The sequence below is a fragment of the Python bivittatus genome, unplaced genomic scaffold, assembly GCF_059951505.1.
Source record: "Python bivittatus isolate LINGU-HERP-01145 unplaced genomic scaffold, Pbiv_v1 ctg000530_np1212, whole genome shotgun sequence".
Lineage (NCBI taxonomy): Eukaryota > Metazoa > Chordata > Lepidosauria > Squamata > Pythonidae > Python > Python bivittatus.
In genome coordinates, this window is record NW_028277085.1 from 5,919,326 (window position 1) to 6,037,621 (window position 118,296).

The 118,296-nt window shown below is 45.3% G+C and overlaps 4 protein-coding genes, 1 non-coding gene and 1 pseudogene across 14 annotated transcripts; 1 reads left to right on the forward strand and 5 right to left on the reverse strand.

Annotated features, from left to right (window-relative positions):
• Positions 1-10,025: 10,025 nt before the first annotated feature.
• Positions 10,026-30,109, reverse strand: PARP6 (poly(ADP-ribose) polymerase family member 6). Of its 4 annotated transcripts, none has more exons than XM_088148468.1 (22): positions 29,700-30,105; positions 27,569-27,646; positions 26,994-27,088; positions 26,222-26,282; positions 25,711-25,801; positions 24,628-24,694; positions 23,924-24,073; positions 23,565-23,715; positions 22,155-22,208; positions 21,273-21,368; positions 20,654-20,746; positions 19,882-20,007; positions 19,256-19,321; positions 18,927-18,994; positions 18,151-18,199; positions 17,301-17,413; positions 16,642-16,714; positions 15,226-15,295; positions 11,460-11,539; positions 11,127-11,190; positions 10,731-10,815; positions 10,026-10,589 (listed from the first exon to the last, which is right to left on the reverse strand). In XM_088148468.1, exons 1-22 carry the CDS (start codon positions 29,700-29,702, stop codon positions 10,487-10,489), a joined length of 1,836 nt encoding a protein of 611 aa, XP_088004594.1. In that variant the 5' UTR covers positions 29,703-30,105; the 3' UTR covers positions 10,026-10,486. The 4 variants fall into 4 exon arrangements, 3 of the variants coding, with proteins under 3 accessions (XP_088004594.1, XP_088004593.1, XP_088004595.1); XM_088148467.1 differs by having other exon boundaries at positions 23,538-23,715; XM_088148469.1 differs by having other exon boundaries at positions 17,301-17,410; positions 29,700-30,104.
• On the reverse strand, positions 25,541-25,654 carry LOC112540245 (U2 spliceosomal RNA; annotated as a pseudogene).
• A 9,391-nt stretch (positions 30,110-39,500) lies between the features above and the next one.
• On the reverse strand, positions 39,501-48,202 carry SHF (Src homology 2 domain containing F). 3 transcript variants are annotated; one of them, XR_015797484.1, is made up of 8 exons: positions 47,768-48,202; positions 46,573-46,702; positions 45,295-45,516; positions 44,120-44,326; positions 42,758-42,887; positions 41,737-41,856; positions 40,336-41,005; positions 39,501-40,143 (listed from the first exon to the last, which is right to left on the reverse strand). XR_015797484.1 is itself a non-coding variant. In XM_088148472.1 (8 exons), exons 1-7 carry the CDS (start codon positions 48,062-48,064, stop codon positions 40,798-40,800), a joined length of 1,314 nt encoding a protein of 437 aa, XP_088004598.1. In that variant the 5' UTR covers positions 48,065-48,202; the 3' UTR covers positions 39,501-40,143; positions 40,763-40,797. The 3 variants fall into 3 exon arrangements, 2 of the variants coding, with proteins under 2 accessions (XP_088004598.1, XP_088004596.1); XM_088148472.1 differs by having other exon boundaries at positions 40,763-41,005; XM_088148470.1 differs by having other exon boundaries at positions 39,501-41,005.
• Positions 48,203-49,731: 1,529 nt separating this feature from the next.
• Positions 49,732-49,803, reverse strand: TRNAH-GUG (transfer RNA histidin (anticodon GUG)). The gene has a single exon. It is a non-coding gene; the product is annotated as a tRNA-His (tRNA).
• Positions 49,804-53,462: 3,659 nt separating this feature from the next.
• SLC28A2 (solute carrier family 28 member 2) lies at positions 53,463-72,938 on the forward strand. 4 transcript variants are annotated; one of them, XM_088148475.1, is made up of 18 exons: positions 53,463-53,484; positions 56,125-56,235; positions 56,315-56,394; positions 57,131-57,228; positions 58,248-58,437; positions 59,819-59,960; positions 60,365-60,478; positions 60,874-60,951; positions 61,864-61,944; positions 62,672-62,752; positions 63,330-63,455; positions 64,394-64,524; positions 64,955-65,123; positions 65,802-65,999; positions 66,491-66,572; positions 66,813-66,911; positions 68,145-68,256; positions 70,364-72,938. In XM_088148475.1, the coding sequence occupies exons 2-18, from the start codon at positions 56,167-56,169 to the stop codon at positions 70,491-70,493; spliced, it is 1,980 nt and encodes a 659-aa protein (XP_088004601.1). In that variant the 5' UTR covers positions 53,463-53,484; positions 56,125-56,166; the 3' UTR covers positions 70,494-72,938. The 4 variants fall into 4 exon arrangements, with proteins under 4 accessions (XP_088004601.1, XP_015742965.1, XP_015742964.1 ...); XM_015887479.3 differs by lacking the exon at positions 53,463-53,484 and adding an exon at positions 55,477-55,553; XM_015887478.3 differs by lacking the exon at positions 53,463-53,484 and adding an exon at positions 55,556-55,608.
• Positions 72,939-73,608: 670 nt separating this feature from the next.
• ALPK3 (alpha kinase 3) lies at positions 73,609-108,992 on the reverse strand. Of its 2 annotated transcripts, XM_088148473.1 has the most exons (14): positions 108,675-108,991; positions 103,675-103,713; positions 99,403-99,524; positions 90,574-90,691; positions 87,532-88,933; positions 81,312-83,205; positions 79,402-79,549; positions 79,068-79,195; positions 78,345-78,380; positions 77,547-77,821; positions 76,007-76,095; positions 74,999-75,219; positions 74,635-74,683; positions 73,609-73,966 (listed from the first exon to the last, which is right to left on the reverse strand). In XM_088148473.1, exons 1-14 carry the CDS (start codon positions 108,833-108,835, stop codon positions 73,624-73,626), a joined length of 5,025 nt encoding a protein of 1,674 aa, XP_088004599.1. In that variant the 5' UTR covers positions 108,836-108,991; the 3' UTR covers positions 73,609-73,623. The 2 variants fall into 2 exon arrangements, with proteins under 2 accessions (XP_088004599.1, XP_088004600.1); XM_088148474.1 differs by lacking the exons at positions 73,609-73,966; positions 74,635-74,683; positions 74,999-75,219; positions 76,007-76,095 and having other exon boundaries at positions 77,566-77,821; positions 78,319-78,380; positions 108,675-108,992.
• Positions 108,993-118,296: the final 9,304 nt, after the last annotated feature.

A 118,296-nucleotide genomic window follows, 5' to 3' on the forward strand; every position in this document is an offset into this window, starting at 1 on the left:
GAACCCACCCTGTTCCTTTACTGAGAATTCCTTCCTGCTCAGCTAAATACAACTTGCTCTCAAGTAAGCATGTGCAAAATTGCATCCTTAGTCTGCGTTTGTGGCCTTCTGGTTGCCCCATATTCCAACAAGAAAACCAGGGGTTAAGATTGATCATCAACCCCCGAGACTGACTTATTTTAAATGTATAATGTGTCTACCTTTTCAATTCACTTTAGTATCCCCAAAGTATTTTTAAAAGGGTTTAGGCTCCAGGAACTGCCTTAATACATTAATACCCATCCCTCTGAAAGGTCTGTGTGAAAAAAAAAAATCCAGACCCAAATTCATGGTGAATCAATGAAAGTCCACAGGTGTATAACTTCTGGTCACAGATAGCCATATTTCACTAAGCTATGCTCTGAATGCTCAAGTTAGCCAAAACAGAAAGTTCCCGCTTTAACAAGGGTACCTTTAGAAAACCTATGCGTTCATTGCATGATTTGTCAGAAAAAGAAAAAAAAAAAAAAGGAAAAGTTTACTGTAGAGGCCAACTCTCTCCTGGTCAGCTGAAGTCAAGATGTTGGAGACTACATTTTAAATTTATCTTTAAGCCCAAGCCAACTTCTGAGTAACTCTTTTCTGACTGAAGGGACAGCTGAAGGGTGGGAGGTACATCTGTCATTACTTGTTCCCGGGAATCAGGCTTTTTACCAAATCCAACCAAAAAACCATAGAACAATGGCTGAACTTTTGAGTTCTCCAGAGCCAAGAAAGGTGAGGAAGAGGGTTTTCCAAACCATCTCTCAAGTGGCTCAACTTGGTCTTAAAGTTTAAAAAGTCTAAAAGAGAAAAGGAAGCTGTATTCTTCCATAACAAAACAAAATCAAGAACTATATTATAATAACACCTTTATGATGTATATATAGGCATACATTTCCTCCTTATCCTAGCACATGAAGGACAGTTCTGGAGACTTGAAGGCAGTTTTGGTCCCGGTAGCTCTGCAGCAGATAGTCTGTAAGTGACAATCCAGTCGAGGCTTCCATGAAAGACAAGACCGTAGACTGGAGTGAACTCAGCTCCTCTTGTCAGATTCCAGCACCACCTCTCTTGGACTACTTAACATCTCCAGAGGACCATCTCCTCCACATGGCCATGCTCAGATGATCCAGAAACAGAAACCTGGATGTAAAAAGGCAACCTCTTTAATTCCTGAACAAGCACCTTTCAAGGAAGCAGGATTTCATCCATACCCAAGGCTCCTCACCCTAGGGCTATAACTCCTAAATCCCTGATGAATTATGAGAAGAGCCCATAGCTCTAGGTGGAGCGCTGATAGCTAATACCATTCTGGATTTTGTTCCAGGAAAAGCTCTCCATGGTCGTAACCTTCTCCTGTCGCCAGCTTCATGACATGAGCTCTAGCCTTGAACAGGAGATTCTTCTACCTACATATTGAAAAGATGGAAGTCTTGTTTGCAATTATTCCCTTTTGCATTTGATCATCTCTCAGTATAGGCTTATTGTAGATGAGGGAGAAAGAAGCAAGTAGATTCCTTGCATTTGTAGAAACCTTATCTCTGTGTCTCTTGTTGCACTGGTATAATCTCAGCCAAATTTAATATTGCTTTCCAGAATCTGATGGAGAGGATGAGGTCAGGGGAAGGGTGGGAAGGAGGGAGGGAGAGGGAATTCAATTAAGGAAGTGCCAAATAAGAATGAAAGACAGTTAAGGTTCATGAAGGATCTGGAGGCTATCTGGTTGTCCTTCATGATTCACATTCCCCAATGCGGTCACTCGGCCACTGGATTTCTTCGAATTCTTCTCTTTTTTTTCCTCTTTTTCCTTTCTTCTTTTTTAACTTTTCGTGCTTCATTGTTACATTTCCTAGTGGTTTAGAACAGAATGCTTTTTGTAGAATGATTAGCATTTAACATAGAAGAGCCCTCCATTTGAAACAAATGAAAAAAAAATCAAAATGGAAAAAAGACAATCGATTTTAGTGACCTTGTGAAAGTGACTTTTTTCTAAAAGTAAAAGAAAAAGAAATGGCACACACACACATGCACACACCCCACAGACACACCCATATGTGCACCCACAAAAATACACACACACACCGACAGTGTTTTAGGTGGGGAGTGGGACTGATACTCTATTTATTCATAGCAGGGTAGACTCTTGACATGCAGCTCATTTTTCCACTGGCAGTGAAGAATGGGGGGTCAATGAGGGGTGCAAGAAGCCTTATGTATGGAACATGCTCTTTCTTCTCAAAGCTACTTTGGAAAACCAGGCCGTGTGGCAGTGTAAAAATAGGAAGGGGGATCTGCTTGCAGCAGGATCTCCATCTCTGCTCAGTTCTTGGGATCCTCTGCATCAGAACAGAGCAATCTTTGAATGGCCAAGGACTATAAGTAGCCTTCTTCTGGAGGGGTGGGAACTACACTAGGTGAGATACTAATGGAAACTGGGTGGAGTTGCCTCATATAGGGAGGGGGGGAGAAGCAAGATTTGGGAGGGTTGCTAAGGTTCATGGGAAATGTGTAGGTTAAAAAAACTGGATGGGAGGGGATGCTAGGTGATCCACAGAAAGGTTCACTTTTTTCACCCTTGAGAATTGCTTGGCTGGTGCAGTTGCCCTCATTTAACAGCTAGCTGGACCAAGAACAAGATGAATGTGGATCTGTTCTTTATGTCTTCCATACTTCTTTCACCTGCTGATCTCTCTTCATCATTTCTTGAGGTACTTTCCCCAAAGCTGGTGAAAGCTGCCAGAATCCGTAGCCAACCATCAAGCTGGAGAAAACTGGATTAAGTTTGTTTCCTTGCCCCCCCCCCTCCCCACACACACCTGATTCTGTCATCTGCCTTGCAGAAGAACTATGGAGACCAATCTGCAGAACACTTCCACTGACACAGCGCTCCTTGCTGTTTTTGTTGGCAAACCCCAGACACTTCACTTGAGAAAAGGATGCTTGGAGTAATGACAGAAATGTAGGTGAGATGGCAGTAGATTTTGCCTATGGTATTCATTTTAGTCCTTTCCTAGTAGTTTTAATCCATCCCCACTTCAGAATGGTAGGGAATAGTCCACGTAACCAGAAGAGTTCTGGAGGAAAGGGATGAATACATCATCTGATCTCTCAGCTTCCTCCCCCAACCTTCATCTTCTGTTGGCCGCTGTAACAGCAGGACACCACTTGTCACCGCATTGTGTTTGCAGGCTCATGAAAGGAGATGTTCCATTTCTAAAACACTCTTTGGCCATCCAAATAGTGGGTAATTTGTTCAGAAGCAAGGAAGCAGACATCTGGGCCTGAGGGTCTCTTTCACTTTCTCATTCATTTTACAAAGGTCAAAAATCTTTCATTCGCATAGAAGGCCAGGCAGTGGAGGAAAGACAATGGACAACCCCCAAGAGAAAGTTCTTTGCCTACCTTGATTGCGAGGGCAGGACATGGGAGAAGACGCTCATTGAGATAGTTCCTTCTCCCCCAAGCCCTCCTTCTGTGAGGGAGAAATGGGACCAATCCTGCCCTGGAGGGAATGTTGGATGGAAATTAACTTGTGGCTCAGGCCAAAGGTCTGCGATTACATTCCACGCTGGGAGAGTCAGGGGAGCTCTTAAGTGTTGTGGTGCCTTTAACTTCCTGCAGTGTCTAGGCAAACATGCAGCCAAACCATGGCTTCGGTGATGAGTCACAGCCATCACTCCTGAAGGGACCCTGCAATCTTACAAGCCATCTCTGAGATATAGGGAAGTTGGACAAGAGGGGCGGGTGTAGTGACAGGGAAGGGGGACAGCCAAGGTCCTTGCTTGTTTTTGGGCAAACGAGTGGACAGAGGGAGGCTGCCAAAAACGTCCTTTGATCAGCCATCTCTTTCCAACAAAGGGCACTCTTTCTTTCATCCACATCTTGTAGGAGCATCTCTGTTTATTCTTTTGAACCAACCACCTGGCCTTTTGAAGGACATTTCCTCGCTCCTTCTGCTCTAACCCTGTTCATCTAAGGGTGATAGGTCCTTCTATCCATCCTGATGGCTTCAGAGAGTGCTTACTAATTGCTCCCTCTCCATAACTGTTTCTACAGAGTTATAATGCTCAGAAGCACCTTGTAATGCTTTCCCAACTTTAGAGAGAGGTCAGAGAGTATCACGATATGAGAAAGGGGAAGTTGTTCCACGCAAACTATCCTCAGCATTTCTGTCTTGCCATATAACCATCCACCACCGAAATTGCAACTCCACCTGCCATCACACTGGTAAGGGATCTGGTAAGAAATCTAGTCATAGAGCAAGAAATCTAAAGAGGTTTCTTTCAAGGCAAGCTGTCAAAGACCATTGAGTTTCCTCTCTACAGTTTTCCAGATACATTCACAACAAAGAAGATACTGTATCTATAAATCTATAAATTACTCTGCTGTTGCCAGTACTAGTTACTCCTGTGGCACAGGCCTGTGTAAGGGGCAACTGGTGTCTGGGTCAGTGTGTACAAGAAAATCTGCCCTCTGTCCCACCTTGAAGTTTGGCCATGGTCAAGGCGGGTTGGAAGGGACGAAGGGCTCCTTAAGAAAAATCTGTCAAGGAAATCTGTCATTATTTCAGCATATTAAAAGCACAGAAAAATGCATGGCACTCTCAGTAATATCCCTTCTTTTCTGACCATTTCTTTTTCTTCCCAGATATTTGATCAGGAAAAGATGAACAATGGATGGAATTTATTGGATGCACATATTTGTGCCATTGTGAATTTTGCAGGTTTCTTTTATGTGTCTATTCTCTGCAACTGCTTGATAACTTTAACAATGACCAAGGATAAGGAGAATGAATGATATGTACCTCTAATTTCATCAAATCTCTAGGCTTGTCAGAATGAAGGAATCTGAGTTTTGCCTTACAGCAAAGCAGTTTTAATGTAAATATTCCTTTTAGTTTTAGAAAAAGAAGTCCAGGGATGATGGAAATGAACATCCTTGCAGGGTATGGGGCAAAGGCAGACAACTTAAGGTGCCAAAGCCTGAATGTGTCCAGTTCTGTATATAAAATGGAGGAAAGATAACATATTGTGGTATCTCCTTGTTATTTCTAGTTTAAGGCCCAGAGAAGGGATTATCCAGCCTTCCCAAGCATAGATGCCCTCTAGGTGTGTTGGCTTCAATGTCAAGAATTTTCAACAGTGGTCATGCCACTCGGGATTCTGGGAGTTAAGACCACACAACTGAAGAGCGCCCAAGTTAGAGAATGCTAGCTATTCTGTGGGCTGCTGTTCTCATAAGCTATACTCCCAGTGTCCATAGCTCCTGAGTGAGTGATCAAAGATTTGTGGTTCAGAGGTGGCCTCAACCCCTTCTTTTTAGTTTTTTTAATGCAAAACAACAATAATCCCCACCACAAACTAGCAATATAAAATTTCAAGTAAGCTTGACACACCCTAAAGCATTGTAAACCACACAACATCAGAACTGGGCCAAGGGAGGGTTACCATGCCATGCAAACACCACAACCTGGTCAAAAGTGGGTCTGGGGCAGGGAGGTGGGGTTAGCTGTGTCATGTGAAAGAGAAGAAAGGATTAATGGGGGGTTAACACTCTCTGTAAGGAGGTGAACTCATAGAGTAACCCTTCCCAACAGGGGCTTCTCTATGGATCCTGTCTCTCTGTTTTACATTTCATCAACCCACCGCCATATTTGAGGAAGGGTTGAAAGGAAGTGGGGCACTCATCATGGTGGTGCTGGCCCTGATTGGACCACTGCAGATATATTAGTGTTTAGACTTTGTTTAAAAAGGAAAGAGCTGGCCCACCATTTTGCAGCAGCTGGAAGTCAGGTCATCACATGGCACCAGTAAATGGGGGTTCCCCCCTCTCTGCCCAGAGTAGCAGCTGACTGGATCAGCTGTGTCATTATCCAGACATAACCCAAAGGATATCTAAATGCACATACACATCTCACTGAAAATGGTCACCTGCTACTGCCATAAAGCACAAACCACTTACATCTTTAAGGGCTATGTTTTTGCTATTATGGTCTATACATTAGATGGGATGCAGAGAGTTGGGCAGTGGGTCTTACTGCAAAGCTACCTCTGATATAGAACCTATCCCGTCCTTCTTTTCTCTGTAACCGAGTCCTTACTAGAGATTTGTTACTCATCGTTTCCTAGAAAGCGTGGAGGTTTTGAAGAGGGAGACTTTCCTGTTTTATTGTGGCTCAGGAAAGGGGGCTTTCCACAGCTTAAACTTTCACTAATAATTCAGTGCATCGTTCCTCTCACTTGTGTACAAATCTAGAGTGTCCTTGGTATTAACTTTCTAATCCTTGGTTGTGGTTTTTTTAAAAAAAGATTCTTTAAAAAAAAGTTTTTAAAGGGTTTTCTTTTTAAATTTTTATAAGGGAATATCCATTAGAACAAATATTTTGGAAGTTGAGAGGGTAGGATATGCCTAGTATTCAAATGGAATCAATAGGATTTCCTTATATCGGATCCCCATGAATTCCAGCAGAACTGGCCCCTGCAACTTAAATAAAGCAAGTTTATTAAAACTTACTTTGCTCAACACCTATTATCAAAAACAGTGCCATAAAATTAAGTCTTCCCTTCCTGGCTTATTCAGCACAGACATCTTCCATATATCTGGAATTAAAGATCTTTTGGATCAAAGATTACAGCTCTCCATAGAACCATTTTCCCTACATTAGGTACTAAACCAGATCTGGCCATAGAAATAGAAAACACTTGTTTGTTAAATCATTCTAGGAGTGCAGACATTAATGCTTCTACTGTAAGTACTTCTACCCTGATGCAATGGTAGTTTAGCTATCCTGGCTTCTTTTACAGCTGTTGGAATATGTAGGACTCCCAAGCATCTCTGCAACATGTCGGAGAGAAGGCCACCTGGAATGAGAAGTTTGCAGTTGGCAAATGCTTTTCTACATTATTCTCAGAAAGCAAGTAGAATGGATTTCTACTTTGACACTATTAGGGTGTTCCATTTGCCATTCTAACTTTCTCCTTTTCCTCCAGCTTCTGCTTAGGCAATGGGTCAGGGCATATAATGCCACCCACACCCTTGAAACATCATCCTTGTTTTGGAACCCTCCTGGCCACACTTGAAGTCATGAGGACCCAGGGATGAAGTCTATGCCAAGTATAATCATAATCTTTCTGGACAACCAAATTTATGATGGATGTGCAAATGACCCACTCATGTATCTATGCACCTGCAAAGAGAGAGAAGGGTGCTTCTTTTCATACATGGCATGATAAATTGGTGTGTCTAGAATTTAGGCTACCAACAGAAGGCATAGAAAAGGGGCTAGTGTCTCTAATATGTTCACTAATGACTTTTGGAAGCCATCAGCACCACCATCAAAGTGGCAAGCTTATGTCAAGGACTATGAGAAAATTACCCATTTCAAACACACTTTTTCCTGGAATAGCATTTAGAAATATCATGGTATGAATTGTAGATTTGGCTTTCTACATCCAAGATATGTCTGCTTTCCCCAAGCCCTTGGATAATCATCTGTTTCACATCCAGATTACAAGCACAGGGAAGTGGGAAAATTTGGTTGTAAATGTGGTTACATTACTGAGTCAAAATCTTAAGAAAATCTGTCCCTTCTTCATATTTTCCATCAGTGTCATTTGAAAGCTACCATCTTGGGAGGACACATGGGACTTAAATAAAAATTACCTTCCACCACTCACTTCCTGAATCTCACAATCCTCTGCACCAATTATTTATAATCACATTGTTTTCTTTCAGCCCCACTACAGTTTAAAAATGTTAACAGGAGGAAGAGGTCAACAACTGTTTCCCTATCCCCCAAATGTAACATGTGCATAGTGAAAGCAAGAGGTCTCTAGGAAATGGAAAGGCTTTGGGGTGGTATCAATCTAAGGAAGATGGAAACTTTAGCCATCATTCTCCAATGCGGTGCCTGGTTAGGAGATGATAAGAATTGTATCTCAGCATATCCCCATGTGGGGAAATCTGAAGTAAATGAGGGTTGAGGAGCCAAGTTGAGTTAGGGTCTTCATCATCCAAAGCCTGCTGTTGGACCAACTGAGAGATTTTCTTTCTTTCAGTTGGTTACTCATTCAAGTAAGATCCTTGTCCACAGAATGCTCATCTTGGATAACCAGGTTTACGTCTCAACTAGGTTCCATGTACAATTATTGTTTGTGCCCAGTTTGTCTCTCTGATTGACAGTGCTCCCCATCTTAGTCTCTTTTTCTACCCTGTCCCCCTCCTGAATAGTTATTTGGAAAGAGGAGCTTTCTTTAGGCCATCTCCACCCCTTCACACGCATACAAACATGCACTCATGGGCTTTCGGTTTCCATCATTCAAAAAGGAACACTGCCTCCCAACAGTGGGGAGCGTTTTTGGCATTCCAGTGGATTATACGATTCTTTTGATTGATCTTTCTTATGATTTTCTTGTAGTATAATAAAGACAGACAAATGGGCGTTGTGATCTCTGTAGCTCTGTAGTTAATGATATTCTGCTTAGACTGAAATAAAGCACAGTCCAGTGGGAATTTGACCAGATTGTTTGCGTGAGTCTCTTCTCAAGGGCTTCTCCAAATCTTCTCCACTGTTTGGATGCAGGCTGCCACCTTATTTAAACAGCCTACTTCAAACCTCACAATATCCTTTTATTTTTGCTGGGCAAAACAGCACCAATATCCTCAATTGGCCCATGTTTCTGCCTCATGGCCAACTTCTGGAAAAATCCTCAGCAAAGACTGAACCTGAATCTTGAGACACAGATATTTCCAGGAATGGCTGGCTCCACAGAACCATAAATCTGCTTTGGGGCTCTGAACACTTAGAAGATATAGTTCCAGGACTGATCATTTGTCTACGAGAGCTTTGTTTGAGTCCAAGACTGAAGCATGCCTAGCCCCAAAGAAAACAAATAGATAAGGCCTTACTCCATGACCAAGTGTTACAAGTTAGAAATAATCCTCGTAAGTAGAAGCTTACTCGGAAAAGGGTAAGGAAGAGGGACCCATTCCTAGATATTGCTATACTAGGCAGAAGAATGGAACTCCCAGAAGGTCTCCCAGTTGACGTATTGTCTAGACCAGTGTTTCTCAACCTTGGCAACTTTAAGATATCTGGACTTCAATTCCCAGAACTCCCCAGCCAGGGAATACTAGGAATTGAAGTCCAGACATCTTAAAGTTGCCAAGGTTGAGAAACACTGGTCTAGAACCTATTATGCTTGACATCAGCTTCGGCCCTTATTTTTTGTGCCATGATCGATCAACGGCACTGCTAGGACTGGATTACCAGGTTCCTGCCCTCACATTCCTAACCCCACAGCTTTTCTAAAAAATCTGGTCCTATCTTATCTCCTCTTCATCCTTGACCTCCTTTCCTAGAGGCCCCTCCGAAGACAGTACAGAACACAGCAGATGAGGAACTGGGCGGGGGAAGATCCAGGAGGCCAAGGAGGCAGTGATATTAACCGCATCTTGTCCTAGCGCAGAAGAGGACAACCTGCAGCCACACAGAACTCCTCTGATCATGATAGCTAAAACCCAGTGTTTTTCTGCCATTTTGAAGCAAGGAGTCAATGAAAACTTAGCGTAAGCTGTCACAGTTCAAAAACAAAACAAAAAAGAGGAGCAACTTTTTCCACCTTCAAAGCTTATGTCCCTTGACACATGTGATATGGCCACTCCTATTTGGGCTCCCTCCAACCCACCACAAAAATTGTTAAATGTGGCCTTGGGTTCCCCAAATATGACTCTCCAGACCACCTGGACAAGGGGAAGTATATTTCCACAGGTGGATATATGTGGACAGAATCCTTTCTTCACACAGTCTGGGGAAGGAGGAGATAACACAACTAAATCTTTGCACATCCTAAATCCTGTTCCAAATAGAAACGCTGTTGCTCCACGAATGACCCAAAGATCTGAAAGAGTAATTGCAGCAAGAAACACCTGATCACAGAAAAAGGGAGAAAGTGTGTGCAGAGGGAAGCGCACCGCTCTCCTGCATAAACCAAAGAGGAAGGTGCCACAACTGCTGGCTGGTTTTGCAAAAAGACCGCACAGGGGCATGAGAGCGTCTTTTTTTTCAAAGAGAATTTTAATAAGCTAAAACCGCTTGCTTGCACGCACACATTCTCTCTCTGGGGCTCTCTGTTTTGTTGTGGGTTTTTTGCTCATTTTCACGGTTAAAAGTGCCATCACTGTAAACGTGGGCATGCAAACTCAACCATTCCAACCGCTCACAGGAACTGGTCCAAGTCTGCCCACTCAACTCTATGGATGGGCTGGCTGGAGCTGCTGCTCCCCCTCCAGAGCTGCTCCCCCTGGCATCTGCTGTCCAGAAGCGACAGGGGTTGCTCCCGCCTGCCGGCCTCAGTCTTCATCCAGGCAGAGTCCATTTACGGTCTCCAACAACGATCCCTTTCCTGCCCAGGTGGGAGCAGGGGCAGCGCCAGCACAGTCTGAAGGGAGGGGCTCCTCCACCCCCTCAGTTTGTATAGACCTGAGTGCCAATTACACGCATGATCTCCTTTTGAATTTTAGGGTCCTGAGTATTGATGTTGGCGTCTCCGACTTGGCCATCTTCATACCTGTGAGGAAGAGCAAGAACTTTGAAATGGTCTCTTTCATGCCTCTCATTCACATCCAGCTCACTGCCACAGATCCAGGTCTTGCGCCATCCCGCAGGAAGAGCAGCATGTCCTCCCACCCCTAGAGATGAGCTTACTCACACAAAGAAAAAGCGGGTGCAGACGTGGTCAGACACAGGACAAACCCAAATGTTGCCATGCTTTTGGAGATCCTTGGATGTGATCACTGCGAAGGAGAAAAGGGTCAGCAATGTAGCAGTGGGGAAACAACATGTCTGCACCAGTCTCCTCCATTATGTTGGCCAGCAAGATTGTGTGGCTCCAGGGTCACTCTGAAAAGGACTGCAGGAGTAACTGGGCCCTCAGATTAATCAGGCAAGGCTAGTGTGATGTTTCCACGTCTTTCCTTCCATGGATCAACTAGCATTTGCACAAGCAAGGAAGTCAGTCGACATCAGCCTCTGACCGTGCAGACGTGACAAGTAAAATCTCGCAGGAGTGACCAGGACAGGTCAACCGAATCCCCATTTCACTCACCTTCACAAAGTGCAATGCAGTTCAAATTGCGACTCTGTAAGAACCTGGACTGGATGGATCGAGTCTGAGAGAAAACCAGAGAACCAGAATCACACCCTCTTTCTTGGCACTGGCCACACATTTCCCAGCCCTGCCCCACACTGGCTTCTATTCCTAAGCTCACACAGGTGCTCTCCCTAGAAATGGGCATCACCCTGCAACACAATGAACGTGCAACCAAACAATGACACTCCTTGGGAAAGCTGCTTGTGAAACCCAGTGTGGCAGGGCCAGGCAAATCAAGAGAGTCGCACAACCGCACAACCACCAATGCATGTACACCTACAGAGTTACCTGGGGAATCGTGTTCATCCGGTTGTACCTCTGCACCAGCTCATCCTTGGAGGGCATCCTGTGCTGCCCCTTTCCCATCCCTGCGTGGACAATAAAGAGGGTAAGAAACAGCAGCAATGGGTGGCACCGGGACTGGTTGGTCTCCTAGCCTGCAAGCAAGGGGTGCTATCGGTCATTGATGCAAAGGCTGGTGGAGAGTGGAATAATGCAAACAGAAAACGTGGCCGAGAGAGATCCTACATCTCCGAGTAGCACCCTTGACCTAACGTGTGGCTTCACAACAGATTCCTCGGTGCCTGCCCAGCTACCTATCCTAATTTTGTTCTCTTTCAATCCTTTTAATTTTAAAAAAATGAGCTGGAAGCTTGCACACGGCAAAGCCAAACACCAGCCTCAAACATCTATTCTGCACCCCACAAAGACCTCAAAGCCATTCCCAGAAAATAAAAGATGGGCTGGTTGCAGACCAGTGTTTGTTGGCTTCCCAGTATGTGGGTGTTTTGTGATCAGCTGTACCCGCCCTCTTGTAAGAATGCCTCAAACAGGCAATATTCCAAGTGTACTGACCAAAATGTTTGGAAACCCCTAAACCAGACAAAAAACAACATCAGGAAGACAAAATGGCCTCCCACCTATTTCCACCCCTTCAGACCCACAGCGGAATTTCCAAGCTGCAGTACCATTCAACCTGAGCATAGATCTCACAGTCTCTCCTACTGCAACTATTAAGTGGAACTTCATAAATGGCCACGGAGAAGAAACAGGTTCATCTGACATTCTCCACTAACTTGGGCAAGGTCTAAAAATTAATTTGGTACATAGTGGGCACCCAAGGAGATCTACTGCACATATGTTACCATCATGCCTTCTTCCATGAATCCCTACTCAAGAATAAAGCTTAAAGGCGGTGTTCATGAAATATATTTAACCTGGTTACCAAATAAACCCATGTTCAGGCTTGGCATAATACACTGACCCCTAAACTCACCAACAAGCTGAGCTCACATACAGTGGGGCAAAAAAGTATTTAGTCAGCCACCAATTGTGCAAGTTCTCCCACTTAAAAAGATGAGAGAGGCCTGTAATTTTCATCATAGGTATACCTCAACTATGAGAGACAATATGGGGGAAAAAATCCAGAAAATCACATTGTCTGATTTTTAAAGAATTTATTTGCAAATCATGGCGGAAAATAAGTATTTGGTCAATATCAAAAGTTCATCTCAATACTTTGTTATATATCCTTTGTTGGCAATGACAGAGGTCAAACGTTTTCTGTAAGTCTTCACAAGGTTTTCACACACTGTTGCTGGTATTTTGGCCCATTCCTCCATGCAGATCTCCTCTAGAGCAGTGATGTTTTGGGGCTGTCGCTGGGCACACGGACTTTCAACTCCCTCCAAAGGTTTTCCATGGGGTTGAGATCTGGAGACTGGCTAGGCCACTCCAGGACCTTGAAATGCTTCTTACGAAGCCACTCCTTCGTTGCCCGGGCGGTGTGTTTGGGATCATTGTCATGCTGAAAGACCCAGCCACGTTTCATCTTCAATGCCCTTGCTGATGGAAGGAGGTGTTCACTCAAAATCTCACGATACATGGCCCCATTCATTCTTTCCTTTACACGGATCAGCCATCCTGGTCCCTTTGCAGAAAAACAGCCCCAAAGCATGATGTTTCCACCCCCATGCTTCACAGTAGGTATGGTGTTCTTTGGATGCAACTCAGCACTCTCTCTCCTCCAAACACGACGAGTTGAGTTTAGACCAAAACATTCTACTTTGGTTTCATCTGACCATATGACATTCTCCCAATCCTCTTCTAGATCATCCAAATCCTCTCTAGCAAACTTCAGACAGGCCCGGACATGTACTGGCTTAAGCAGGGGGACACGTCTGGCACTGCAGGATTTGAGTCACTGGCAGCATAGTGTGTTACTGATGGTAGCCTTTGTTACTTTGGTCCCAGCTCTCTGCAGGTCATTCACTAGGTCCCCCCATGTGGTTCTGGGATTTTTGCTCACCGTTCTTGTGATCATTTTGACCCCACAGGGTGAGATCTTGAGTGGAGCCCCAGATCGAGGGAGATTATCAGTGGTCTTGTATGTCTTCCATTTTCTAATTATTGCTCCCACAGTTTATTTCTTCACACCAAGCTGCTTGCCTATTGCAGATTCAGTCTTCCCAGCCTGGTGCAGGTCTACAATTTTGTTTCTGGTGTCCCTCAACAGCTCTTTACTCTTGGCCATAGTGGAGTTTGGAGTGTGACTGTTTGAGGTTGTGGACAGGTGTCTTTTATACTGCTAACAAGGTCAAACAGGTGCCATTACTACAGGTAACAAGTGGAGGACAGAGGAGCCTCTTAAAGAAGTAGTTACAGGTCTGTGAGAGCCAGACATCTTGCTTGTTTGTAGGTGACCAAATACTTATTTTCCACCATGATTTGCAAATAAATTCTTTAAAAATCAGACAATGTGATTTTCTGGATTTTTTTCCCCATTTTGTCTCTCATAGTTGAGGTATACCTATGATGAAAATTACAGGTCTCTCTCATCTTTTTAAGTGGGAGAACTTGCACAATTGGTACCTGACTAAATACTTTTTTGCCCCACTGTAACACATTCAGCTACCACAAAAGATTAAAACTAACCTAGCATAGCATGTTGCCACCTGCAACCACTTGCTCTGTGACAGGCCCTGTGGCCCTCACCTCCTCATTGCTAGAGCCACATCATGTGGTTGTTGTGAACTGGAAAGTGGGAAAGGGAACCATATCTGCAGACCTCCATTCTTTGGAGAATGAAGGGCATTTAGGGGGGGGAAAAAGCACTGTTCAGTGTTTCTGAATTTTGATCCATCTGCTTAAAGAGCCAGCCAATGAATTGGGTGGAAGGAGGGGGGTTATCGTATCTATTCTTTTTTTCTTTAATTAGATGATAAACAAAGAAGCATGGGGTCAACCCACAGTTTTCCCTCCTGTTTTGTTTGGTTAGCTCCATTCCAAATGTGTTTCTCTTGGTTGGAGGGATGAGAGTTGGCGTCCAATGTATCTGCAGGGCATCGATCTGGGGAAGGTGGAGTAATGCAGCAGATTGGAAACAGTAAAAAGCAAAGAGTCTAGGAGCTGCTTAGAAAAGTCAACCGTGGCACTTGAAAAATAGATCTCTGTGGAGACTTGGAGGTACATATGCACACACGGCAGGGTACAAGTGCATGATGCAGCCGTCATACTGAACAGGCATCACATTAGTCTAGACTGTGTGCAAGGTTTAGTTGGGAAATTCCCTGACAGTCTTAAAACAAGCCCTCCCCGAGGCATACCATATCCCAAACTTCATGACACCCACAGCGACGGACAGCAGAAACCACACCCATCTTGATGGCCTCAAACTGACAAACTCCTCCACGCGTACACAACCTTCTCAGGACACAATGGAGGGAAATAATTCTCCAGGGCAGAAGAACATTTCAGAGGGAGAAGGAACCCCAGTCAGCAGGCAGTGCCCACCGCAAGAGGGAAAGAAGGTAGATCCCCACCAGCTCCAGGCCGTGGCTAGGTCCGGCTGCAACCATAGTTCAAGACTCTAAGACGTCCGCAAAAGAATCAACCCAGATGTGTGGAGGCAATGGTCCCTTCCCCACCCTGAACGTGTGGATGAGAAACACATGGGGGGAGGGGAAGGCGAGAGCGGCTCTTGGACGCAAGGCAAGCACATGTTCAGGACACGAGGCGCACTGACAGATGGAGGGACAAAGAGAGAGCCGCTTACCTGAATATCCAAAGGAAATACTGGAGATGGGGCTCAGATAGATGCCTTTGCCATAGGCTGCTCCATGCAGCTTGCAGAAAAACACCAATGTGAGCCAGAAAAAAAAAAAAAAAACCAGGCTAGGGGATAGGACACAGGACGGTCTGGGCACTGAAAAACTGGTGTATCTGTCTGGCCTGAGCAATTATCTGAAAACTTTGGCTTTTCCCCAGCCTGTTCCTCTGGCTCCAGGGTCTCCTGCTGTGAGCTGCGAGGCTCTGTTCTAGACACGAGCCAGTCACTGATGAGATCTTCATGTGCAGGGGGTCAGTTTTCCCCTGAAGTGAAAAGCAGAGGTGCCCCATGCTACCCTACCTAGAGAAGCTGGCTACGTTAGCAACGGAATCAGTCTTCCACGCAGGCGATGGGATGGAGCAAAACTTTTAGGGGAGGGTGGCTCCATATGCAGAAGGAGTATGCAGCTAATTAAAGATATGATGCTGAACTGACGTATTTCCCCAGCGTTTCCTTCTTCATTCTATCACCTTTTAAAATAGCCAAGCCAAGAGCCGTTCTTGGATACCCCTGGCAATACCCAGATTTCACAGATCTCTTTTTATGAACACAATATCATTTGTCCCCCAAATGTCTGCTGCGGCTATCCAGCGTCAGGCTTATATCAACAGAAGAAATTCTCACTCGACCACAGAGCTCTCTCCGTGGCTTAAGATGGTGGCGAGTTGCTGGGAGGATAAAATAGGGCAGGAAGAACTACACATCACCTTGAACTCCTCAGAAGAAAGGCGTGGATAGGCATAAATGAATAAAATCCTACTGCTAAGGCCATAACGCCCTTGCATGGAAGAATAGTGTGTTTGAGTGTCTGTTCGTCTGTGTGTCTTTATTTCAACTATTGCAACCGAGAGGTGTGAAATGCAAAGCATTTCCTCAAGAGACACCACTAGGGGTGCAAGGCAGTTAATCTATGTCCAGTTGCAGCAACCTAAGTCACGCCGGCCTCCAGGACTGGCACAAGGTCCTGTTGCATTTAGCAACACAACGCCATTACAGTGGCACTGAGGGAACAGAAGCTGGCTGCAGTCCAGCACGTTGAGCCCTTGTGCTCTACCAAGGGACTCAGACTGCCAAAGGCTTGGCTGAACAGCGGCTGGAAGGGAGGGCTCTGTGTCCAAGAAGTTGCTCACAGAGCCCTGGGATCTGCCCCTGGGATCCTCAGGGCAGCGGATGGGGGGGGCGACATCCAGAGCTGCCTGTAGCCAATGGACAGGAAGGGATCCCAAATGAAGCAGGGCAAGTTGACTGGCTAGCCATGATATTATCTGAAGAATGGGGGGTTCATTAGCCCAGGAAGCCCACAGCCTCCTGTGATTCAATCTGTCCCACTGGAAATGGCAGGAGCCTGCCACGGTCCCTTACCTGCAATTTGGTGTAGGACGCATTGACCAGCCCATTGCGCAGAATGGAATGCCAATTCTCAATGTGAGAGCCACTGCAGGGGGAAAGAAACACATCATTTGCCAGCCTTTTCTGCTGCCACAGAGAGACATGTGCGCAGGCATCAATATAAGACCCTGCGGCAGGGAACACTTCCCCCCCCCCCACCGGCTACGTGCATCTGCAGAAACTGCCTGCAAAACCACTGCTTCCTGGACCTCTTTGTATCCAAAACAAACCCAAAAAAAGAGAGAAATGCCTGAATTCTCTCTTGACACAGCACCCCAAATCAACCAGAGTTTTATTTTAATTTAATTTTTTGTATTTCAAATTTAGATACTGCCCATCTCACAAAAAGTGACTTCTTTTGTATGGAGGAACTCATACAAAAAGTATGAGTTCTCCCATCCTCTCCCCTAATCCCAGCCAAAATGGCGCCACGTTGCAAAACCAGAAGGAAGTAGCCTGTAAAATCTATTCTGAAAGCAAAGAGTTGAGGAACAGGGAAATGAAGGTCTTCCAGTTTCCAGTTTGGCTAAGGAAGAACTCAAGAGGTTTTCTGCCTCCATCAGAGGTAAAGAAGAGGGTCTACTTCAGAACAGGGGAGGGGAGGAACCGGGAAATGGAGCCCCCGGACTTACTGAAAGGCGAAGGTGCTGCCATATAGTTTCTTGGCCGTCCGGAAGCGAGCCTCCTTGGCAGGAGGGCTGCTCAGCAGGAGGAACTGGTGTGAGGTGTGCATAAATTTCAGCTGCTACCAAGGGAAACGGACCCACGTGAAAAGGAGAAGGGGGAAAAGAGGGGCACAAAAGCAGAGAGAGAGAAAGAGAAAAAAAGAAGGGCCATCATGCAAGGAAGTTTTTCCAGACAAGCTCCAGTTGCGATTTAACAGTCTGTCTTTTCCTAACCCTGGTTTTTAAAACAGGTCTTAATGAACATTTTAAAAGTCTTTTAAAAACGGTAAATTACTCTGGCTCATAACACAGGGCCTCAAGGCACCAAACCGAAGGTGCCCAATACTTTTGATGACTCTTCTTTAAAAACAGTAGTGCAATTCTGTTGTCTTTTTTATCAAACAACCGTTGGGAAAAACCTAGCAATAGCTTCTAAGTCATTCAGAAACATCCCAGACTCTTCCCAACAAATAACACTAACAAAGGCCACTGATTCTGGCAAACTTACAGCCCAGCTTGTAAGAATGCTAACTCAAAAGGGGCTTACTCCTAGGTAAGCGGTTACAGGATGGCGGCTTATGGGTGCCTAACTTCCCGGCATTTAAAAGGTGTGGATATTCAGGGAACCAGGTAAGATTGTTCCCAGATCATGGGTCTGCTGCATCCTTTGATGGGGAGAGATGGGGACTGAACTCGGGACCAAACCAGCTGTGTGCAAAACCTGCAATTCGCCACTGAGCTGTGGGATGCTTCACTCTCACGCTCCACCTTATGAGTGGGCTGACTGCAAGCAAAAGAATGGAGAATGGTCACCTACCCTGCTGAGAGGTAGCTTGACAATGTGAGATCTGTTGCTGGAAATTATCCTAGGAAGGGCAGAGAGGAGGTCAGAATATGGAAAAGGCTAATTCAGGTTCAGCCCAAGAAACTCAGCAGGGCGATTCAGGAACAGTTCAGTTACTTTATTAGCTTACACCTACTAGACAGAATCTCGCCAGACTAACTCTAACCCCCGATGACAGCAACTAAACACTCTGAATTCCTTAGGGTGGTGCTAGGCTCATCCTCTTAGTTTTCACACACTCAGGCTGCGGGCTGAGGAGATGCTGGAGATTCTTCTCCCCCTCCCCATGACCTTGGACCTCCTCACACAAGTCTTCCATCACAGCTAGGCTCACTTAGTCAACAGAGAGCACAACCCAGAGAATGTCAATCTTGGCTCCTGGAACAGCATTCTTCCACCTAGGCCAATTGAGCAGGAGATGCCAGGTGGGATAACAAGGTTGTGGAAGCCACCTGGCAAGCAGCACTGGGGTTAACTCGCTTTTTGGAGCTGTAGAACAGGCAGTAGCATGGTGCCCAAATTTCAGAGTGGAGATTAGGGCAACTGGCCCCATGATCATCTGTTGCACCCGTCTGAACCTCAACACCCTGAAATCAAACCAAGGTCTTGTGGGATATGCTTCAGTAGGGATTTGCTTAGGACTGCAACCACCATAGAGGCATTTCCACTTGCTATCCCAATCCCAATCTCAAGCCTTGCTCTTACTTGGCTTCCCAGCACTCTTTGCACAATATTATCTGCTTGCTTACCACTGTAGGAGGGGATGGGCCAAAGGATCTAACTTGTCCATTTGCTTCTTGATCTCTAGGTAAGAACCCTGTGAGAAGAAGGCAACCGATTCAGAGTGATGGCAATGCTTCCTGCCATCACTCTGAATGGGCAAACATATTTATTTCGCAACTCTACACATGAATGCATATATACATACATACATAGACACATACAGAGGTTCATGTGCTCTAGTTCACACAACGTCTACGCATTCCATCAACATCAGTATAGTTTATCATGGAGCAGGAGATGCATCCTAATGGGAGATGGGCTTAATCTACCCCAGACATAAAGTACAGATGCCTACTTGAGTCATTTCACGGATTGACATGACGCTGTCCAGGGCCTTCTGCAGCCTCTCATAATTCTTTTTCTATATGTCAATGAAAGAGGAGATATGGATCAAAAATACAAATAAACCACTCTGATGTTATTGCCCATTATCATGAAGCCATAGCAAGGAAGCTCCAAGATCACAGAAACCAAGTGCTACGCTGATGTGAATTACTGTAGAAATTGGCATGCTGCAAAGATAACTCTGGCAGCATTGAGTTCTGATATGCTCTCATTGCCACTTGTTCATTTGGGCTGGAATATTGGTTGAATTGCTGATAGGCTGCAAAGTTCTTGTTCCTGATCATGGCTCTCAGCAGGTATATGAGCCTCTAGCTCATTGTTTCTCAACCTTGACAACTTTAAGATGTGTGGACTTCAACTCCCAGAATTCCCCAGCCAGCTGGCTGGGGAATTCTGGGAGTTGGTAGTCCACACTTCTTAAAGCTGCCACAGTTGAGAAACACTGCTCTAGCTGAATAACGAAACAATATGTAGTGGCTTCTAAAATGGAGAAACTGGACTCATAACTTGAATGTTACTGGCAATTGCAAATCCTATCACAAGCATCAATGTTTTGTGCTGAAGAATCACACTAACCTTGGGGTTGAAGGCAAGGGTCTTAGGGTCACTGGGATCTACAACAGATGGGTAAGGCTCAAAGATGATGCTCTTGCGTGGGGACTCCAGTGCTGCTCGGCACATGGCCACTAGCAAATCTACTACCTGAAAGAGAGAAGACATGGAAGAAAGACCATGATAGGCTCACTTCCATTATAACATCTCACTTACTCTGACACTTCCAACTGATAGCCCAGATTAAGGTAATCAGATATTTCATTTCCATTCCAATAAGCAAGAGGATCCAGTCATGCAGAAACATTCAGGGACATCAGTGTGGAAATGAAAACATATCAGAATCACATCCCCAGGCAACAGTTGGAATGAAGTTTCCTTCTCTAGTATACCAACAGTGAACCTATTCACTGTAATTTTCGTTCGTCTTTCTACACTACGCAATACATGCTTATTTGGGGAGACCACATTCAACATCGAACTGCCAGAGGTGCTGTCACATCTTTGGGTGGGTGGATATAGCAAATGTCTCCAATCTGAAGCTTTCTAGATGTATTGAATGAGGGTTTGTAGAGATGAAGTCTAATGGAACTGGAAGGTACCAAGTTGGAGATTGCACAAAAAAAGAGTTCCACTAAAAGTTCTCCACTCATACTTGATGGAGAAAAGAATTAGCCCAGCATTTAAGACAAGCCTACATTATCATTTGCTTCCCTAGGTCCACTGTTCTTCTGCCCAAGTTCTAACCCTTTACTGTATATGCTTCCCTTCCAGTTTGGCATCTCAATTCTTGTACCTCTGCTCCTGTGGCCACCTCTTCTGCAGCACCAGACATCACACCCAGGGTGTAGAAAGAGAAGACGCAGAGCTCTCGTGTGCACACAGCTGGCTAAAAACAAAAGCCACAACACCAGTGAGAAAGGGACCCAAGCCATTTACCTTCCCTATGGATCCTCCATTAATACCAAGTTTTCCTCCATTTATGAAGGGGGAGAGGTTCTTTCTGACATATAAAATAGTTGTGGGAAATTCAAAATGCTCAGAGTGTAACACTACAACAATGCAGATTTTACCTCCTTTGTACATACAATGTGAGGTCACACACATGTACAAAAGCTTGAGACAAACTGCTGCTTTCGTCATTTCGAGGACAGCATTGGATCCTCTAGGTGTTCTGCCTAACATGGCTTAACACTTCATGTCCCATTAACCATGATTTCCAGTTCTTTAGTTCTCTATTTAAACAAGACCATCAAGACCTCCTTACCACCACCAGGTCATCCATCAAAGATCTAGCAAAAGAGCCCTAGTGACTCTTGAACTCTAGTTTTCCATAAGAGTGGAGAAAATCTTTCTGGTGGTCCCTTCCTAGTCACTTATGTCCAGAGAAATCAATGCTTAACAAGATGCAGTACCTTCAGCATGGACCCATTCTGGAAGACGTGCTGTTCGTCACATACCACACAGTACTCATTCAAAGTAGGAATCCTCTGCTCTGCATATTTCATAATCTGAGAGAGAGACCACACTGGGGTCAGAAAAACCAACTCCCCTAGGCCTGGGGAAGAGAGCAGAAGAGTGCAGCCTCAGCTTGGAGAAGGTCCAGAGTCAATCCTCAGCCTTTCCCATTACTGGATCTCAAAGCAGGCCTGGAAAAGCTGGCTACCTGCAAGCATTGCCAGGCCAGTCAAACCAACCTCATCTCAGAAGCAAGTGATCAGTTCAGAGCTCTGGCAAGGACAACGCAGCTGCAGAGGAAGAGGGGAGGAGAGAAGGAAAGGAGGCTGGCTCTGGCACTGCCCAGTTTGGGCCCACCATAAGCAGGTGCTCCCAGCTGATCACCCTATGAGAGTGTGGTCCTCAAGAGAAAAGAGAAAGTACTGCCCACCCCTGCATTTAAATCCCACTGAGCTACATACACCAATCTGCTGACCCTTAATAACTCAACTTTCCAGAACTCCAGTCTCACTAGAGATGCTGGGACTACAAACCCCAGGATTCTCAGCTGACGAAGTTTGGGTGGACATTATGCAAGTTGTGGACCAAGGCCACGGAAGGCAACTAGCTGTCAATCTGCACCTTTGTGCTGGCCCAGAGAGTTTTTTTTCCTGAAATTAGGAACATTCTGCCCAGAAAAACAAGGTTGGGTTGGGTTCAGTGGTGTCTGACCAAAGCCAAACTGCTTTAAATCAGGTGCAGCTCAGTCAACTTAATTTAGTTTTATCATGTGACAGGAGCGGGATGTAATGCTGAATGAAGTAGGATACGAAGGGGAAGGAAGGGGCACTGGTATTTACCTGGACAAGAAACCCATACTCCAAGGTGGGGATGTTTTTGCAGTGGCCACCAACCTGCAGAGAAAACACAAGGAAAGAGCCCACCACATGACTTGGCACCTGCTCACTCATCATCTGGAGGGCCCATTCATCCACAGCTCAGACCTGCTCTCATTCCAGGAAATCTCCCCATGAAAGAATTCCAGGAATTTCAGCTGAGAACTTAGAAGCCTGTATGAGCTCACCATCTTTCTAGGTGAAGTACCATTTCCATAATTGGCAAGCACTGACCATTCTGGCTGAAACTGGCACATCTGGAAGGCCGCTGGCTCCCTATCACTACTTTTCTAGGGCTGCAAATGTGCCAAAGAAAATTGCTTGTTTCTCCCCACAGAGTGAAGAAGGAAAAGTGTTTATTGCAGCAAGAAAGATCCAAGTGACACCAAACTTAATACCCAGTCCTCAACTTGTGGAAAAGAGCACTTTAATAGGATGGATCTGAGATGTGTTTGCAAACAGTGGATGTCATCTATCAAACTAGCCCCCTAAAAGCCATAGGTGTACCTTTAGTTCTGATGGGAGGTACTTTGTTGATATATGTAACTGGACAGCTTAGTGCCAGGGAACCAGCTTTGCACCAAGAGGTCCAGTTAGAACTTTCTCCCAGTTAAACAGTTAGTGGAGCAGGTGCTGGGAAGGTGCCTCAGCCATAGATTAGATGGGAAAGAGCCCTGGCAACTCCCAGTCATCTGTGGCGTCTGCCCTGCTTTCCTGAGGAAGTCAGCTGAATCTAGTGTCCTGCATATGGGGGATACGAAAACGGAAAGAAGGGTGTTGCCCAATTCCTTAGGAAGCATGAAAAACAGAGAGGCAATTTCTGGCCCAGATTCCAGCATTTTTCCCTTGGCTGTACTTGGTGGCTAAGAGAGACCAAAAGTCTCTGTTGAACTCCAGAACAGCAATCCGAATAAAACTGTAAGTAGAACTATTGACAATACACAGTGTAGCAATTACTCTTTTTTAGACTGCAAGTGATGGATTTTTTCAGAGAGCAAGTGAAGGGTTTTTTTTTATTATTATTTTGCTCTTAACCAAAATCTAAAAAATTACTCTTTCTCTCGGCCCCCAATAAATTAACAAGGCAGGGTAACCTCAACATTCTACTCCAGGTGCTATTTTTCAAACTGCAGGATGTTTCTGGGTTAGGTAATTTAGTAGACAGAAACTTTCAAACGTGCCCTTTTCCCACTTGCAGCCTAAAGCACTGAACACAAGGACTCTGCCCCATGAGTCTCCCGATCATCTCCTCTGGCTCGGACTACAGTTTCTCCAAGGAGGGAGGCACAACCCAAAGAGGAAATCTCCCAACCAGCCCGAAGGGACAAGGGCAGAGAGGAAACCCACCAGGATGTTGAATGGGACGACACCTGCCTGGGTGCTGGGAGGGTAGCCAAAAACTTCCACCTTAGAATTCTTCATAGTGCAGGAGATGGAGCGGTTCATGAGGCGATTGACCCGCAGCTCTGGGACGCCAAGTTTGCCCTTGAGCATAGAGTCCTGGATGACAGGAAAACTGGGAGACCTGTATACACAAGACAGATGTGCATCAACAGGGGGATCTTTGGTTTGGACGTGGAAAAGGAGAATCGTGAGAACCTTTGCTGGGTTAGGTTCGGACAGGGCTGGGTTTCAAAGCCAGTGACCCACAACTGTCGTTGGGCATTGCTGCTTCCAACCACCTCCGTGTCCAAAAACCCTTAGGAAGAGAGGACCAAAGAGAGCAGCCGTACTTGGGAATGGGTGAAAAGATGCTGAGACCGGCACGGAACTTTTTGATCGTGCCGCTGGCTTTGAACCAGCTGTGCCGCTTCTCCTGCTGGGTCTTGAGGAAGTCGTTGCTGAGGTGTTTCCATTGCTGGGACGTGAACATGCCCAGGATCCTGTGAAGATTATCAACAAGGACTGATAGAACCAGATGGAAGAGAATACCGCAAGGCATACTCTGGCAGGTTTCCCATCTGATCTGAATGGGTCAATGGGAAGAGGAAGGAGGGACAGAGAGAAAAGACCTCTGGGCTTTGTCCTCCCCATCACCAGAACTCCAAGTACACAAAAGACAAAAAGCCAAGAACATTCACATCCCACCTATCCCAGAAGTAATCTGTCACACCCAGGCCCTATATCAGTGTTTTTCAACCTTAGCAGCTTTAAGATGGGTGGACTTCAACTTCCAGAATTCCCCAGCCAGCTGGCTGGGGAATTCTGGGAGTTGAAGTCTGCCCATCTTAAAGTTGCTAAGGTTGAGAAACACTGCCCTTTCCAAAAATAAATCAGTTTCATTGGCAGACAGTCATCTTAAATTTCTAGGCATTTCAAGGCAGGACAAGGGCTGTTTTTCCTTGCAAGAAGGAACCAATCTGTCCTGCAGAGAGGAGCCTGAGGAAAGTCTTACTACACTTCATGGCAGAGGATTAAAAGAACCAACCCAACTCACTTTTTCAACTGCAGGCCCAGTCCAAACCCTTCCTTATTGGACGGCTGGAAAACTTCAATGGATGGTTCTGGAGAACAAAGCCAGAGTAAATTGTTAGCATCTAGCCAGGATTCTAGTGTGAAACCTGTGTAAACCTGGTGGGAAGTCACATGTGGAAGGGTGAGCAACAACATCCCTCAACGCCCCCCCCCTACTTTGAAACACACTACTCTTTCCTGGCTATTACTAACAGCAGAGCCATTTGATAAGAATGGCAGGGGTGGGGAGAGTTTCTAACCTTGCCCCCTCCCCATTCTTTGTTAACAAGAGCGTAGTTTCTCTGCTCTTAAGAGCAACAAAAAAAGAGCACCTTGATCAGGATCATCTCATTGGGGTCTGTGGGACAGAAGATTTCCTTTTGTTCTCTCTACCAGAGATCAGCAGAGTTCTCTTTCCCTGCTGCTACAAGCTGAAAAGAGGAGTGGAACCTAACCCCCCCCCCGAAAAACACTCCCAAAGTGTATCACCATCCCAAAGGTCACAAACGAGAGACTGACTCCCAAATTGTCAGGGGTTAGGATAAGAGAATAAGAGGACACTTCAGGGGTTTCCTATACCAAGTAGTCAGCAATCAAAAATTTAGCACTGTGTGCTAGGATGAGCCGTCTCAGTAAAAAACCTGATGGAATGTGGCAGCCTGCCTGCCTGCCTGCCTGCCTGCCTGCCTGCCTGCCTGCCTGCCTGCCTGCCTGCCTGCCTGCCTGCCTTCCTTCCTTCCTTCCTTCCTTCCTTCCTTCCTTCCTTCCTTCCTTCCTTCCTTCCTTCCTTCCTTCCTTCCTTCCTTCCTTCCATATGGCCACCCACCCACACCACGGCAACTCTGGGTGGCTAACCACATTTAAACTCAAAATACAAACAATATAAACAACATTATATATAATGGCAACTAAGGATTTAACATGCAGTCCTCAAATAAAGGACATGTCAGATATGAAACTGATAAGAATAGATACTACCCTTGATCTTAGCCAAAAGGCCGAGAAGCAAAAAGGCTGAGAATCTTTAGTGCCCCTTCCTCGTCTTATAAACAAGCATGTTACTCACCGGGGCCATCCAGATACTGGGAAAGGGAGAACCGCAGTCGGAGGATAATGGGCTCGGTCCGTAGGACCTTCCAGGCTGTGGCCACCTCCTCCTACAATGAGAAACAATCAACTTGGGTTCTTTCCTTTTTATTTACTTATGTTGATGGATGACAGGGGGGTTTTAAAAAACCCTAATTCCAGACCAAACACACCAGATCTTTTTCTGGGCAAAAATTGGCAAGTTTCAGTAGTGCTAACTCAGGGTCTCTGAGGAGCCGCTGGAAAGACTACATGCTACATGCCACCCCTGTGCTGTCCACTTCTGATTTCAGCAATAAATTATTTTAGTCCACCGCTGCTTTCCTTCATGCTTGCATGGGGAACAGCAGGAACGTCATTCTCTGTTTAGGAGTATGTAATACCAGCCGGGGGCAGGGGTGGGGAGGATTTCTGAGAAGAAGAAAAGTGACAGCCAGGGGAACCTCTTTCACTTTAGCACAAGAGACAAGCCAGTACGGCTTACAACTTACATCTAGGAAGCCAATGTTGATATGCAGGTCAATATCCACATCATCAATGGTCCCATATTCTCTACAGGGGAAAAGAGGAAGGTTAGGAAAAGACCTATGAAACAAGGAAGCAGGGGAAGCCAAAGCAGAGGCTGGAGAAGAACCTGGCTAACCCACAGAAGCTTCCCCTACCCTTTGCTGATTTGCCAGATCTCCCAGCTACCCCCCATCCTCCCATCCTATCTCCAAACTGGAGCTCAAAGGAAGAGTAATATCCCTTTTAGGAATATTTCTTCTCACAGCTCCAGCTTAGGCTTAAAGCTCCAGCCCACTCACACAGGCCTCCTGCCCAAAGCTACCCCTTTCAGGACTGCTCCTGCTCCTTCCTAGCTCTGCAGCTTAGCTGCCCTCATCCCACTCCCCTTGGCTTTGAGGCACTTCACTAAAAACCCTCTATTATTTTTCGGACCATAACATTTCTGCTGCTGCTATCTAATAACTGGTGCTTCTGCTTCAGAAGGCAACAAAAGAGGCAACTTGCCCTCAGGCCACAAGCAGCGCACAAATACACAGAGAGAGAGAGAGAGAAAGAGAGAGAATAAGGTCCTGGAAGTCACCTGAGAGAGATTTTATTGCTTCTCCCAGTAACTATATTTAGACTGGAAACAATACAGCTCCTCTTCGGTCCACATATTTAAATAGCTTTGCGTTAACCAGCACACAGAGGTTCTTGAGCGCTCCGATCTCAAAGCAAGTCTTGTTCAAAAGGCAGCGCCACGTCTGCGATACTCACCGGACAGATACGGAATTCTCACTGTACAGTTCTTTCACAGCCTCAATGTCCACATCCAGCTGCGGATGCCGATACAAGTCTGCGGCACAGGTCCCCTGCAGAATGACACAGAAAACCACTCTGGAGTTCTATCTGGAGACACTGAGAGGTTCATCAACTCCATTAGCCATAGCTGGTGAGGTGGATGAGCCACAATGCTCGGTTCACGCAACAGGCTAAGCCAAAATTAAACTAACGACATAATGGTTTACCATAAACTGTCCAGCCTGAAGATAGCGAGGTACCAAATCCTTAGACATTTATTCAGGACTCGGGACTAGACTTCATTACAGAATTACAATTTTATTACAGGTTATTCCAACTCAGAAAAGGCCAGCATTTGGAAAAGCAGAGGGCTTTGGGTTGGGGAAATGATCAAGGCAACATACGGAACGATTTTTGTTTTATTTGCCCCTTTGCTGGGCCAGTGCAGTTCTTTGCTATCCCAAAGTTTCTAGGAAATCCTACTCACTCCCACCTTAAGTAAGCCACCACAACTCATCATCTTGACCTTTCAGAGGTCACAGGGGCCTGACCTGTACTCCATATAAAAATTCCTCGGACTCATTTTCTCCATCAGAATCATCATCAGTCCAGTACTGGCCTTTGATGTCCTAAAAGACAAGAAAGGTATCTGAGATTTATAGTTGGAAAATCTACAAGTTCACCTAACTATAATTGCATATCCTGAATCACAGAACTTAGTGCTTCATCCCATATCCTTGGCTTTTTAGGTTTTTCAACAACAAAAAATTATGGTTAGCCCTCACCAGTAAAGCTAAAACCCATGTTAAATGATCTAAAATATGTATATAAATATAAACTGAAATATTTCCTCATTTCTCTTCTTCTTTCCTTCCTTTTTGTTCTTCCATATGTGGAATTAGAAATTACATATTCCTCAATGAGAGATCCAACTGTCTTCTGGTTACTTTGTGAAACACCAGTGACTAACGATGGAACAAAATTTTAATTCCCTCCACTTTTCACATTCAAAGATAAATAAAGGTCTTTTTATATCCCAGAGTAGTACTGTCCATGTGTAAGTGGGAGATATTAGTAGGCCCAAGGGAATACTAAGTTTTGTAAAGCTATAAAAATAACATTTTTAAAAATCCCTAAAGGTAAAAACATTAAACCAATGGATATGGACTACAATCTCACTCTTGGATGAATGAATGCTGAGGGAATGGGGCAGGGAGGAGGGGACAGAATGGAAAGGAGAAGAAGGGAAGAAAAGACCCTGGAAAAAGTCATGGATGATTAGCTCACTTAAAAAAAAAACAGAACCACTTCACTATATCACTGTTTTTGCAGATTCTGAATACTCTTGCAGCAGGTAGATGAGAGCAAACATGATGAACAATGAAAGGGGTCACACAATTCTGTGCTGTTCATTAATAATAGCAGAATGATGTACTCTGGTAGCAATATAAAATAAATGCAATATTAATATGAATAACCGGAGCAAATGAACCCTAACCACCAACATTAATATGGCAATTTGTAAATTAAGATCATGACCACTGAAAATTGGGCTCCCAGTTCAGTGCTGCAAAAATCCAGGTGTCCACTAAATGGGAGCAAAGATGCAGAAAACTCTGCCTCTTTGTCAGCATCCAGTAGACATCTGGACTTCTGCACCCCACATCTGGTAGCCTTAACTGAAATGCTCCTTCTGGGTCTCTGCTTCCAGAAAGTTTATATGGTAAATCGGTCTTTATTATTAATGTCAAAGAACAAAAGAGAATTAAAATAGCATTAAAATATAAAAATAGAATACACTGTGCATGCTCTTCCAGTCATGACAACAAATGGGCCAGTTTAAGATGCGCCATGGCTCTTCATGGTCAGTTAGTATCAGCAGTATGAATATAGCAATAATAAGAAAATAATAGTAGCAACAGCAATGATCAACTCTGGCAAAGATGGTGGCTACAAAAATGCGCCTCCTGAGATCCCCATTTCATGACAGTAGACTGGCTCCTAGTGGTCCGTTGGCAGTAGCCATGGGAAATACAAAAGAAATCTCAAAATACTAATACTACTACTACTAATAATAATAAAAATACACGCACATACAAAATTAAATATATGTATAAAGTATAATTAATAAAACAAAGGATAAAAATATAACAATAACAGTGCCAAGATGCCATCTCTGGAGGGGGCTGTTAAAAGGCATCTTCTTTTAAGTTCCACCCTCCAGGAACATAAAGGGCCTCCTTTCGGAGGAATGCCCCCCAACTTTTGGTTGGGTTCGAACCCCGGGATGACGGCAGAAAAGCATCTCCTGAGATTCCTGCTGCATGCAAGGGCCCGCCATGGGGTCCCTGGTCAGCTCCCCCCGCTGCCCATTTGGCTGATAGAATAACAACAGGACAGGGAACAATCCCGAGAGAGGGCTGGCAGAGCTGGGCTGCAGTGCTCGCAATGGCCACCAGGGGCAGCAAAGAGACGCGGAACACGGCCCCCTAGCGGACGCTCGGGGTTCTGCAGCCCAGAGCTGCACTACCAGGAGGACCCCTTTCCTACCTCCCCGGCTGCCCGCCTCGCCAGGGCCCAGCTCGGCGCCCCCGGAGGGCAGAGCGGGCACCCGCGGCCCCTGCCCCTGCCCCTGCCCCGGCGCCGCCCCTTCTCCTTCCCCAGCCCTCGTCCGCCGCTCACCATTTGCCTGGTGGGTTCAGAGGCGCTGCTTGCTGCTCAGGGCCGGGCCTCGCCCCTCCATGCCACCAGCGGCCAGCCTGCGAGCTGCGAGACGGGCATCCGGGCCGGGCGAGGGGAGAAGAGGCCTCGGGGTCAGGCCGGGCGGCCGATTCCTCCGTCGCCCCGGCAACCAAGGCTCCGTCCTCGAGGAAGCGGCAGCGGCGGCGGCGGTGACGTCAGCGCCTCCTCATTGGTCCGGGGAAACTCCGCCTCCTGGGGAGAAGAAAAAGAAGGGGGAAACCCGCGAGCGTTGCGCTGGGGGCGGAGGAGGTGGCTCGCTGCTGGGGCGCATGGGGGCTGTAGTCCCATCCCGTCTGGAGCTGAGGCGAACTGACTCGCTGCCGTCCCAAAAAATCCCGCCCCCCCCTTCGTGGAGGCCGCGTTCACACCACACGCTGCCTGCCCCTGAATTCACTCCTTTTCCTGAATGGGGAATCAGGGCTGGGTTTTTGCAGCAGGCAAAGGCCGGAGTGAGGCCCGGGTGAGGCCTGGGATCAGGTAGAGGCGCTGCCCGGGGCAGCTTCTAGATCAGTGTTTCTCATCCTTGGCAGCGTGAAGATGGGTGGACTTCAACTCCCAGAATTCCCCAGGCAGCAAGGCTGGCTGGGGAATTCTGGGAGTTGAAGTCCACCCATCTTCAAGTGGCCAAGGATGAGAAACACTGATCTAGAAGCTGCCCTGGGGAATTCTGGGAGCTGAAGTCCACCCCTCTTCAAGTTGCCAAGGTTGAGAAACACCGATCTAGTGTCTTCCTTCATTCCAACCCTGAATTTGCATTTTACTTGCAGGCTTCATACCTGGCCTGACAGGAGGATTTCCTTGTTTCTTCCTTATCCCTGTTCCTTAAAAACACACACTCACACAGTGGTTGTGTTCACACAACCCGGTTAACTAACTGAGATCAGGTGAGAGAGGCAGAAGGGGCATTTACCCGTGCACGAAGCTTTCTTGATTTTAGTCTTGGTCTGGGGTTTTTGTGGCATAGCCTATTATGCAAAAGCATCCGATTTGTGGAGTTTAATTCCATAACTAGGAATTAAAGCATAGGTGGAGTAAGTGGTGTGAATGAAACCCTCGCCTGACCAAGCGGTCTAGAAAAAGCTGGCACGTTCTTTGGCCTGGGCCCTTATAATGGTATCAGATTGCATGCTGGTGCAAAAGGCATTTCTGTTCCCAATTTGCCCAGGTTGTAACCCCCAGAAGTGGCTGGTAACAGTCAACAGGGTATAAAATCTTGCTGTAAAATGCGTCAGTTGGTGGATTCAACTGAAAAAACTAAGGAAAACCTGAGAATTCCTGCTTGTGAAACTGACAGCATCTTGTCTATTTCGCCCATTTTAATATTTTCACCCTGTACATACCCTTGGCCTCAATCAACACTGTGTGCACAGTGGTTTGTGTGACGACAACAGCAACAACCACAACATGAGGAACGGCCGACAAATAAGGATATTTTTCTTTTCAGTTTGACCAAAGATATGGGGGAGGCCGGGGGGAGTAGAGCAAATGGTCTTGCTGCAGTGGTCCAGAGCGATAGGAAAAGACAATAACTCAAGTGAGGAAGTCATGTTTACTGACCTCAAAAGGAAACAAGGCTACAGTAGGAAAAAGCCATTTGGAAAAAAAAAATCTCTATAGAAGAGGCAGCTACAAAGCTAAAATAATGCATTGGGGGAGGGGATCCGTAGGGCAGTCAAAAAAAAATCCACAAAGTTGCATGGTTGTGCCCACCACCTTTATTTTTTTTTACACCCCCCCCTTTGGAGACCCCTGCAAACAGCTCACTAATTGCATTGTTTTAAAAAGAAGAAAGTAGGTCCCCAACCTTCCAGTGGAGACATCAATTGGTGCAAATCTCCTTAAAATTGCATTTTTGTATTTGGTAGGGGGCTACTCATCAAAAGAAAGGCTCCCTTTGGGGCTGATGGTTTATTCTCATTTACCTGGGATTAAGTGTCTCTAAAATTCCGTGGGTTTTAAATGTGAATAAACATCGCTTAGCAACTTTAAGATGTGTGGACTTCAACTCCCAGAATTCCCCAGCCAGCATGGCTGGGGAATTCTGGGAGTTGAAGTCCACACATCTTAAAGTTGCCAAGTTTGAAGAACACGGATATAAAACTAAGATTGTATATGGTAACTGATAAGATCATTGTATGCACAAAGATGGAAGGATAATGAAATTCCCACAGCAAAAGATTAAGTTATAACATTGATGGAGCTGATGTGGAAATGGCAAAGCTGACCAGTTTGATCAGGGAAAAAACAAGTCTTTTTAAAAAGACTGGAAACCTTATATGGACTTCTTGTTGAAAGAAGAAAAGATTGAACTGATGATTTAGGGCAGTGTCCCTCAACCTCAGCAACTTTAAGATGTGTGGACTTCAATTCCTAGAATTCCCCCCAGCCTGGCTGGGGGAATTCTGGGAGTTAAAGTCCACACATCTTAAAGTTGCTGAGGTTGAGGAACACTGATTTAGGGCTTTGGGGATTAAAAATGGTCAAAGAGGAAGGGGACAGAATAAGATGGCAATTACATGATAATTTATGATAGAAGTCATAATTCTATGTTTTCTTTCTTTCTTTTTTCATTTCTTTTCTTTTTTTCCTTTTCCTTATTTTCTATGTTCTGATTTTCATTCTTCTTTTAATTTGATATACTTTTATTGTATTGAAAAATTCTAAAATACTAATAATAAAAAAAAACACCGATGTAAAGGATTGTAGGCTTGTAAAATGTGTCTTTAAACTCAGGCTTTTACTTAAGCCCTGAGCCAGGGTCCTTCTACCTACACTTCCCTATGTTATTCCTCCCTTACTGAATCACACATGCCCCTACCTTATTTATTTTTTGGTCTGGGGGAAATTATTCACTCCCCCTTTCATTTGCTGATCCGTTTAGTGCAAATGACCGAATGGTTCTTCTTTAAGCTTTCAGTTCTCCCCCCAGGTGTTCCAGAAGTTAAGAAAGAAAGAAAGACAGACAGACAGACAGAAAGAGGGAGGGAGGGAGGGAGGGAGAAATTGAGCTACACAGAAGATGGATGGATGGATGGATGGATGGATGGATGGATGGATGGATGGATGGATAGATAGATAGATAGATAGATAGATAGATAGATAGATAGATAGATAGATAGATAGATAGATAGAGATAAGAGACAGTATACAGAAGATAGAAGAAACAGCAATAGGAGATGGGTATATACACATGCACACGTACACATATATATTTCTATTTCCTTTGTATTTCTCCCAGAGCAAGTCTCACACTATGAAATGGCTTTGCTATTGTTGTCGTTGTCGTTGTCATAAACGGGAAGAACAGACTGTCTTTGAAAAGAAGTTACAAAGGAATGTGAGCCTATTTTGCTCTCTATCATGTCTGAGTTTTTCAAAGCACATTTTTATTCTATCCTGTTTCCAAATCAGCTCATGGTTGTTTTTTTTTCAATTCTTGCAAAACCGGTACATAATTTTATATGCAGTTTCTTCCAAAACAATACATTCCTGCAAGGACTTTCTACTAAATTATGCCTGAGTATACCTTGTCTAACATATGCAATGTTGCCTATATTGTTAAACATCCCACAGTGTTAAATTACACATCACTCAAAAAAGAGGAAACCAAAAGACAATCGTGTTACAATTTGCGTACTAGTTTGGCAAATGCAAAGAAGTCAGCTAGTATATGAAGAAAATGCAGGACATTTCTGGTTCATTCTTAGCCCTTTCCCCCATATCAGCTGGCCTGGGTTGTGCATGACCAGTGCCAGTAAAAGAGATTCTTTAGGGATATAATGCCCAAACTGTTTTTCTGTTTCTTTTTATCTTTTAGGTTTATAATTTGTCTTGCATCCATTTTTAGAGCAAGGGTAATATATATATTAAAAAAAAAGAATCTAAACAAATAAGTAAAATGGATACAGAGTCGAAAGTGGAAGGAAGAACTGAGACGCGGTGTTGGAGAATGGATTAAGCCAGCGTTTCTCCAACCTGGCAATTTTAAGACACGTGGACTTGGATTCCACATGACCAGCTCCATGCTGGCTGGGGAATTGTGGGTGCTGAAGTCCACGTGTCTTAAATCCCGCTGGCTGGGGAATTCTCGAAGTTGAAATCCACATGTCTGGAAGTTGCCAAAATGGAGAAACGATGGATTAAACCAAAACCAGTCCAACATATTTTGTTGCTCAGGTTAGGGCAAGAGAAATCCCTTCCCATGTTATAAAATCCAAGAACGTTGGCACATGGGGCAGGACATGTCCAAAGCTCTCTTTATTTCCTTGGCTATAAGAATGTAACAATAGTGAATTCAATAACCTAGTCGAGTGACTTCTTTCTCTGAATATCCTGCCTCCGCAACCTTCAGATGCTCATTTCAGAATATGTTAGAATTCAGCAAGTGCTTTTCCTGATGTGACACTCCTTCCTTGCAACACGGCCCTCCACAACGATTAGCTGTGGCACACCCCAGATGTGCCACAGGAAGGATTCTGAATTTAGAAGACCTCTAAGGGCTACCTGTGGTCAGATGTCACCTTTTTCTCTTCAGAAGCCCCCGGTTTTGTTCCTTAGCAGGTGATCCGGAAGAGCCGCAAAGAATCTAACATGCCTTACAATTCCCTGGAGTCTCGGTCTCTGGCAGGACCCAATCCCCTCATTATTGTACCCAAGAACTGGATACCAAATCCCCCTTCCCAAGAAGCCCCAAGAAGCTGTACATATGTGCATGAATATGCATGAGCAAAATCAACCCAGTCCTTTGTGCAAGCTTTACAATACCAGGTCGTGGCTCCTGACCATCCCCCTTTTCCCAGGCAACCTTCACAAGCAAAACAGAGGCATCTCAGTTGTGGGAAAGAGTTGCCCTGTATGGGTGCAGGGTAGGGGGGTTAAGGATCCTGCCCCCCCCCCAGCAACTTTTCTTCCAGATTGATCAGCCAGCCATCTCTATCTGAGCAAAAGCGAGCTCCCACTTCCATGCAAACCGTCCTCCCGTTCCACCCTACTCACATTGATTGCCACCCTGATGGCGGGAGCCTCTGCAAGGGTACGCTGCAGGGGTACCCAGCCAGGAGACCCAGAGAGCCAGAACCAGAGTGGAGGATCAGCCTTCGCGGCAGAAGGAAGCAGGCAACGAGAGCACCCGAGCTCTTGACGGAAACAAAAGGCTTGTCGTCCACCAGCCACGGCTGCCTTTGTTGTTCTCCGAGAGCAGCAGTCTGGTGGCCCAGATGGTTATGCCCGTGCTCGGTGCAACTCTGGGCTGGGATCATGTGACTGTTCCCTGTCAGCAGAATGGTGCTCCGGAGAGGTCTGCTGGAGAAGGAACAGCCATACGCCGGGGTCTGTGCACGCATGTGGGTGGTGCAAGAAACCTCCAGCCAGCCTCAGTCTGATCAAAATGCAGCCTTTTGGCCTGCTGGACCCCAAGTCCTAGGGTGCCGTTGACGCAGGCGTTGATCTCCCACAGAGGAGGAGAACAGGTGTCGGTGTTGGAGCGGGCACGATGATGCGCTTTATTCAAACATATTCAATAGGAGTGATCACGACAATGCTTGCGGTGCCTGGAAGACAAACACTTGGATTATTAGGCAAGCTTTGTGGAACACGCCATGCATCTGGTGAAATGTCTGTTCTTTTCACAGAAGATGTTGGCGAGCCCACCTCTTTGAGGGCTGGTAGATGGATTCTGCAGGGGGAGAGGGGTGTCAAACTTGGTGATACTTTGACCCCCTACAAGGATAAATCTGTTTGGGGGAGCCCTCCCCCTCCACGAATGACACCTAAATAATAAATAAAACTGCAGTGATGGGCAGATGGTTTGGACAGATTTATTTTTATTTATTAAATGTATATGCCGCCCATCTCCCCCAGACAGATGGCAAGACTCACGGGTTGAGTTCTCTCACCATGGGCTTAACCCAGGCAAACCAGGATCTACTCATGACAGTGTTCCTCCCAGCAGCATCCTCAGGGGTGGGTGGGAGGTGCCAAAAGGGGCAAGCCCTACATGGGCTGCTCCTTCCACCATCTTGCAGGTTAGGATTCCACCCATCCATGGAATTAATTTGTTTTTTGTCTCAACGAACGGGTTCCACAGCCTGAAAGTTTGAAAACTCCTCCTCTAAGAAGACTACCCATTACTGTTAAATAGATTTTATACCATAGGGAACATCTTGGAAAATCCCTCACGATGAAGTGGATCTATTCATTTATGAACCTGCTAGTTTGGAGGACAGTTCGATACTGTCCTTCTCACACTGGGGCAACCACGCACTTGCTCCCCGAATAAAATGAACGTTATCCATTCTCTCCATCCAGATGAAAATTAAGTCATGTTCCCTGTCTCTGGTTGCCTTAAAAAGGGGGTTAAAACCTGGCTTTTTCCCCAGACATGTGAGTCCAGGGAACAGAATGCCCTTTTGATTGTCTTAATTACCCCATTTGGTCCCCAATATTAATATACAACTAAATCCTTTATACATTGGGTTGTTTTTTAATGCTATAAGGTTACTTCTGTTAAGGGTTATTTTGATTGTATGCAACCTAGAGTTCCACTGTTTGGGTTGGGCAGCCTTATAAATGTGCGAAACGAACAAATAAATCCATTTTTCTACCACCAGTTCTACCTGGGCAACTAAATCCGCTCGTATTGCCATGCTTGAATGTTTGTGGCAGGCGTCCCCTTAAATAAAATATGCAATCACTTCGGCTATTATATTCCAAGTTCTTTATTTTTATTTTCAGCGCTGACATCCAGTTCTATGCATTCAGTCATTATTAGTCATTCGTTCCAAGATTTGTTTACTCATCTAGGTAATATTTCTCAGTATGCCTGATGTTTTACAGAATCACTACAAAACCTAACTGGCCACTGCATGAAGTGTTTTACAATTTAAAAATCTGTAACAAAAAACAACAGGGGGAACAGGATGCCAGGCAGGCAAAAACTTTGCCTTGCTTTCATCTCCACATAAAAGGCAATCATACCTAGCAACCATGGGGAATTTTTTAAAAATTCTATAGTGGTTGTGATTGGTTTTGAACAATCAAAACGACCAAAGAAAATGCAAACTTTTGAAAAACAAGGCCTGGGGAAGAATAAAAGCTAAACATTAGCTTTGGTCCTGGAGTTTGCAATTTAGAAACATGGCAGTTCCATACAAGAACGCAGTATGGTATGACGACAATTCCAGATATGTGGAGTTTCATTACCCAACTAGGTAACATCATCAGTAACACCAGGAGCACTGATGATGTTACCTAGTTGGGTAATAAAACGTCTGCAAGAAAACAACCAAGCTCAGAGATCACCAAGGACTCCACAGTCCAACCCTGAGCTACAGATATTCTCTTATATTGGAATTCCAGATATCTCTGTCCTTTGATCCACCTTGTTAGCTGTGTTGAAAAAAGGTAATTTATTTCCAGCTCAGCTGCTGCAGAAATGAAATTTCAACAAAACTATTGTTGTTCTTATTGCCATCATTTATTTTACTTTTTTAAAAAAAGATTACTGCGTTTAGTAAACACAAATAACAGTAATAATAATGCAAGTGATCTGTGCACATGTGATAAAAATAAACTAAAACTTTTTTAAAAAGGGAAAGATCCGTACAATATTAATATACAACTAAATCCTTTAACCCACTATTACATTAGACCATAGAGAAACAATTCTCAGTAGAACAATTCTCCTAGGTGATTCCTCAATGAAAAGATGGCTTAACGTCTTAGATTTTTTTTTCATGCAATCAGACACATGCACTTAACATACAGTGATGGTGTGGATAAATTACGTTGTTTTCCTCTGCTGTGGCTGGAAGGGAGAGCCTTTTTTTAAAACTCCCAGCCCTACAGCAGGGCAGTTGATGGTCATTCTCAAATCTGTCTTTCCAGAGTTTTAAACTCAAGAGCAGGGACAAGCTACGCATTCATCCGAAGATTTGGGAAACAATTTTGAAGGTTTGGAGAACAGAAACAGTGCCAGCACAGATGGAGATTCGGAAGCAAAGAACAATGGCTGGTGCGGGCACACATGCGCACGCGCGCGCGCACGCACACACACACACACACACCCCAGTGCTGAAAAAACAGCACAAGCCCCTAGTGTGCTGTCAGTCACTAATGAAATTTATGGAGTCAATTTCAGGACCTAAAGTCTCTAGCCGAAAATGCCTCTCTCTTCAACCACCCAAGTCACATTTATGGTAGCATATTTAAAGGACCGAAATACAAAGAGATCTTTTTGAAGAAGCGTGGGATGCAATTCTCTCTAGAACTATTCTTTACAGGAAAATTACACAACAAACATCCACTCCAGGGACAGCCCCCCCCAAATAATTTAAAAACAACGCAGCTCCTGGCTGAAATAAGGAAAAGGCTACAGAGCATAGGTTCACGCAAGCATGCAATCCGCTGAATGCCCAAGGGTTGGGGGAGGGGGCTTGTTCATTAACAATTTGGCTACCGTTTCATTAATTGGGCAATAGCCATCTTCCTGGGTTCCACAAGTGCTGCCAAGTCTTGTGCCAACTCACAGCATGATTCACTTATGGAACATTAAGGATGGGCTTTTTCTCAGCCCCCACGTTACCAGCATGGGGTAAGCTACTAAGTCGTGACAGACCCTGGTCGGCTGCCACGGAGAAATGGATGTGAGGATGGGCATTTTGTACCCCTGTGCAGAGTGCCCAGCCTGCTGGCAGCAGAAGGAACGAGTCTTAACTTAACAAGACCTCACGCAACGTTGACCAATGGGCCAACCTTCCATTTGCATGACAGATTATGGAAACAGAAGGCCAGCACACCCAATGGGCACCCTACTTAGGCCCACCTATCGGAACTAACATGACTAAACATCACAATAACCAGGGAGAGGCAACCTTCTGGTGATCGGAGGCCACACTGAACCTTTGCAACGGTTATGGCAGCAGTACAAAATGGTTGGGGTCATATGATACATCTTGGGGAAGCTGATCTTTTCCAGGAGTGGAGGGCCTTGTTTTTAAAAGTGGTGATCGTCAGTAGTAACCCTCACCCAAGGTTTTTCATGCCTTTCCTCATTCAGGATTTCAGCAAAGGGGCAGGAGAGATTTTCAGAAAAGAAAAGATCACTCAGTCCTGGGAAGGGCAAAATCCTGAGAAAGAACATCAAAATCAACCTGCTTTGATTTTGTTTGGTGAGGCAGAGAAACATCTGGACAAGCTTTCAAGATTCTGTTATTCTACCCTTCAACATAAAAAGGACTTCTGGAATCTGTTTCTTGCCTGTTACGTAACCTGGCCTATCTCAAAAAGCTGCATTTGGTAACTACGTTCCAAGATGTCTCAGGGCTACCTGTGAATCTGGAAGTCTCTCCCCCTCCCTCCAAATCTTGGGGCTTAATCATTCATGCTGTGAAAGGAAGTTCCACTGGCCTCATGATCTTCATTTTGATTCCAGATGTTTGGCAATACAGCCTTAACAACAATCTGCAAAGATCTTCTCACCAGCATGTCTATTTCTCATATCTCTGAGATTTTTACACAGATCTAGAGAGTGTAAGTTTTCCAGTTAACCTGGAGGGGATGGGGGAGCTAACAACCCCTCCTCTAAGAGATGCTATTCCTTCAGCAATAAAAAAAAGCCTGTAGTTTTCTTGTACTTATAGAGTGCAAAAATAACACTATTTAGTTCTCCAGAGAGTAAACGCAAGTTAACTTTCCACCTCAGAGTTACCAGGAACAAAGAAGACTACAACAACAATCCAAGTATTCCATGTTGTGTTTTTATTATTAGCTTGAAGGAACCAACAAAAGACAACTCAACTCTTACCAAATAAGGGTTTCACGATGCATCCTGGATAAATTCATAACACAAAACTGTTTCTAGCCACATGCAAAGACTCTCTCCATAGCAAACCATCTGATTCCAGGCCACCTTCTTTGTCCAGCTAATCCACGCTACTGAGCCAACCAGTAGGAGTTTTCCAGCAATCCAGCAGAAGTTTTCCACATCATGGTATGACCTGATTCTTTTCTAGTGGAAGTTCCTGGGAATTAGATCTGCAACCTTTGCACACCAAACCTCTATTTTAGCCCTGAGATATAGCTCTTCTTTCTAAATTCATTTTGTTTGGTTTTCCAGTCCATTAGCCCTCAGTCTAGATAGCAATCTTCTCAATGAAACTGCTCTCCAATTAGCAGCAGCAGAAATCCATCAATCTTGAGAGTCAGGTGAAACATCTAAGAGAGCTCTATTCTCTTAGTTGAGGAATTGGAAGAGCCTTCTCCATCTACATAGCACTTGTCAAGCCCACTCCATCATGGGATGGAACCCACCAAAGCTAATCCTCATTAAATCCATTTACCTTGATCAGGGCTTCTTGGCTGGACATCGAGTTGCAGTAGACCAAATCTAAAGAGTAACACAGATATATAAATAACTTGGTTGGTTGAGGAATGACATTTCCAAAGTCAGTGGTGAAATAAAGAGGCATTTGGGGGATTAGCTGATTGACACCTTTGTGGGTCCCTTCTATTGATGTCATTAAACATTCAAGCTGCCTCCAAAGAAATGTTGATGGACACAATATTAGATCCTACAAACCTTTGATCTGCAAGGCCTCCATCGCATATGCTGCCATGAAGAAGTAGAACAGATGTACCCAGGAGGTAGGAATGGATGAGCATTGAGCAGATGGAATTCAGGATTTCGGGGGTGAGGGTGAGGGTGCAGGGACATTGGCACAAGAGACTGGAATTGATGACACTCACAAGGCCAACCTCAGAACTGACCACTCCCTACACGGAGAAGGATGACCTGGCACCCTTAAGGAATCCTTTGGAGTCCAACATGAGAGATGTGGCTGTGCTGGCAAATATGGAGCAGAGGATACAACCATTCTTGGATCTGCAGACCCCTGCCTCGGGTTCACCAACGAAGTTTCCAACCTCACTGTGGATCCTGCCTGCTCCATGCAACGAGGGCAGGTAGACCACACACGGTCCACCCAACCTGGGATTTTCATGCACACCTCCAGCTCATGGCTTTTGGGTCCTTCAGTGCAAGTCACTGCTCTGCGGCAAGGCAACTGGAAGGCTGAGTAGAGACTGGGTAAAGCAAGGACATGTGTTCAGCCCCCTTGATGGGCAGCTTGTGGCTGGCATAGTGGTGGATGACCTCTGGGATGTTGTCGAAGGGAGGGCTGTGCTGGCCCAAGACAAACTTGTTGTCTTCTGTCTGCAAGAGTTGCATGTGAAGGAACCCTTGGTTGCTCCTAGAGAAAAGGAAGCAGAGAAACACAGCACAGACTTGTATGCAGGATTCCAGCCATTCCCTTTTAAGATTGTGACAGGGGCCGGGGGCGGGGGTTGCTAACATGTAAACATGGGGTATTTTAAACCCAGTTTGTTGAAAAAGCCAAAACAAGCCATAATCAGACCTGATTCATACTTTGTGCTAAGCCATAATGGGATTTGCCTGTTTTAACTTAGCATGTTGGGTAAACCCAGGCACTGTGTTTTCTAAACCATGGCTTAGGACTTATTAGTGGGGTATATGAAACCCAGACAATTCACATTCACCCAGCAAATCATAGCTTAGCTCAAGCTAACCTGCTTATTACAATAAGACAAACCATGGTTTATTCACTGATCACATTCTCACAGCAGACTGAGTCAGAAACATGATATTACAGCTTAGAGCAGTGTTTCTCAACCTTGGCAACTTTAAGTTGTGTGGATTTCAACTCCCAGAATTCCCCAGCCAGCACACTGGCTGGGAAATTCTGGAAGTTGAAGTCCACACGTCTTAAAGTTGCCAAGGTTGAGAAACACTGACTTAGAGTAAACCTTGACTTGGCCTTAACATGACTAAAAGCAAAGTAGAACCTGTGTCTCTTAGCTCATTCAGTGGCTCCCTTTCCCTGACCCAGGGTCAATGCCAGATTTTAGTGGACACCAAGACTGTGGTACCAAGAGGCAGAATAATTTGCATTCACACACTCACTTGAGGGAGAGGGAAAAGGCATCGTGGCTACTCTCACTGTTTCGAACCAGGTAACTTGCTTCCCGGCAAAGTCGCAGAAGACCCTCAGCATCCACCCGGCTCAAGGTCCCGTGATACCACCTGCAAGGAAGAGATTCATTCATTCATTCATTCATTCATTCATTCATTCATTCATTCATTCATTCATTCATCGCTATGTTTAGAACAGGGAATCCAGCAAGTCACGCACGCTCCTCCAATCCACCTTTATGGCTTCTACAATACGCCCAGGTTACAGCACTGAATCTCTTCCTCTTCAATGAAGGTAAGTCTCTTGGCCATGGATGTCCACAGGGTGGTGGGCAAAAGATATAGCACACACCACAAACTGGTCAGCCTTACAAGATAGACCAGACTAAGAAACCAATGCCATGTAGGTCAGCTCTACTTTTACTGAAGCTACAGTAACAGAATCTTGCGAGTCCGAATGCGCTTCCCCCCTCCCTCCCTTTATCTTTGTGTGAACTTGGGTCGGGAGGCTTGTTTGAGACATTTTCTCAAGTTACTTTCTTGACCTGGGCTCAAGGGCTCTCTTCTCCAACTGTTCCCTTGGTAGCAGCTCTTCCTCCTGCCCTTCAAGGCCATTCCTTCTTCCCTCTACAAAACCACAAGGCCAATTCTGCCCCATGTGTCCTTGTGTGATCACGTCACAGGCAAGTCGCCAGGCCAGAGCACGCACTGCGCCATCATCACACACATTTCATCCTTTGGACAAAACCTTGGCTTCTTCTAGACCACCCTGCCCGTGCCTAAAAATAGTTACAGGCCCCCACTTTTACATACTACTGATCAGCAGCCCAAACATCCTTGTGCCCTTAACATCTTCCTTCTTCTCCACACATACATAAAATTCTCCAGCCTGTAACCTCGCCACTCAGCTCAAGGAAGTTGAGCGCATAAGTGGACCGGTCCAGAGGATGCTTGAGTGACCGCAGAGCCACAGCAGGGCCCATCCTCCTTGGCTCCCTCCTAGCCTACTCACGCTTGGCTCTCGAGTGGCACAGCCGGATTGACGTGTTCGCCAAAAGCTGCCCCTTCCTCCGTGCTCAGCCAGCAGGGGGCGCTCTTTCCCTCTGTGCATGCCGGCAGGTGGCTTTTCACCGTTCCTGCGCCTTGGAGCAGAAGCACATAACTGAACGTGAAAGGAGGATCATGCAGCTGTGGGAGGGAGGTGCAGAACCAGAGTGAAGGCAGGATCAGGCCCTGGGGAATTGGGGGTGGGATGAGACGGAGCTAAAAATAAAGCCCAGGTGCAGAGAATGTGGCAAAGGCCGGGCATCTGCAGTGGGATCAAGAGGATGGTGGTGGGAAACTGCAATGGAAACCCCGCCCCTTTATTACATCACACGCATGCAGAAAAGAAAGGGGGGGGTGAGACTTTGAATGCGTGGTTGCAACAAGCTTGACTTTTTTACCCCCTTCCTCCCCCGCACACAGGCCCCTCTGGGCACAGGACAACCCCCAATTCTGTTTCCTGGGAATTCTGAATTTGCTGTTTGACCAAGTTGGGCTAATGGCTGCATTTCTGGCAATGTGATGTCGCTCTGCTGATTTTAAATGGAAGTGGGCAAAGCCTCAGGCCCGTGAAGGTGAAAGATCAGGGTGGGCAGACACAAAAAGTGGAAAGAAATTAATCAAAGGTCAACATTCAGGGTAAACCTGCACAGGATAGTCCTGGAAAGATATGAATATGAATATCATGGGTAGCATCTTTTCAGATTAACTCATTTTATTAAAAGGCATAAAGTTTTGTAAACTTTGTAAGATACAAATTTTATTAAACAGCTTAAGCTTCCATGAACTTTCACTTCATCAGATGCACGGTTTTAGCCACTCCCTGCATCTAATGAAACGAGCCGGAGTTCACAAAAGCTTACAGTTTTTAAGACGATGTGTTGGTTTCAAAAAGATGCCACGAGACTCCTCACTTCATCATGCTTCACACTTGCCATCTTTAATCTTTGCCTTTTACGTTCTACTGATTCGATTATAATTTCTTTTTTGATTGTCGGGAGCTGCCCGGAGTCACTGAGAGTCGGGTGGCATGAAAGTTTAATAACTGATGATGTTGACGGTGATGATTTGCTATCGAGTCAGTGTCGACTCTTAGCAACCACATAGCTTTGGTTATCATGGACTTACACAGCTCTCCTCCCATTAAGAACACAAGGGCATTTCCTTTCTGATCCATGACAAAGCAATGATTTCCAAGATCCTAGGTTGGCCTGCAGTTGACCCTGTTGCCATTATACAACAATTTATGTGCTCTGGTTATGCTATTTCAAGGGCTGTAACACACACACCCATGTTCACATAACAGGCTGCATCGTTGGAGGATACTCACTACTAACATCCAGGGGACAGGACAGGGCTGGGGAGTCGGGAGTGTCGGTACTGGCCTTCTGGAGGCCTGGTGGAGCATCTGCAGATAAGCCTCTCGTGCTGGTGCTTTGGAGAATGAGGTGTTTCTCGGGTTCCGAGTGGTTAGTCGAACTATCAAGCTGTCCAACTGGTGGAGGCCACGGCAAGTCTTTGATCCCTTCAATCTCAACTGGGTGAGCCATCAGGAGAGAAGAGAACGGTTTCAGGAGGGGGGCTGGCTGAAGATGCTCAGAGAGCAGGAGGCCTCGGGGTCAGGCAGCCTTGTGACCATGGGTGGGGAAAAGACCATCCGAGTCAAATTCTCAGGACCTCTCCCACCCAGATGAACGAAAAGAAAGGTGCAGAGAATCAGCTGTGGGTGTGGTAGATTACAGGCAATGCATCTTGCAATGGGGGGGATGAACAAATTGATAGACGGGTTTTGGCCTCCCTTTCATTCCTGTTCCAATCAACCCCTAATCTGAGCTGCCCCACGGGAGGGCGGGAGGGAGGAAGGGGAAGCGGAACTGGAAGAAAAGAGAGAGAAAGAGAAAGGGGAGGGGAGGGGAGGGGAGGGTTTTTCAAACTTGGCAACTTTAAGATGTGTGCACTTCAACTCCCAGAATGCTGGCTGGGGAATTCTGGGAGTTGAAGTTGACACATCTTAAAGTTGCCAAGTTTGAAGAACACTGTACTAGAGCAAAAGTCCCCAGTGCCTGGGCCAGCAGGCGCATTTTGAATTTTGGAAGCATGGCCACTCTCCAGAAATTGCTTTCACGGCCCCCCTTTTCCATTTACAAACCGATTACAAGTTACCACACTGGTGAGACTGCTCCCACCACCGTCTCTAGCCTATTAGCTTGACTTTTTTTTTCCTAAAGAGATAAACCCCCTTGCCAAAAAGGACTTGGCATTCTTAGAAAACAAGAACGGTTGGTCGCTCTGGCTGATTCTCAGAAAACAAAGCAGAGGTAGCGCGTGGTTCTGCAGCCAGCCAACTTCCCCTCTCCGTTTAAAAAAATGAAACGCATCTTTCAAAACAAAGTCATGTGGGTGGACCAGGAGCCTGGCATCATTACTTCTGCTGGTACTAACTTAGTACCACAGTTAGTACCACTGTGGCGCTAACCAGTGCTGCAGCATCTCGTCTTGGCTTACCAGCAAAGACTCTGGAGATCCGCTCCCTTTTCCACTCCCAAGGCTGGTCATACTCTTCTGGAGGTCTCTCATCATTTTCTGGCAGCCACGAGTAACGGCAGGGCTGAGAAGAAGACTGGACGTCTGGGCCTGGTTCGTTCTCAGGGCCTTCGTAGGGAGTGTCATACAAGTGCAGGAGCTTTTGACTGGCAAGTCCTTCCTTGGACCCATTCTTCTGAACCTCTGGTGGCAAAGAGGAGGAGAGTCCACTTGAAGACCTCCCACTCTTGGCTATGCATGCATCACAAAACCAACTCTCACCTCCAAATATAACTTTTCATCGCATATTGGAAGGACGTTGTGCAGCACACAAGCAGCAGTGAGGCTGGTCCACCAGAGGAGGAGAATGAAGAGAAGAAAGCAGAGCTCAGCTACATCTAATATCCCAATATCCCTCCTCCTGTTTTTTTTTTTTTAAAGTGCATATGCCATTTTTTGGCCAGACAGGCCCCAAAGCAGCTGAACAAAACAGTCCAAGTACAAAAATACGTGCCCAGCAACCAGATAAAAAGTGGATCATTTTTGTCAGTTACATCTTGTATTTATCTTCGTTTACTCCATTTAAATATATACACTGTCCACATTTGCAAATTATAGTAAGCCACAATGGCTGTAAAATCTGGCTTATCAGAAACCAGAATGTTTACAAGTGCATTCTGTCCAAAGACTAGCACAGCTCCTACCATAAAAAGAAACCAGAAACTGATCTGGAAAAGATCATTAAAACCGACCTTCATGATGATTTGTTGAATGAATCACAACTAATGCATTCACACAACACACCAAACCGTGAACCACACCAGTTGGGTTCAGACATGTTAAACCGAAATCAAGCCATCCATATGTTGGATAAGCCCAAGATATGAACCCAACTTTGGCTTTAGGATTGAAGCAGAGCACCTACATTCCCTGCCTTCAAACTCCAGCTAACTAGAGTTTGCATATAACCCAAACAGAAGGGCGAAACAGGAAATGAGAGCATGGATTTGCAGGACATTCTCAAGCCAAATGAAGCTATGGCAGGGGTGGATATTCACATGCTCCTGTATATGTCCCAAGTGTTCACTGGGGAAGAAGAATGAATTCCATGCCCTAAGACAGTGTTTCCCAACCTTGGCAACTAAGACGAGTGGGCTTCAACTTCTGGGAGTGGAAGCCCACCCATCTTAAAATTGCCAAGGTTGGGAAACACTGACCTAAGAGTCAGCAAGAGATGGGATGACTAAACACTTCCCTTACCAGCCAGGAGTCTCTGAGCTTCAAATGGTTCCACGTAGCCTTCATTCTTCTCCCTTTCCTGCTCCCCCATCTGACTGCTAGTTTCTTGCCTTATATCGAATGGCTCTGAATAGTCTTGCAGAATTGTCACCTAAAAAAGGAAAAGGCCGTTCATGTCGTTCAGAAGTAGCCAGGGGGAAAGCAACAGCAACTTTTGCTTGGGGACAAGGAAGACCAGCCCTCCAAACCAAGATGCACCCAAGTCCTTCATTCTGAAGGTCCAATTTCCCCCTTTGACCTGTCCGGGAGCAGCCACACTGGAGGACTGGGAGATTCAAGCAAGAAACCAAGTCACTTGTCCGCCCGTCCATACATCAGCAAGCCCAGGAGAAATGCGTCAACTATTTGCTAAAATGGAGACCCAAAGGCAAAGTCTACCGTTACTCAGCACGTGCTTCTGCCTGTATGTTCAAAAGAAAGGCCCGTGGGCTGGATTCACACAAGACACAATGCTGGGCTAAAAGAAGGTTGAGCGTTTTGCAACTCAGGATTGTCTCTGCACGTTGTGTGAACCAGTGGATCACATCAAGCTATCGCAGGCATGGGATGTGAACCAGCAGCGGTGTTTTAAGAAAGATTTAGCCTCTGAGGCTATGAGTTTTACTGCTTTGAGATAAAAGGCCAGGATGAAAGTGTATAAATACAGTCCCATGGTCTGTTTCCTGGGGAGCTTTCAGCTTTTCTAAAACGCAAACAAAATAGCTAAGGGACCTGGCTTAATCTGGGGATCTTTCCGGCTTTTTGCGCAACCTGTTTAATTTAGCATGCCTACTCTTTATTTCGCTTTTCTTAGTGGCCCTAAAACATATTACCCACCCATGAATTCCAGTCTACACATACGGACGTGTATATACCGGCCCATACCCACTACCATCTTTTCTCCCCTACCCCCGGGACATAAAGTACATTACAGGGCGCCCTCCCAGATGCTCCCGAGTACCAACTCCATAGAGCCTCGCCGTGACCCACGGCCGATGGAGGTTTGAATCCCAAACGGGGCGCAAACTGGGCAGCCCGGCGAGAGACGCCAGGCCGGCTGGCTCCCCGGGAAGGCCCAGGGGCTCTGACGCCTCCGCGGGAGAAAAGCCCCTCCGCTCCGGCAGAGGAAACGCGCGGCTGGACCCCGGCCCCCGGCCCCGCCCCTCCGCAGCGAGACCTGGTTCTCCTTCTGGCCCGGCGGGTCCCCAAGCCCGGGGACGGCGGGCGCCCTCTCCGCCGCCGCCGCCGCCGCCGCCGCCGCCTCCACCCGGATGAGCCGGCGGCGGGGCGATCGGCAGCGGCGGGCGGCGGGCGGCGCGGAGCCCCCGCCGTAGGGATCCTCGAAGTCGCGCTCGCGCTGCAAGCGGTAGGCGGCCAGCAGGTCGGGCTGCTCCGGACCCGCCGCGTAGTCCGGCTGCGGCGGCGCGGGCTTGGCGCTGCGGAAGAGCAGGCGGTCGCGGAGCCAGCGCGCCATGATGCGGCGCCCTCCCCGGCCCGCCCGAGCGGCTTCGGGGCTAGCCGGCCGGCGCCGCCATCCCTCGCCCCGGCTCGCTCGGCCAGCGGCAGCCCGCGGGGCGCCGCCGCCTCCCGTGCGCAACGGCGCGCGCTCCACCGGCGGCCCCGCGGGCTGGCCTCGCCCGGCAGGCGCTCCGCCGGCGGCTTTCCCCGCCGGGGCAAGACCCCGGGCCGCGGCTCTGCCCCGGGCCGGACCGTGTCCCCGAGGGGCGCCGACGCCTCCTCTAAAAATGCATCCTCCGCGTTTTACCTTGCGCCAGCAGCCTTCCAGATGCTGCGGGACTACGAGGACCGGCGGCCCCGGGCAGGGCGGCTCTTGGTGAGGGACGATGGGAGCTGTAGTTCGCAACTTCGCGGGGACCGTTCTCAGCCTCCGCTCGGGCGGTTCAGCCGGTGCCCCGGGCAGGGCGAGCTGGGCTCGTGAACATACCGGGCGAAGGAATGCGGTACAAGAAACTACACAACGCAAAACAATACAGGGTGCCCTGCCAGATGTTTCGGGCGACCAACTCCATAGTCCCTCGCCCTTAGCAGTGGCCGATGGCGGTCTGAGTCCTAAACAGGTCGCACTCTCGCTGAACGGGTCCGTCTGAGCGCCCCAGGGCAGCCGAGCCGTACTATACAGTACAATAAACCGCTGTCAACTTACGGCAGCTTCTTCTCTTTGAGTGCGTGGGAGTAACGTGTGAGTGCGCGACACGGAGACCTGGTTTCTGCTCGTTTAGGGCCCGTGCAGGCCCGTGTATCCAGGATCAAGAGGCAGATAGACTCTACCTTGAGTGAAGCTCGACTACAGCAAGGTCAACCGCGTGTTTTCGACTTGCCGCGACCAGACCCCCCCCCTTTTTTTTAAACAGGCCTGTTGATCCTGTGTTGAACCCCAATTTCGGCTACATCTGGGCCTAAGAATCTGAACTGGGAGCACCGGCCGAACTTCGCCTAGGAAAAAGACACGTGTGTTCACTCGAAACGCAGTTTGCCTGTTGGTGGCCTAAAGAGAGGGGAACCCCGACCCCGTGGTTGGTCACTGATACGGTTTAGCGTGTTGTGGGACTTCAGGCAACTGTAGTTGGTCCAGCTCTTGGTGCAACGTGTGAACCCAGCCCGTCTGAGGAAGCCAGATCTCAAAAGTGGGGCAAAATGAATTCATGTGATTCAAACATATTCAGGGAGATGTTTTCTTTACCCCTTTGTCACCTCGCTAGGGTAATCTACCCATTTAAACAAACATCTTTTAATTGTCAATATTCTACCTTCATGTAAAATATCTCATTGACCTTAAATAATCTTAAAACAGCCAAATGCGCACCTCCTGCGCAACGTACATGAAAAGGCAGCTGGGGGTATTGCCCACCGCTTTCCAGCAGGCTTAGAGCGACCCTTCCAGCAAAGGCACGCAAAACATTCCTCCAGAAGCTCTTCTGCACTCCGGATCCAGAACCGGATTCCCGCTGGACCCCGGGCTCGCTTTCCGCCGCGACGCGGAGCCTCGTCCGCGCGCTGAACTCTGCAGCCGCGCTTCGCTCTTCGTTTCCTGCCGCACAATTTAAAAGGCGCAGCGGAGCTCCCTTTGCATTAAATGTCGGAAACGCGAATTTCAGAAAAGCCCAAAAGGAGCGCTGCCTTTGCCGTGACTCGGATTCGAACCGAGGTTGCTGCGGCCACAACGCAGAGTACTAACCACTATACGATCACGGCGAGCCACCCGGACGCTCGGGGAAAGGCCTGGCAACCACCTTCTTCATTGCTACAGTCCCTGACGTCATCTCTCCTTCGAATAGGGATTCACTGCCGCCTCCGCTAAGCAGGCTCGCTTCGCCACCGGCCCCTGCAGCAGGGAACGGCGATTTGCCTTCGGAGGGCAGACCTGCCGGGCGCCCGCGTTTTCTTGCAAGTTTAAACCATCCTTCTCTGATTCCTTCAGGATCTGGGGGGGGGGGGGGCTTAAGGGCTTCAAGTCTTTTGGGCTTGCATGCCCAGCTCTGGCAAAGCAAACGGACCAGGAATTGCAGATGTGCAAAGGTCCGGCCTTTTCCTATCTGGCGTCTGCAGATGGGCTGGAGGAGGACGCGCTTCCTTCCCCAGAGGGCGTGGGGGATAGGATGATAGCAGCCTACCTCACTGGGTTGTTGCTGGGGGGAAATGGGAGTATTCGGTATGTTCGCCACTTGAGTTATAGATAGGAAAAGGGCAGGATAAAAATATAATTTTTACACCTTTAACACCATCAAACAACAACAGCTGCCCGTCCCAGGTCCTTGGGAAGGACTCAATAGGTGGATAAAAATGCCAAATCCAGGCTAAACATCTGGCTGACTGTGTGACCAACCATAATTACTACTACTACTACTACTACTACTACTACTACTACTTGAAGACCATCGGCACTGACAAAATCACCATCAGTCAATAGCAAAAGGCAGCTGTACTTGGAACAGCTTATATCCTGCAATGATACTTTTAATATTATTAAACAACATCTGCCTGTCCCAAGTCCTTGGGAAGGACTCGATAGGTGGACAAAAATGCCAAATCCAGTCTAAACATCTGGCTGACTGTGTGGATTGCGTGACCAGCCATAATGACTGTAGCCCAGTGCTTAGAATAACAACAATTGTAGGGAACTCTGGTGGCTGCAGGCACTGTTGGCTTCCATAGTCCAGATCTTGCAACTTTCTTCCTCTCCTTGGAGAAGTAAAAAAAAGGTTGGACTGCTATCAATTCTGCTCCTTTTGGCTTGGGAGAATGGGGTGGAGGAAACTAAATGGTGAATTTTTTGGACAATAGACCTACAGAGGCTGGCAATGAGTTTTTGACAGTACCACATAGTATTTCAGCGCCATTTATGGGCAAAGGTGGATAGGCCTCCTGCCCTTCTATCTTTCCATCTCTATAATTATTTTCCCCACCCTTAAGAATTGTGCTTGCTTGGGTTTGTATTTGCAATGCAATGCTAAAGTTCAAGGCACTTTGCTGAGGGATGAAACTATACAGTACATTCCCAGTCTCTTAGTTGTCACTTATGATACCCATGACAGCTTTAGAGGAAGCCACAGTCTTAGATAAGGCCATAATGAGAAGAATCTATCTGTACTTCCATATCAGAAATGAATATTTCGTTCCTGCAACCTTCCCCTTGGTGGGCTCTCTGTTGCAGATAGCTTTTGCATCTATCGACGGCAGTGTTTCTCAACCTTGACAATTTTAAGACGGGTTATGTTATAATATATAACAAAGCGGAATTAAGGTTTAAGAATGAACTGTTGGATGATTTCACTCAGATGCTGAACCCAAGTGAACAAAACACCATTTCTTATGTACACATCACACACTATGCCCAAATCAATGGGGCAACAGGGCTTAATCAGCTAGTAAAACAATGGCTGGTTCCCCACAACACACTGAACTTCCCAACCCCACAGTAGCCCAAGCGAATGTGTTGTGACGACGTAGCCACTAACTACACCGGGCACGGCAGGAAGAGAGGGGGTTGACCTTCCTTCCGTCTATTGTGATGTCACGGGTGGTGAAGAGGTTTCTCCACAAAGAACTTTCAGATCCTCTGAAGTCCTTCTGACGGACATCAGTAGATGGCATCTCTTTCCCTTGAAAAAACTTTTATTCGGATTCACTCACGGCTGCCTCGTTTGAAAGATTACTAATTTTCCTCAAAAGAAAAATGCATGCCGTCTACCGAGCACAAGACCCGTGATGCCCCTGGCATGATTGTCTGCATAATATTAGCAACGGAAGGGTATGATGATACTTACAAGATTAGTATCCCTGGAAGAGTTATTTATTTATTTGCTTGTTTGTTTATTTATTTTTCAAACGTGGTCACCGCCCATCTCACTAGGAAGTGAATCCTGTTATATGCATATCATATCATCTTCTTTACTTATTCATTCATTTTATTTGTACACTGCTCAACTTTCAACCACGCTGAGCAGTTCAGAAGAAAACGGGAGAACTATAAAAGGATAAAAACTACGTGGCAATAAAAGAAAATAACCCAGAAAATAGCACTCACTCTGGCCAAAGGCCTGGGTGAAAAGCCAGATCTTCAAGGCCCTCCAAAATGCCAGTAGGATGGGAGCCCTTGGATCTGGGGGGCAAACCTTATTCCAGAGGGCAGCCACTGCAACAGAGAAGGTGCACTTCCGGGGTCCCAATAGACAGCATTGTTCCCAATAGATGGAACCCAGAACGTGCCACCCTTGTTGGGTCGAAACAGCTGGGCAGATACTAAGGGAGATAGCGTTCCCTTACGTAGGTGTATTGTTCTATACAGTATTTGCTTCTAGAATAGATGTTCTGTAGATTTTCCGTAAGGAAAAGCAATATTTGTTTGTTTGTTAGATTTATACCCAACCTTCATTCAGGAGCTCAAGATGGCAAGTATTGCTTAGGGTAACAGCTTTTCTCTACTTTAGTTGCCCTGCAGCGGGAGCTCCCACCGTTCAAAGAATCTGGGGTACAAAGATGTGATGGTCTGTGGGAATGACCTCGGGAGACAGGAGGAAGAGCAGCTAGACCACCATCATGCAAAAGGTATCTCAGCCCACAAAAACAGAGGGGACGTGGGAAGCGTTTCAGAAGGGACCCTCCCTAGTTTTCCAGAGACTAAAAAGAGAGGAGGGGAGAGATGTACATTGAGACTTGCAAGTTTCTGTTAATGTAACCTTATAATAAAGGTAGTGCTAGTGCTCCTAGTTGCATGTCCTGTCTGGACTACCTTGAAGGGCTAACATCAATCTTGCAAGACTGAAAATATTTCTCACACACCGTCACAACAAGGGAACTCATGTATTTTCCTGTTTCCTACCTGCATTCTGATACCGATGTGAAGGAATTGTGGAAACAACTCAGCTGAGTCCCCCCAAAAGTTGGGTTGTGAAATTGACTAGGAGACCTTGTAGCTGGGTGACACCCAAGCACAAAACCTAACCAGACATCATGGCACCTAAAATCAATACGGGATGTCCTTAGGTGAGTCCTCTGGAGCTATTTTTTCCCCCTCGCTTTAATGAGTTGAATGGAGCTGCTGGGTTGTACATGAGGGATCCTGTTAGGTGGTTGTCTCCACTGTCCAAGGCTGGTGGTTATGCAGTTGGCACTTACAACATGCAAATAAAATTCCCCAAGGGATTTTGCTGCATTGTGTTCTTCTTCAGTGAATATTGCAAACCGTAAAGGTCATTCTTCTGCTTCTGATTACATGTTCGTATTGTGCCTTATCATTTCGTTGAACGCTCTTTGATGCTTATAGCGAGAAATGAGTAATTTTTGACAAGCCAATGTACAATGTTTGTTTATTCACAGGATTCGGCTCTCATTTGTCAAGCCACAGCCTCCCAGAACACATCATATAAATATTTGGTATGAATACTAATAAAATTATGACTCATCATATAAATAAGAATGGGCACACTTGAGAAGTGGCAGAAAGCTAAAGCTAATCTTAAGGCCTAGGTGGGGAAAAAAAGCTTTTCCTATGGAGCTGCAAAAACAACACGTTTAGCAACTCAGCAACTTCAGTGAATATTGCAAACCATTACTCTAATGGTGTAAACAGCTTCAAAAAGGCTTTTTAGTTGGAACCTGAAAAGCCGATGGATTCTTGTAGGAATGGATACTACTGTGCCAGAAATGTCTGACTTTTCCCACTTTAAAGGAAGAAGAGATGGTTGAATGAGTTGTACCTCCAGTGCCTTGACTTTGGGGAAGGTATGAGAGAGCCATTGAAAGGGGAAGGAAAGAGTGAGTCATCAAGGGGAATTCAAAAAAAATTACACAGATCTGAGATGGACAGAAGAGTGGGACAGAAACTCAAAGTAACCCCACCTTGATTTTGTTTAGTATAAGAGAAGTCAGGGAGAAATTTGAAGATTACCCAATAAACTTCTGTAACTGACAGTGGACTTGAACCTGAATCTCTCCCAATCTTTGTCCAATTCCTTATACACTACAGTATCTCTTTGTTCTGTGCTGAAACAGGGCATCCCAGAGTTTCTGAATGAATTGCCCATTGTTGAAGCTTAATCTTGAGCTTTTCTGTGCTTTATTCTATGCAAACAGGGTTTTTTTGGCCTTCCGATTGTTTTCAAGCTGTCCTAGAGTTGCACTGTTTAATGTGTAACTATTGCCAGAGCTCCACCAGGACTGTTGTTGAACCATCAGCATGTTTTACACTTCCCAGAGTACAAGAGGGCAGGCACCTGTTCTGATGAGCGCACAGTCTAAAATTAATCACAGGAGAGACTATAATGGAAAACAGAGGGAGATCAAGGTAGGAGCAGATGCAGACCATATTCAACAGGGCTTTCTTCCTACAGAGTATTAGAACTGCATCCCTAAGCTTAGGAGCTGCTTAAGTAAATGGATTAATTTATTTATATGATTTATGTAGCCACTCATCTCAAGTGACTTTGAGCAGCTTATAAAATTAAAATAGACAGACCCACTAACCATGATCCCCTGGCACCCAAAGATAAACAGTTGACCCCACTCACCATCAACAGTGACGGAATTCATCTACCCAACTGCCCCAAATGCCTGGGGAAATATTATGAGGATTATGGGGAACTTCAGGGTTTTCAGCCTTTAAGGATGTCCAGGTCAGGAAACAGGCGCTACAAGGACTACTGGAACTCCACTTTGCAATAAAGTGTACAGTATAATAACAGAATCCTGAAAGCCTGCCAAAGGCTACTTCTATTCCCTCTTAGACCAAATAAAGTCAAGGCAGGGTTATTTTGCAATTCTTTCTCATGCTTTCCATTTTCCCAACACTGAATTATCTTATTTTCCTTTAACCACTCCTGTGTACGTTGGTCAAGACGATTTTTGCATTTCTCTGCAAGGGTTGCACCAGAGGCTCTGCCCAAAATATGACTTGAAGAAACTAGAGAGAGCTAAAATGTTGAAATCCATTCTAGCCCTTCTCTGCTGTTGACCCCAACCTGAATGTATCATTGACATTTAATCCTATGTAGTCTTTTCTGTTTTTACCTGCTATGCATTTAAGGAGCCGGGGGTGAGGGGTGTTCCCTTTCCTGTCTGAAACCAGGTGCATTTCATGTCTGAAGGACATCAAAGAACCTGTTTTTCCTCCAGAGGACCACCAGATCTCCAGCAAGCACTCCTGGAGATCTTTCTGCATCCTAGCATGTCCTCACCACCCCCACCCCCCTGTAGCTGTTGGAGAACAGATTTTGGCTGACTGGATTTACTGGTGGGATCTTTCTTCCCAGTTCCCAATAAAAAATGAAGTTCCTACTGGAAATGGGTGGATATAAATAGTGGAATGGCTGAAAAATAATAGAACTCCCAGGTGTGTGAGAACGGGGAGGAGCAGGACTTTTATGGGCTAATAAATCTATCTCCAGGTCTTTGGACTATGCAGTTAATTGATTACTGATTTATGATCCAGTCTTGGGCATAGGCAGGTAAGAAAAAGAAATCTTCTTGGTTCTGGGGGTGAGCTGACAGACTGATTCTGCTGTGAGTTATTTGCCAGGTTGCAAACTAGATATGGGTAGGATTACTGTGAGCATTGGGAAGAGAATTAGACCCACTAAAGAGGGAATGAGGAAGAATTGGTTCCCCTAGATGCTAAGGAGCCAGAGAGCAAAATGTGGTGGTTGGTTTGTGATCTCATGCTACCTGCAGTTGTGAAAGGAAATACAGTGGAAGGAATCAGTGTGGCTTGCTGGTTGACCAGATGGAGAATGAGGGCTGCATTCTGGGGTTTGCAAGGGCCCAACAGATTCATCATCTGGTACACTCAGATGAGCTACGTTAGTGTCATTGTCATTAATTAACTTGCACAGTTTGTCTCCACTACAGACCTTTGGGGACCCTTGACAGTTGCTCTCTATCAGGAACTAGGATTATAGAATCTAAGTACTGGGGGGCGAGGAGGCTGGGAAGAAAAAGGGTGTGAACATGGCTGCTCTGATAACAGGAAGATGCTCTGGGATGCTACTTGTCAAGCTGATAGTGGACCTTGTCTTCCAGGACACACCAGGGTTTGGGTAGCAACTACAGAACCCCAGGACAATGGGCGAAGTCCAGATTTCACCTGAAGTCAATGATATGGGCTTGGCGAACCCCGGATTTGAGCTGACGGTAAGTTTTCTTCCTCTCATTAGCTTTTTGTCCTTTGCACTTTCCCCAAAGATGGTAATGGAGTCTGTGCTTTTGGCAGGAATCAGAGAGAAATGCGAAGGAAGCACCATCTCCTGAGATTTGGGAAGAGAACCATGCACAGGATGGTCGCTTTTGGAGGTACTAAATATGGATTGCCAAGGAAATGTGGGGACATTGTGTCAGCTGGTGATTCATCTGTTGTTTATTACTGTAAGATACTCAAGATTTCCCTTTCTTGGAATTGCTGTTTCACAGATAAGCCCCCGTAGGCTCTTTCATGCAGACCAGATCTGAGATCCTAGTTTGTCTTTTCATCACAACTCTTGCAAGAAAGAAAGAATGGTCATCTCTCAGAAATGTTGCAGAGATAAGATTCCTCCTTTGGATGTCATCTGTTATTATCACTACCATTTACATGCTGCTCCCCTTCCAGAGGCTCTGAGCAGTTCACTGTGTCAATGTAATGAGATTTTAAAAAGAAGAGTCAACTATCAAGCTGATGTGGCCCCATTTGGAGGCAGCCTGATTTTACTCTTCTCTAAAGGTCTTTCTGGAAAGCCATGCTTTAATGACTCTCCAAAAATGTAACAACAATGAGTTGAACCAGATCTCTGGGGGCTAAGCATTACAAAGAGAGGGGGCAGCATTGCTGAGAAGGGCCAATACAGAGTCTTTAAAGATGGGATTCCCTTGGTGGTGAGGCCTTCAGCATCAAATCAGACAGATTCAGCTCAGAGAATGCAGCCACTGAGATATCCAGGCTATCTAATCCAATCATAAAAATTGTATATGGGTCTCAACAAAATTATCTACAAGATCCCTACCAGCTTCAGACATTCTGTAATGTTGATTTTCTTGATTTGCTTCTCTGCAGGATCAAGAATATGGTTCAGCCTTTCTCTAAAGCAAAGAGGTTTTACAAGACTCATTATCAATTATTCCGTAAGATCTTCTTGGGCATCTTATGTGCAGGTAAGACTTCCGCAAAGTCAAACCCACAGAGAGAGGGAACAGCAGGGGGTTCAGTGGTCAGTATTGAAGTGCAGGAACTTATCAGATGGCTTATAACAGACCAAAGAGTGACAATGTTTAGCCTAATAGCCAATGTTTTAAGACTCTGTTGAAATCTTGGGTATAAATTACCGTGAAAGAAGCTCTATGGAGTTCAGTGATTCTTTTCATTGCATAGATTTGTATAACACTGAGCTTGAACCAATAATATTTCGCTAGTGGATATGCAAGCGGCAAATAACATGAAAGAAGAAATAACCTCAGTTAAATTGCTAGCATAAAATTGGAATCCCATCAAAGAAATGGGAATGTGCATAAAGCCTCGAGTTCTTTATCTTTTCCACTCTCTGATTTCCTAAACGTAATCATTTAGAAAACCTTATTTATCTGCTTGATCTCAGTGCTGTGTTCTTTTGTGTTTCTATTCTGCTATACCAAGTGTGGAAGCAAACAGAGATTTCTAATAATAGAGATTTCTTTTCCTGTCTGCCCCATAGCTGGAGCTGGAATATGGGGAAGCATGTTTGAGTAACAGACAAAATGATGGGGGGCCCAGAAGGATCTTATTTATGTCTTCAGACCTAATGCTGGTCACCTCAATTCATGTGAATGCAGCTCCGTATCCTGGTAAAGGTGGGATAATGGATGAGGTTTGAATGCTACATTATCCTGCTTGAGTACAACAGGTTTCAGAGAATAACATATGGATAATGAATGAGAAAAAGGAAACACCAATCCTGTATTGCTACCGGTGGAATGGGTCATATACAGGTAGGTTCAGCTCCAGATGGAACTGGAAGAACATCTCCAGGTATTCCAGCTGATGCTGGAACTTCTGCCCAAAGCCCTTGAGAATGGCACCAGTCAGAATTAACTGTATTGACCAGAAGGACCTAATTTGCTAGGTGTGTCAAGTCAAGGTAGTTTCCAATAACTTGACGCACTGGGCTGTTCAATGCCTTTATGTCTTCTCATTTTAGGCTACCTGGCCTACTTCATTGCTGCTTGTTGGCTAGACTTCCATCGAGCCTTGGCGCTGGTCATTTTAACAGGCCTAGCCATCGTTCTCCTGGCTTATAGTATGGTCAAGAAATGGTGGGGGTCCAAGATTATCCAGATGCTGAGCCCCTGCATGAAATGTTGTCAGAACGCCTGGCCATGGATGAAATGGTAAGGGGCTAACCTGCTGCCCAGATCAGTTTTATGGTCAGTTCATTTGTAAGAAGCCATCATGAGCCAATCTTCACCCTGCCAGTACAGTGAAGAGCTGTCCAGCAGAAGGGAAGTTCCACCCAGACGCATGTGGGTTTCTGTAGATCTGTGGTAGAACTTCTGGGCCCTTTAGAAAGCTTATCTCGAGCATGTTGTGCTACTTCATAATAATAAATGGATTTTAGAGTTTTTAATAGGTTCCTAGTGATCCTTACAGTGATAGTTCATTTCATTTTATTGACATTTATATTCAGCTATAAACACCATGCTCAAGGCAGCTTATACATGTGTAAAACTGTAAAAAAAGGGAGAGGGAAAGAAAGATCAAGGCTTCAGCATCCCTAATCATGGGAATTTCCAGAGAGCTAACTTGCAACTTATCTTCTCTGTCCAGCTATTTAAAGTACAGGAAGGATGATCAGCCACCTCTCCATAACAGATAACAACATCTGGAACCTCGAATCCAGATCAAGGGTAGTAATGGTCCCTTCTGTTCTTCCCTAGTCAGAATTCACTTGAAATACTGTGTCCAGTTCTGGGCATCACTGTTCAAAAGGGATAGTGACAAATTGGAGCAGGTTCAGAGGAAGACTATCCAGATGTGTGGGTGGGGGGGTCTGGAAACCAAGATCTCTGAGAAATGGTTAAAAGATCTGGTTATGATTAGCCTACAGAAGAAATGACTAAGAGAAATTAAGATGGCAGTCATCATATATCTGAAGAGTTGCTGCATAGAAGATGTAGTAGACACTCTCTGTTACCCTAGAGGACAGGACCAAAGCCAAGGGGTTAAAATTACAAGGAAGCAATGTCAAGGTAGACGTTAGAAGGGACGTTCTGACTGAACAAGCTGTCAGCCAGTGGAACAAAGTGACCCGTGAAGTTCGGTTTCACTGGAGGTCTTCAAATAGATTCTAGATTGTCCTTTTCTGACCATTAAGGTGGTAGTTGGATTAGATTATCTTAAAAGACCCCTCTGTGAGTCTATGACCATGGAGGAGTCAACACAATACAATACAGTACAATACAAAGTGGAACAGATAATAAAAGTAATGGAACATAGATATAATGCAACTGATAAAAAAGGCTAAAAAATATAGAATTGTGCCCTAAGATCTTCCGCGAGACAAGCAAAATATAAATATTCTAGTTCAGCAATGAAAAGTGAGGTGGGACAAATGAAGTGTTGCAATCCAGATACCCCAGTAGAACAGGACTTTTCTTATATCCCAACGTATTATCTTTTGGCCCCCTCTCAAGATTCAGAGGCTTATCATGGACATATCAAGTACATATTACCTTGCCCCCCCCCCCGATATAAGAATGATCTATTTTCTAGGGTTTTGTGCGCCATTTTCCTAATTGCTTTGGTCACATGGCTGGTTCTTGACATGTCCCAGAGGAAAGAGCAGCTGGTGTCATTGGGTGGCTTCTGCGTGCTGGTACTATTGCTATTTCTCTTCTCCAAGCATCACATGGCTGTAAGTACCATCATTCTCTTTAGCTGGGAACCTTAAGTCTAATCAAGATTCAGTATAACAAGCTACAGTATGTCTTTCTCTTCTTCTTTCTTCGCCCTACCTCCACTCCCACTACTCACAGCAGAATTTATAAATTCTCCATGATGTTGGCTTAGGTATAGATCATTTGTTCATTGAGGACACCAACTGCTCCTCTGGAACTTGGCTGGATCTGTAGCATTAGAAGAGTTCAGGTGACACTCAGCGCTGATTGATTTTCTAATCATATATTTGACTACCTTTGCCTCCTTGTCCACCAAGTTCTAGAGACTAATGTGGGTTAACACTAAGGCTTTCATCTCTTTGATGCTGGGATCTGCTGTCTCTGTTGCATCTGTATACTCACAAATGTTCCTGGATTGCAGGTATCCTGGAGAGCTGTGTTCTGGGGGCTTGGTCTACAGTTTGTCCTTGGGATCTTCATCATCCGTACTGAACCTGGATTTCAGGCTTTTCAATGGCTTGGCAATCAGATTCAGGTATGGTATAGTAGTGTTGGAAGAGTTTATATCCCATGTTCCACATGCACAAAATCCCAAAATCCCTTCCAGGTAACATGTAACATGATCTTTCAGTTCAGAAAGATCCCCTTTGGATCACTAGCCAAATCAACTATTTGGTTTGGTACAAGGCAACTTCCAGCTTATGATGCCAAGACCTAGTGGGGAAAGAGGACCTAGACAGGTTTTTGAGCAACAGGGACAAAGACTTTGGGTAACTATCATTGAATTTGCACTTAAGCTTTTGTAGATCAAGAAGCTGCTAAAATTATCAGTGATACTCCATGCTGAATCATATACATTTGTGCCATGATTTTAAAAAATGAATATGATTTTATTCCCACATGTTCCTTCTAACATTGTTTCCCTTACAGATATTCCTAAACTACACCCTTGCTGGATCCAGCTTTGTCTTTGGGGAGAAATTAGTCCAAGAATGTTTTGCTTTTCAGGTGAACTTAGATAAAAAATATTCTCTCTCTCCCCCTCCGCCTTTCTGGCCCCAACATTCTCTTGATCTTCTTCTTGAAGGTCTTGAAATACTAAGAGGTTAACGTTCTATGTCATCATTTGGGATGGCAGAAAACATATTCGTGTGGTGGACTCATTCAGACCATTGGCGGCATTTGGCATCAGTTTACCTTTCACTGTTTCATGTTAATGGTCTTATGCTGTGAAGAAAGGGCCATGTGACACAGCTGACATTGCCAACTTCATTCTCTCTAATATTTCTTGATTGCATCATGACATATGATAAGTTGGTATCATGGCCAAGACATATTAGGAAACATGAAGTTGGAAATGGTTTCAGCTGCCTCACCCAGTTCGTCTGTTCTTTATGCTTGGCTGAAAGATCGAGTGGGAAGCCTTAGCTGATCCACTCTGTGTCCTTGCCTCTGTCTACTGCTATCTGCTTCTGTAAGCTAGGGCATAACAGAAGGCACCATGCCCAAAGGCCCCCCAAACTTGATGTGGGCTCTACTGAGCAAGGAACTTGCCTCATTCCCAAATTGGACAGATCAAGTGGTGGTTCCTGGCCATTGTTTTCTGCACAAAAGGTCTATCAATGTGCAGATTTAATTTAGAACATCTGGTCTGTTCATGGTACCCCATGTTTTACTAGGAACCTAAATTTACTCAGATGGGGTTTTTTTCCTATGGTTCAAACTCAACAAGAGCCATATGAGTTCTGTATACAAACTCTACAGCAGAGGGTTCGGAGGTGGGATGTGTGATCCTTTTCTCCAACTGTCCTTCACTATTAATCATATTGGCTAGGATTGAAGGGAGTTGTCATTCAGCAACATCTAGAAAGCTACAGATGCCCTGTGCTAAAGGTGTATATTGTTCCATTCTGTTTCCAGGCACTGCCTATTATTGTCTTCTTCAGCTGTGTGATGTCCATCCTCTACTACTTGAGAGTCATGCAGTTTATAATCCTGAAGGTAAAGCTGAGTTTTAGGATTTCAGGGATAAGCTTCTAACTTTCCTAATGGAGCTGAACAGTATATTGATCACCCATCTACACCATACATCTGACCATTAAGACACCTAGGGCACCCAAAGAGACTAACATTACTACTTCCACTACTAGGGAGCGCTATACAAAGGACACAGCTATTACAGGGAAGGTGATGTGATGCTGTTATGATGAAGTTGGCAGTGCAAAACAAAAGTGTTGCTTTGCCAAGACAATGAGAGTATCAGAGATTGAAGAAGAGAGAGAAACAAGGAAGGTGCCATCACAAAATGCATCAGGGAATGTTTGTTGATGAGAAGACAGCACCATGAGACAGGGCAATGCAGGCAGTGGGTTGAATTCTACGCTGTTTGTGGAACAGAACCTAGGAAGCCACTTCATTCCAAGTCAGACCCACTGCTCCATCTGGGTCATTGTCTAGACTGACTTTCTGGAAGGAACTCTTCAAGAATTCAACTCCTTCAGTCCTACCCAGAGATATCAGACCTTGGACCTAAGTCTTTCTTGAAGACAAAGCATATGCTTGCCCCTGAGCTATTGCCCTGGTAATATGATAAGAATGAGTCATTGCTGCATGATTGGCAAATGTATCAGCAAGAGATTACATCTAGGATATTCTGGACAATGTCTCATAAACTGCCTGATGTGGCAAAAGTGTCCTCCAACTGATAGTCTCCAACTTCTTCTAACAGATGTCCTGGCTCCTGCAAATCACAATGGGCACAGCGGCCACTGAAACTCTGAGCGTGGTGGGGAATATATTTGTGGGGATGGTAAGTGATAAGTGATCTTGACTTCCTCCATGAATGTCCTTGGCCAACTCAACCTTCACTTCTCTGAACGAGGGAGGGAATAAACTTCCATTCTGATTTCTTTCTGTTTTTCATTTTTCAAGGCTATTTTGTTTCTGCATTTGAGAATAGTCTTCTTTATCCCTCCCTCCCTCCCCCTTTTTAGGAAAATTGCTGTGAAAAGGGGTACATACTTCTGGGTGCATTTCTCTGAATACATGCATCTTTGTCTTTTTCTTCAATATAACACTTCTTCATTTAAAGAAACGCAGATTTTAGATCTAACTAACATCTGGATGATGTTTTGATTCTGAAGTGCAAAACTAGGTAAGTTTGCATTCAGATGAATTTCTCTTTCATTCCTAATGTGAAGCAATGACAAATCTAGACTCTTTCCTTCTCAGAGTATATTCCAGAACTAAGCATTTTATTCTACTGGGTTATGTTTATGCATAACATCAAATCATGCTATGTACTTGTTCCCGAGTAAGAGATATTTCCAGAGGCTATAGGCCTCTTGGCAAAACTCTACCATTTGATTTTATCTTTTGCCTTCCAGACAGAAGCACCACTGCTCATCCGTCCCTACCTGGGCGACATGACACGATCAGAAGTCCATGCTGTGATGACTGGTGGTTTTGCTACCATTGCTGGCAGTGTGATGGGTGCATATATTTCATTTGGGGTGAGTCTGCTTCCCCCCCCCCCCCATTCAATCATGTCCGATTCTTGGAGACTGCCTGGACAAGTCCCTGCAGTTTTCTTGTCAAGGTTTTTCAGAAGTGGTTTGCCATTGCCTCCTTCCTAGGGCTGAGAGAAAGTGACTGGCCCAAGGTCACCCAGCTGGCTTTGTGCCTGGGCAGGACTAGAACTCATGGTCTCCCAGTTTCTAGCCTGATGCCTTTGACCACTACACCAAACTGGCTCTCAAAGTCTGCTTTATGAGAAAATAAGTATCAACAGAGTATTCGTCAACTATTCTGTGGTTTTAATTTTGAATTCATGTTTTAATTGTGTAAGCCACCATATGAATAAATATAAAAATGTGGAAGATTAGTGCTTAAAGAGAGCCATTTTCCAGTTTTCCTGAATCAGTCTCCATTAGATGCAGTAACTGTCAATTTACTTTCCTGGACTAGTTTGGCTTGGCTTCTTGATTCATAATTATAAAATTCCTGGATTTTTAACATTCTGTTCTATAGATTTCACCCAATCATCACCGTTTAGGCACAACCAACTTTTCATACTGGTTCGCCATTAAAAAAAGAAAACAAATATCAGTAAAAACACACAACAGAGCAAATGTTTATGAAAGCTAGACAAAACATTTCTGAAAGCGTCTAGACAAAATGCCTATGACAAACGTCTAGACAAATTGCCTATGAAAGCTAGACAAAACCATAGGATGCTAAAAATTCCAGGAAGAAAAAGGTGGTGTTCAGAATATAATGGAATTAATATCAGAGTCAGGAAGACCCTCTGGAAGATTTTCCGGAACCAGGGGCAGGCATCCCAGGGCTTCTGCTTCTAAAGCTCGTTTTCCTCTTCTATGGAGGAATAGAACATCCCCAAGAGATTCAGTCCTAGTCTGCCTTCCGCTCACTGTTTGATCCCCTCCTGCAGATTGATGCCTCGTCTTTGATCGCAGCATCAGTAATGGCGGCACCTTGTGCTTTAGCTATGGCAAAACTTGTCTACCCAGAAGTAGAAGAATCCCAGTTCAAAAGCCAGGAAGGCGTCAAAATTGCCTGCGGGTGAGAGCAGTTAAAATCCATGAGATTCTCATGGCTTGTAGAAGGATCTGGGAAGCAGGTTTCAACGAGAAGTTGGGGACAGTAGAGAATAAGACCCATGTGGCAGGCAGAGCTGGGTGGGGGGAAGATTGTAGAGGCACAAAGGGAGGAAGGTGTGGGCCCAGCTTCCCAATTGTTTTTACCTGCTCCTTCAGGACTGGCAGGAGGGCCATGGTCCAAGGTCCCATCAATTAAAGAATGCCATCTAGCAGGACCTAGGAAATATGCCCTCTCTGTCGTAGTGCCTGCCCTTTGAAACTCCACACCCCCTGGGTGGGATTAGATTGGCCCCAACCCTGCTGGCATTTTTTTCAGCATGCATCTCAGTTGTCTAAGAAGGCATCATCTGGGCCACCTCCCCATTTTCTTCTGTCTTGGTGCATTCCTGCAGGGAGGAGAAGAATATTCTGGAAGCTGCTGGTAACGGTGCCACTGTCTCTGTGGGGCTGGTGGCCAATATTGCAGCCAACCTCATTGCCTTCCTGGCTGTGCTGGAGTTCCTCAACTCTTCCCTCAGTTGGCTAGGAGGCATGGTCAACCTGCCCCAACTCTCCTTCCAGGTATCTCCCGCAAGACACCCAAGTTGGTTATGAGTATGACTGGACAATGAAAACATGTCAAGAGTCACTGTGCGTGAGTTGGGCGGCCATATACATTTTCTAAATAAATAAAAAGTCCAGACGCAATGAAGTGTTGTCTAGCCAAATTATCAGGATGTGATAGGCCCAGCCTGACGAGAACCTTCTCTGATAGAAGGAGGCCACCTTGTGTCTTCAGCTAGTTCTGGGTTCCTACAATCCATGACTATTTGAACATGCTGCCTAGCGCCGATGGAGCTGAGGTTCAAAGGTTTTTGGCAAGTATCAAATAACTTAGCTGTGATTTAAGGTATCTATCAGGCCCAGTTTTCAGCCATCATTTGCTTCAGCAGCTAGCACAAGAGAAATTAATGCAGAAGCTGTCCCCCACACTCACAAAGCACACATCCCAGTCCAGTGGTGTCTAATGGCCAGCACTCATTGCAGTCTGCAACTGTTCTCTAGTATTTCAACTAGATCCTTTCAAACTCAGGAAAGTGGGGGGCTCAGTGGCTGAATGGCAAATGAATGTGTATGTAGGAAACCATGGCAGATGCTCACCATGGGTTGGGTGTCAAAGGATGGCAAGAAACCAACAATGATTAGTTAGCTGAGCACTTTATTTACAATGCTTTAAAAGAATTACGTTCTGGCTTCCAGCTGATCTGCTCATACGTCCTGATGCCTTTAGCCTTCTTGTTAGGGGCGAGCTGGGAAGACGCCTTCCTGGTTGCTGAGTTGCTGGGAATCAAGCTATTTTTAAATGAATTTGTGGCCTACCAGCAATTGTCAATATACAAAAAGAATCGTCTGGCGGGCCTGACTGAGTGGGATGGTTCACACAAGCAGTGGATTTCGGTAAGTACCCTGCTCATAATACTACATGGAAAAGAAAGCCTGTGAAAGAACAGTTCTTTCTCCTCCAAGTCCACCCAGCCTACCTCCTTCTTGATCCGGTAGGGGTGATCTCAGAAACAAAGCCACGGCCATCCTGATTGGTCACGTGGTTACAAGACGTTCAGTTGGAAGGGGGTGGTTGACTTCTTTCCTCAAGACCAGTGTTTCTGAACCTTGGCAACTTGAAGACGTATAGGCTTCAACTCCCAGAACTCCCTAGCCAGCCATGCTTGCTTGCATACCCAGCATATAACCAGCATACCCAGCCTATCCTTGCTTGCATACCCAGCAGCAAGTGTTGAGCAAGGACAACAGCAAGTGCTGAGCAAGGACAACAAGCAGATGCCACGTGGAAGAGGAATAAGTGGGTGGTGGATGTATTCTTTATCACAACACGGTTTACATTCTCTCTCTCTCTCCTCCTCCCTGCCCCCTTCCCCGCCTACCCTTAGCCCAGAGCTGAAACCATTGTAACCTTTGCTCTGTGTGGATTTGCCAATCTGAGCTCCATTGGGATCATGCTGGGTGGCTTGGGTAAGTCAACAAATCAATGAAACCAATGAAAACTCCAGGATGGGAGGACTCTTTTGCTGCCAGTGGTGGGGAAGGAATGGACTGCCCCACAGCTACATTTTATGCTGCTTTAGCATCCCAGCCTCTCCTTTCACAGGCTTGGTTATTCTCAGCTACCAAAAGTGGTTTGGTCCTGAGAAGAGCCTACTAGAAATATCGATATTCATCTGACCCACTTCCATCTTCTTTTTTTACATGAAGCCTCGATGGCACCACAACGCAAGAGTGAATTTTCCAGCATCGTACTACGAGCATTGATCACCGGAGCCTCCGTCTCCCTAATCAATGCATGCATTGCAGGTATTTCTGGGGGGGGGGGCATAACAACTCCCACCAAGGGTTAAAACAAAACTCCTTGAAGTTGAACATCATTCGGGTCACTTGATGGACACACCCATGTAGGGTTCTTAGTGTTTTCTGAGCCCAAGCTCATGTTTTCCTGCAAGTCCTTTTTGTTGCAACAATAGACTGGTGGGTTGGAACTGCAACTTACAGAATTGCCAGCCAACATGCTGGCTGAAAAGTCCAGCAGTTGCTGGTCTGACTCAGCTGGAGAAAGCCAGAAGAAGGGGCGGATGGGGTCTTTTTGCACTGAAGATTGGGACATAATAAGGCACTAGAGGACAAGCAGATGGATAGACCAATAATAAACAAGAGGACAAACAGAATGTAAGGCACTAGATTCCCACATTATAGACAGACTATAATAAGCACTAGAGGACAAGAAGAATCATAGACCAATGGGAAGTAGAAATCAAGCTGTAGATAAGGGCCAGTGTGCTCCATAATACTGGGCAAAATTTCCTGCAGTTTTGCTACTGAGCAGTAGTCATTGCCCCCAAGTGCTAAGCATCCTCACGCAACTGGAATAACTACAAAACAGTGCTTTTCTAACTGGCATGTTCTGTCCTTTGCTTTTCAGTCCTGAATAGATTTGATTATATTTTGTAAAGGGAGTAGCGATCAATCCACCCAGAAAATACATTTTTTGCTGGAGTGGAGGAGGAGGAGAGGATTACTGAGATGTTGCACACAGAAGCTTCTCCAGAGTTGGTGCTACAGACCAAAAACTCCTCTTGCCCTAAAGGAGAGCGAGATAGAAAAGGAATAAAAGAACTATTCGATTGGCTTTTTCAAAACAAACGAATAAAAAACCTTGATGCTATTTCCACCTCTAAGAGAAAAAAATAGGATCAGGGTGTCCACAAGGTGTGGTCACAAAAGTCAAGGAGGCAGCCATGAAAGTGCGATGGAAGCTCCACCTAGTTTTTGTGCGTGTTGTGGAGCCTCCATCACACCTTTGCGGCTGCCTCCTTGACCTTTTTGACCACACCCTGCAGACACCCCTGAATAGGATGTAAAAGAATAAACTTTGCCAAGCACGAGATCAACATTCACCCTTTGATTTAAAACACGGCTAGTTAACACGAATATTTGCAGGCTGTTGGATAGATATTCCTGCTCTAAGTTGGTGGCATCCTCTTTAAGCAAAGGGGTGACTTTTCCCACAGCCTCCACATTTCCTACCAACAGGTATCCTCTTTGTGCCCAGAGACGTGACTGACTGTTTAGACTTCTTTAACAATACCATCATCAACTCTACCAGCTACTCTCTGTATGAATGCTGCCAAAAATTGTTCAGCAGGTGAGCACTCCTCCTATGTGTTGCGTGTGTGAAAATACACAGTGAAAGAAGCTTCATCAAAACCCTGGCCCTTCTCGCTTTGCTTTGACACAACTTTGCACAGAGTAGGGCACACTGACCTTTCTGCCAGCGAGGGAAAAGTAGAAGATGCCAGGGCACCAAATTGCCAGAGATGGACAGGTCAATGCCTCTTCCATAGCTTTACCCTTGATTCTGGCATTTGTAGACACCGAGGGTGATATTCTCTGTTTTTACCTTAATTGCCACGTGGAATGGACTTCATGGCACGGACACTAGGACAAGCTTTTGCTATGGTAGACATGTATCATGGGCTGACTCCTTCTGCATTGGTTTCCAAAGCTGAGCCAAGCTCATCATCAATTTCCAAGATGCCTTGAGATCCCATGTTTGAATACTGTATTCTAGAAATTCTGGGATCAGTGCAGCTCCAGAAATCCCTTGTGTATGTGGCCTTTTATTTCCCTAAAATCCTTTTTTGAAATGACCAAGAGATGGCACCCTTTTGCCTTGGGAAAAAAGCAACAGCTCAGCGATGACTCCTCCACCTACTAGTGGCTTGAACTGTACACCATCTCCATGGCTGGTCATTCAATTCCCACAAAGAAATATTGCATTCTGTTATGTGCTGGGTAGGTTTGCACATCACATGCTTTTTTTAAGAAGTGAGACAATCTGCTTGACAAGCTCTCCCATTTGCTCTGAAGACCTTCCTTCCTTCCTGCTAAAGCTGCTGATGTGCAATCATACATCCAGTGCGTTATTACATTTAATGATTATTACAATTATGGGCATGCGGGTGACTTGAGCCCCTCTAGGCAAGATTTCAGAGAGAGTTGCCAAGTTGAATCGTTGTTTCAAAAACAACCACCCTCAACAGTTTATTCAAGTGGAAGAATGTGTAATTCGTGTAAAAAGCAGTGGAGAAGGTTAAGAGAAGGGCAAGGCACAATCAGGACTGAATAGGAGCAACTGAGGAAGGTGCCTCATACTGTTAAATGATCATAATCCATTTAGAATTGTCTAAGGGTAATTGAAGCTCGTCCTTCTTGTCCTGCCTTGAGTTGCCAACAATTTATTGTGGCAAAGGTTCCTTCACTGGACTATCATCTCCCTGGAAGGCAACAACACAAGGAAAATTGGTGATCCATCCCAGCATGTAGAAGCTCCTGAGCAACCATCCAAGTCAATTGTGATATGGTGCTCAAATGAAATGGTCTTTTTAAAGCTTTCCTATCTGAACACTATGGTTATTATCCTTCAAATATTATTCATGGGCCAAGCTTTGACATCCCTGCTGTATTAATGCCCACCGTAGCCTCCAAAACGAACGTTGAGTCACGCTCACAAAGATGCTCTCCCTGGCAGTGAGACTCACAGCCCCATATGACACATTGTCACAGGATGACTTTATTGCATTTAATCTTGGAAGCAGCACCATACTGTCAGACGCATCTGAGCTTTTCTCTTCAGTTATGAAGTACAGTCACTTGAAATCCTTGAAAATGAATGTTGAAAGTCATAGGATGCTAGGAAAAGGGCATCATAGCCACAATCCTATATTTACCCAGAGGTATGTCCTGTTGAATTCAACATACTTTTGAATCTGCATGCGTAAAATCGCACTGTACAATTATAGTCCAAAATACACTGACATTGGAATAAAACCCCTTAAGCACAGTGGAAACGGCTTCCAGATAGACATGAAGTTATTTGTGCAAAAATGATACTGACATTTAGGGGATGAGTGGCACCTATCATGACAATGTAGATTGCGCAAGTCTCTTTTTCAATGTATTGGTCCCTATTCCAAGATTCCTTCTTTGGAATATGAGGGATTTCCTGATTCCAGAGTACCGAACAATGGTGATCATTCTCAAAGCCTGCCCTGCAGAGCAAATGGCAGGGTCAGTGTCCAGAAAAACCATTCACAATAACTTTATGAGTGAGAGACTGCTAGACCAAGAGTGCAAAATTATCAGACGTCTTTTGCTGAGACAAACATTCTCTATGTCAGCATTATCCATCGAAAATTAGAGGTTGGAGAGCCATCTGAACTGCCTAATCTGTCATCTTTTCTTTTTCACAGCTCCTTACCTAGTTCCACCGGATCACTCTCCTTTACTGGCATTTGGGGGACTGTAGACTCCAACGTTACAGAGATCTATCTCCAGAACTGCTGTGATTACTATAACGCCTCAGTATGTTCCAAGCTTTAACTGATGAGGAATGAGATGGTGAGGCAAGAGAGGGCAATTCACTGGATTCATAGAAGAAGAATAAAGGGAGGGGGGTGTAATTGAAAAAGTTCACAGGAGTGTGTGAGAAAGAAAAAAAGGGGGGAGCAACATCTCACCTTCAAAGGTGAGATGTTGGGTTTTATTAGCCCTGATGAAGAATGCAAAGAGTTCAAAGCTGTACTGTAGTGTATAAACTAGTGTTTCTCAACCTTGGCCACTTTAAGATGAGTGGACTTCAACTCCCAGAATTCCCCAGCCAGCATGAAATGGCTGGCTGGGGAATTCTGGGAGTTGAAGTCCACTCATCGTAAAGTGGGCAAGGTTGAGAAACATTGGTATAAACAATCCATTTTTTTGGTTTGAAGTGCTCCAGGCTGCACACCATGCAAAAATAAAAGCTCCTTTCAGTTGTTTAATTTTGTGACAAGGTTGGAAATGCAAGTTCAAGCACGTGAACCTTCCAACAATGTTGCTCCTGGCAAAGATGGTCTGGGCAAAATTCCTTTTTGCAGTTGGATTAACCAAAAGCATTTATTAAGCCTTCCTTTGATCTCTTTGCATTCATTTCTGTTTGTCCTTCCACTACTGATGTGACTATATGCGGGTCTACTCACAGATAATCCCCACTGAATTTCAATGGGACTTACGCCCAGTACATCTGAGGGTAAACCCCACTAACCTTGGAGTTCCTTCCCAAGTAGTAAAAAAACTCAAAATTGCAGATGGCCAAATTACTCATTGTAAAATAAACCAATGTCCTCATTCATATTTTCCAAGGAAGTATGTTGTCAGGCCTAGGATTACCAAAGTCTTGGAAATCAGCCAGATTTCAGAAGACAAATGCACATACAATACAGAAATTCAGAGAAGATCTCAGCTGCTTCCACGGACAAGTTACATCCTGTTTCACTTTATTCAGCAACTCTTGAACCCCAGAACTAGGTTGTTCATTTTTTTCTTGGAGTCCAGCATTACATAACCTATTCAGTCCCGATTTCTCCCCAAAATCCCCTATTCTTCTAAGCCATTATCATAAAGGAGGGCCTGCAGAATGATTCCTGCATGTGAAGAAGCCTTGAAGACAAGATTTGGCCCTACCACACCCCTATCAAGCTTCAACAGAAGCTCCGGTACATCAAATGAGGTTCTCCATGGTTTGTTGCATGAACCACTGTGGGGAAAGTCCACAATTGGAATCTTGCCCCATTCTTTGGCTTCTGCAACTCAAGCATTAGTATCAAGCAGCAATATTTGTAATGAATTGTTTTCAAATTGAAATGCACGTGAAGAAAACCCTTTAGCAGGACAAACCACTACACACTGATTTTGCCCACCTTGCCCTGCTACTGCATCACATCAGGGTTCCTGTTTGGTTCCTGAAGTGTTCTCCATCTAAAATTATGATGAAGGGGGGACAATGATCTATATTCACAAGTGGTAGCTCTCCACATTGTGATAGATTATACAATTGTCTTTGGTGAAAGAAGAGCTGGTGGGACAACCTACATTCAATAGGTTGTTCCAGGGTCTCCTTTCTCAGTGACTTTTCCATCCTAAGGGTAATTCAATCAAGCCTGGAGAAAAGGCTAGCTATCAGGCAGTGTCATTTGACAGTAGGCAGTGCTTAAAGTCTTGCTGGCCGCAGACAGCTGCTATAGAACCTGCATTTATCACCTAAGGAGAAATTTGGGAAAAAGCAAAATATATAAAGATAGGATGCTGTTCAAGGGAGAGATATTTCTATGTAAAAGGTCTTCCCTAACCCTGTACCCTCTAGATGTGACAGACCTGCACTTCCAGAATTCCCAGACGTTTTGATTCTGGCTAATCCCCACACATCTAGAAGATGTTAGGCTGAGGAAGCTATAGGCAACACACTGTAGCTATGTTCATACAATACACTTGTCAGCTGCAAACTTAGCAACTGCATTCATACATGCTGAACTTGGTTACTGTTAGCCCAGGTCTGGCTTTCTCTTTTGGGGGGAGTTTGGTGTGTGAACCCAGCTTCTTTGGTTAACTTATGGGTCAATTACAATGTGAACCCAGAAAAGAAGATTAATTCGGTAACCCGGTTAAGCATGTTATGCGAATGCAGCCTATCTGTGGTCATTAACAGGTAAGAAACATACGAAACTGCTTTGAATAATTAGCAGCATGTCCCAGAGTCTCTGGTAGCAGTGTTTCCCAGTTCCTGCTCTTTGATCTCTAAACTGGAGATCAACATCGACTGAAAACAGAGCTGTGTGCAAAATATGTGCTCCATCACCTCCATGTAGTACATGGCGTTACTGGATGGAACAGGAAGAACAGTCAGAGCAAAAAGGGTTGAATCTTCTGTTAATCTCAACAGCCCCACCTGATTGACCAAACATCCTCTCAGCTTAGCCATGACACACTTGACAGTTTAATTGTCCCCAAACACAGAGGCAGGAAGATACCACCACACCCATGTCACGGAGTCCCATCAAGGCAGCAGCGTCTCCCTCCAAAGGAGAAGGGAGAAGTCAGCTCTCTACTCCTATGTATTCTTTGGGGTGTGGATGGGAAGAGAGGATTAGGCAAAAGTTACTAATCAAGAGTCTCACTGGGGTTGTGGCCCACACCATCGTGGGAAAAGCAGAGAACGATTGGCCTTTGGTGGGGGACGTGCTGCAGTCAAGGGCATGAGTCCTGTATTACAGCCCAGCAGAGCATAGGTCCACTTGACCACCTGGTGTCCAGCCCCTTTCTTGGACTTCAACCTATTGGGAGCCACAGGACAGGCTCAAGATGAAAAACATGGCCCAAACACAGAGGAGAAACAGAATCACATAGGCACCTAAGCAGGGTGCCAGGTTCCTGCCTCATGTGATGGGACTGTGAACACAGATACCACTCTATGCAGGGCCGGCAGTGACCAAACTGTTGCATTCACACAGTCGTTCATGGGGGGTTCCAAACCCGCCCAGAGAGCCATGTTCAGATAGGCACAGCATACCTCTTTCCCTCAAACACCACACACAGACCTCACACATGGAAAGGCAGGGGGAGCCACAGGAGGACAAGGTAATCATGTCCTCTCTCCCGGGCACACACAGCGTGTATGGCTTATGGCCCCCACTGCCCATCACTGCAGCTGTCCAGCCTTGTCATTGTCTCTTCCTTTGGGCCATGCCATCGACTGTGACTCCGCCACATGTTCTGGACATTTCCGGGCACTCTTGGGGCTCACAGAACCTTTCCTGGAAGCCTGGGGGCTAGAGAGGCCTTTCTTCTGGAGCTGAGGGCTGGACTGAGCTGATGAAGTCTTTCTGCCCATGCTGGGGCTCCGAGAGCCCTTGGTTCTTGGCGGAGGTTGAGGAACCTCAAGGCTCTTCAGAGCAAGCAGCTCACAGTAACGATTGCATTGATGGGAGGCAACAAAGTGATTGAGGAGGGTGGGGCAGCAGCTGTCCTTCAGGCCTTGGTACCTGGCAGAGAAAGAAGGTTACTCCCCAGGATAAATTCCCCTTCCATCATTGACATACTCCTCAATTACCATTCACTGATGGGTCCCCCTAGTCTCGTGTCTATTAATGGCTTAGCTGGCAACCAAAAGACAGCTTCTGTGTTGGCAGCAGGCAGCCCAGAAAATGATTGCAATGGATGCAGCAGGGGAAAGATTGCAGGCCCGCCACACGTGGCCTGTGGGTGACTCACCATGGTTTAAATGCCTACATCACATCAGGATTCCCTGCTGGATTGTACAAGAGTTTAGCGTGGAGCTAGCCATTCTCTGTCTTTTGCTAAACAACTTTGGACAAAGGTCCCATGGATTCCCAGTTCTAGGAGTATGAGCTGCACAGAAATTTGATACAGCAAGAGGTAAGGATGCATCTGCCATGGTTTCAACCTAGAAGCAAGCCATGGCAATTAAGGGTTATGCCCTGAGATACACTGGGAGTCAAATAAAAAGATGCCAAAGCTGTCTATTTAGTAAGAAGATGAAAGCTACTAGTTAGTGACATTGGCAGATTCCTTCTTGTGCCAAAGAGTAATTTGGACGCAGCCCCAGTCTTGGCTCACTCTGGCTGAACCCAGTTATCCAGCCTGGATCGAAAGCTTCAAGGCGTTTGCTTCTAGCCAAGTGGTCACTTACCCCTTGGTTTTGGTAGCAATCTTCACATTGGTGACCTTCCATCCAACCCCTGCAAAAGAAGCTCTGATGAAGTAATGAGGTCACTCCTCATTTTTGTTCAGCAACAGCATCATGCTGATTCCTGGAATATCACCCTGAAGCCAGCCTCAATCAACTAATCCACAGCAGAGGTATGGAAATCTACAGTCCTCCCAATATTGCTGACCTACAACTCCCAGCATTCCTCAGCTGGGGATGATGGCAGCTGTAATTCAGCAGTGTCTGGAGGACACCAGATTACAGCAGTCTGACCTAGAGAAGCTTCCTGCAAGCCCTTCCCCTAAAAGTTAGGGGGTGTATCTGACTGCCCGCACAAGAGCCTCACCTTCCAAGTCTGTCACCAAGATATTGCCATTTGTCCACTGGTAAAGCCAGTGCTGGAAAGCACAGCATTTCTGCCCAGTCTCCGAGGGGTTGGCTGGAGCCAAGCTGTTGCCATCTCTTTCTCGTCTGCAGTAATGCTGAAACAAGCCGGGCAAGTCTTCCTCCATGGTTGCATAAGGAATATTGTTGGCTGGTCGATAGATTAGGTAAAGTGGGATTATCCTGTGCCAAAGAAGAAAGAAAAACAGTGCTCCTATTAGGGCAGCTTCAACTACCTGGAGACACTTCTGGTGTGGCCACTGTCTCCCGATTAAGATAGAAGTTGTGTTACCAGTCAAGAGCTTTTGAACATTTAAGAACTAGCCCTAGGAATAGGTCCTGCTGGACAGAGCTGAGGTCTGTACTGCAAAAAATACTGGTCTTCGACCACAATAAGGATGTTCTTTCTCTTCTACCCTGCAGAAATTGGCTCATTTACGAAACCTCTCCCTCCAAAACCTTTTGGCCTTGCTGTTCCTTCTCTTGGTTGCTACTGCCCGGTCTTTCCAAATGTGTGAACCAGGGACCACAGCACAGAGAAGGATTAGCACCATTCCCATCCTTCTCCTCCTGAGCAACAATGTTGACTCCACTGAAAGACAGGAATTGAATACATGGGGGCAGCAGGGACATACATGCAGTGAATACATTCCATCACAGAAGGACCACTGATGGCATCTTGGCCGCCTCATTGTTCCAACATGAGTAACTAAGACTGCTTCTCTAACACATGCTCTCCAGCTCCAGCACAATTCGGCAAATGGACTCAAGACCCCGATAGAATATGTCAGTGTTGCTGAGTCCCCATATACCACCACTGCCCAAGCAACCACCCCCCATCATCTTGAGCTATCAGTGGGAATCTGGAATTGCAGTCTCATACAATTAAAGACTGGGAGAAAGCCGCTTTTCACATAAACCTATGAAGTTTTAAACAGGCAATTCATAGCCCTGGAAAGATAACACTTACTCAGGTATTGACCCAAAGTCAGGAATGGCTCGGGCCTCTGCAGCAAAGATCTTGCAGTATTCCCGACTTGAATTCTGGATTTTACACTCCTGTAAGTAGACAGACAGTTCATCTTGACATCTTCTAACCAGACAGCAAAGCTCGTCTGTCTCCTCCCCACACAGGCAGTCTTGGGGGGAGCTTGGCTCCTTTTAACCTTGGTTTGGTTTTGGGAGTTCATTGGATAAAGTGGCAGCAACCTGGAGTTAGCTGGGGGTTAGCTGGGTGATGTGCAAATTGGAAAATGGGACAATGTGATAACCAGGGGAATGTGGGGTGTGAATACAGTCAGTAAGAGACATAAAGGCTACAGTAGCCTCGGCAACATCAGCCTGGCATGCCCTTCGTTGCCCATAATTTTCAACTACATCACTACCCATCAGGAAAGGACCACACGAAGTAGAAGCAGACAGTGCCTTGGGAATGAACCAGACCGTTGGTTTACAGCCCCCAACCTAATTAAAAACCCACTCTGCAGCAATATGTTCAGATTTTCTCCTGGCAACCCATGGGTAGGGGAGAAAAGTGGTGAAAACAGATTGGTCCGCAGAAGCGTCTAGTACAAACCACAGTAACCTGAAGGATGAAACGTGCATTGCAACGTCACAAGGCAACCCCTCACCTGTTACACTTGCATCCAAAAGTCAGATGCAACTACGTAAGTCATGGGGCTTGCATTGCAATGTCACGACACACATTGTATCATCTGGCCCCGTATTCCCTCCCTCCTCTGACATCTATGATTGTCCGAAAGAAAAAACCCATCACGGAACAGGAAAAGGAGATGTCTTCTTTTGAATAGAGTCCTCTTGGTCTGCTCTGAACAGGGTCTGCTTTCCAGGGTCTCAGGCAGAAGTCGGGAAATTTATGAGGGGTTGGGTCCTACTTTATGATTTTGTACAGGGCATAAAAATCATGTTTCATTTCCAAAGCATTTCACATTCAAACTTATTGTTTAAAAATGGGAGGGGAATTAACTGAGATCACAGGCAAACATCCTGAAATTTAACTAACTACATCAGTGTTTCTCAACCTTGGCAACTTTAAGATGTGTGGACTTCAACTCCCAGAATTCCCAGCATGGGAAGTCCAGCATGGGGAATTCTGGGAGTTCAAGTCCACACATCTTAAAGTTGCCAAGGCTGAGAAACACTGATTGACATTCATAACATACATTCTTTCTTGGGGAGCAATCATTTTTAATAATACTTTTTTATGTTGTTTTATAGTCTTATTGTACGCCGCCCAGAATCACTTTTTTGTGAGATGGGCGGCCATATAAATGGGATGAATGAAAGAAAGAAAGAAAGAAAGAAAGAAAGAAAGAAAGAAAGAAAGAAAGAAAGAAAGAAAGAAAGAAAGAAAGAAAGAAAGAAAGGAAGGTCCTGCTCTCGGATAAGGGCCTTTTCTAATTCTTGAGGATTGAACTTCAGCTCACAAAAGATCTGCTGGACTACAGAATTGGAGTCAAGCAAGGGGTGCCAAGCCTCTTTCTACCAACCTGAATGGTGATATCGTAGTTCCTCTCCACCAGTGTGTTCTCACTGCGTCCACCAAATGCAATGAGGTTGTGGACCTTAATAATACCAGTGTGCCCAGACTCAAACACCGGCTCAAGTCCATAAATGGCCCGGGCACGGCAGGCCTTGCGCAGAAATCCTTGTCCTGCCTCCAGGTCCTCCACCATGATCCGGCCAAACAGCTTATCCCCCCAAAAGCCAGAGTCAGCTAGGCCTTTGGCAAACACCATGGGGGTCATCTCAATCTCCTCTCCAGCTGAAAAGAATAGAAAAAGTGCCTTAAAGTTAATGAATTCCTAGCAGTAGAGACAGGAAGAGGAGAAACAGCCAGGTGGTGATCTGGGGCCACGTCTATTGCTGCAGCAACAGCTGAGGTAGGGAAGAAATCATACATGGTTTGATTCAACCATGATTTGTTGGACACACCATCTTGGCCTGTTTCACACATAATTCCTAACCCATAAACAACATTGTCTGCAAACACAACAGGTGGATTCACATATCACAGTGAGCCAAAAAACAGTCTTGGCCAGTGTATGGACTCAGCTAGTGAAATTGGAGGAAGGCATGGAACTTTGCTCAAAACATCCTTGAGTATAATAGCTTCCATTCTTGGAACTCTGGCCTCAGTATGAGAAATAAGTTCATCTCAGCCATCTCTCTTCTCTTCAACTGGAATGTCACCCACAGTGAGGAGCATGGGGGGCTCACATGCGTGATGGGGTCATGTTACCTCCAGGGGCATTGACTCACCATACCTTTTCCTGGTTGCACTTTACCTTCTATTTCTTCTTTGGAGATAAATCCAGACAGCACTAAGAAAAAGAGCAAGATGGGGAAAGATTTATATGGTATTCTGGCAAGAAGCTTCCCTTACTTAGAAGAAGATTGGAAAGGGGCATAGAGATCTTCATAGAGTTGAATTCAAACTCCATTCCTCGACTTGCTCTTTAGGAAGATACAAACCCACCTTCTTCTTTGACCCATTACAACCTCAAAAGGGAGGTGCTTTGCAACAGACTGTGTCTCCTGGCTACCTCTATGTTCAACAACAGTTCTCTGTACTTCTGTTGCAGTTCCTTGCCTTGTGGGGACCTCCCAGTTGTGCACACACAACTCTCCTCTGGGCATTCTATTTTCATAACTTCTGTGTGCAACAGGTTTCCTGTGGAATAGCTGGATATTACTGAACAGCAGCAAAAGCACTGAGGCATGAGGTAAGCAGAGAGCAATGGGCCAATGGTATAGTGTATTTTTCCCAATGGGGCATTCTTCAGAAATTGTGGAGTTCAGTTCCCAGATTCTCAATCATGCCCATATTGGTTGGGGGATTCTGAGAGTTGAAGCCCACAAATCTGGAAGTCATTAAGGCCATTATCATGCCTAGCAAGACTAAGTCAGGTGCAGACGGAAGTCTAGCATTCTGGCCATGAGAGGTATTATCCCTTCTGCTGCACAGACCTAGCAGAGGAGCATCTATCTATTGAGCAACTAAGTCTCACCTTGAGGGCTCAGCAGGAAGTCAGTACTGTCAGTCCCATATTCATTCTGGATGGTACATTGATAGACCCCGCAATCCTTCAGGGACATCTGCACAATGGCCAGGGCTGCCTGTCCTTCATCTCCAGAGCTGGAAGAGATGAGACCTAGAGCACATCCTGAAGGAATTATGGGGGATGATATCCACTCTATCTAGAATCTAGCTGGTTGGGGAAGGACTGAAGGTAGAGTCTTGGGCATGACAGGAAAAGCAAGAAAGGGCAAAAATTATGACACCCTTTTTAGGACCATCACACTTCTACTGCTACCCACTGGAGAAGTTTGCACAAGACTAACCTTCTTTTGACATCAGCTATGGGCACTTCATCCTTGTACCAAACTAGCTTGGAGTCACTCAAGATATTGAAGAACTGACACCATAGCTTCAAGTTCCCGGAAGCATCAGAGAACTGTTCTGCGCGGATCTTGCGGACTACTTGTGGCGCTAAGAAAAGATGACAAATAAGAGCAGTCAATTCTTGATCCCCCAATATGATGTTGGGATTAAACAGCTGCAAATCCTCAGTCTGCTTGGCTCTGAAAAGAACATTTTGGATTCTAGAAGGCAAGAACTATATTGACATAGGTTTCCATACATTTGTTCAACCCACAGTTCTGAAGGATCCTCCTGGATTAATTTCTTCCAATAAATGCATCTTTTGCAACTGGCTGCATCAACAATGGCAGCCATTTTGTCAAGCCTCTCTTGTGTCTCACTTTGGTGTGAAGTTGTCCAAGACATGCTTCCAAAATTTCAAAGGGGTCCATCAGCCCGAAAGGATGATCTACCCTGCTATTCAGCGAGACTCCCAGAATTCAAGAAAAGTGATCCAGCCTCTCAAAGCATCCTGGTTTGCTACCTTTCATCACTGCTACTGGTACAACTGTCTACTTGGAGTGCTGTTTCTCCAATATCTATTCCTCCTGGCTAAGGCAAGTGGAGGTGAGTCATGGTTGTCTGGGATCTGGGAAACCACAGTTCAAGCCCTAACTCAAGTGCAGAGCCTTTATTTCCTCTCAGCCCAACCTAACTCTCATTCCCCTTACGGTTGGAATAAACATGAGGGAGACCCTCCCCCAGAGACATTCCACTGAATTCCCAGAGAAAAGGCAGGATTCAGATGTGTAATAGACCTGGAAAAGAGAATGGTGGTTTCCAAAATATTGCAAGTACAGAACATCTGTACATTAATCAGGAAAATGGGTAACCACCTTCCCATTGTGTTAGTTGACAACTGGCAAGATCAAGGAAACCCTGCTGTAACAAATTTAGTGATAAATGGGGGACTAAAGTACATATACCCAGTTGCCTAGACTTGTAACCTTTACCCATTTTTCCCTTTTGAGAAATATAGTTAATAAGACACTCTGTAAGAATCTAATATTCAGGGTAGTAAGCAGTGGCTAAGGGCTGGATACAATGAAAGCAAGCAAGAAATACATACATACAGGTAGTCCTCGCTTAACAACCACAATAGGTACCATAAAATTGGTTGTTAAGCAGGTTAACCGTTAAGTGAGTCACCACGTGACCAGACCCAATTTTACGACCATTTTTACAATGATCGTTAAGCGAATCACTGCTGTTGTTAAGCGAATCATGTGGTCATTTAGTGAATCACGTGGTCATTAAGTAAATCCAGCTTCCCCAATGGACTTTTTTTTACCAGAATTTGCTTAACAACCACATGATTCACTTAAAGACATGATTCACTTAATGGCCATGGTGATTCGCTTAACATCGTAAAAAAGGTCGTTAAAAAGGTTACAAATCATGATCACATGACCACTGGAGTGGTGTGATGGTTTGTGACGGTCAAAAATGCAAGTACAGGTCATAAAGCACTTTTTCCAAGGCCATTGTAACTTCGAACCCTCGTTAAAGGTCATAATGTTGTAAAAAAGGTAACAAATCGCAATCATGTGACCACGGGGATGATGCAATGGTTTGCAATGGTTGTAAGTGTGAGTACAGATCATAAAGCACTTTTTCCAAGGCTGTCATAACTTCGAACCCTCGTTAAACGAACGGTTGTTAAGTCAGAAATACCTGTGAATAAAAATCACTTAAGAGGCAGATCTGCTACAAGATTTCTTCCTTCCCTGCTCAGCCTCCATCCATTTACATCCCCCAAAGGGAAGTCATTCTCAAAACTTCAACAATCAAGGTCTCCCTGACTCTCCTAGGAAGAGGCATTCACACATACCTTTAAATGGATCATTTGTTTTCCTAGATTCTCCCACTGGGACTTCGGTTGCACTTTCTTCTATACTCTCTGGAGCCAATGGGGAGCTGTCATCCTCCTTGCTTTCTTCTGCCAGCTCCTGATACATCTTGGGAACTTCCAGAGTTGCCATCTTCCTGGCAAAGGTTGGAGAGCGCTTCTCCACAGGAGGAGAACCTGGGGCTGGGGTCTGCAAGAGAGCCTGGCTCCTACGGCCCTGCTGTGGAGACACACTGGGACTGTCTCTCTTGGCCCATGCCTGACCCTCAAGGGCCACTCCTTCCATCTCATCAGCTGGTTTGGCTTTGGGTAGATAGATCTTACGACGGGCCCCAGATGCCAGCTCCTGGGGTGTGGCACTTGGTAGAGCTGCTGGGGTCTCACTGGCAATCTCAGAAGAGGGAAGATTCGGGAGACCTGCTGGTTCACCTGCAATGCTGCCTACCACAATTGAGGGAACGCAGGGCAAGGAAGGTGCCTCTGGTTCAACGCTTAGGCTCTTTTGGCAAGCCAGCAGCTCTTGGTTAATCATTCCTGTGAGTTTCCGAGAAGTCTTGGGAGTCAGCTGCAAGTTTTCAGCACTTTGGAAAAGCTGATTGGTCTCAACCTGTTCAAAGATCTTCCTTGAGGTCTTGGGAGTTAATCCTGCAATGCCCGTATCTGGCAGGTGTTTTGGAATAGCACTTAGTGGAGTCTTCTCCTCCACAATCTTGGCTTCTTGCTTTGGGCTGCCTTTGCTTTTCTCTGACTCAGTGGTGATCTTTAAGAGCAAAAGCAAATAATTTTTCAAAGAAGAAACAAGGTCTTGGTGCTGCTCTTTCTCCAGTGGTTGATTCTCCTCCACTACAGCCTCAGGATGAGGAGAATTCTCTATTAAAAGAATATCAGAACCTATTTTTTCCTTTTCCTTATCTCTAACCTCTGTCTTCTTGGTGTAAGTTATAGGCTCCTGCTTATCTTTTTTACTCCTTGGAGGAACCACATATTCTTTCTGCACACAGACCTCCTTGATAACAGTGCTGGTGACTTGTTGGTCTGGTTCTGAAGCCACCATCCTAGCTGGTTGCTGAGTTTCTGTTTCTCTCTTAACATCTTTTCGCAAATGGGCTGCAGATTGGTTCCTCTCAGCAAGGTCTTCTTTAACTGGAGAAAGCAGAGTTGGTTCTTGGGAATCATGAAGCACAGGAGGTATCATCACTGTTGGAACTGGAGGAGGACCCTCTGAAACAATTTGAGAAAGATCTGGGGTTGCTACAGCAACTTCTGGGAGCAGCAGTGGTCTCCCTATTATTTCAGATGGTCTCTTCCCCTCAGGCACTAAATCCATTTTGGGACTGGGTATATTGTCTCTCAATAACTTAACCATTTCTTCTTGTTCTTCTTCTCTCATGCCTTCAGTCCGAGGAGCAACTTGGTCCAATTTATCCATGGGTCTACCCTTAAAATGGGCTTCCTGGGCTGGTAATGCAGGAGTAATTGGCTTTTTACTCTCATGATTAGGAGGTAGTCCTCTTTGGATTTCATCCTGGCTCAAACCTGGAGAATACTTTCCCATGTCTTCCTTCTGAAGCAGATTCTCCATTCCATTTGGTAGTGGGACACCAGAAGAAATGGCTGAGAGATTCCAAGAAGTCACTGGACAATTCTGGAAAATTGCTGGCTGGTGATCTTCCAGGTGTAGCATCCCCACACCTGAGTCTTGGATTTCTGGGCTGGAACCAGTTTTCTTCTCTGACCATTTTATTCCTAAATCTCCAGGGATATTTTTCCTTGGTGAAAAGTAAGTGGTTTCCTCTTTTCCTTCTTCCCAAAGCCTGGAATTTGGAGACTGCAAATCACAGGCAACAGACAAGCTTGACTGTGAGTTTTCTGATGCCTGCGAAGAATACACAGTCATTATTTCAAAACTATTAATCATGACCAGCAAACCCTCCTCTCACTTTAAATTCTGCATTTGAAAAACTTGCATTTGCAAACTTGTTTCCCCTCTCCAACCCACTCTTCCCTTTGGAGATCTCTCTGGATTGAGAATCATAGCAGAGTCTTTTTACTTTTGCTTTTATCTTTGTTTTGTTTTCCTTTCTCCCCAACTGTTCTTGGAAGCACTATGCATTTTTCTTTTAATTCTTAAGATGTTAATTGCACTTGGGGGAAAGCCAACCTCAGAAATAATTTGGATTTTGATACATTCAGGTATTAGGAGCAGAGAAAATTGCATTCTACATCAGAAACAGAAGATTACGTTTTCCCTCCCCAATTTCAGCAGGGGGAAGTCTACTTTTCTTAAAGCCCCTTAATAGCACTTGCCTCTTTAACATTTGGTTCCAAGAACCTAGATTAACCTTGCTGACAACCCTTAAGCTGGTCTACAGTTCAAGAACAAGCAACCCATGACATCTAAGCCCCTTTTGAGCACATGGCTCAGGAGCACACATGAAGGCTTGGCTTACACACAGCACACTCAAACACACACCACTGAATTAATCTTTTTTCTGGTTTACACAATATAGGTAGTCCCTGGGTTAAGAACACCTGGTTTACAGACAACCCATAGTTAAGAACGGAGCCTATTGTAGCAAAATTTGAGTTAAATACACATTGATTTGAGTTAAACACACAATGGTTGGAGTTAAACACACAATGATTTGAGTGAAATACACAATGGTTCAAGTTAATTACACAATGCTACTTATACAGTATTATACAATAATACTGTTCCGGCTTACGTACAAATTCGACTTAAGGACAGATCTTGGGAACGGAACTTGTTCTTAAACTGGGGACCACTGAGATATTGAATGGTAAACTAACTGATCAGCTGGGTTTGCTCCATCTGCTATGCCCCAGAAGAACTAACCCCGGTTAAAACTAAGTTCAGCATATTGCATGAATAAAGCTGCCAAGCCTTTAACTGGGATTGTGCAAATCCCTGTGAAAGGTAAGGGATCACTGCAACCTGAGTAACTGTCAACTGCACTTTAGCTGTTAGGAGCTACTGTGCTAGGTTAGAACACCCTCACAAATCAGCAATGTTATCTGACAACTGAATCAGTTGGGAACTTGCCAAAATGTGTAACATTCCACCTCCTCTGCAATTTCTCTATTAATACAAAACCCTTCTCTCTTCAGACGAAAGGCCTCCGATAACTTTTCGGCATCTCTGGCCGCAGCATATTTCTTTACACAAATGTTGTCCATGCAATCCTTTATGCATCTACTCAGGAATGAGCCCCATAAAGTTTAATGTAACAAGGACGGTCCCCTTCATGGCAGACCTTCGTTTTGTGTTTTAAGATTCAGCTGTTAAAAATGGCTAAATTGACTTGTTTGATTAGGGAAGGAACAACAAGGACTTTTATAAAAGACTGAAAACATTTAATGGCAGTGTTTCCCAACCTTAGCCACTTTAAGATGCGTGGACTTCAACTCCCAGAATTCCCCAGCCAGCCAGTGTTGAGAAACACTGCTTTATGGATTTTTTGCTGAAAATGGACAAAAACGAACTGATCATCTTGGGATTTACTGATTAAAAAGGGTTGTTTATGGGAAGATGGGAACCATGATATATAATTTGGGAGGGCGGAAATGGTAATAATTATGTTTGTTCCTGCTGTAAAAAAGTCACTTCTTTAGATACTTTTCTTTTTCTTTCTCTTTTCTTGACATTTGCTGCTTTTCCCTTTTGTATCTTTTCATAGCTTTTTTCCTATTTTTTAACATTTCTGCAGTTCTCAGTACATATATATATATATTTTTAAAAAGACTCAGCTGTTAAAGAATGAGAGAGAAATAACAACTGGTGTAAAATAGAACAGTTTGTGGCATCTTACTCATCATTCATCACCCTTATTCTTTCTTGTGCCTGGTTTTACTGCAAAGTTATTTTGCCATAGGTACCTCTGATGTAGATTTGATGGACAATGTGTGAAAATAAGTCTTATTTTTATAAGGTGACAGAGAGGGAACAGGGGTCCTTCTCTACAAGAGAAGGGTGGACGGGGGTTTGTTGATTGCTTTCAATTACCGTATACAGTTCCAAACCTCAACAGTTTGGCATAAATCCTTTTTGGAAAACTGCTATCACAACAGAATCAGGCACCTGCAAAACTTTGGGTAAACCGCTGCTCCTCTGCCTTGCTGAACATGGTTGAAGCTGCCTGTGTTGCTGCATACCGGCTGGACACACACAATATGCTAAGCCCTACACCACAATGTTACATGCTATGCCCAAATAAAACCACGAGATGGCTTAATTAGTTCACACAAAACAACAGTTCAGTTCCCACAACACACTAAATTGCAAACGACCCAATTCCATTTTAGCTTAGCCGAATGAATGTGTTACATGAACGCAGTCACTAGGTCACCTGGAGCAGGAACAACCACATCAGGGATCACAGGAAGAGAGAGAGTTTTGACATTCCATCTATGGTGATGTTATCGAGCAAGTTACACGACTTGATGCACACTATCATATTTGGAAGAAAATTGATCCAGAATTTAAGAGCACCCCCTTTAAAAAAAGGAAGTTTATTTCCATTATTGCATTCTCAGCTCCAAAGATAAATCCTTTGGAGTAAAACCCACCATCCTTCTGGGCCACTGCCCTATAGGTTGTTTTCCCTTTGAGCCCTTCATTTGTCTTTCCTATGGCTCTAAACCTGCCCATGGTTCATTTTCATCTTTGAACAAGCAAAGGCCAAACTTACTTCCTTGCAAACATTTAACAGTATTCAACAGATCTTTAAAGAGCACTGGTTGCAGGAGGGCTTCATTCTATATCCTGCATCTGCGGACATCTGTTGCTTGCTTGAACAATTTTACAGTTAAAGGATCACCAACCAGTTGGGCGTTCATGGCTTCCCCAACGAACAGTGGTCCTTAGCCCTCCTAAGCTTGGAATTAGCCTCCCCCACCAAGGCTTCCATGGTTATGCCTGTTCCCATTCTTAGCTTCACTTCTGCATCCAAGGCTGGAGCTCTTTTGCATCTCCTAAAATGGTGACACGCCAGACAAATTCCAAAGAGACTGCAGTCCAATCACCAGGACACACCCAGGTGCTGAAAGCCGTTCTAAGAGACCGATAAGGAGAAGGAAGTCAACTGGACGGTCCCTCAACAGGATCCGAAGCTCTGGTGAGTCTGCTCGCATACCAGTATATCAAAGCATACTGTTCCCGTGTAAGAGGAGGGCTGTGTGCTTACTAGATTAATTACCAATTTTTATTAGAATTTCTGAATACAATAGAAGTGTAAAAAATTAAAGGAAAAATGAGAAAAAGGGAAGATGGAGAATAAGGGGTTTCATCCCTTGTCTCCCCTCCTTTCCTTGGTCTAAAGATGCTTGGGGCCTCAGTTCTAGAACTGAAAACGAAGCACATCCCAAAGTCACACATCCGCCCAGCCCTGGAACAATGAAATTGGTCTAGATGGGCCAATTATCTGACTCAGGACAAACATCTTGTGTCCACATTCCAGAGGTCTGCCAAACCCCCTGCAGAACTCTGGAGTTCCCCAGCAAGGCAGTCCTGCATCTTCTAGAAACATGAGACAGCCTCCTTCTGCAGCCGTTTGGGCTGGCCATCCAGCTTCAGCCTTCTACGTCCCAAAGGAGCCCACCTACACACCACCCACGCCTTGGCAGGCGGCTCTGGATGCCTAAATAGTCAGGAGCATGAATCTCTGCCGCATGAAACCCGATGTTAGGAAACTTCATCAAATGAGAAAGGCACACGTACGCACCCACCCTTCTTTCCTACTGCCGAATTGTACGGAAAACAGGCATCAAAGCGATGGGAATAGATGCTGGGTGAACCAGGCTGGTGAGAGTCGGAGACAGCTGAGGACAGGACAGTTGAGAAGGAGGCCTGGAGTCAGAACAGCTTTGAGTCCTGACTCCACACGGGCTCACGTATAAACCAAAGCTGAGCTTGGCCCTCCCTGTGTGGATGTATCTGACCCATCTGGTTGCCAGCTGCCGAAGGAAAAAGGAAGCCAGCCACCCATTCTGGTGTCTTAAAGCCAGGGATTAGTCCTGGCCCCCCAAAAGACCACCCTCATCTTTTCCTGGTCTGCCAGCTCCTGCATGTCCCTGCTATAAATAGCCAACAGAACTTCTGCAGTTGCTGTTGAGCTAACTGGGAAGCATTTTGCATGAGGTCAGCCTCACCCAAAAAAAAAAAAAAAAATAGAACTTACAGTACCTCAGAAGGCCCTGGATCAGGCAACAGTTTCTCCTCCAAGGCTACTGGGGGAAAGGCTTGCCTTGGTTCCTGCAAAGGCAGGGGCAAACCCACATGCCCAGCCTTCTGGAGCTGCAGGTCTGGCTCAGCTTCAGGGAGGGGAGAGTCCAGCAAGTCTGTTTCACGGATGAGGAGTTCCCCTTCATTCTCCACTGCAAAGGGAGGTGGACTCCCAACTCCTGTTGGCCCAGCTTGGCCTGGCTCCGAGGCCCTGCTGCTTGGATGTCCCACCCTATGTCCCATCTGGGCCTCTGTCGTGGGCTCCGCAGCCCGGCTGGGGTGCTGGAATCGCTTGGTGTTCAATTTCCTGTCTGTCCCAGTGGTTACCACTTTGCTATGCTTTGTCTCAAAGCCCTCAGCTTTCTGCCTGGCCTGCGTTTCATTTCTTACTTTCTCTGGTTTAGACCTTTTCAAAGCTTGAACAGTCGCTGGAAGAGTGTCCTCCACGTTGGAAAGTTTTCCTGCAGGAAGGGCCTTCTCCGTAGACCTTGTCTTACTTTCTGGCACTTTCTTCTCAGCTTTAGGCTTTACCCCAACATCATCATATATTTCTTTTAGCGAAAAATGTCTATCTGGTTTGGAAGGGGAGGGATGCAGTGGGGACTTGGACTTTTCTTGGGGTTTGGCTTCCACTGGCCTTCCGTTGACCGTAGGAGATGCTACTTTCTGGGATGACACAACAGGCACAGCATCTTTCTGCACAGAGATGTTTCTCCTCTGTTGCAGATCATCCTCTTGGTGGGAAACATCCTGGCCTGCACTTGGTGCAGCTGCACTATCTTCCTCTTTCTTTTTCTTCTTCGCTGCAAATTCTTTGGTCACAATTTCCACCGTCTCGTAAATATATTGAAGAAAGCCATCGTCGTTTCTTTCCCCATTTTCTTCCCCACTTTCAAGAGTGGCGTCCCCATTGGTGGTGGCCACTTCTGTTTCCAGATGTCCTGTTATGAAGTCATTTGGGAACAGGGAGGTGGCAGTCAGAGAGGCCTCTCTGTTCTTGGCATTCTCATCTTCACCAAAGCAGGCCTTCCCATCTGGGATCCGCACCTTGGCCACTTCCTCCTCGTCCCAGAGAGAGGTGCCCGAATGCATCCCCAAATCCCCCGTCAACCGTCGCTTCCTCTGGAATCTGTCTGGGCTCACTCGTCTCAGCTGTTCCATTTCCATGTTCTCTTTCCCTCGCTTCCTGCTCTGCTCTATCTCGCACAGCTTGGCTTCAGCATTCCTCTTGAGTCTGGCAAACCACTGTTGGTGAATTTTGTACTCCGTCATGGTTCCAACCTCCAAAACACCAGAACAGGACACAATGCCCTTGTTGTTTCTTGCTGAAGCCTGGTAAATGGCTGCATCTTCCTCTTGACACCTGTGAGCAAAGAGAAGCACCACTGTGAAGCAACTCTGGACAGAGAGAGAGAGATGAATTTGTTATGAATAATGAACAGCCTTTCTCATCTTGATGCTCTCCAGCTATATTGGGGTTCAGTTCCCAGAATCTCCCAATCAGGATGGCCATAGTTGGAAGATTCTGGAATTTGATAGGGAATACTGTGAGCAAAGTTCCACATATCTCTAGAGCACTAGATTGTGAAAAGCTGCCATAAGGGATGTCAGTTGTATTATCTCATGAATTTTAAATGGATGGACTCAGGTGGAAAGAGAGTAGCTTGTCCAAGGTCCTGAATTACTGTGCTGGGCTCCAGAAAGTAAGTTACCTCAACATGCACTGGACTACTACTCCCAACATCCATACTGAATGGCATGATGGGAGCTGAATGAATTCCAATACATGGAGGACAACTGCACGAAGGTCAATCAGCTCTCCTATTTTCTCCAGTTACAATGGTCAGAGGTGGAAAAAATAAAAAGCCACGACAAACTAGTATGCTTTCTAAGGGTTCATCCACACATCCCCCAAAGTGCAGTTGGAAGACTCAGAGCTAACCATTTTCCAAGGATTTATTTTTGCGAAACAGCCTTCTTCTCATCCCCAGCCCCTAGCAGAAGCCATCTAATTTCATATTTATCTAATCAGATGTTCAAGTGATGTTCTTCTCCTGACATAAACCTTGCTATTGGCACTATTTGTGGTATATCAGCAGTGATTGTAATGACTATGCAGCAGGGGTTGGGAACTGCCCAGATATACTGGCTGCTTTCAGCTACTTTGGGCACACCACACCCCCATCAATTGCTGGCAACTTCCCTCCAAGATCATTGTGTCTTGGGTAGGAGTGACGAGGAAGCACCAGGCATCTGACGCAGAACCTCGGTTAGGCATTACGCAGGCTCCTTATCAACCCAAATAGATAAATGCCTTATAAAGGCCGCACATTTAGAAGGTGCATAGGTTGGAGAAGGCTGATGTAGATGGCCTGAAAGGACAATTTAAGCACAATCACACAGGCAGAATCCATCAATGTCAACTAGTCAGGATGGCCACATCAAATTTAGAGAGGCCGTATAACTCTGAAAATCAATTTCCCAGGGAACAAGGATGAGAGATCTGATTGGTCTCCAAACCAGTTCATGGACCTCTTGGAGACATGGACCTTTGGGTCAAATCCAGCAGAGTTTTTGTATTCTTTATCAGTAACACTGTTGCCAGAACTGTCTTAATTGCTGCCAAAGCAATATCCTTCTTTCTCACCCAGGCTCCTAACAAAAGTATCAGTAAAATGTCCTCCCCAGCTCTGTATGCGAATGGAACAAAAATGATTTTAGCCTTCCAGGGCACCAATCCAACCTGGCCAGGAGACAAGAAATTAGACTGCTAAATCCCCATGGATTGCAAGGCAGTCTTTCTTAGAATAACTGGAATCATCTGCTTGTTTGTAACAGCATTTGACCTTGTGTTTAGGATACGATACAGGTCTGGACAGATGACGTTTGGAAGATATCATTCTGGGCTTAGCTGAACAATACATGGGCTTTTCCTCTACTCACACCAGTGACAGCTGCTAAATAGGTATCACCCAAGAGATAGGCACTCTCGTCCTTCCTTACTTGTACAACTGCAGAGTGTGTCGGTTCCCATGTCGGAAAATCTCATATTTTGGCAAGCCACAGTATCGATCCATTTCTTCATCATCTTTGTACCAGGTCACATCTGGCTGTGGGTATCCTGATTAGGACATTACACATTAGCAGAAGCAGCATCAAGGAGCGCTCATTCTTGAGAAACAGATCTCGTTCCAAAATAAACATGGAAACATCAGTCTTTTGCATGTGATACCAGCTTATACAAGTTGCCCTATTCTGTATTGATTGCTCTGGCCACAATAGGAAGGCCAGTTTGAGGTTGGGGAAACAAGGAATGCTGAAAACAGACACTTCCTGTCCAGCCACTGAAAGGGAGGTTCAATTCTAGGCATGCTGAGAATATTAGCAAGAAACTGTTGAACAACCTTCTCCAATATGATGGCTACCATATATATTAAGATTGCCCATTCCCAGAATTGCTGGCTAGGAATTCTGGGAGTTGCAGTTTCAGCACATCAGGAACACACTGAGGAAGGCTGCTCTGAAACCATACGGAGAAATCCCACAGGTAGATGCCAAACATCTTTATCTGTGTTGACTTCATTGCTTTCAGTTTAGGAGAGAAGAGACAACACAAGAAGAGGACAGAAGCAAAATCAAGGATAGAGAGAAAAATATTACAGCTAGAAATATGTGGCTTAGCTATAGTGAGGAATGCTGACTTGGACCTAATGTCCAGAGTATAGCTTAATCACACTGAAAATATCTTCTAAAAATGAGTGAAATCAAGAGATGGCAAGCTGTGATCTGGATGTATAGGAAGGAAGGAAGGAAGGAAGGAAGGAAGGAAGGAAGGAAGGAAGGAAGGAAGGAAGGAAGGAAGGAAGGAAGGAGGGAGGGAGGGAGGGAGGGAAGGAAGGAAGGAAGGAAGGAAGGAAGGAAGGAAGGAAGGAAGGAAGGAAGGAAGGAAGGAAGGAAGGAAGGAAGGAAGGGTCTCCAAAACCAGTTTTATCAATAAAAGTCAAGTTTTGTTTCATTAAGATGACCTTCTTGTTTGCTTTTATGTACTTACAATATTTCTATAAAGTTTGAACACTTTATTTTTTTAATTTTTGGAAATATTATTGCCAAAATTGGGAATCTGCGTAATGCCCTTTGACTAGTTTATATCTCAGTGCACATTAATTTGGCACCAAAGTTAAGCATCTTGTGTGGACACAACCACAAGAGGCCTGCCTGATGCAACAACAACCTATGAAAGGTATTATCCTTAACTCAAACTAGGAAGAGAAGTTGCCAATTTTGCACCACTTGGGAAAAAACAACCGTTTCCAAACAGGACTTGTAAAGCAGTGGAATCAGGTGATCTTTCCTTGTTACATTCAACATAGACAGGAGATGAGAACATCCCCACCATTCTAGGAAGTGAGGCTGCTTTGGTGGATTTAAGCCTGAGGTTAAAAAACAGACACTTGGTTGAAGGCCAGTCTCTCCATGGAGAACCATACGTCACAGCCTGTAAACTGAACCCAAAGTTTCCATTGGGCCAAAGCAACAAGGGTTGCATCATAGCCTCCTTGTGTCCTCTAAGTGCCTTTGGTCAACAGATGCCTTTTCAGTACAATGATATCATACCACCTGCATGACTACTTGCCTCTGAGCCAAAAGGGGTCCTTGCGAGGATCTGTGCTATATGCGTCGAGGGCCAAGCTCAACAGAGGGATTGTCTTTCTCAAGAACTGTCCCCCCATGCAAATTGAAGGGATTGAACTCCCATTCTAATCTAGCTTCCACCTATTGAAGCCTCGGATGGAAAGAGAAGTCAACCCTTAAAAGGCATGAGCCTCCAACCAGGACTCTGCAAGAACAGAGGTGTGGAACTTCCACCAGCCAGCCCCTCCATTTCACAAAGCAATGGGTAGGGCCAAATCATGAAATACCATTGACCTCATTGACATAGACACATCATTAAAATTAAATTCAATTAATGCACTTACTCTCCAATCACCTAATCATTTTCTGTCCTATCACATGAAAAGTCCCAAATTGGTAGCAATTGTCTCCAAGGGCCATATAAGAGTCTTTTAAAGGCAGCAGGGGCTTGGACTGGCCCCAAGAGGTATTCAGATGTTTGTGAGAATGCTCAATCCTACTGAGCCAAAAAATATCATCTTAATATCTCCCATAAAATGTCAAGTCTGCTCCTATGGGACCTTCCTGACTGATGGTTTTGCTGTGGCAAAGAGGATGGAGAGAAAGGAGGCAGCTTGAGCTGTTCTTGCAAGTTCCCAACTGCCTCTCCTCCCTCTAACTCAAGTTCTCTTGGGTCAACAAAAAGATTAACCCCATAGCCAATAACAACTGATATCAAACAGAATATTGTTTAATTGACACGGGAAGTCAGTTTTGAAAAAGTTTTGTAAAAGAGAGGCTCTCCGTATCAATCTCTAAGGACACAAACTCCAAAGTCTGACTTAGGGAAAAAGAATTAGGTACAGAGAAGATGAAAGTTAGATTTTTGAATAAGAATACATCTTCATGGTTCCAAAACATCATCCTAAACAAAACATATGCTCTAAGATGGTGCAGAGATTCATCTCAACTCCCATAGTCCTCTATCTAGGACCAACTTAATGCCATCATCAACAGAAGGCCTTGTGTCATCTTAAAAGCAACTCAAATTTCTGGTGTGAATCAAAAGCTGATGCCACAATAAATAGGCCACTGGACTCAATGGTTTTGCTGCAACAGGCCAACAGCTGACAACATTTTGACCACCTCCTGCTCAGAATGGCGTAAAATATGCAAACAAAACCCAACTTTTCTTTGTGAATTTGCAGGGATATTTTTCCCAGTTTCCCTCAAACTATGTCCCATTTGCAGAACTACAGTATGTATCTACCTGCTTCTCTTCTTTTTGAAGGCAAGACTCACAGGGGCTCTGAGGATGAAAGAACAGAGCTCAGCTAAGAGCCAGATTTAGAGCAGAAAGGGTGTTAGACTCGGTCTTAGGTCTCCACTCAATCATCTTGAAGCTTCAGAAGCTAATCCTGAGACAAGGAGGAAGATCAACTCTCTGGCAATTCCCTCTCCAGAGCCCCCCCCTCCCCCCCATTTCTAAAATCAGCCACTTACAACAGCCTCCTTTCCCATTTTTCCATATGGCTGCAAATAAGGTTCCTTTCAGGCTTTTTCATCCTGTCTTCTCCCTTCTCCTCCTTAGATCTCTGAACTCGGGTGAGGTTCAGAAGTGAACTTAGCCCACAAGCACACACCATGTTGCAGCAGCCTACACCTGGCCTCCAACCTCCACTCCCTAATGCAAACACTTGACAGATTTCTGTGCCCACCTTAATTCCACTGTTGTGAAAAGTATTTATCAATTAAGAGTTCTCCAATGAGAACTTAAAAGTCAGTGCAAAGACAGTCCTGAGGCAGGTTTGGAAATATTCCCTTCAATTTACGCCTGCGTCCATGTGGATCTGCTTCACCATTTGCTTCACTGCTCTATTCTGCAAGAACCCAGGAAAACCTCTGGCCCCTCTCTTGAAGAGCAAAATGCATCAGTGAGATCACTATAAAATCATTTTTCCTTTGTTCTCTACAAAAGATGCCAAAAGAGAGCCAGGCAGGTGTACCTGGTTTGCCGCTGCTACTAGGCAGAAATTGTTCACCCCTGGGCTTGCAAACCCAACCTTAAGAAAGTATATATTTCTACCATGTCAGGCTTTGTTTTTATAATTGGATTTCATTCTTGTAACTTAGTTTGTGATGGCCGAAATGCCACAACACAGTACTGGGAAGATGGGTCTCAAAAGCAGATTTTGTCTGGAGGTGGTCTGAAGTTCAATGTCAAGGATTTCCAGTTAAGTAGGACCTAGCTGAATTTACTCTGTGTGTGTGTATGATGTAAAGTGTGTGATTTTAGGGCTAATTTGAAGAAGACAACATAAACATGTATAGCCCAGATCTGATCTTCACACGGTGATGGGAACAGAGCAGATAATTAAGTTGCAAACCTATCCAAATTATTTTCTCTTTGAATACACCTTTCTTACCAGGTACAGCTGAGAAGGGCCAGTATAGTGATACCTCCCCCCAGGAGGAACCGCTGTGCTCACCTGCGCTAACAGCCACAGCGATAAGAAACCACCTAACTCCTATTTCCCTTAGCAACAACAAGCGCCCACCTTCGGGCAGTAGCACCCACCTTTTGGGAGTGTTTTGCCCACCCAAGGATGTGAATAATTACTGTCTGCCAATGATCATGTAGTTCTTTGTTTCAAGAATGTATAAACGTTGTGTTGACTGACACATGTGTGCCTGCTCTGGAAATTATTCCCGGGCACTCTGCGTAGCATAAATACTTTTTGGTTAGTCTTAACAGATCACTGCACAGCTTTGGATGGATGGGTTTTGTTTTTCTCCTCAGATAATGCAATTCTTGGGAAGAATAACTGTGACCCCTAAATAAGACCAGCTGATGTTCCCCTGCCATTTTGGACTTCAACTCCCATCACCCCTAGCCAGAATGGTCAATGGTAAGACTTTGTGGGATATGTATTTGAGGACCATCTAGAGGGCCCTAGACTGTCCGGCCTGGTCTCTGACACATCTCATACAAGAGGATGAAGAGACAGACACACACACAGATATGCACACAGTGCCCCAAATATTTAATCGTGTCCCTAAAGGGTAGGCAATCGTTAGCTTCCAGCATAAATCCAATCTGCCTCTTGATAATCGTATGTCTTGATAATCATGTATCTTGAAAGAGGAAAGAGATGTGTTTAAAAAAAAAAAAAAGCAAGGGTGGGGGAAAAGGTCTTACTCTGGGCCTCTCATCTTGCTGTGACAGGATCTTGCACACCAAAATGATATTTCTCTTTTCTGGAGGTGCCTTTTTCATAACCCTCTCCTGAATGCCCATTGGTTCCTGGTAGTTAAGAAGGAAAACTAAGCTTAAATTCATGAGCTTATTCCTATTGTCAGGGAGTGATATTCCATCACCATGTAGCTGCTCCAGGGGCGGACAAATGAGAGAGAGAGGAGTCCTACCAACAGTTCTCCACCAAGGGCAGACTGAACCCAGAACTTCCTGCGTGCCAGACACAAAGCTCTTGTCCTCATCCCCAAATGCAAAGAATGGGGACAGGAATTAAACTCACCAGCTTTCCTCCCATCTTCCAGGCACAGATCTGGGACATTTTGCTTGAGTCCCTGTGGTGCAATGCTTTCTGCACAACCCATCTTTCCCCCATAGAAATCAGTGGCTGATCCACCACAATGAGGAGGCTACAGGCTGCAGCTCTGAGGCTGGAGGGGGAGGGGAGTACCAGCTGGCTTGCCATCCCTGCCCCTTCAGCTGGCCAAACATCAGAGGAGTGACGTGGCCAAAGGGAGTGAAATAGGAGCTGCCTTGCTCTGCCCCAGAATCATGTCAAGGGGAACTATCCAAGAACTTGATTAGTCCCTTTCCCACCATGAGCTCCAGTTACATGTCTCAAGCCATTACCAGTAGCACAGGTGCTGTTAAGGGTAGCTGGCATTTGCAAGCACTGTAGAACTCATGTGCAGTAGAAATCCACCCCAGGTCTATGGAGGTCTGCCCAAACGATACACGGGTTTCTTGAAACTCTCTGGGGGCACTGCGGTTGCGGTTGTTTTAAAAGGCAATGTTTTACCTGCAATGGCTACCGAAAATATAAAAGCAAGGAAGTCACTTTGAGCCTTCGGCTGTGCATTGATGCAGTTTAAGGGTCTCCAGATGTGCAGATTACAAACCCCAACATTCCCAGCCAGCAGAGTCATCATTCCATTAGTTTTGTTTGGATTCTGATAAGACTATTCCACCACCATCATCATCACCATCAATGTATAAGACAGTGTTTCTCAACCTCGGCAACTTTAAGATGTATGGACTTCAATTCCCAGAATTCCCCAGCCAGCCATGCTGGCTGGGGAATTCTGGGAGTTGAAGTCCACACTTCTTGAAGTGACTAAGGTTGAGAAACCTAAGGTTGAGGTGAGAAGGCATTTAGAAGTTGAGGTGGCTCTATGTTGATTGGCACTGTCTGATAATTAAAACAAAGGGGACACTAGTTTGACCTTTTATTGTACTTTTTGCTTATTATGTATCGTTTTAGGCCAGCGATGGCGTACCTATGACACATGTGTCAAAGGTGACATGCCACGACGTTTTAGGTGACATGCCAGCATTCACCAACCCCGGACAACAACTATTCTGCCTGTCTGAATTACCAAAGAAACGGAGTTTGTTTTACTCATATTTCATTTTTGTAATTATTTGACGTTTCTTTATATATTACATAGCACTACACATGATTGGACTGTATTTTTTTAAATACATGAATATATAAAGAATTGTTTCTCTTTCATTTGGCGGGGGGTGACATGCCAGCAGAATCGAGATAGGCATTTTCCAAATGTTTGATATGCCAAGCCCAAAAGGTTTGCCATCATTGTTTTAGGCTTTTTATTGCTGTTTTATTGCCAGAACCTTTGGATTTTGTCAAGGTAGAATGATGAATAGATAATAAATTCCCTTGCACACATGTGCTGTCTGCAGAAGGCAACTCTTACACTGTGTTTGCACAATGCACTTACATTGGTTACTTTATTAATCCGTTTCTGGGTTTGCACACTACACTGAGTCATAAACTCATCAAGTGCATTGAGTTTATGCAACCAGCTAAGCCACATACACACACAAAAAGCTAAGATTAACACTAATTAAGCTTAGCATGTTGTGTGAATGCATCTCCTAGGTCTATCCATGACCTGGTTGACCCTATAATCAGAAACAGCTTTTGGGTGAGCGAAGACAGAGTCAAACTATCATGATTCTAACCACCATCTATAACTCACTGGTCTTGCATATTCTGTCTCATTGTTTCACTGAAGAATATCAGTAGTTATCAAATGGTAGAAAGAATTTCTAAAGGGAGAACTGCCCCGCCATCCAAACGGAAGGAAACCCTTTATATGGACAGGGTATCGAGACTATAAATTGTTGGAAAATGTGGGGGAGGTCAAACATGAATCCAGAAGCTGTTATTTTTACTTGGCTATGGGGAGAGCGGCGCGCTTAAAATATCAGCCACTGATCAAAGCAACTAGGGTGAAGACGGAGTTTGCAGTCATCAGAGGTATTCTAGGACCAGTAAAAGGGCAGAGAGCTCTGATCAGGACATGAAGTAAGAAGGTTACAGAAGACCAGAGACAGTTCGTAGTAAAATCAAATCAGAGACAGAGCAAATGCACTTTGCACCAAAAGAAGGACAGGGGAAGGAAAAAGAAAAGGAAATCTTGGTGCCCCAGACAGAGCAAATAATAAAATAAGTCTTTTCTGATTTAGAGAGATTTATTTTTCAAGGATAAGATTTTAAAAAAAGCAGTATCTGTTTATTTTCTTCCCCACCCCCAAAGACTGGTAGAAAAGAGGTGGGAAAAGGGAAGAACCTTGTGACTGTAGCAGGAAAACCTGAGGCAGAAGGCATTTTATTTAAGGAGCCCAAAGCCTCCACATTCTGGTCTAAGCAGCTGCTTAAGGATTCAGTCTGAAGGGTTAACCCAAGAAAGGAGGTGATAGCATCCTTGTGAAATATTCCCACTCGTGGAAGGCTTATCTCAAGGAGAAAGAACCAGGCTGTTATCAAAAGAACAGCTCCAATCTGCAAGCTTTTATTGTGGTCTGTCAAGAGAAATCCATAATACCTCCAAGAGCTATTTGGTCAGGATCTTTGGGGAATTCTTCCCACCACAACCACAAAAGAAGCAGCATGAAATTGAAGAGTTGGCCATAAACCATTCCCCTATCAGACAAAGGAAGTAGATTGCCCATAAATATTAGAGTAAATAAACACAGAGAAGTTTGGGTCATTGGCCGATGGGTGTAATAATTACTCATTATTATAGTAATAGTGGTGATATTAATAATGAAGTGCCTAGACAACTACATACCTGTGTAATATTTGATCTCCTCAAGTGGCTGCACCAAGAAGACTTTCTCTTGGCTTGAAAACCAGGCAAGGTCAAACTTGGTTACTACTTGGATGGGAGATGACTTAATTGTTCAGTCCCAACCTGGGACATTGAAAACCAAGAAGGTGATGGCAAAATCACTTCTGAATTGTTTGAAAACCAAGAAGGTGATGACCAAATCACTTCTGAATTGTTGCTTAGTAAACCATGCAGGGATTACTTGAAGGTGACTTTATTTACACAAAATGAATGAAGACAGAGCTGAACAAGTTCAAAAGATGTATAACTTGGGCTGGCGGGAAGGGCTCTCCTTAAAAATTTTCTCCTAAATCCATGCTGTACTTCTGGAGATCAAATCAAAAGCTTTAGCAGCCATACTTCTTGTGATCACAGGCTATGCCTATCCTATGCATGACAGAACGAGGCGGGGAAACTTTTGGTGGCCAAGGTTACAGTGAATATTCAAAGTGGGGGAGGCTGAAAAGGGGGCAAGAAAAACTATGGAGGGAGAATTTGGCAGATTGTTTTATTTGCAAGAGGTCAATTTTAGGCCTTAACATTACACCACAGTTTTTAACAGCCTCTTTCCCTTAAAATGACAGGGAATTTACTGTTATTTTTCAGCCATCATATAACTAGAGAAGGCTCTGAAAGCCATACAAATTTGGGGCTCAGAGGCAGCATGTTGTCCACCCTGATGCAGGAGGCAGTTAGATATAATTCTAAATATACATCAGGACACAATTTGTGCCAAACAGGATAAGTATCACCTCTGTGGTGGTCCAAATGAGAAATTCAACACTTGCTCTTCAGGGCAGCCATGCAAACATGCCAGTTGTGTTAACTCACCTATCACAATGCACGTGAATTTGGCGTCAGCATCCTTCGATACAGCATATGATTTGAGAGTTGTTTCAAAGACGGGCTGGGTCTCCTCAGTCAACTGAGCAATGATTGCACAGAACGTGCTCCTAAAAAAAATCCAAGGAGGCCAATTAGAATTTGAGCAAGCCCGTTAAGGAAACACGGAAGAGTTGTCTTCTCTCCAGTCCCTGCTGTTGGCTACTCACAAAACTCCAGCTGATGGGAAGAGCCTTTCCCCTTTCTAGGAAAACTTCTGGATAACTTAACAGGCAAATCACTGCAATAAAGCAATTCCAAGATAATTCCAGACTTGGATAGCTGAACAATTACATGAGTATTGCAACACACCACTCATCCTCGTTCTTACAGTGGACATGGGCACAGCAGATGTAACACTGCACCCACATAAAAAGAGGTATCTTGGGGCCAGCATCACTTACCTCCTCTTCAAACTTGCCATGGCCCAGCCATATCTGAACACACATCCAGCCTTCTGTTGTGACTAATGCCTATACTACCTTTGTACTAACTTTGTCTCAGAGAATCAAAAGAAAGAAACACAGGGCTGTGTTTGTACCAAAATATTAGACAAAACCAAACAACCCATGTGGATGCTCCCACAAATGGATTTGGAGAAATGTTCACATGGATAACAAGGACCTTAAAACTCCTTGGAATGTTTACTCCACCTACTGAAATGATGCATGGAGTCCTATGAGTTTTAATGGGGCAATGGCAAATAAGCAACTATAGACCTTGGCCCAACATGAACAGCTTTTCCTCTCCCAAACAAGTCAACCTAAGACACTAATCAATATCTGTTTTGGAAAGAGTCTGTCCAAAAGTAAGATCTCAAACACATTTCTTCAAAAAATAGGTGTTGATGATTCATTAAGATGTAGATCCAAGCTACACACTATGCTTCACAGATGATTTGGTCTTGCATCTATCACATCTTGACACAGGCAGAAAATAACTTTACAAAGTTAGAAGAGGCAGAGACAGCTGTTTTCAAAGAACTTGTGAATTATCATCAAAACGACAACTAACAGGTGTTCATCCCTTGCCATTCATCAAGACACTAGGCTAGACTAAAATTGGGTTGGGTAGTTTCAGAGCAGTGTGGGAACACAGCCATTGTCTCTGCATACAAAGTGAACTGGAGGATGCCATAATATAATTTATTTTTTTGGTACAGCATATTATCTGAATTATAACAGCCGAGTTTTCTTAACCAGGGTTTAGAATATTATATGAACCCAGCCACTCTTTCTCCCTCAACTCTTTGGCAATTTCCGGCTATTCAGAAAGCTCTTCCTTATAGCTTCCTTTCCAGCATTCTAAAATCAGGGTGGCTATTATTATTAATAGGAGTTGTATTATTCTCATATATTAGCCGTTGGTTCACAATCTAAAAAAAAAAAAATACACAAAAGAGCAAAGGAATGGGAAGTTGAAAGCAAGTTTGCTGACAGATGGGGGCAAGGTGGCCTTGTTTATGCCACAAATGTGAGAGTTAATTAATTCTCATACTGATAAAGAGGCTGACGTTTATTTAAACAGTGAATAGGTGCAATCTATCCCTCCTTCTCAAAACAGCCAGGTGTCCAGCATAGAAAGAGCAGAATAAAACACACAGGAGTTCTGCCACCCTTAAATTGCCTACATATAGGTGCCCTATTTGAAAGTAGAGTACTTGCTGGAATTCTTGCATTATAACTTTTACTTTCTCTTAGATTAACTGTTTCCAATCCAGACTGCAAGGAGGAAGGTCTAACCATGATGTTCTTCGTGGAAGGCATATGTCCTTGATCCCCTGGCTGGTGGCAAATGCTGGACTGTGAATCCCATCAATTCAAAATTGCCTTTTTAGTAATGTTTTATCCATACGCATAAGCAATGCCACTCACGGAAGGTACATCAGATTTCACTACTGTCCACTACACTGAACGACAGCACCTCTTCGGGGTTTATATAATGCAATGGAGATATATTACTCCCAAATTAGCTCAGCCTCATTCTGAAATGAAAATGCAGAGTGAGAAGAAATCTGGAGGTGGAGAATTTCACAAGCATTACCCATCGTGTTTTGCTTAGGAACATCAGATTTGACTTAGTGTGAAAATGTGCATGTTGATTGCCCCAGTTGCACTCAAAACCACAGAGGGGGCCTTGACATCGAAAAGAAAGCAACAGTACTCAAAGCATCCTTCTCCAGTTCCATTTCGTGCCAAACTCGAGGGTACATTAGTAGAGAGGATGCTAGCAATGTTTTCTTCTGAATCCTTGCAGCTGAAACATTCTGAGAAGGGAGGGTGATTACTATCCAATTGATATATGTAATACAGAAGGCAGCAAAATCATAGAAAGGAGGATATTCAAACGGTTATTTTAAGAAAAATACCAAAACTCTTTTTGGCCCCAAGAGCTTGGTTTTGTGAATCAATACAGTAATAACTCTTTTAAAATAGCACTTGGAAAACTGCATGGCCCCCTAGTAATTTGATGCTAGGGGCTAGGAATCTGAAATATTTCTCTAGTTCCAGCCCTAAGCTAGAGAGCTAAACATGTGCTTTAAGGAGGAAAAAGACAAACTGAAATTCTAGGAGTCCAAATTCATCACCCAGTATCAGGTTTCCATACAATGCAAGATGCAGAAAATGGAAGATAGGAATAGCATAGCTTGGAAAAAGGAGGTATAATGCAACATTCACAGTGCTTTCCATCCTATGTTGCTTTCATCCTCTCTTTTTCCTGGTTTTAATTCGTCTTTTTCCCCCAACAGATATAGCATGTCCTCTGGGAATTGCAGCCCCAAGTTTTGTTTTGCATAAAACATAGTTCATTGTCCAATTGCTTGCATGCATTTATATGCACACCTACTCAGTTCGTTGGGAGGGGGATAAGGGGAGCGGGGTAAAGGTGAGATATGGAATCACAGGCTTTGCTTGTGCTAAAGTAAAGAGAATCGTGCACGGATAGAATGGTGCAAATTCATTTCAGACCGAAACGCTGGATGGTGAGAAACAGCTTAACGTAACACTATGGTCTGAACCAACGGTGCAAAAACATATACCATACGTTACAGGATTTTGTGCAAGTCCACACACTACACACAGAGAAGTCGTGCCCAAACAGTGACAAATTCAGTCGTGAGATGTGCTATAGACTACCAAAGATCCCTTGGGGGTAACAGATTGCACAAAAAACTCCCTGGCTAGATAGAATGAAAATATATTCGATTTTGTGATCATATATTTTCATGGCTGCTTCTCCTATCTTTAGCCCCTTTAGACAAGACTCCATCACCCAATCGCAAAACACATGCTTTGCCTGCCAAAGATCCTGGGCTCAACTCTTGGCATCTCTACTTTGAAGGATTAGACAACAGGTGATAGAAAAGATCTTTGCCCAAGACCTTTAAGAACTGATGCCCAGCTTGGGTGAACAACAGACCATCAGCCAGATCTGATTTAGGGGAATTTCCAAGGTTTCCAGAAGGGAGGACATGAACAACTGTTCCACAGCACCCCATTTGCACCTGACTGTCCCAATTAAGCCAGTTCCCTTCAGATTTTCAGCAGGGTCATGTTTATCTTGTAACAAGGAGAGAGATGGGGGAGAGTAAGGCTGGCAGGGAATGGGTTTAGCAACTCCTAACTTCTGTCCCCTTGCAAATAATCCCCTGCACAAGGTGCTTATAAAGGAGAATCATTGATTTGGCTGATAGATCCATAGCGGCCTTCCTTTACCATTTCCTGCTTCCTTCACAGTGCTAAAGGTGGAAAGCCACCTAAAGGAGAAGACTCGTTTACTGAAAGGTCCTGCAAAAGAGAAACAGTTCTCTGCTCCATGAAATTAAACTCTTTGCCAATGTAATCTAGCTGCTAAGATGTTGGACTGGGACACAGGAGGCCCAGATTCAAATCCCCACTCAGCCGTGGAGAACCTGAGTAATCTCTCTCTTCCAGCCCAAGCAAGCCTTTAACTACTGCCAGATTGAGAGCAAGGGCCTCTTTCAAAAATGGACTACACGTATATGAAGTGGCTGGGCAGAAACGTCTTGGTCCTTGAGCAAGCACAACATGGGTTTAATCAACAGTCAGCAAGGAAGGTACCACTGAACAGAAGCAGGCAGGGGGGTGCAAGATCCTGGCAATGTAGGCAGAGCTGTTAGTACCCCTGGACGACAGTGAGTCACACCAACGTTTTGATGCCACCGATGTGCAGTTGAGCAAGATGTTTGAGAGGATTTACCTTCCAAAGCTGGAGGGAGATACCCGGCTGGGTAATAAGCTAAGCGGAAACAGCAAACAAAATAATTAGGTTTGAGAGAGAGAGAGAGAGAGAATGCGAATGAATCACAGAAAAGAGATTAAATAATAGCAATTAGCATATATTAAACGAACCTTTTTCCACAGGTCAAGGATATGAATATAATTCAGCTGCTTTCAACTACCAGTGGAGATAAGCAAAGAATGTTGTACGTGGTAACCAAAGCTGGGAATGAAGAACTTCATGGAGACAAGCATAAGGCAAATATCAGGAGGCCAAATATTCCCTCCCACCCCCCAATAAAACCCACTGACTGAGTGTTTAGCGGCAGTGGGTGCAAGACAGCAATTCATAAGAGGGTCAGTCGAAACTTTGCAGGTGAAGACCTTCACAGCTGAGCACTGTTCCTCTTCCTCCCAGAAAAACCAAGCCAGGATTGGGTCACCTAGAGATGTGCCTGCAAGTCGTTATTGCCAGGCTCTCAGCAATTCAGGAACTGCAGAGTGGAGTACAGACACATGAGGAACGATTCAGCATTGGCTGTGACATGAGAGTTCAGCCTTAATCAGTTCCTAGGTGTCAACATACCCTCTCGGGAAACCAGAGAGCCGAGTTGAACAGTATCTGGTGGAGGCCCCATCACGGTACAGCATTCCGGAAAGCAGGCATATAAATAGCCCGGCCGTTCTCCCTTAGCCAGGCGTCCAACCTCTCTCCTCTAACTATTTGCAAGCCGTCCCAGACTGGGACACCTTTATCACAAGAAATGCCCTGTTATTAATTTGTTTCATCCAATGGATTCCGAAGTCCTACTCCAGGACCAAAAACCTTGACCTGCTCTCAGGGCCTTCACTGGACGGCCTGGGGGATGGAAAGTATGGCTGAGATCAGGTGACACTAACACACAACATTTCTACTTTTAGGTAGAGTGAGGAGATGGTCCCACATTTTTGCAGGTGGGGAATAACAGCAATCTCCCATCTGTTCTATTTGACCTCCCTGGGCCTCTCCTTCTATAGGAGGACAAAGCTATGGGTGCCTTCTGCACTAGCAGGCCACTCCAGAAGAGGTGGAGGACATATCCGCTTTGCTGGAGAGATTCAACTGCAGTTGATCTGGCTTCAGTCTATGGGAAGAAGAGGAGAGGCCATCTTCTCACTCACTTTAAAATGTCTCTTGAAATCTGAGAGTTGCAACCCCTGTCAGGGGTGGAGGCAGGAAGCTGGGGTAAAGAGTGAGGACCCAGAACGGTGTCACAGTTAGGCTGAGCTGGAACTACAGAATCACAAAATCCCCATTCGAGTGTGAAATTCATCACAAAAGCCTGGGCCAGTCACTGTCACTCAGAAGGATTTACCTCCTTGGGTAGAACAACATGGAAGAAAGGAACATGCATGGCACCTTGAACTCTTTAAAGGAAAAAGGCAATAAAAATCGTCATCATCATCATCGATCATCACCATCATCATGTCCAGCAGCAAGGCTGTTGGCCCTATCCTATTTATTTCTTTACTTATCAAATTTCTATCACACTGCAATCATGGAAGACCCTCAGTGGCTCACAGTAATAAATGAAACATAGTAATCAATCAAACAAAAAATGGCAGTGCATTAAAACTTCCCAAAACAATACCTGCCCCCATAAAGCCCTCCGGAAAAGTTGTTTTCAACTTCTCCTGGAAGGCCAATAATATTGGAAACCTATTTAGACTTGTCAATTAAATCCTGCGCCCATTTTATTTTGTAACAAACAAACAAACAAACAAACAAACAAACAAATAAATAAATAAATAGCACAGGCGTTCACAGTGTCATGAGGATGTCCGGCACACACTTATTTCTTCTATTTAAAAAACACGCCTAGGGCACAATTGAACCCTGCTTCTAAGAATGAAGTCCTTCAGGTCTGCCCCGTTCGTTCCACAAAAGCTGATCTGCTCTTCCTCGCGATGAACTGGATGAGAATGTCTGCTAGGCAGAAGTGTGGAGCCTTTCATTGTTTCCCCAGTTAAAACTGTAAATCACTGGGGGGAGAAGAGCCTTTTTGTTCAGTAACCAGGTTTAAAAGATACAGCATCATAATAAGAACAACCACCGTAAGGAGGAGGAAGAGGAAGAGGAAGAGGAGGAGGAGGAGGAGGAGGAGGAGGAGGAGGAGGAGGAGGGAAGGAGAACTATAAGAGTAGTGACCAGGTCTCCTGAGCTGTGTAAACCTCATGGGAATTATGCAACCTTGAATTGCCATTTGGTTCCTCTGCACACACTTCTGCTTCGTTCTCCCCTTCTGCTAATACAGAAAAAAACCACCATCTGCTTCACAGCCAACCCGCTCCTAATCCATTTCACAGAGAACTGACTCATGATAGAGTTCTCTGTGCTTTCCCACTGTTAATAATCTTTCCACAGATGGGCGCAAGAATTTGGATACTTTCCTGTTCTGAAATGTAGGAAGTTTTTGGTAGCCCCATTTTATCCCCATCGGGTGGGGTGGGGGAAACACCGCGCCCCTAAGGATCTTCAGATACTGCAAGGCTTCAGCTAGGTAAATTATTCCATACTGGAATGAATATCAAGCACTTGCGTAATTTTTACACTTGTATCTTGACTTTCCTCCCTTTAATTCAGGGAAGCATACACACCACACGTCTTTCAGTTTTATCCCTGTTTTATCCTCTCAACAAGCTTTTAAGGTAGGCTCGGTTGAGATATAATAACCGGTTCAAGGTCATGAAATGAGGCTCAGAGGAACCAAATCCAGATTTTCAATCCCCTATTTACGGAGTTTATTTTCTACTCGCTACATCATCATGAACCACCAGAGCATCACAACGCTGTCACCCACAAACCATTACACATTAAAGACTGCTTTAAATAAAGAAGTGCCCCTTCCATGCTCAAGGTAGTCCCACAAATGGATCATCGTGTGTTCAGGGCATGTGCTAGATCCTGTTCTCAATTCAAATAAGCCTTTTAGTTTCGATCTGTCCGACAATAATTGCCAAAGGGTAGCTGGGGGGAAACAACTTCATCACTTAAAAAAAAAAAGGAAATCCAATTCCGAAGCAAGCGAACACAGTGCTGATGTGTGGCTAAATTAAAACAACTTTTCGACAAGACTTGTCGCTTGCAGGCTCCCAGTTTGATGCCAAGGAGTGTATGTGTTTGTGTATGTGTGTATCTACACAGACAAATCCACACAGTTTTTTGCCAGCGTTTCCAGAGCTGGTTTGCCCTTGCCTTTTTCCTAGGGGGGAGAGAGGAGGATTGGCTTTGTCTCTAAGGCAGGACTAGAACTTGCGTCTCCCGGTTTCTAGCCTGCTGCCTTTAACCACTATACCAAGGGGGCCGTCTGTAGCAAGAACATGCTGTCTACTTCTGAATGCAAGCTCCTAGACAACCCTATTGTTTTCCTACCCTGTGGTAATTTGTGCAATTTGCTGGAGGCGCCTAGTTCAATGTATGGGGATAGAATAAGGCACCCAGCTGGTTTCGTGTTTAAGGCAGGATTAGAATTCACAGCTCCCAGTTTCTAGCCTGGTGCCTTTAAACCACTGTATCAAAAGGGCCCCTGCTGACGATTTGGCAGTCTCCAAATCTATCTATCTGTCTGTCTGTCTGTCTGTCTGTCTGTCTGTCTCAAGGACTTTATTTGTACAATTCTATCCAAGTGGACTCCCAAGTTTATCCTATCAAGTTCAGTGAGATTTATTCCCTAGCAAAGGACTTCACGAAGGGAGCTTTAAAGTGACCCCTCTTAACCTACTCAGAGTAAACACCACGGAGTTCAGTGCAACTTACTCCTGGCTCAACTGGGACTGAAACTCCAGCCTCAAACAACCTGTTCAAAGGCTGGTCCAAGCCCTGCGCTCCAAGCTCCTTTCCAAAAGATGTTCCCAGGAGAAAACAAGGCAGAGAGCCGGTCCCTGTGGGAAGCCGCTAGTTCAGGGTGCTCTTTAACGCTGTTCAGGAGACCCTGAATAGAACCCCGGCATGTTCTGAGCCAGGCTTTTAGCTCCGCTTGGATGCTCAAGTTTAGCACCTCCTCAAGTTTAAGGAAGGAACAGGAATGGAGCCACAAAAGCCACGCTGGGTCTTCAGAAGCCACCGTGGTGTTCTATCTACCTGGAGTTCTGTGCGTTTCTGCAGGCAGCCTGAGAGGCTGGCGAAAAAATGAGCTCTATTGTTCTGGGAGAAATTCACAGCTTCATCCAGAGCAGCATCTGGTCCCCACCCACCCCCATCTCTCCCCCGAGCCCTACTCTGTGACTTAGGCCCATCAGCAAACGGTTTCTTTCCCTTGCCCTCCCCTCCACCCCCTCGCAAATTCCAGATTGGTGGTCCTATTGCGAAACGACCAACATGTCTTGGACATGCTCCCCTTGGCTTCAGGAAGCACCCCACGTTCAGCTCCAGAATCCTCAGCCCTCCCAAATTTCTTTAAAAGTTGGGCGAAATCCTGCTGCGGGGGTGGGGTGGGGGGTTCCTTGGGACACAGAAGCCGGCCCAGGGTGGTGCTTCTGGGGAAAACCTACGAGCAGCAACAGCCCGGCCAAAATAGCCCCCTTCCCTGTTCTGACTCCGTCCCTCCCAACGCCGGGTCCTCAGGGATAGCCTGTCTCTGCAGATGGAAGCTCCATCTCGGTCACTTGGCCTTGCCCCGCAACCCCCCAGCCGCCCGAGCCGGCCTCGTTCTCCTTCGAAGCTCGCTAAAGCAGCGGCCCACCCCCCGAGTCCCGGGGCCGCGAATTCCGCGAGCACCGCTGCTCCTGGCCGAAGGGAGACCTCGCTGCCGCCCGCGACGGCGGCTTCGCACCCGCGGGCCGCGTTGGGGCCCCTCGCGAGGCGCGTCCGCTGGTGCAGAGGGCCCCGCGGGCACCGGGGAAAGGGGCGCAGCGCTCCTTCGCTTTCCGCGGGGCCCCGGAGCTGCATCCCCGGCGGCAGAGAGCGGCGGGCCCCTTCCTCGTCCCCAGCGGGCCCCCTACCTGTTCTCGGGGCGCACGCTAAGCAAGTAGCTGCGCCTCTCCGGCCGGTACTCCACCAGGGGCCCGTTATCCTCGCCATCGCTGCCGGGCCCGGGGCAGTACCCCAAGGCAGACCCGTTGCCCGAGTAGGAGCGGCCCAGGGGCCTCCGCCTGGAGCCCATCGCGATCGGCCCGGCGGCGGCGGCGGCGCTTCGTCCGGCGAGGGGAGCGGGGCAGGCGCGCGCGCGCACAGGGGGTCCCGGGCGGCTCCCAGTCGGTCCTGGCTGCGCTGCGGCCGCTCAGGGCAGCGCCGGCGCGGCAGCCGTCAATCACCCCGGGCGGGCCGCGACCCGGCTATTTATAGTCGGTCGCACTTGGGGCCGTCACTCAGACGGGGCGGAGGGGGGCCTGCTGGGCTGGGGGTCGGCCAGCCGGTCGGCCTGCGGCGGGGCCCCGCGCGAGGAGGCAGCGGAGGCCGGGCGGGGCTCTGCGCTGCAGGGAGGTCGCAGCTGGTCGCCTGAGGGGTCTTTGGCGGGGGGCTGCGCGCTTTGGGTCCCCTTTGCGAGCGCTCGTTGCGTTGCGAGGAAATGGGTGGGCCCCGCCGGAGAAGGTTCCCTCGGTACAAAGAGAACCCCTCTCCATTCGGATCGCAGGTGAACCGCTTTAAGTTTGGACCCCGCTGGTTCGGATCGCAGCACCCCGACTGCCCCGCCCTGCGGAGAGTTATCCCAGCCTCTCCCCGCTTCTCCCCACCCCGTGGTGCTCCGTCCCTTTGGTATAACCTGCGCGTGAGCCGTAAAGACGCCGAGTCTGTGTCACGGGCAAAGTCGGGCCGGGTAGATGGCCTTCGGGTCCCTTTCGCTGGAGGGAAACGTCCAGATTTTACATCTAGGCATTGGTTGACACGACTGTAACCGCCAAATGGATTATCAAAAGAAATGCGTGATAGGCTTCTCTAGGAGGCAAACTTCGCAACACCTTGAGGAGTTTCTCCCCATAAATTGCAAGTAAGGCAGGGCGAGGTCTGGCAGGAGCCTTGAGGGTATTGCCAGGAGGGGTGTAACTTCGTACTCCTGAGGTGCTGCAGAGGTAGAACAGAGCATTGTGGCGATCCTATTCAAATAAGCTGTGGGGTTGACCTGAGTTGTCCTCTGAACTAGGACTACCTGGGGATGAAAGGGTTAAAGCTAAGGTGGCAAACCTGAGACCCTCCAGATGTTGACTTCCAAACCCCATAAGCCCCAGCCAGCATGGCCAAGAAGCCCACCCTTTGCCCCTCCCGCATTAGCCCAACCACCCCTTTATTTGGCCTCTCTGGAGCTGTTTTCGCATTTCTCGCTGGGCCCAGATGGGATCGGCTGCGTGGCCCTGAGGTTGATTCTGTAAATCCTCCGCTGTGTGAATGGAGCCAATGGATGGGAGAGGCCTGGAGGAAGCTTTCTGCTGGTGTTGTTTTTATTCTTGCATTACAATCTGATTCACCAAGACCCACTTTAAGCTTCATCATGTGCCGTGGGGTATGCTGGAGGGCTCAGCAGAATGTCTCTTGCGTCACCGGCCTGGATAGCTGCCCTCCAAGAATCTACCTACGGGATCCCTCCCTTTGGCTGGTCTGCTTGCAAATTTTAGGAGCTGTGAAAATGCCATGGCATGCCCGCCGTCGAGTGGTTCTTTCCTAAGGATTAAAAAGGCAGGCTTTCTTCCCCTACGACTTAACTGTGCGTGGCACTTTTATGGCCCGTGTCTGCATAGTGATAACACTGGGGTTGATAGATGGAGGTGATTTAAAGGGGTCCGTGCACACCGCGCTTGACAAAACCACATCAGGGAAAAACTATGCGGCTCACATTACAGGTGCTTTGATCTGGTCTGTTTCTCCTTTTTAAAAAAGAAACCCTCCTCCGGGGAATGCTGATCCGAATTTAAGCTCACCCATCTGGGAGACCTGATAAAAATCTCAGGTCAAGGGGAACTGCTCTTTGCCCCAGATCAATGCAGCTGCCGTCTCTCCTCCAAGGTCTATCCTACCAACTCTTGCGAGTGGGGTTGGGTTTCCCTGCAACATATTAAAATAAAAACCCTACTTTACAAATTGCACCAGAGCGGTACAGAAAGTACGTTGAGTCACATAGGAGCTAATCACATTTTGGCTTAGCTTGGGGTGTGAACCCAGCCTCTGGACAAGTTACTTAACTCTCAGGAATCTTCCTTTTCAACCCTTAGCACAGGGTTTCTCAACCTTGACAACTCTAAGTCCTGTGGACTTCAACTCCCAGAATTCCCCAGCCAGCATAGCTGGCTGGGGAATTCTGGGAGTTGAAGTCCACAGGACTTAGAGTTGCTGAGGTTGAGAAACACTGCAGCCTATCCATTCCCTCTACCCCTACCCCCTCCATGAAAGGCAATGATGTCATCAGGGCAGAAATTTATGTACTGGGGGAATCCCAAATGGAGCGGGACTGGCTTACCGTATCTTCCAGTAAGAGAAGCACTATCATCTAACAGCTGCCTCCATAATATAATGGGAAGTGAATCCTTCAATATTCACCATACCATATGAGAATATATATTACAGTACAAATTCTATAACCCTTCCCCACCCCAATCCATTAACACACAAGGCCCTGAACCACAAACTAAGCAGCTGTATTTTAGCCCAATGGGCTATATGAATCCAGCCTGAGTCATGAGTGCATGAATCAATGCATTGTGTGAATCCAGGGAACTGGGCTAATGCCCGAAATCAAGGTGAAGTTAACCATGGTGTGTCCTGCATAAAATTAGCCAAGTGCTTCTCTACTTTAAAGAGACTTTCCAGTTGCATTCTTCCCACAGCGACGTGTGTGTGTGTGTGTGTGTGTGTGTGTGTGTGTGTGTGTGAGATATTAAAGAAGGCTTTGGGTTCCTGAAGTGGCTGACATGCTAAGAAGAGACTTGCCTTGGGGCCAGGAACAAGTCAATCCATCTTTTTCCAGAGCAAGAATTAGCATGTGCTGACCCCAGGTGGCAGCTGTGGGAAAGATGGATCCTCCAACCAGAAGGGGCCCTATCAACGTAGGATGTAAGGCAGAAGTCTAGGTCATTCTCTGTTGGAGGGAGAGGAGGTTCCTGAAGACTGCAAACTCTCATACCACATCTGGGGAAAATGACACAATAAACAGCCATTGAAGAACCTCTCTCTAGCTCTCACCTCTTAACCTTTTCTCAGTGATTCTCTGAAAAATATCAGTGTTCCCACACTGCTGGAATCTGAGCTACCTAGAAAATTAGTTACAGTATAGGTAGTGTTGACAGTAATAGAAGAGAATATAAGGAGCTCTTGGGGTTCTCCAAGCTTGGCTGTTTTCTTGCAGGCATTTCATTACTTGTCCAGGTAACATCTTCAGCGCTAGAAGGGAGTGAGGTTTGCTCTCTGTTTATATACAGTAGCTTGACCTGTCAGTGTTGGTGGGGGTGTTGTTTTCTCCTTGGTAGTTCCTTGATTAGGCTGTTGTTTACTGCTTGTTTGTCTGGTGTTAATCATGGTGTTAATCCCTGCTTATCTGTTGACAGTGGAGTCCTTGGGGTTCTCTGAGCTTGGTGGTTTGTGACCCGGCTAGGTAACATCTTCCGTGCTTCAGTTCTCTTCTATTGGTATCTGTTGACAGTCGGCAGTCCATATAGTTGTGTTGACAGTTCATATAATTCAAAGGTAATCAGGGAAGTTAGAAGTGATGGCTTAAATGGGTTCCTTCCAACTCTATGGCTCAGCTCACACAACACACAGAATCCTAAACCTGGATTCACAAAACCCAAAAGCTGTGTTCACATAACATGCTATGCCCAAAGAAATAAAGCTCAGGATGGTCTGGTCTGTACTATTCAAGGAAACCATGGCTGGAATGATATATTCAACTTTATTTTAGGGTTTAGCTTCTGACTTTGGGTATGAGGATGCTGCAGGGAAGAAGGAGGCATGATAGGTCAAAGGCAAGAGAGCATCTGCTTAGCCCAAGTTCAGTTCCTGGCATTAACCTGGGCTGAGTAGCAGATAATGACTCCTCTGCGTGTGATCCCAGAGTTGATGCCCATCAGAGTACAAAGTCTTAGATGGCCAAGAAGTAAGACAATATAAGGGAGGTTTCTTCACAAGTCACCAAGCTATCATAAGCTGTCAGTTGTGAACACGGAACAACAGAGATGTTACCAGATGTAATGGTATGTGGGAATGACCTTGGGAGTCAGGGCAAAGGGACGCAACCCAGGGAACGGTCAGATAAAAGGCAGCAGGAATGTGGGTGGGACAAGAGACTTGGAAGATTGATGTCAGCCTTACAAAGTAGACCAGATGAGCTAATTCTACTTTATTGTAAAGCCACATTAACAGAATCTTGCAAGTCTGAAAGTACAGCTCCCCGCCCCCCATCTCCTTTACAGCCCAGAAACTAGGGAGGGTCTCTTCTGAGCCTCTTGCCCTGCCCACATTCCTGCTGAAGGCTCAGCTGCCTTTTATCTGACTGTACCCTGGCTTGTGTCTCTTTGCCCTGTTTCCCAAGGTCTTTCACACATACCATTACACCAAAGCAGGTAAGCTCAGACTTCTAGGAAATTATAGAACAATGCACATTAAAAGGGCTGTGGTAGATTAGTGGTTCAGCCACTGGTTTGCAAAAAGTCCCAGTGGAGCCTATTGCTCCAGGTAAGAACGCACAGGAAGAGGCAGCCACCTTAAGAAGAGCCAAGGTGATAAAGAATGAGTGAGTAAATACTGCAGTTATCAGATAAGAGACTTTGGGTTCAGGACCATGGGGAGCAACTCTGAAGCTAGAAGCTAGACGTTATTCTAGCAGTGTTTCCCAACCTTGACAATTTTCAGATATTTGGATTTCAGTTCCCAGAATTCTCAGCAGTGGCCATGCTGGCTGGGAGATTCTGAGTACTGATCAAGTTTATAACTTGGCCAGGATGAAGCTGGCTGAAAAAAACCAAGTGTCTCTTTCTTGGTGGTTCTTGGCATCTCAGGTGGTAAGTAATGGAAAAATGAATTGATCTAGTGCCTGTTTTGGCAAGATTTGGTTAATCAAGAATCCCACCCACTGATAGAACCAACATAATAAATTTAATGCAATTTTTTAAAAGGATCCCACCACTGATAGAACCAACATTTTATATTTATCTTGATGCTAAAGTAACAGAACGGGGAAATATGTTTAATTTGGAAATGTAGCAGACAAAATTCCAATCATACGATTTAAGCAAAGTTCTTGAAATATTGTCACAGTAGTATTCATTTACCATCGCATGCCACCAAAGTCATTAACAATTATTTAGAATGTCTTTGCCCTACCAAAGTAAACAACATGGAAATTAGCAGACACATTACAAAGGGCACATTAAAAAGCTTGGATATGGACCAACTTCACTGAGTAATTGTATGCTTCTTTTACTATGAATGCTAATACCCCTTACTGCAGAAGACCGCATTTTTACAACATGTTTTAGTGACAAGTGCTCTAAAAATCTAATGAAACAGCTTTGAATCCAGTATAGACACAGTATGAATGCAATCCTATGCATGTTTTCTCAGAAGAAACCATGCTGAAAACAATGGAGCATATTCTCAAATAAATGCATATAGGATTTCAATCTATGCATGGATGATCTGGAATCCTGAACCCAAAGTGGGTAGAGGTGACACCCGTTCTCTGACTTCTTCTTTTACCAAATATGATTTTTTCCTCTCTTTCTATCTCCTTGACATCTTTTTTTCCTCTGTGATGCAAGAGGTTTCGAGAAAGGGACACAGAGCGCTTGATAGACATCTAAGCTGATCTCTTGCACAGGGCCACTAGAACTCCCAAGGGCAGCATTGCCAGGTTGGTTTATCTGCGATTGGCACATTTTTCATGGCATTTTGGTTAAAAATGAAAGGGTCAGCTTATCTGTGGATGGGCTAATACATGAGTATATATGGTAAGTTTTTCTCTGAATAACTCTAGAAATGAGCAACTTCAGATCTTATGGAGCAGTGACTTGCCAAAGGAGGAAATATCATTTCTGGGAGCCTAGTATAGGCAATCCTGGTCTGAGTGTGTTGATGTACAGTCTGTAGAAATGGTTTGAGCTACTTTCCTGCTTCAAAGATTTCTTCCCCCATCACCTTAATTTAATACGACCACTCATTTGGCCATGTGTACTGTAAGAGCAGCTCCCAGACCAATAAAGTTTCAGGAGACCGTTGTGTAAACAGCCCGCTTCTCTGCTATCAGTGAAGAGACCTGCCTCCTTGCTGGATCGTAGGAAGGCAGATAGAAAGAAAATCAGAAAGCCTTTGCTGTAATGTACCTGGGAGCATATTGGTTCTAAAAGGGAAATAGTTCAGTTGCTGGAATTCTTGTCACCCCATTCCTCTCTTCTCAATAAATCTTGCAAAAGAGAATTCTGAGAGAAGCATGCTTGGGAACGATCCCTTCCGTTTTAAGCCACTGCAAAAGAACCTGATATGGATGTTGTATTATTTCTCCCACATAATGCACCCCCAAATGCCACATACTACCCACTTCCTTCTAAGAGTCACGATGCCCACATATGATTTGTCACTAAAGACATCAGGGCAATCTCACCTCTTCATGAGGCATCAAGAACACCTTCAGAGTTAACCAGATTTCACACAGACACAAGCACAGAGACAGATCTGAGTTCACAGATGGCAATTCAAGAAACACACACAAACAAATTAAAATCTCTCTGATTATCTGGTTGCATTGAGATTCCTCTGTGTGTGTGTGTGTGTGTGTGTGCGTGCGCGCACGCATGCACGCCTCAGTGTCAAGCTGATGAAAGAAGCAAGTGATTAAATCTTACAGAAAATAGAGATTAAATGTGCTGCAAGAGGTCGCTGCTAGGACGTTCTCATTTTATGCAGAAAAACATTCTAATGAGCTGCAATTTCAACTTGGAGGAAAACAGAGGGAGAGCTGGAGAGTTTTTGCCAAACTCTGTGCTGCTGGGAAATTTCCTTTGACAACCAGCAGTGTTTTGTTTAGACCTTTGGATCCTCTGTTGTTGTTCAGGGTTCAAGTGCCCATGAAGGACATCCTATCACCAGAACTGTCAACCGGTGACTGCTTTTCTGGTTCTCAGAAGCTTCTGCGTGTCTTCAGAGATAGTATTAAACCAACTTCTCTTCTTTCTGCCTCTTTTTTTATAGCCTTTGAGATTTCCAAACTCAGAGTCTTCTCCAGCGACCTAGCATTATAGAGTAGCTTACACCCTAAGGCAGGGTTCCTCAACCTTGGCAAGGCTGGCTGGGGAATTCTGGGAGTTGAAGTCCACCAGTCTTAACATTGCCAAGGTTGCGGAACCCTGCCCTAAGGTGTGCTTGTCCTCCCCACCAGCACCACCATACTGTTCTTCTGGAAAGCCATAAAAAAGAGTCTTGTTTGAACATTAGGAGTGGTGTGGTGTTGTCTTTTCACCTTTTTCTGAATTTTTTCTTGCCTCTTTTAGTTTATGTTTTAATATTTGGGGATGGTGTGTATTTAAACCAGAGGACTGTTGCATGCATGGGAAGGGTTTTTATATGGTTTTTATATTTTATTGTAAACCATCCAGGCTGGACTGTATACCAACTGTTGAGGTAAATAAGCAAGTAAGCCATAACATGGTTTATCTGGTTTTGGCTCACCATACTATGTGAAGTTAGCAATGATAATTTTGTATACAGGTATTTATGGCTTAGCCCAACATGTGTACCAGGTTTTGACTCCTTATTCAACAGCCCCAGTTAAAATAGATTTCCTTAGGGCATTGCATAAACTCAGCCTGCGTGTAAACTAAAAAATACATCTACCTATCGGTTGGGTTTGCATAATTAATAGTAGCTTGAGCAGAGCTGGCTGAGCTTTGAGGGTTAAGCTTAGTTAATTTGGTGCGGCTTGGCGGCTTGTTCAAAGCCAGCCTGCTTGGTTAGTTTCTGAAAGTATTGTGCAACACCCCCCCCCCCCAAACAGGTTAATTCACTAAGTAGGAGAGGCGTCTTCTGTGACCTCAATCTTTCTATATTAGTAATCCCCAAACCATGAGTTTGCACAGCGAATCATGAATCTCTTATCTCTCCTTTCTGAACAGATAAAAATGAACCATAGAATATAAGGTTGGAAGATCATCTAGCCCAATCTACTGCCAAGTGCAAGAATCTTGCATTGAATGATTAAAAACAAACAGAAGATAGCACAAGTTATTCCCATGTTAAATTATTTGACTACCAAGCCCAGAACTGTCCACGTTGACTGGCAACATCTCCTGACTTGTCTAAGGCTGTTACAAGGATGTGCTTTAAGTTCTTCTGGACGATCTAATATCATAGAATCGCACAATGTAAGGATTTGAAAAGGACCTTGGGGATCATAGTCCAAGTCCCTGCTCAGTGCATGAATCTACTTCCTGCAGCTACCGCTAGTATCTCCACTCCCCCCAGGCATTTGGGCCGTGTGGTTAGGTGAGCTCCGCTGGCTAATAATGGTGGTTAATGTTATCCTTTATGGATTTCTGTTTGTGGCCGCAGATGGTTGGTTTTTGTTAAAGTCTTCTTGTTTTTAACCCTTATACACCACCCAGAGTCCCTTGGATGGATGGTAGGTAGACAGACAGACATTGGTATAGTTTGCTTAAGCATGGTTTACCCAATGAACCACTGATTAGGTCATGCAGCAAGCGAAACTATAAGCAACAGCTTAGGAACCAGAATGGCTGAGTTTACACACAGCATGCTTGTGTTACACACACCACAAACGAGCAAGCCCCATTATGATTTAGCATGTTGTGTAAACCTTACTAATATATTAGTAAGCAAGAGGCTAATTTTAGGTGGTGCACTACGTAAGAGTAAGCACCTACCTCCACTGCCCCAGTAGAGATCAGGCAAGTTTTCCAAGTTAGTCATGAGAACTGCAAAGCTACATTTCATTTTTATTATTGCTGGTCTTGCTGGCTGTGCAAATGAGAGTAATAAGAATCCAGTGATTTAGAAATCAGAAACTTTCTCCCCTGCAGAGAACATTCGCCACCGGAACTCACTAACCCCCATTATATCTTCTTGAAAGCAACTTGATGAGTTGGAGAGATGCTTGAAGCGAGAGGCTCGAGCAGAAATGACGCCACCCCTGTGTTCAAGCCCCCCACCCTCCATTTCTGGAGATAAAAGAAGTCATTAGCAAGGCACAAAGGGCATCACAATTGTGTCAATGTGCCTCTCCTCTGAAATGAATGAAATAACCTTTTATATAATCCCATTAGCATTTTCAGTGGAAAATGGTGGCATTTGAGCACATAGTTAAAAGAATGCTTTTCTTGCCTTGGCAGAAAGGCCAAAAGTATTATCTGATTTACTATCTCAGAATTGATATTCAACAACGGAGGAGGGCCTGCGGTGAGCAGTGAGTCAGCTCCATGCTACCAAGGTTTTTTGCAAGGTGTCCTAGCTGCACAGCTTGCATTTTCTCAGCAGGGGAAGAAATGGTTCGTTTCAGTCCTGAGTCCTGAAGAATCTCAGTTGAAGAGATTAAAATCAACCCTAGAAAATAAGGGTTGACCTACCTCATCAAACCCTAACTGCGCAGACCCATAGCCCATTGCCTTGGTGTACTGTCATATAACTCCATTT

Excerpts from the sequence above, each read along its gene's own strand:
- SHF (XM_088148472.1), bottom strand. The coding sequence starts at position 48,064 with ATGGCGCGCTGGCTCCGCGACCGCCTGCTCTTCCGCAGCGCCAAGCCC. Across the intron at positions 44,327-45,294 it reads GATCTCCAGAGTCTTTGCTG|TTGAGATTGAAGGGATCAAA; the intron begins GTAAGCCAAGAC and ends TGGCTCACCCAG. Across the intron at positions 42,888-44,119 it reads CTGTCCCCTGGATGTTAGTA|GCGCAGGAACGGTGAAAAGC; the intron begins GTGAGTATCCTC and ends TTCTGCTCCAAG.
- SLC28A2 (XM_088148475.1), top strand. The coding sequence starts at position 56,167 with ATGGGCGAAGTCCAGATTTCACCTGAAGTCAATGATATGGGCTTGGCG. Across the intron at positions 56,395-57,130 it reads CAGGATGGTCGCTTTTGGAG|GATCAAGAATATGGTTCAGC; the intron begins GTACTAAATATG and ends GCTTCTCTGCAG. Across the intron at positions 60,952-61,863 it reads AAGAATGTTTTGCTTTTCAG|GCACTGCCTATTATTGTCTT; the intron begins GTGAACTTAGAT and ends TTCTGTTTCCAG.
- PARP6 (XM_088148467.1), bottom strand. Across the intron at positions 25,802-26,221 it reads TCAACATTGGCTTCCTAGAT|GAGGAGGTGGCCACAGCCTG; the intron begins GTAAGTTGTAAG and ends TTCTCATTGTAG. Across the intron at positions 22,209-23,537 it reads TCGTCCCATTCAACATCCTG|GTTGGTGGCCACTGCAAAAA; the intron begins GTGGGTTTCCTC and ends TTTTCTCTGCAG.
- ALPK3 (XM_088148473.1), bottom strand. The coding sequence starts at position 108,835 with ATGGGCTCCAGGCGGAGGCCCCTGGGCCGCTCCTACTCGGGCAACGGG. Across the intron at positions 103,714-108,674 it reads AGCGTGCGCCCCGAGAACAG|CTTATTACCCAGCCGGGTAT; the intron begins GTAGGGGGCCCG and ends GTTTCCGCTTAG. Across the intron at positions 83,206-87,531 it reads CTGATCCAGGGCCTTCTGAG|GCATCAGAAAACTCACAGTC; the intron begins GTACTGTAAGTT and ends TATTCTTCGCAG.